At 44.5% G+C, this 144,179-nt stretch overlaps 3 protein-coding genes across 10 annotated transcripts in view; 1 reads left to right on the forward strand and 2 right to left on the reverse strand.

Moving 5' to 3' along the window:
* Nucleotides 1–21,255, reverse strand: part of LOC309539444 (solute carrier family 2, facilitated glucose transporter member 5-like) — a 21,965-nt gene extending 710 nt beyond the window's left edge. The window contains exons 1-12 of one of the 3 annotated variants that reach the window (XM_082235713.1): nt 20,799–21,255; nt 20,125–20,324; nt 18,395–18,490; nt 14,688–14,845; nt 12,976–13,100; nt 11,653–11,805; nt 11,433–11,558; nt 9,696–9,883; nt 6,016–6,126; nt 2,922–3,023; nt 1,528–1,603; nt 520–647 (exon numbers count right to left, since the gene is read on the reverse strand). In XM_082235713.1, coding sequence (XP_082091839.1) covers nt 520–647; nt 1,528–1,603; nt 2,922–3,023; nt 6,016–6,126; nt 9,696–9,883; nt 11,433–11,558; nt 11,653–11,805; nt 12,976–13,100; nt 14,688–14,845; nt 18,395–18,490; nt 20,125–20,289 — 1,428 coding nt within the window. In that variant the 5' untranslated portion in view covers nt 20,290–20,324; nt 20,799–21,255. The remainder of the gene's footprint in view (nt 1–519; nt 648–1,527; nt 1,604–2,921; nt 3,024–6,015; nt 6,127–9,695; nt 9,884–11,432; nt 11,559–11,652; nt 11,806–12,975; nt 13,101–14,687; nt 14,846–18,394; nt 18,491–20,124; nt 20,325–20,798) is intronic. The other 2 variants (XM_082235714.1, XM_082235715.1) reach the window with 2 other exon arrangements.
* Nucleotides 21,256–35,610: 14,355 nt separating this feature from the next.
* Nucleotides 35,611–65,245, reverse strand: LOC309539447 (solute carrier family 2, facilitated glucose transporter member 5-like). 3 transcript variants are annotated; one of them, XM_082235721.1, is made up of 14 exons: nt 65,075–65,245; nt 60,953–61,086; nt 57,058–57,223; nt 55,733–55,828; nt 55,031–55,173; nt 54,134–54,258; nt 53,319–53,471; nt 52,688–52,813; nt 45,813–46,000; nt 43,800–43,910; nt 42,114–42,215; nt 40,408–40,483; nt 36,089–36,216; nt 35,611–35,866 (listed from the first exon to the last, which is right to left on the reverse strand). In XM_082235721.1, exons 3-14 carry the CDS (start codon nt 57,187–57,189, stop codon nt 35,693–35,695), a joined length of 1,554 nt encoding a protein of 517 aa, XP_082091847.1. In that variant the 5' UTR covers nt 57,190–57,223; nt 60,953–61,086; nt 65,075–65,245; the 3' UTR covers nt 35,611–35,692. The 3 variants fall into 3 exon arrangements, with proteins under 3 accessions (XP_082091847.1, XP_082091848.1, XP_082091846.1); XM_082235722.1 differs by lacking the exon at nt 65,075–65,245 and having other exon boundaries at nt 60,953–61,180; XM_082235720.1 differs by lacking the exons at nt 60,953–61,086; nt 65,075–65,245 and adding an exon at nt 59,918–60,049.
* On the forward strand, nt 60,058–112,692 carry LOC309539425 (solute carrier family 2, facilitated glucose transporter member 5-like). Of its 4 annotated transcripts, none has more exons than XM_082235672.1 (14): nt 60,058–60,111; nt 65,275–65,408; nt 66,986–67,190; nt 69,357–69,452; nt 70,343–70,494; nt 71,122–71,246; nt 72,202–72,354; nt 72,447–72,572; nt 73,694–73,881; nt 75,628–75,738; nt 81,525–81,626; nt 82,136–82,211; nt 82,335–82,462; nt 84,606–84,832. In XM_082235672.1, the coding sequence occupies exons 1-14, from the start codon at nt 60,109–60,111 to the stop codon at nt 84,777–84,779; spliced, it is 1,773 nt and encodes a 590-aa protein (XP_082091798.1). In that variant the 5' UTR covers nt 60,058–60,108; the 3' UTR covers nt 84,780–84,832. The 4 variants fall into 4 exon arrangements, with proteins under 4 accessions (XP_082091798.1, XP_082091801.1, XP_082091799.1 ...); XM_082235673.1 differs by lacking the exons at nt 60,058–60,111; nt 65,275–65,408; nt 66,986–67,190; ... (9 more) ...; nt 82,335–82,462; nt 84,606–84,832 and adding exons at nt 85,768–85,908; nt 90,759–90,880; nt 91,780–92,029; ... (9 more) ...; nt 109,970–110,097; nt 112,450–112,692; XM_082235675.1 differs by lacking the exons at nt 60,058–60,111; nt 66,986–67,190; nt 69,357–69,452; ... (8 more) ...; nt 82,335–82,462; nt 84,606–84,832 and adding exons at nt 91,780–92,029; nt 94,820–94,915; nt 95,746–95,897; ... (7 more) ...; nt 109,970–110,097; nt 112,450–112,692 and having other exon boundaries at nt 65,355–65,408.
* The last annotated feature ends 31,487 nt before the right edge of the window (nt 112,693–144,179 follow it).

Genomic DNA, 144,179 nt, shown 5'->3' on the forward strand with positions numbered 1-144,179 from the left:
AATATTTTTATTATTTATACCCCACCTATCTGGGTTTCCCCAGCCACTCTGTGCCACTTCCAGCAGAATATATCTCTTTTCTCTGACTAAACAATTCGTGGCAGAGTGGAAGGTGCTGGTGTTTGCATGGATATTATTATTAATTCAATTTATATAGCAGCCACCCAGAGTGGCTGGGGCAACCCATTCAGATGGGCAGGGGATGATGATGATGTTGATGATCTCAGGATGGTGTACCCAGGAATGTTGGGAGATCCAGTCCAGCAACATCTGGAAGGGCAGAGTTTCCCCATCACTGCACTGAACCTGATTGGAAAATATGCAGATTCCTGAAATGATTTAACATTCAACTTTAACAAAACACACTGGCTGGATTGGGGGAAGGGTAGAAATAATGGCAAATAAATAACTTCAAGGGTATGGCTTCATTTGTGGGTTTGGGGAAACAAGAATGGTGCGATAAAGGGCTGAGCTTTCTTTAACGCACTTACGACCAAACGGAAATTCAAAATGACTCACCTCAATGTAAAAGAATATGAATTCTATAAGAAACCTACTGAGCCAATGCACAAATCCTGCAATCGCAAATGCTGAGGCCCGGGATGACTGAAGGAACAGCTCTACCACAATTACAGTTGAAATAGAACCTTGGTAGACAGAAATGATTTAGGGCATTGAATATCACTTTTTTATTTTATTTGACTCACTAGATTATCTACTGCATTCATATCTTTCATATCATCTAAAGAACACAATGCAAAGACCATAAATAAGCAAAACTGTCCTTCTAGCACAGCAAGTGCCATATCTGCATTTACAGCATTGTTAGTCACTTAGCACTTTTGTCTCCTGACCAAATGCTTTCCCTGGGTTGCACAGGTTTTGAAACAACTTGTTAATGGAACTATGTATAACCTGCATTTTTCAGCTCTTGCAGTAATATTCAGTGTACAGAGCCTCCATGCATTCCTGAGCTTTGAACTTAAAAATATAAGTAACCTATGTTGGAAAACTGAAAGTGGAAATGTTTCTTGAAGAATGATACCCAAGTTCTAGTTTCCAGGAAAAAAACATTCCTCTTCAATGAGGCCTTTGGCTGATTAACATCCTATAGCCTTTTAAACATACCTTGTGCATATTATGTTTTTATCTTGGATTTTTATGTTGTGAACCACCTTGAGATCTATGGATGAAGGGTGGTGTAATAATAATAATAATAATAATAATAATAATAATAATAATAATAATAATAATAATTTTGGCCACCTCATGAGAAGAGAAGACTCCCTGGAAAAGACCCTGATGTTGGGAAAGATGGAGGGCACAAGGAGAAGGGGACGACAGAGGACGAGATGTTTGGACAGTGTTCTCGAAGCTACCAGAATGAGTTTGACCGAAATGCGGGAGGCAGAGGAAGACAGGAGTGCCTGGTCTTCTCTGGTCCATGGGGTCACGAAGAAGTCGGACACAACTAAACGACTAAACAACAACAACAACAAATAATAATAATATCATCTAAGCACTTACCTGATCCTATACCATGTCCAAAGATGAATATGTTTTCCAAAACTTTTCTTACATGCACCATTTGCGGGATAAATTTCTGTTGGAGAAAGCAGGTCATGTTTATTGTCCACAGCTGAGTTTAATGTGCATTTGAAATGTTTGTGTTCCAATTAAGGTAGGATTGTCCACCAGCTCATTTCCCATGAGTTTCCTCCCTGAACATCTGGATTCCCTCCCCCCTCGCCCACCAATTCAAGGTGAATCGAATAAGTTTTGAAAAATGCAGCTCCACTCAAGATAATGGGCACATTGCCTCTCTCCCCCCCCCATGAGATGAAGCATCCATTCTGACTACTATCCTTTCCATGCACCTTGCACCATCATGATGCCAGTTTTTCTTTGGGTATTGCCTATTTTTAAAAATCTCTGCAGCAGTATATTTTTGTCTTCTTATGTTTTAAAATGACAGCAAAAATTTCACTGCTAGTGAAATTTCCAGGTGTAGTCCTCATGGTGTCCTCCATTTTTTGTTGGACCACAATTCGCAAAGCCAATTCCCCTAACAGGGAGTTGACTTTGCGAGCAGATCATGAGCCTGGGCTTAGCTAGCTCCATGTCACAGGGAGTTCCTGGCAGCGTCATTTCATATCGGCCAGTCCGATCGGCCAAGGAGGGCATGGCTTAGCCCATTTAAACAAGCCGCGGCCAGGCTCTTGCTCTCTTTTACCTTGCTCCCGCTTGTGCAGTTCTCCCTCCTTCCCTAAGGCTAGGTCCTTATCCTTTGACCTTGCTATGGACCTCAGTTGGTTGCCTGGTAGGAATTTTTTCCACTTGGCAAATTGGCACCAGCCACTTGGCTTTTCGCCTACCTCGTAGCAAATCCTCACAACTTTGTAAGATTTGGTGGTTAGGCATTGGAGTATTTGGTGGGAGCTGGCGGCCATCACCTACCCCTCCTATTTCAAGGGTATTCCATTAAAGGAATCTGGGGGGGGGGAGGGTGTCCTCTGTCCAAAGCCCAGATGGGGGCCAGGGCCATAGCACGACCCCTATCGGTGACCCTGGGGGAATTCCTAGCTGATGTGCATCAATAGGGCTCCCCCTATTGGTGGTTAACTCTCAGGTTCCAATGCCTAAGCCAATACCACTCACATTCTGTAACCCATACAGTTGTGGCCCCTTTCAGCCCATTAACCTAAATTCTGGTGTCAAGTGTCTTTATTCTACAATGGGGTAGGGTTCAGGACCTTGCCACACAACATTCCTAACTATTGGCCATGCTTGATTGAGACTGATGGGACTAGGAATGCAGCAACATATGAAGGATTGTCACACATACTACTTCCCACATACCCCCCCCCCCACATTTTGGGAGGGCAATTTGGGACACAGCTCGAAATCTACCAACTACAGACCAATAAATCCAGTGACATGGTTAGCATGATACAGGTCACGATGCAGATCCCAGAGCCAGTGAGAAGCAGAAACTTGTGCCCCTTAGAATCAGCCAGATACATCTAGAGAACATAGAGACAAGAAAGAGGGACCCTAGGTGTTACAACAGTACATTAAAACAGTGTTTCCCAAACTAGGGCCTCCAGCTGTTTTGGGACCACTAGTCCTGCTAGCTAGTGATGATGGGAGCTGTAGTCAAAAAACAGGCTTCATTCACTCTGGAGAGGCTCCTGTTCCGTAAATTTTCATAATTTGGTCAAAAGAGGAAAATTGGCATCTGATTTTTTTTATTTTGATTTTTGTTCCCTGTTATAGCAAATGGGTAATGGGAGAGCTTTGTTTTGGACAGTTTTGCCCAGAACCAGAATTACAAATCAAAGCAGAGGCAGCATAGGGCAAAACAGTAAACAATTGTTTGGTGTGTTTTTTTTTTTTTAAAGACAGAGTTACAAGGGACATCTTGGGGCTTATTCACACCCTTCATTGAGAAGGAATGCATATATGAATAGCAGATTTTGAAGCGCGGCATACTGAATTTGTGTCTAGACAACCACAGTCGGGGCTCAAGGCTCTTAAATGAAAAAGGACCTGAAGCTAAGACTTACAATGCAATCCTCTACATATCCACTCAGAGATAAGCCCTTCTGATCCCAGGTAAGCATATGTAGCATGTTTGGCCAACAAAATACCTTTCATGTGTAGTGAGATTACAACTCCCATCGACCCTAGCTATTGGGGCCAATAGTAAGGAATGGTGTAAGTTGTCTTCAGTGCTTTTTTTGAGGCTGTACATACCACCTCTTCACCCACCATCCTGCTGCCACCACTTCCCAATGTGAAACCCTTTTACAGTTATAATCATAGAATCACAGAATCTACGAGTTGGAAGGGACCCCAAGGTCATCCAGTCCAACCCCCTGCAATGCAGGAATCTCAGCTAAAGCATCCTTGGCAGGTGACCAGTCAACCTCTGCTTAAAAACCTCCAAGGAAGGAGAGTCCACAACCTCCTGAGGGAGACTGTTCCACTATCAAACAGGAAAAAAATAATTGTTCGTCTAGTTGGAATCTCCTTTCCTGCAACTTTAAGCCATTGGTTTGAGTCCTACCTTCCAAAGTAGGTGGAAACAAGCTTGCGCCATCCTTCCAATACTTGAAGATGGCTATCATATCTCCCTTCAGTCTCCTCTTTTCCAGGCTATACATACCTAGCTCCTTCAACCGTTCCTCACAAGGCTTGGCTTCTAGACCCTTGACCATCCTAGTTGCCCTCCTCTGCACATGTTCCAGCTCGTCAACATCTTTCTTAAATTGTGATGCCTGGAACTGGACACAGTATTCCAGGTGTGGCCTGACTAAAGTTGAATAGTTGCCAAAACACCTTCCAGGAAGGTGCCTGGCAATCGTAAGAAGGTCTCACCATAGCAGAGGCGCTTTGGCGCAACATTTTTATGATTGCCAGGTACGCTTTGATGATCGTAAAAGTGGTCGCGCCAAAGTGCCACCGTGGGAAGCGGTGAAGTAGGAGGACAAAGTGCCTCTGGGAGGCTGTGCCTGCCGCCGCAGGAAGTGGTGGCGGTGGCAAAAGCAGTCTCAGGCAAAGGGGGAGGGAGCAAGCAGGTGGGCATGCAAATGGCAGCCAGGTGGAGGTGGGGAGATAGGGGACATGGTGTGTACCGACACCTTTTTCATAGAAATAAATCACTTGTTGTATTCCAACAGCATCTAGAGAGCAGCTTCTTGGCTACTCCAGAGGTATAGGGATGTAGCCACATGGATACATCTGTATCACAGACTTAAACTGGTCTAATATTAATTCCCTTTTCCAGAGGACTTTTAGGAATCTTAGTTCTATGATAGTAAGATAGGGGTGATATATCAAAACCAAAAAAGGTTTTGACCTTTAAAGCCCTTCACAGCCTAGGACCCTTGTACCTACGGGACCACCTCTCTCGGTATGCCCCATGGAGAGCCTCAAATAGCAACACCCTAGTGGTCCCAGGCCCTAAGGAAGTTAGATTAGCTTCAACCAGACCCAGGGCCTTTTCAACACTGGCTCCGGCCTGGTGGAACGCTCTGCCTCATGAGACCAGGGCCCTGCAGGATCTGATTTCTTTCCACAGGGCCTGTAGGACAGAGTTGTTCCACTTGGCTTTTGGCTTGGAGCCAATTTGATTCCCTCCCCCTCTTTCTTTTTTCTTTTTCCTTTCTCCTCCTGTGATGAGGCTGCATTTTAATATTTTAATGTTTCAATATTTTAATGTTGCATTTTAATCTTGTATTTAAGTTGTATTCGTTCAACTTGTTTTTATTATTGCTTGTTAGCCTCCCTAAGCCTGGCCTTGGCTGGGGAGGGCGGGTTATAAATAAAAACTACTACTACTACTACTGCTACTACTACTACTATTATTATTATTATTATTATATCTTCTCCATACAGTAGGCCATTTAGGCTAAAAAAGGCAATTCCCCTTAGAGTACATTGATGAAATAGTTAATGCAGCAGAATAAAGTACATAAAGACAGGAGCTCTTGCTTCTTCTAACACACGCACATGCAAAGTATTTTTTAAAAAAACTCTTAGGGCAGTTCCAAGTAAAGCATGGAGCCATGCAATCTGTTTAAATCTAAGGGCTTCTCTTAGAACTGGGGTGTCCAAACTTTTTTTCAAAGAGGGCCAGATCTGATGAAGTGAACATGCGTGAGGGACGACAAAAGGGCCAACCAAAGTTGTTGACCTTTCTTTAAGATTGAAGCTGTTGAGCTTTTTTTAGGATTTTACCCCAGGAAATAAACTGCCACAGGGGCCAGATTAAACTGACCGGCGGGCCGGATTAGACCCCCGAAATGGACTTTGGGCATGCCTGTCTTAGAAAGAATAGTTAGGAAAACCCCACAAAACTACAATTTCCAGGTTTTTGGGAGAGTGGGAGCGCTGCTGCACAGGAAAAAAATATGGCAGAAAAGATATAGAATGTTGCAGTGAGGATCAGTCTATTAAAGAAGAGTGATTTTCAAGACTTAGAAAGTGAGAGGAAAGGTAGAGGAGGCTTACCGATAACGCAATGGCACAGGAATAAACAGTGCTTCCGATTATCAAAAGTAGATGTATTTCCGCAATATCTGACTTTGTAGGCGAGATGATTCTCTCTTTATAATAGTATGCCTGAAATCATCACAATAAAAAGTGTTAGGTGAGGGGGAAGAAGCACATGATGGTGACCTGGGATTCTGAGAAATCCTAGAGTTCGTTTTCTGGTTATTTTGATTGCTGTTGTTCTTTTCTGGATGTCAACTGCTCTTAACCTAGAAGTCCTTTAATTTAGGTTCCTCTGTATAATTGACTCAACACTTTAAGTAGCAAGTCCTGTGCTTCCGAGTTGTCATTTTCCTCATATGCCTGCCATACTTGACTTAATTTTAGTGACTGACAAAGATGGAAAATAATTCAACATCAAATCATGAAACTGTAGCGTTGGAAGGGACCAAAGAGAAGAGACTTCTGACTTGGCTCTCCTCCTTTGCAAAATCTAAGTCTAAAGTGATGGTGTTAACTAGGTGTCTCCTGAACTGCATCATCGCCCAAAAAGCCGAGTAAAAGAAATATGTGACATAGAATCATAGAACTGTAGAGTTGGAAAGGATTTCCAGGGTCATGTAGCCCAACTGCCCGCAATGCAGGAGTCTCAACTAAAGCATTCATATCAGGTGGCCATCCAACCTCTGTTTAAAAACCTCCAAGGAAGAAGAGTCCACCATCTCCCAAGAGAGCCCATTCCACTGTCAACAGCTCTTACCATCAGAAACAACTCTTACTTGTCACTATTTTCCAGGATGATGAGGAACCATTGGTAAGCACTCTTTGGGATTAGTCTGTCAAGCAGCTACAAGTCCACCTAAAAGTGGCCTCATCCAGCCCACATTTTACCAGCTTCTCCACAAGAATATCACGGAGGACTCTGTCAAAAGCCATACTGAAATCAAGATTTACTACATCCCCAGCTTTCCACTGATCCACCAAGTTTGCAACTATCTCTGTATAAAGTATTGAGATTGTCCGGCATGCCTTCTTTTTTTTTTTAGAAGCCCATGCTGGGTCTTAGTCACCACAGCACCCATTTCTAAGCATCCGCACACTGGCCATTTAATTAAATGTTCTAGGGCCTTTCCTGGTATCAACCTCAAGCTGACTAGTCAGTAGTTACCTGTGTCTTATTTTTTTCCCATTTTGAAGACAGGTACAACGTTTGTCCACCTGCAGTGTGCAAGGACCTAATCTGCTGTCCAAGAATTCTCAAAGATTGTTACATGACATTGATGTACAGGGAACTGGAGCAATATTACTGGCCTCTGCTAATACACAGGAAGCAGAAGGAAGCAGCTGGAAAGAATTATTTGTAGATTCAGTTTTCTTTATACTAATTCACAGAGCATGGGAAAGAAAGATGAACTCGGGCTCTTAAAACAGGAGGGCAAATATGTTATAATAGGCATTTATGAAACCTAATGGGATGAGACTCATGGTTGGAATATAGTAATTGAGGGGTATGAACTAATCAAACAGGAAGGAACGAGAAGTAGCATTATATGTAAAGGATATGTACACTTGTGAAGAAATCCAGGACTTGGAGCATGGAAGGCAGGTTGGGAGTATTTGGGTAAAAATACCAGAGCCCAGGCATCACTCCACACATGCCCAAGGCTTCTGGACCCTCCTGACTGGCCCTTGGCCTGGGGCCCTGTCACTTCATATTCACACAACTGGACATGAAGCTTAATTGACCCCCTTCTGGCCGCACAAACCATGCCACTGCCCCCACCACCCCTGGTGTTGGTGGCATGGCTATGCCAGACTGCAAACACCCACCCCTTGGAGCCCTGAGGTAAGCAGCTATTAGCATGAGTTATTTGTATGAGTAGCGGAAAACAAGCTTGCTCCACTTTAGATGTGACAGCCCTTTAGATAGTTGAAGATAAAAGGTGGATTCTGATTAAACATGGATGCCATCTGTCATAGATCCTTTAGTTGAGATTGCAGTGTGTTGGACAAAGTAACTCTCTGGAACCCTAACAACTCTACAGTTCTATTTTTTTATTCTTAGGAAGAACTTTCTGATGGTAAGAGCTCTTTGACAGTGGAACAGTATTTCTGAAGGTGGTAGTTCCATTCATTGGAACTTTTAAAGCAGGAATTGGGTGGTCATTTGTCTGGGACTCTTTAGCCATGACTCTTGCATTGCAGGGGGATGAATTAGATGACCTTCGGAACCTCATCCAACTCCATAATTCTATAACATAATCATGTTGATTTTCCTCTCTTCCTTCATGCTGAGAAAATGAATTGAAACAGGAAAATGCAGGACATAGTGATGTTGTGTCAAATAATGGAAATATCCGTTCATTTCCCATCCATTTTAACTTCACGTGTGCTCATTAACAAATCTGTTCTGTACTATTTCTGCATTAATTTGGAAACCAGACATTTCTGCACAAATATTCCTTTTTCGATGCATATTTAAACACCTGGTACATTTTTCTGAGCTGAGAAACATATTGCAAAATTTCAACAAGTGAAGAACCTGAAAGATCATTGCATTCCAATCCATACGTTAATCTGATACGTGGGAATCATGTTATCTCACATTAGATGTCAGACCATTAACATTTCAGAAACTTAAAGGAATCATTCCAATCTGTCTAACTGTGTGATGCCTCATTCTACATTACCCTGATGTCTTTAGTGTTCTGTACCTGTGAAATCTATAAACTTTTAGGCAGAGGCAGAGTTCCTCCACACTGGGTGCTGAGCTGAGGAGGGCGCTGCAGGACATTACAACTATGAAGTAGTGCATTCACAGAAAGGAAAACAAGAGGCGAGTAGTGGTGGTGAATTTTGCCCTTGCACAGGGTGCCACTGAAATCTGAAAGACCATAGTCTGCCTCTATCCTAGGCAATGCCATCTTCCCAGTAGATACACTGTCAGGTCATTCACAGAGCAGAGAAAGACAGTGACACTCAGCTCAGCTCAGTTACAGTTCGTTTTTTTAAAATTAAGGAAGCAGAACAGAGAACACATGGAGACTTCTGAGACTGCTACTGTCTAGTTGAAGCAGTTGCTCAGACTGGCTTGTACCTCCCAATTCACTCCCTATCCCTCGGTGTCAGGCCCCTCCCTCTGTTTTCAGTGAGCCCCAAGGGACCCTCTCTGTTTCTGCCTGGCTCTGTGCTCAGTAACATGCAATGGATGCATTGTTCTGGGAGTAGGGGCACACAGGCTGTCAGCAGAAAATCTGTCAGGCTGGCTCTGCGATGAAACTGCTAAGTCTGATTCCTGTCTAAATCCTCTTCCTCTGCATTTTCCCTGGGGGGGCTCTTGGTCAGGTGGTTTCCACCACTCCTCCTCATCCAGCCAGTCCCTGGCATCCACTAGGGTGAAGATGGAAACCTTGAGGCACCCTGTGTGTTGTCAGGATATATATCACTGGCCATGCTGTCTAGAGTTGATTGGAACTGGGATTCACCAACACCAGGTGTGCCACAGGCCTCCCCTTAAGGGTGGTTAGATAGTCTTGATCCCTGGAATAGAATCTAGAAAACAGAGCAGGCCCCTCCGTGCATCAACATGGGCCATTCTCAGAGACAGTGACAATTGGTGCTTCTGAACCCTTTTGTGAAATACATTCTTATTTTACATGGTTGAAACTCCTAACAACTTGGGATATTGCTTTCCTTACCGCATTGAGGCCATCAAGCTGCTCTCCGCCCATCAAGACGAAGATGCGGATGACATGCCATTTTAGGCTTGGGGTCATCATTAGCTTAAGTGAACCCATGTTCTTTTCGTCTTTCTCAATTATGTCCTCCAGCTGGAGCTCTTCGATCTCATCTTCCACGTCACTAGTGTCTCGCAGCTTCTTCAGTACTGGGTGTGAACAGAGGCAGAGAGGATTAGACTTTGAAAGCGGTGACTTCTAAAATAAATAAATAAGCAGATTGATTGAAAGGAAGTTGGAAAGGGGAAGTCTGGAGGGTTTAATCTCTCTGGTATGCTTGGGAGTAATTCAGAACCATAAAGAAGCAATCTTGGGAATCTCTTAATAAAAATTTGTGGTATTTGAGGAAATTGTATTGGGATACTTTCTGTATTTGTGATTGTTGCAACTATTACAAAACAGTTGCTATTATTTATACTTGCATAGATGTCCATCATGTGTGTAGTATTGTTTTGTTAATTTCATTGTTCCTAGAATTCCTCTTGTTTTTCATACTTCCATACATGCCACAAAGGATATTAGCTGCTTCCTTTGACATTACTGGAGACAAGCAACACGCCGCCCCCCACCCCAGAACACATCCCCATGCAATTTTGAAAACTTGATTTAAAAAACAAGCAGACTATTTTTCTATTTCAGAGCCTAAACATAGTGCACTGAATCACTCCAGGTGGATCATCATGTTTATAGCATCCATGACCGATGGCCATCCAGCCTCTGCTTAAAAACCTCCAAGGCAGGAGAGCCCACAACCTCTTGTGGGAGTCTGTTTCTTTGCTGAGCAGCTCTTGCTGTCAGAATTTTTTTCCGAACGTTTAATTCAGAATCTCCTTTCTTGTAGCTTGAAGCCACATTCTTTCACTCATGATACTCAGCAACTTTTATTCAGAGGTATACTGACTCTGGCACTATTGCCATCACTGCAAGTAGCCATTGAATGACCATTGACTCAGTCCAGTATACCTGAAGAAGCATCTCCACCCCTATCGTTCTGCTAGGACACTGAGGTCCAATGCCGAGGGCCTTCTGGCTGTTCCCTCACTGTGAGAAGCCAGGCAGAGGGCCTTCTTGGTATTGGCACCTGCCCTGTGGGATGCCCTCCCACCAGATGTCAAAGAGAACAACAACTACCAGACTTTTAAAAGACATCTGAAGGCAGCCCTGTTTAGAGAAGCTTTTAATGTTTGACAGACTATTGTATTTTAATATTTTGTTGGAAGCCTCCCAGAGTGGCTGGAGAAAGCCATACATAATAAATCATCATCATCATTATCATCATCATCATCAATTATACCCTCCCACCAGATGTCAAAGAGAACAACAACTACCAGACTTTTAAAAGACATCTGAAGGCAGCCCTGTTTAGGGAAGCTTTTAATGTTTGACAGACTATTTGACAGACAGATGGGTGGAGTATACATAATAAATTATTATTATTATTATTATTATTATTATTATTATTATTATTATTATTATTGCCTAAATAGTTGTGTGAAAGGAAAGTGCATTTATATATCAGTTGTATGTGCATTGTTATGAAAGGCTGTTGATGACCCTCTATTAATGAGAGGATTATCAACATAAATGATCTGATAATCCTAGATTGAATTATGCAACAGGCCAAAGGTGCCTGAGGTCTCTTCAGCCTGAAGGGATATCACAGCTCTTTATGGTGCCCATACCTAGAGGTCCCAGTACCTTTTATTGCACTGTTTTCATCCTCCTTCTGAATGAAGAGATACCTAGGACTTTCAGGAAGTAAGGGCAGTAGAAAGACCTGAAGCAATGGCATGACCACAGAAATGCTTGTCAGAATTGGTAAACCTGTGAAAGAAAATAAGAGTGACTGATAACGTGAAAACACTGAGGTGGAACTTCTGAAAAGCTGTAAGTCAAGGGATGAATTTCTCTGAATTACCTTTTCGAGTCCCAATAATTTCTGGGAGAGAAAGTATCTGAGCCAACAGAACACCAAAAGAAGAAAACAGACTGTGCATCATCATTATGCATCCTCTCAGGTGTATAGGGGAGATTTCCCCAAGATATATGGAGACAACACAGAAGGTTATTCCTGGTTAGGTGATAAATCAAAATATAATTTACAATGAGCTTGTGATATGGTGTACAGAAACATATATAGAGAACTCTGTGTGGTACAGAAGGCCAGAATGTGTGGTACAGAATGCAGTTAACTCCTTATGAATTTAAGAGGTCCCCCATAGACTTCTGCAAAATGCCATGCTGTCCTTCACAATTTGCATGAGAGGTCACTGGATCAAGCTACATGGAGAGATGATATTTGACATCATAGTTACAGAGTTGTTGCCCAGTTGTAGCTCCCCACCATTTCAGGCCCCACAAAGTTACAGAAAGAGGTGTTCTCGGTGACTACTTCTTAACTTTGGAGATTTCTCCCCCTGGCTGGTTGCCAAAAGCCAGAGCGCTTGACGCCATAGACACCAAGATGTTGCCCAGTTGTAACTTAAACCAAACTGAGCCCCACAAAGGCTTGCAGAGAGGTCTTCTCAGCCGCTGCCTCTTAACTTAATAGATTTCTTCCCTAGCTGCTTGCCAAAGCCAGAGATTGTTCATCTTCCAGAACTGGAATTAAATATGTTCATTTAAACTAACTGTGATGGCTAGAGAAAAGTTAGAAGAGAAGTAGCCAATCTGACAAATGATATTTTGACTGCCATTCTCAACATCGTTTACTATTCCACCATGGGTGGGTGGAAAATATAAATCAACAATTTTTGCCTCCCACTGGAGTAGAATAATTAGTATAATTACCACATCCCAGATCTTTGGGATCTAATCTCTAATCTAATCCACCCCACACATCACTCTTCATGTCCTTGGGGACTAGGGGAGAAGGGAGTTTGTCACAGTAGGACAGGAAGACTCCCAGGATTCTTCTGCAGCCTCTTGCCCCCTCTCTGCTTCAGCATCTGAGTCTGAATTGCTCTCTGTCACAGGCTCTCCCTGCTCACGAAATCCTGTTGCCCCTACAGCATCCAACAACTCCTCCCACTCTTCTCCCTCTGACCTCTCCTCGGGGTCCCACCACCAATCCCCGGTTTCTGAGACTTCCTCCTCTGGTGTTTCCCTTGGGGGTTCCCTGGCTGGTCCCCCTCCCCATCATCCAGTTGGTCCCTGAAATCACTTCAGATTATTCTTGTGCATTTCAGGATAATTTCTTTTTACAAAAAGGCAAGCCAATAAATTCAGGACTCCAACTTACCTGAACATACTCCAAAGCAGAAATTGACAAAGAGGCTGTATCCATAGGTTCTTATCAAGTGTGAGAGACCCAATAGTACAGAACAAATAATGTACAAAATGTCAGCTATCATCAAAGCACCTTTCCTGGAAAAAAACAACAGGTGGGGTTGAGGGAGAAGATGCCAATGAATATAAGATGCTATCAAAAGAGGAAGAGGGGGGTTATGGTGCTTCCTACTTCAACTGTTTGGACTGAATTTGGGATGTCACATCACTCATTCCATCTCTCAAATTGGGAGAACTCTACCGATATTTTGAGAGTAAATGACTGGGACACACAAAACATCTCCAGCATGGCTAAACAGGGTTTCCCTTCTTTTTGTATTGGACCTGGAACCATTAGAAACTACCCAAATATTAAAAGCATCATAATAAAAAGTAAGGAACATCTGGCTAACTTAAATGCTGATTACAACATGGTCCTGATGCTAGCAGATGCTTTAGACACACCACCTTATTTACACCAGGAACTGAATGGACATAACAGGGCTAAAATAAATTAATCAAAATCAATTTTAAGGGTTTTCAACATCCCACCCAAGATTCAGATTCTAATTCCAATGGTACTTAAGTGTCCCACGTAGATATAAAAGCTTCCAATATTTGGAAGTTTGGGGAACCATGAGCCTAAAGAAACTATTTCTAGCGGGGCTCCTATAATCTCTGGACAGCTTTGTCCCATTGGTTAAAAATAATAATGATGAAAAGTGATTTTGAAAGGTTGTCTTCCTTTGATCTTGCCACACTGAGAAAAAATGTTTCTGTAAAAAAAAAAATATTGTCTGCCTAAGTTGTTACATTGCCTAAGTTGTAGCTTTTCCAAGTTCTTCCCGTAGATATATCACCCTAAATTTTGGCTGCTTGGCAAAAACTATTTGAAACATTTATATATGAATCTAAAGAGGCTTGGGTGAGGATATTTTACCTACACAGAACAGTTTAAAAAGTGCTTGGATAAATAAAACTATATTGTGAAGCTAACCAGTCAAAAGCAGGCTATACCCCTAATATCGAGTAACACAGCAAAAGCCTAGAAACAAACTGAACAAATGCACAATACGGGAAATTCAATGAATGTTGTTCTTTTAGTGGGGATCTGGTTAAAGAATTTAGATTGGATAACTACCCTAAAGGTGACTCTTCAGATATGCAAATCCAGGATGAAATGTTTACCCCTTCCGAAATCTCAGTTATCCAAATTGTGTGCAGTCTACTTCCTTTTAATAATAAGAATACTTAAATATTGTTCTGTCTGTAGTGTTAGTGTAGTGAAAGATAAACCTACCAATGTGGTTTCAACAAATTTTGTGTCTGTAGGATTATAATGCATTTGGAGAGCATGTTCCCACCACCCTAAAACAAAGTTCATTTACCTAGCTAAAAGTGATCAGATAAGATTCCAGGACTCTGTCCCTCCCTGCCATACAACACTCCCTGAAATGTTTAGTGAAATATAAAAATTATCTGACATCATCCCCTTTGCCTTTCTCTGAAATCCCATTCCATTTGGTCGAATGCCTTGGGCAGGTGGAATGAAACTAACAGACGGCATTTTATCTTTTATTAGATGTTACTGGGGAATGTAGGTCAGCAGCAACCACTCATTCCTGCATCCCCTCAAAACTGCATGCTAGGAAATGCAGTTCACCACTTAAAGGGTTATATCGATACCTGCCAAATCTATCCATCAGCCAAGCAACAGGAAAGGACCCACAGATAGCTCCGAATGGAAATAAAGCCACAGGGATAGTGGCCAGGACCAGTTTATTAGAATCTCCTCTATTTCCAAGCTCTTCCAATATAGTTGTGTTATACAAGTCATGCAGGAACTAGGAGAGAAGCACATAACATTCAACATTAGGACCTTTCTGCAGAGTGTATGGTAGCAAAAGCTGAGAGGCTAAGACCTGGCTGAAACCCTGGAGAGTCATGACTAGTTAGTGTGAACACTGTTGAGGTAGATGTACCAATGGCCTGACTCACTATGAGGAAGCTTCCGTCATCATCATCATCATCATCATCATCATCATCTTCATCAATAGCTGCCCATCTGACTGGGTTACCCCAGCCACTCTGGGCAGCATCCAACAAACTAAAGTAAACTAAGACATCAAACACTAAAAACTTCCTGATACATGGCTGCCTTCAGATGTCTTCTAAAAGTTGTATAGTCCTTTATCTCCTTGTCATCTGATGGGAGGGCATTCCACAGGGAGGGCGCCTCTGCCAAGAATTACCTGACTGGGCGGTAATTATTTGGGTCCTCTCTTTTCCCCTTTTTGAAAATAGGGACAACATTTGCCCTCCTCCAGTCTGCCGGGACTTCGCCTGTTCTCCAGGAATTCTCAAAGATGACTGCCAGTGGTTCTGGCAGACGTGATCTCAGAACCACTGGCAGTCATCTTTGAGAATTCCTGGAGAACAGGCGAAGTCCCGGCAGACTGGAGGAGGGCAAATGTTGTCCCTATTTTCAAAAAGGGGAAAAGAGAGGACCCAAATAATTACCGCCCAGTCAGTCTGACATCAATACCAGGGAAGATTCTGGAGCAGATCATTAAGCAAACAGTCTGTGAGCACCTAGAAAGGAATGCTGTGATCACCAATAGTCAGCATGGATTTCTGAAAAATAAGTCATGTCAGACTAACCTGATCTCGTTTTTTGACAGAATTACAAGCCTGGTAGATGAAGGGAACGCAGTGGATGTAGCCTACCTTGATTTCAGCAAGGCATTTGACAAGGTGCCCCATGATATTCTTGTAAAGAAGCTGGTAAAATGTGGTCTTGACTATGCTACCACTCAGTGGATTTGTAACTGGCTGACTGACCGAACCCAAAGGGTGCTCATCAATGGTTCCTCTTCATCCTGGAGAAGAGTGACTAGTGGGGTGCCACAGGGTTCTGTCTTGGGCCCGGTCTTATTCAACATCTTTATCAACGACTTGGATGATGGACTCAAGGGCATCCTGATCAAATTTGCAGATGACACCAAACTGGGAGGGGTGGCTAACACCCCAGAGGACAGGATCACACTTCAAAACGACCTTGACAAATTAGAGAACTGGGCCAAAACAAACAAGATGAATTTTAAGAGGGAAAAATGTAAAGTATTGCACTTGGGCAAAAAAAATGAGAGGCACAAATACAAGATGGGGGACACCTGGCTTGAGAGCAGTACATGTGAAAAGGATCTAGGAGTCTTGGTTGACCACAAACTTGACATGAGCCAACAGTGTGACGCAGCAGCTAAAAAAGCCAATGCAATTCTGGGATGCATCAATAGGAGTATAGCATCTAGATCAAGGGAAGTAATAGTGCCACTGTATTCTGCTCTGGTCAGACCTCACCTGGAGTACTGTGTCCAGTTCTGGGCACCACAGTTCAAGAAGGACACTGACAAACTGGAACGTGTCCAGAGGAGGGCAACCAAAATGGTCAAAGGCCTGGAAACGATGCCTTATGAGGAACGGCTAAGGGAGCTGGGCATGTTTAGCCTGGAGAAGAGGAGGTTAAGGGGTGATATGATAGCCATGTTCAAATATATAAAAGGATGTCACATAGAGGAGGGAGAAAGGTTGTTTTCTGCTGCTCCAGAGAAGCGGACACGGAGCAATGGATCCAAACTACAAGAAAGAAGATTCCACCTAAACATTAGGAAGAACTTCCTGACAGTAAGAGCTGTTCGACAGTGGAATTTGCTGCCAAGGAGTGTGGTGGAGTCTCCTACTTTGGAGGTCTTTAAGCAGAGGCTTGACAACCATATGTCAGGAGTGCTCTGATGGTGTTTCCTGCTTGGCAGGGGGTTGGACTCGATGGCCCTTGTGGTCTCTTCCAACTCTATGATTCTATGATTCTCTGCCTGGTTCCATGTAGCTTTACTTCTTGTAGTGAGGGAACTGCCAGAAGACCCTCAGAGCCGAGTGATGGGGGTGGAGACGCTCCCTCAGGTATACACAGCCAAGGCCCCTGAAGGCTTTAAAGGTCAGCACCAACACTTTGAATTGTGCTTGGAAACATACTGGGAGCCAGTGTAGATTCTTTAAGACTTTTGTCCTATGTTTAAAAAACAAACAAAACAGCAAATTCTTGGCAGAGAGATGCAGCCAATGCTGGATGCACAGTGGGAATGTCGGGATGAGGAATGACTCTGCCACATTCACAGTGAAAAAGTTAGTTTCTTGCGCAAGGTGATCATCTGCGATGTCCCAGAAATCACAAAAGCTGTCCCCACCTTTATGTCATTCTGTCATTTATCAAACTTCTCAATAATTCAGGCATGTTTGGGGTACCTCCTTTTGTGAAGCAGCTTGCATTAGTAACATAACAACCCCCTTTTGCAAAACCTAAGAATTATTTTTTTTTAATGCTAAGACTCAAAATGGGTGTAGTTTATGGATTATGGATCAGCTGCAACACAAACAAATTCAGTGGTGTTTATAACACAGCAAGATGGGTGGGGTATAAATGATAAAGTTGTTGTTGTTGTTGTTGTTGTTGTTGTTGTTGTTGTTGTTGTTGTTACATTATGGTGGAGCAGTTAAAAAGGAAATGGGGTGAAGTGGAAGAGATGTTGTGCGTTCTCACTATTCATCCATGTGTGTGCATATTCACATGCCACATGCGTGCCCAGGAGGGTCACGAGTGATATGGAAATTTTGACATTAGATTCTTGCCTTAGATGTTCCATGTATTTTCCAATAGTAATTGCAGAAGTCTATATAGGATTATATATCAACATGCCAATGAATAATTTGATTCTTATGTTTCTGCATTTTTCAACTCTCATGCTACACTGTGTAAACACCAAATCATTGCATTCCATGCTTAAAAGGTAAAGGTAAAGGTACCCCTGCCCGAACGGGCCAGTCTTGACAGACTCTGGGGTTTGTGCGCCCATCTCACATCTATAGGCCGGGGGCCAGCGCTGTCCGGAGACACTTCCGGGTCACGTGGCCAGCGTGACAATGCTGCTCTTGGCGAGCCAGAGCCGCACACGGAACGCCGTTTACCTTCCCGCTGGTAAGCGGTACCTATTTATCTACTTGCCCCCGGGGGTGCTTTCGAACTGCTAGGTTGGCAGGCGCTGGGACCGAGCAGCGGGAGCTTATCTGACCCTAAAAAGGCACAAATGACCAGCCTGGAAATTCATGAAGATTTTTAAACAGAAAATAAGCATCTTGCTACAGAAATGCGGGGGACCAAATCTAAGACTGGGGTGTGTGAGAAACCGAGAGAACCAAAACAGGCGGATCCTTCCATCCCTACTTCCAGTATGTGCCCCCCCTCAAATTACCCTAGGTGGAATGTGGCCCTCAACGGTGTAAAAGCCCTATAATAACTGCTGCTTTAATAAGCCAGCTACACTGCAGCACCATCTTACCACAGTTGGAGAGTAGAGTAGCCACATGTTGTAACCATCACACTGTGATAGGAGGCAGGAAGCAACTGAGACCCAAATAAGCAACTTTGACGACTCCTGCAGGAAGGATAAGCAGGTACTGTGATGAAACTGCACAAGGTCAGATACATGAGAGCAGCTGTTCATGTGTAGATGTTCCACGAGATCATGAGTGAGCTATCTGTGCAGTTCAGTTTCCTGACAGTGTATGTGCTTCTTTTCTGATGTCCATGCTCAGTGCATGGAAAGCAGGGTGACAGGGTGTCAAGGAGCTGTCAGGGAGCCAGGTCAACCACAGGGCAGGCACACACACAGAAGGCACACAGCAGAGTCCTCTGGTTTGCCTTAATCCAGCAAAGACATAGCTGAAACTGACCACTAGCTCTGCCCATCCCCCTCTAACCTATCAGTCTGGATCCCTTCCAAGCAGACAGAGGCTATGTAGAGAGGCTGAGCTCGTCCTCTGGGCCTGTCTGGCCTGTTGCTCAGCAATGTGCAGGACTTTCCTGGAGAGGAGTGTCAGAGTGGGAGGAGAGCCAGCAGGACTGGGACCGTCCTGCTGCTGTGGAGCAGGGTCAACCTCTGACTCCTCTATGCCCAAGTCTGCTCATACACTGTGACTCTCAGCCTCTCCCCCTGTCCTGGAAGGGCCTCCTTCTCCTGTCCTGACTCCCCTTTGATTGCTGCTTCTAGCACCTCCCAGCTCATCCCTGTCACACCACCAGGATCCAGGATCTAAGTTGTCTTCTTCTGTGCCCTCCCTGGAGGGTATCTTGGGTGGTTGGCTCCCACCACTTCCTCATCCAGCTAGTGCGCAGAGCACACTAGCACTCCCTGCTGCAGCTGTGATGGATGTACTTCTAAATACTCCTGCCACATATTCCTTCTCCATCTTAATACGGAGAGCACATTGTTTCTGGTGCCTTGTTGGAAGTAAACCAAGTCATGATCAGCATATTAACAGTTAATTTCTAGTACCCATTTCATTCCACAACCAATCCAAGAGTCGGGAAACTGGAATCTTACAGTCCAACCAGGAGATTAAAACCCGTCACAGGCCCCAGCTGCAAGATATCACTGATTAGAAATGGATGGGTGCCATTAATAACTTCAGTACCAGCCTTGAAATGAGGGTTGTAAATTCCATGGGGCCCTGGAACTCCCCCCTGAACCAAGCTGCCATCTTATCAGTTTTGGCCCATCACACTGAAACTACTCAAAGGGGGGGGAGGTTCAGTTTTGAACTTAATCCTCCCAAGAAATAAATTTACCCATCACAGGATTTTACTAAATCCGGACAACCACATTCCTGGAAATATTCATAAATACAATGTGAATAAGGGCAAGATTCAGATCTAAACTGGACAACATTTAGGGATTAATCTCATGCAGATGAAGCATGCAGCTGCCTAAATCTCGCAGACGGAGAATGTTCCTTTAAAACAGTATTTTGTGCTAGGGAACCAGGTCATGTAACTAAGTTTAACAGGCTTCAAACCCAGCTGGTATGCTAAATTATTTTATCAATTGTTTTTATTATACCAAACAACATATTAATCATATAGATTTAGAACAACCCATAATATCTTTCCTTTCTACATTGGGACTACCCTAAGAATGCCTAATTCAAACTGAATGTATTATGAGTTGTTCTACCTATAAGAATCTGGGGGGGGGGGGAATACACATCAGTTTGGATTGATAGGACTCACCTGTGTCTTGGGTGTTTCCTCCAAACTCACCTGGGTGTTGGCTGTTTCCTCTGAACACACCAGGATGTTGGTTGCTTCCTCTGAACTCACCCGGATGTTGGTTGTTTCCTCCGAACTCACCCGGATGTTGGTTGTTTCATTGTCTACCTCTTCTTTTTCATCCATAGTTTCTTATTTAGGAGCCCAGAAAGAAGGCTCACCTGTCAAGAAGTAAGAGAGTTCTTTTCATTTGGACCTACCATCTGTTTCACAGCTAGAGATCCATAAGCTTTGAGGCTCTTCCATTTAGTTAGTATGTCAAACAGTCATGCCTGGGATTTTATCCTACAGAGATCACCAGGATTGTAGGGGGACCGGAGGAACAGGGCATTGGAATTCAAGGATTTGTTTTCAGAGCAGGAGTGATTATGTCATCTGTTGGCGCGAGGCAGTAGCTAATTTGTGTGCTAGATTAGGCTAGCTAAAGTCCAAATATGGAAAATGATCAAGCAGAAGCTGGATACTTCCTTCCTTTTCTTTGATGGAATTCCATCTTCACCTTGGACGCCTAGATTGTGACACCATTTAAATAACCACTGAACTGGATAGATATGGAATCTAACTGTAGGCAGCCTCCTCATCTTATGCAGAACATGAATGGAGAGGATGAACAGGCAAAGAACACATGGACTTACTGTAGCTTTCTCTTACTGGCGAGGAATGGAGTATTGAGTCAAGCCTTCTTTTATTCTGAAGTAAAGCTCTCAGAACTCTGTGTTGTGAGAGCCAATCAGAGGAAGGAGGCCAGAAGGTTCCAGGAAGCTGTTGACAATTGGGTTCTGAGATCATCCCTGCTTACAAGTCTGGTTTAGAATCGCATTGTGACAGCAATTTAATATGGGTTGGTTGCTGGTTGGAGCTAGAATAGCATTGTGGCGAGCTGACTGAATAGGGAAGTCCCCTGCACAGAATATCCATAGCATGACCACATTCTTTCGCAGCCTTACTTCTTCCTTCTGCAACGCGAGGATAACAACACTGACCTTTCTTGCAGGGTCATCATTTGGACTCCAATATAATTCCCAGGAAACATTTGAAAATGTTTTAGGCAAATGCTGTGTTTCATTTAGCTTCCAGCATTTCACCTTTCAAAATAGCTGTTTTTAGAATGCTTCAGTTGTCATGCCAGACAATGTTCCATATTCCATGTTTCATATTCCAGCCCCCAATTGTTGAAGGCTCTTGGAACCACTCGCATATATTACAATGATTTACTCTACAATAGTTTCTCCTTTGCTGATTTAAAAGCCAATATGGTTTGTGTGTGTTTAAAAAGAATAATTAATCTTTCAATTTTTGAATACATGTGTCAGGGTTACTTCCAGATCCTAGCTCACAGAGGATCACGCTAGCCAGCGATCGTTAAATAAAAGTCTTTATTGAGTTACAGTCTCCATTCTCGAGCTGCTGCGTGCAACCCTACGTCTTATGCTTAGATCGGCGAAGCTCCGTCTGAGTCTCCGCCCCTTGCGCACCAACTTAATATCCTAGCCCTGCTCCACCTTTTCCGCCTGACAGTTCTCCTCTGGGTCCCTCTGCCCCCCTGGGTCTCTTCCTTCCGGGATTCTTCTGACGCTGACCCCCCGGACTCTCCTGTCTCCTTGCGCGGGCTTTAGGACCTGGCTCCCTTTCCGGGCTGCCTACTGCGCCACCTTCCTGTGCATTTGAACTTGGCGCGCGCGCCCAACCTTCCACTTTCCGTCTAACCGTTACTTCGCTCCCCGATGAAGGTGTGGCCACTCCTGACTCGTGCCCTCCCTCCTGTTGCGAGCTGCCAGCACTTGATCCCTGGCGCTCTTCCTCTTTCCTACTCTCTGGCGGTGACTCTGGCCCCGATTTCCAACTGCTCCCCTCTGAGTCCCCTCTGGCTCTATCTTCCTGGGGTGTCCCCCTAGTTTCCCCCCTTGCCCTGGCCACTGGTGCTCCTTTTTGTGAATCTTCTGATTCACTGGAAAGACTCGGAGATCTCGGGTCGTCATCATCACTCATCCTTTCTTCTGCCTCCTCCCCCTCGCTCTCTGTTTCCTCCCTTGCCCTCGCCTCTGCTCCTGAACCCCTGACATCCATCCCCCCCTCGAAGCCCCCTCTTCCCCCCTCCCCTCCTTCCGGTGCGGGAGCTGGGTGCTGCCGTGTCAAGGGGACGAATGTCGGGTACAGTTCGCTTCCCGTGGTGGGCCTCCATCTGAAGTCTTCCGGTTCTTCCTCCCTGCTCTCGTCGACGACGGTCACCTCTGCTTCCATCTCTGTGCCGCCGTGCTCGAAACCCTGGTCGTCCCTGAAAACGTCCATGTCCGTCTCTCCCTCGCTTCCTTCTGGAGGCGTTGCTCGTCCTGGACCCTCCAGCCACTTTCTGCGCCACTGCTCCTCTGGTCGATCATCCCACCAATACGAGGGTTCTGAAGCAGATCCCGAGGGTGACCCCTCCGGGGAACGGGCGTCTCGTGTCGGTTCCTCATCCGAGTCGAACCCCCGGAACGTGCTGGCTGAAAGCGTGGGCGTGAAAAGCCAGTCGTCGAAAAAGTCCGCTGGCATTGGCCTATGGGGGAAGAGGGCATGAAACTCTTCCTTGAGCAGAGGTTCATCTAAAGCGTAGCCCGGCACCCAGCTGTTGGCACTGGCCGGGGTGCCCTCCTTAGCGAGAAGGTATTCTACCCCCTCTTCCCCCCATCTGGAGTCCAAAATCTCCGTGACTTCGTTGAGGCGCACCTCCTGTGCCACTCCCCGTTGCCTGGTTCCCTCTCGGAGCGGACTCGGCGCCGTTCCGGGTTCCTGAAACCTGTGCGGTGCCTTGTAGGGAGTGAGCACCGATCTGTGGAACACCGGATGCATTCTGGAACCCTCCGGAAGCGCCAGCCTGAAAGCCACCGGGTTGACCTGCTCTTCGACTTGGTAGGGCCCCAGTTGCTTATGCCCTAGTTTCTTCTTGGCCAACGACCTGGCCGGCACTGCGTGGGCTGCTAACCAGACCCAGTCTCCCACATGGATCTCTTCGCCAACCCTTCTGTGTTTGTCTGCCTGCACCTTGTATGCGTGTTTGGCCAGCTCCAGGTGCCGCCGCAGCTGATCGTGGACCTCCTGCAACTCCGACGCGAACGCATCTGCTGTCTGCGGCTCCCCCTCCACCATTCTTTCCAGTCCCGGGAAGGTTCTGGGGTGCCTCCCGTTGTTGGCGAAGAACGGTGTGACCCCCGTGGACACGTGCTTCGTGTTGTTGTAGGCGAACTCGGCGAGCGGCAGGTAATCCACCCACGTCGCAGGCTGTTGATTCGCATAGCATCTCAGGTACTGCTGCATGATGGCATTGACCCGCTCCGCTTGCCCGTTGGTCTGCGGGTGTCTCGCCGACGCCAGGTTGATCTTGACGTTTAGGAAGCCCATCAGCTTCTGCCAAAAATTCGAGATGAACTGCCGCCCGCGGTCGGACAGAATAGACCGTGGCAGACCGTGAACCTTGAACACGTGGTCTATGAACAGTTTGGCGGTTTGTTCCGCCGTGGCCACCTTCGCACACGGGATGAAATGTGCCATCTTGGAGAACAAGTCCACCACCACCAGCACGGCCGTCTTGCCCCTCGAGCTGGGCAGATCCGTGACGAAGTCCAGGGCGACTCTCTCCCATGGTTCGACCGGAGTTTGCAGCGGTTCCAACAGTCCGGCCGGCGGTCTGTGCACTGGTTTGGCCCTCTGGCAGGTGTCGCACCTCGCCACGTAGTCCGCGACCTCCCCTCTCATTCCGGGCCACCAGAAATCCCTGGCGACTAATTCCACCGTCTTCTCCTTGCCAAAGTGCCCGGCAGTGGGTGCGTCGTGCAGCTGATGCAGTACCTTGGCGCGAAGTTCGTCTCCCGGCACGTAGATGGCCCCTTTACGGATGAGCAATCCATCTCTCAGCTGGAACCCGTCGGTCGCCGCCGTGCCCCTTTGCATCTCTGCCATCTTTGCTTGCGCGAAGGAGTCAGTCTGCAACGCTCGTCGCACCGCCTCCAGGTCCACTGTCGCCGCAGCGCACGCCCACACTGTTGGTGCGAAGATGTGCATGGCGGCCGCTGGCGTGGCGTCCTCCAGATACTGTGGCTTACGGGAGAGCGCGTCCGCCATGATGTTGGTGTCCCCCGGGACATACTCTATTCGGAAGTCGAAGTTCGCAAAGAACTCAGCCCAACGTATCTGCCTCTGGTTCAGGAACTGTGCCGTGCGCCAGTGCTCCAGATTCTTGTGGTCCGTGCAGACCTGCACCGTGTGCTTGGCTCCAATCAGGAAGTGCCGCCATGCTTTGAACGCTGCATGAATAGCCAGCAACTCCCTGTCCCAGATGGTGTAGTTCTGTTCGGACTTGCTGAGCTTCCTGGAGTAAAACGCTCCGGGCCTCCAAACCCCCTGCGGGTCCTTCTGCAGCAGGACTGCTCCGACGGCCCTGTCCGAGGCGTCTGTTTCAACTCTCATCGGCCTGCTGGGGTCGACATGAAGCAGCTGTTCCTCCGACGCGAAAAGACGCTTGAGTGCCTGAAAGGACTGCTCCGCCTGCGCTGTCCAGATGAACTTCTTTTTCTTGGAACTGAGCGTGTCCGTGATGGTCGCTGTCTGCATAGCGAAGCCTTTGATGAACTTGCGATAGAAGTTCGCGAAGCCGACAAACCGTTGGACCACCTTCCGGTTGCGTGGGCTTTTCCAATCCAACACCGCTCGAACCTTGGCGCTGTCCATGGCGAGCCCCTTGTCAGACAACTTGTAGCCCAGGAAATCCACCTCCGTCACGTCGAACTGGCACTTCTCCAGCTTGGCGTAAAGCCTATGTTGCTGTAGCCTGCTCAGCACTTCCCTGACGTGTCTGTCATGCTCCTGCTGCGATTCCGAAAAGATCAGGATGTCATCCAAGAAACAGACGCACGTCTTGTAGAGGAGTCCCGCCAACACGTGATGCATGAAAGCTTGAAAAACATGGGAGCCATTTTGCAATCCAAAAGGCATAACTCTATATTCGTAGGTGCCCAGGGGCGTGAACATGGCTGTCTTCCACTCATCTCCTTCCCGCATGCGAATGAGGTTGTACGCCCCTCGCAGGTCCAACTTGGTGAACACGCTGCCCTTGCGTACTTTTGCGAGGAGGTCGTCGATTCGGGGCATGGGGAAGTCCGATGGCGTGGTGACACTGTTCAAAATGCGGTAGTCCACTACGAGTCTTTCTTGGGGCGTGTCTCGCTTCTTCACAAAGAATACAGGACTGCCCCCCGCTGCCTGGGACTCTCGGATGAAACCGCGCTTCAAATTATGATCTATGAACTCTTTGAGTTCCTGCAGTTCGTCTTCAGACATGGAATACAGCTTCCCTTTGGGCAGCGCCGCCCCCGGCAGCAGGTCAATTTTGCAGTCATATGGTCTGTGGGGGGGGGGTAGCTTGTCAGCCTCCTTCTCGCAGAAAACCTCCAAAAATTCTGCGTACTTGTGGGGAATCGCTTGCAGCGTGCCTAGCAGCAGCTGTGACTCCTCTTGCTCCCCTTCCTGCTGGGGCATGATGCAGTGTTCAGCACAAAAGGAAGGGCCGAAGGTCAGCTGCCGCTGGTACCAAGCCAGCGTCGGGCTGTGCTTGTCCAGCCAACTCATGCCCAATACAATAGGCGTGTCCGAGAGTTGAGTGACGTTGAAGCTGATGATTTCCCTGTGATTTCCAAGCCGCAGCACCATAGGTGGCGTCTGCTTCACCACTTGCCCCCCTAGCAGCTCCCTGCCATCCACCGTGACAACCTGCAGGGGCAGCGTGGCAGGCAGCAACTGTATCGCGTGCCGGTCGACAAAGTCCTGCCCTATGAAGTCTGCATTGCTTCCCGAGTCGACGGTGATTGGCACGTCCATGGTGATTCCATTGGGTAGCTGGAGCGATGCGGTGAGCCTCACTACTGGCTTGGGCGGGAGGGGGTCCATGGGCGGTAAAATCTCTGGGGACTGCTTCACTGACACGTCTGGCTGGGCCCCAGTGCCTCTTCCTCCAGCCAGACATCGTCGTTTCCCTGCTGTGGTTCTCCGTGCTGCGTTGCTGCAGTCACCATTGCTGAGGCTGCAGTGTGCTTGTGGAGCCTCCGGGGACACTCTTTCGCCATATGCCCTGGATCCTCGCAGATATAACACTTCCTGTTCCCTCTAGGAGGCTTCGCTTTCACTGCTGCCGGTGCTAGGGCTCTGGCTGCTGACTGAGCCCTTGCACTTCCAACCTCCATCGGTTCCACCCCTCCCCCTGTTGGAGGCGTGGATTGCGCACGCGCTGCTTCTCTGGGAAGGAAGGAGGAGCCCCTGGCTGGTTCGCGCCCGCTGCGCCCTTTGTCCCTGCTCCACGGACGTTCTTCCAGCCGCACCCCCACCGCCAGCGCCCTCTGAACGATCTCCTGCGTGGTCCGGGGTCTCTCCCCCCTCGCAATCTCATCTTTGACCAAGTTGTGCAAGCCCTCCCAAAAAAGGTCTCTGACAGGAGCCGAATCTCTGTCCCATTCCAGGGCACTGACCAAAGCGAAAAAGCGGGCATGATACTGCCTTACGCTGGCCCTCCCTTGCCTTAGTCCATGCACCTCCTTTCGGGCAAGATCCACGTCAATGCTTGATAAAAAACACCCATCCATCGCTTTAATAAAGGCGTCCGCATTTTGGAGCGCAGGATCCTTATCTCTCCACAAATTGCGCAGCCATGCTTTAGCGTCTCCATGCAAATGGGACATGACGAACCCCACTTTCTCTTGTTCATCTCTAAAGTCTTTGTGCAGCAGTTGCAGTGCACACATTACGTCTGCTCTAAAGTTGGGGTACTGTTGCAAATTCCCATCGAAGTGAGAGACCAGACCGCCTGTGCGTCTCCCCAACCCAATCCCCTCTGGTTTGGGTGTCTGTTGCCCTTGCTTCGTAAGCACGTCCAACCTGACCTGGAGATCTCTGTAGGCGGCAGCTGCTTCCTCCTCTCTCTTCCTGGACGCCAGCGCCTCGGCATTCAGTCGTGAAACTGCTTCTCTGAATTCCGTTATTTGCTGTTCGGCCGTCATATTGTCCGCCGTTCGTGAGCTCTCTTGTAGGCACCCGCTTTCTCTCCTCTCCGCGAGGCCGTGGATGCCCACAATTTGAGGTGACGGAGCTTACTGTCAGGGTTACTTCCAGATCCTAGCTCACAGAGGATCACGCTAGCCAGCGATCGTTAAATAAAAGTCTTTATTGAGTTACAGTCTCCATTCTCGAGCTGCTGCGTGCAACCCTACGTCTTATGCTTAGATCGGCGAAGCTCCGTCTGAGTCTCCGCCCCTTGCGCACCAACTTAATATCCTAGCCCTGCTCCACCTTTTCCGCCTGACAGTTCTCCTCTGGGTCCCTCTGCCCCCCTGGGTCTCTTCCTTCCGGGATTCTTCTGACGCTGACCCCCCGGACTCTCCTGTCTCCTTGCGCCGGGCTTTAGGACCTGGCTCCCTTTCCGGGCTGCCTACTGCGCCACCTTCCTGTGCATTTGAACTTGGCGCGCGCGCCCAACCTTCCACTTTCCGTCTAACCGTTACTTCGCTCCCCGATGAAGGTGTGGCCACTCCTGACTCATGCCCTCCCTCCTGTTGCGAGCTGCCAGCACTTGATCCCTGGCGCTCTTCCTCTTTCCTACTCTCTGGCGGTGACTCTGGCCCCGATTTCCAACTGCTCCCCTCTGAGTCCCCTCTGGCTCTATCTTCCTGGGGTGTCCCCCTAGTTTCCCCCCTTGCCCTGGCCACTGGTGCTCCTTTTTGTGAATCTTCTGATTCACTGGAAAGACTCGGAGATCTCGGGTCGTCGTCATCACTCATCCTTTCTTCTGCCTCCTCCCCCTCACTCTCTGTTTCCTCCCTTGCCCTCGCCTCTGCTCCTGAACCCCTGACAACATGAATATATCCTTACAAACAAAACAATATCAAGAATCATAGAATCATAGAATCATAGAATCATAGAGTTGGAAGAGACCACAAGGGCCATCGAGTCCAACCCCCTGCCAAGCAGGAAACACCATCGGAGCACTCCTGACATATGGTTGTCAAGCCTCTGCTTAAAGACCTCCAAAGTAGGAGACTCCACCACACTCCTTGGCAGCAAATTCCACTGTCGAACAGCTCTTACTGTCAGGAAATTCTTCCTAATGTTTAGGTGGAATCTTCTTTCTTGTCGTTTGGATCCATTGCTCCGTGTCCGCTTCTCTGGAGCAGCAGAAAACAACCTTTCTCCCTCCTCTATGTGACATCCTTTTATATATTTGAACATGGCTATCATATCACCCCTTAACCTCCTCTTCTCCAGGCTAAACATGCCCAGCTCCCTTAGCTGTTCCTCATAAGGCATCGTTTTCAGGCCTTTGGCCATTTTGGTTGCCCTCCTCTGGACACGTTCCAGTTTGTCAGTGTCCTTCTTGAATTGTGGTGCCCAGAACTGGACACAGTACTCCAGGTGAGGTCTGACCAGAGCAGAATACAGTGGCATTATTACTTCCCTTGATCTAGATGCTATACTCCTATTGATGCAGCCCAGAATTGCATTGGCTTTTTTTAGCTGCCGCGTCACACTGTTGGCTCATGTCAAGTTTGTGGTCAACCAAGACTCCTAGATCCTTTTCACATGTACTGCTCTCAAGCCAGGTGTCACCCATCTTGTATTTGTGCCTCTCATTTTTTTTGCCCAAGTGCAATACTTTACATTTCTCCCTGTTAAAATTCATCTTGTTTGTTTTTGCCCAGTTCTCTAATCTGTCAAGGTCGTTTTGAAGTGTGATCCTGTCCTCTGGGGTGTTAGCCACCCCTCCCAGTTTGGTGTCATCTGCAAATTTGATCAGGATGCCCTTGAGTCCATCATCCAAGTCGTTGATAAAGATGTTGAATAAGACCGGGCCCAAGACAGAACCCTGTGGCACCCCACTAGTCACTCTTCTCCAGGATGAAGAGGAACCATTGATGAGCACCCTTTGGGTTTCCTGCCAGATTTTTTTAAAAAAGCTATGTGCTTTAAATGTACTGCAATTAGTAAAAGGCACTCTTGGCTACCGAGGGCATCTTCACCTCCAGTGACAGAGCTGGACCCAAGAACACCCAAAAGTTAAGTACCTGCTCCTCTAGGAAAACCTCAACCCCATCCAGGGCAGGCAACTTACTGTCTTTCTAGATCCCGGAACAACTCACCCACAGAGCTTCTGTCTTGCCAGACCCTATTTATCCATTCATCCAGACCACCACTGCACCCAGAGTACAGACCAGGGTCTTCCCAGTTATTTCCAATTCAGATGTTACTGAGAAAGTTGGGTATCATCAGTCTGCTGAAGACACCTTACTCCAAAACTCACAATGGCTTCATATAGATATTTGATAGCATCTGAGACAAAATAGTTCCCCACAGCAGCCCATAGTTCAAGAAACAGCAGGCCAAGAAGTCATGCAACACTACCTTCTAGAATCACTGCAGAACATTGCTCCCTGATACCCACCCACCCCCTATGCAGTCCAGGAATATATAATGGTCAATGGTGTCAAAAACTGGTGAGAGATCAAGAAATAGAACAAGGGACACACTCCCCCTGTCCCACTCTCTGCAAAGGTCATCCACCAGGGCAACCAAGACAGACTTAATCCCATTCCCAGCTCTGAGCCCAGATCGGAATGGGTTTAAATAATATTATGTAGGCCCATTTCCATTTAGGTTCAGACATGGGTTCAGGACTGAATAGTCCTTGGTTGCCCTGATATCAGGAGATAGATGGGTGAGTGAAACATGTTGCTCTTTCTAGATCTTTCATTGGCTTTGGATACCATTCACCTCAGGTGAATGAGAAGTGGAGACACTGTTCCAATCCTACATTTGGGACCAAGTCCAGACAGTAGGATTGAGAAGTTGCCTTTCAGTCCTTTGGTGGCAAGGTTATCACCAATGCTATTTAATTTATATATGAAGCCGCTGGGAGCAGTCATTAGGAGTTTGCAGGCAAGGTGCTGTCTGCATGCAGATGACACACAGCTCTGTTTCTCCATGACAGAATGAGGAGAGGCCATGTAATACCTCGGGCAGTGCTGGGTGCAGCAATGGGATGGATGAAGACGAACAAATTGAACTGGAATCCTGGCAAGGCAGAGGCATTGTGGGTGAGTAGTTCTCATGTCTGAGAAATTGATCAGTTGCCTACCCTGGATGAGGTTGGACTCCCCCTGAAGGAGCAGTTTGACAGTCTGGGTGTGCTTCTGGATTCAGCTGTGTCCCTGGAGGCTCAGATAGCATTTGAGGATAGAAGGGCCTTTTATCAAGTGCAGTTGGAAGGCCAGCTGCAGGGGTTCCAACTTGAATAAAATATTGCGTGGACAGGCGGAGCCCCCAGATCCCAAGCGCGCCCCCCATCATGTGGAATAACGAGTCAAGACAACGTGCTATGGGGTTAAATTGGCCACAACTTTATTAAATTTTAAATATGGGTAGACCTTGGCTCAGGCATTAGGCATTCTCCCTCCCTAGTCCCCAGCCGGGGACCTAGGGAGCATCAGGGTTATCCAGTGTGTGTGTGAGACCACCTTACCCCATATATGCCCACTCAATATGTGGACAAATATAAAATGTAAAATGCCAATGGGTGTTTTAATCTCTTTTTAGTTTATTGCTGAGTTTCTTTTTAAAAAAATAATATTTTAACTCTTTTTACTGATGCCTTTTTGATTTATTCTATTTGTAAACTGCTTTGAGGCTTTATTTACTGTCAAGCAGTATATAAATGTCACAAAATAAATATGAAATAAATGTATGATAATATCAACCAATTTCCTCTAGGAGTGTCTGCAGCTATGTCACCATGACTTCGTAAGTTTCATTGACATCCATCTGTCTCACGAGACAGTGGAAGAGTGCACCTTTTGGAGTGAAGTCCAACCACTGGAGAGTTACAGTGTCTGCTGTGGCTGTAGAGACTGATACAGGAGAGACACGTTTTATTGCACCTGGGGCAGATGAAGGTGTACGTTTGTGCTGATGCGGGCGTACCATGGTGTTTTTTCTTTCTGCGCTCCTCCCAGTGGTCACCTCTCCTCTGGTACTCTCACAAGTACTTGCCCATAAAATGGGATGCTTGAGACAGGGCTGTAGTCATTAAGTGCCATCAGGTACAAGGTGGGCTTTTTGAGGAGTGGGTGCATTATCTCCTTTTTCAAGGTGTCTGGTGCCATCCCATCATGCAGAGACCTGTTCACCACACCTTGAACCCACCCATTTTATGCCCCTCCTCCTGCTAGCATTACTCAGCAATGATAGACAAGGATCCCAAAAGCACATTAGTAAAGGTAAAGGGACCCCTGACCATTAGGTCCAGTCGTGGCCGACTCTGGGGTTGCGGTGCTCATCTCACTTTATTGGCCGAGGGAGCTGGCGTACAGCTTCCGGGTCATGTGGCCAGCATGACTAAGCCACTTCTGGTGAACCAGAGAAGTGCACAGAAACGCCGTTTACCTTCCTGCCGGAGTGGTACCTATTTATCAGCTTGCACTTTGATGTGCTTTCGAACTGCTAGGTTGGCAGGAGCAGGGACCGAGCAAAGGGAGCTCTGTCAGCATCGCCCTTGAGCCAGTGCCACCAACAGGACTCATCCACTTCAGCCCCGACTGGGCTAGGCGAGCTGGGTAGCACTTCCAGAGACCACCTTCTGCACAGGAGCAGGTCAATGTGCTGTGGACTCACAGCTTAGAGTTGTGAGCACCGGATTCACTCTCACAAGAAGACAGTCGTTGCACAGCAGAGTCTAGCAGAGTATATAAACAACTCGGAGAGCAGCTCTGTAGAATATCTTCTTTATTCTATCTACAACTATTATACAACTATATACAGAGCTAAATAGGTCTAAGCATAAATGAATGCTGAACCGCACTGAGTGTCTGCAGCTGCTCTTAGCAGCAACCTTATCTATACACACGATCTCTAACTAACACTCAGTCTCTCTCTCTCCGACACACTGACTGACTGACTCTTTGATGTGGTGCTGGCACAGAATAAGTAGAGAGCAGAACACGCCTCCTCCTCTCTGGAGAATCAGCAGACTCCTCAGGAGATTCTTGGATATGGGAGGGGTGAAATCTCCCTGTCAGAGCGGTACCTATTTATCAACTTGCACTTTGATGTGCTTTCGAACTGCTAGGTTGGCAGGAGCTGGGACCGAGCAAAGGGAGCTCACCCCGTCATGGGGATTCGAACCGCCGACCTTCTGATCAGCAAGTCCTAGGCTCTGTGGTTTAACCCACAGCACCACCCGCATCCCTAGTAAAAGCACATTATTGAGCACTTATTCACAAGCACCTTCTCAAAGTTTGAAGGGCTTTCACTCAGAAGATGGATTAAGCTTGTTTTCAGCTGTTTCAGACAGTAGAACCTTATCCAACGGATTCAAGTAACAAGAAAGGAGATTCCAACTAAACATTTAGGAAAAAGTTTCTGACAGTAAGAAATATTTGACAGAGGAATGGACTAATTTGGAAGGTGATGGGTTCTCCTTCATTGGAGGTTTTCAAGTAGATTTCAGATGCCCATCTGTCAGATAACTGTGATTCCTGCATTGCAGGGGACTAAGGCATGATGACCCTTCAAGTTGCTTCCAGTTCTAGGATCCCATGAAAGCCATAAGACTGCAAAACCTTAAACTGATCCCACAAAGCATGGCTTGATGGAGCATTGGAAGTCTCACTCTTGATGCATCTATTGTGACATCTCTGTCATTACAGAAACAAATGGATTTGTCCTTAAGGTACCTAGGAGGTCTCTAAGGTATCCCGGGTTCCATCTGTCAAGATAGGTGTTAACAGCCAATGGACTGCCTTCATGAGCTGATTTAATGGAGACATTATAGAAGTAGCAATGCCACTGCTTTCACCGCCATGCAATGGGCACCATTATGGGCTCTAAACTTGTGTTGTTTCATCTTTGCAGCAATTGTTATGCTTCCTGCACCCACCCCAGCCGTTGTCTGGACTATTCCATGTAGGGTATACCAGTATACCAGGGAGTCAAATGCGCTCCACAATCCTTAAGGATTACACTCAGAAGCTATCATATCTATGGCCTTATGGTCAGCGGCGTAGCGTGGGTTATCAGCACCCGGGGCAAGGCAAGTAATTTGCGCCCCCTAACCCGGGGCAAGGCAAGTAATTTGCGCCCCCTAACCCCTAACCATGGTCATTAATACTGACGGCTCTACTCTGGGGCAAACTTCGTGGTGACTACTGCCCTACGTGGTGTTGTTTTTGCAATTAAAGGACCCCTGCCTCAAATAAAGCATCTTGGGGATTGGGGACTGGGATTTGCCAAGGGAGCTGGAAATTGCAGTTCAGTGGCAGGTTAGGGGGAGAGGGTCCCTTCCGCGTCTGGGTGCCGTGGGCCCCTTTGCACCAAGACGTGCATCTTTGGGCGTCGCGGCGCAGCCTTCTCGGTCTCCCTCCCTGGCCCGGCTAGTCCCGATGCGGCTTCTTTCTGGCACGGGGAGGGGGCGGCTCTGGGGCCAGAGCGTCGGCCAGCCTCCGGCGCGGGTGGGCGGTCTTGGTGTGCAGGCACTAGAGCATCGCCGATGGCGCGCTTGGCGGGCTCCGCGCGTCCAGACAGCGACCCGAGCCTGGGCGGCATGGCGCTTGGTGCCAGAGCCTCTGCCCGCAGCGCCCCGTCGGGAGACCCGGCCGGAAGGAGCCTCAAGCCGGCTGTCGGACGCGGTTGAAGCAGCCAGGGCGGCATGGCAGGCGGCGGCGGCTCCTTGGCGACTCCACGCGGCCAGCCCAGCGCGCTGGCCGAGCCCCGCAGGCCAATGCTGCCTGTTGGTGAGGAGGGGCTGCCTGGCGCGCCCTCTGTGGCCCTGACGCGCGGGGACCACGGCGAGCGCTGAGAGCCGCTGCCAGCTTGTCGGTTCCACGAGACATGGGGCTCTGCTACAGCCTGCGCCCGAGGCTCTTCGGCAATTCTGGAGGCAGCGAGCGCGCCCCCCCCAGAAGTTGCGCCCGGTGCGGCCGGCCCCCCCTGCACCCCACACGCTACGCCACTGCTTATGGTCACCATCCTATAGTGAGATGAGGGCCTAAGTTCTACCCACTGGAAAGATCTTTAGATCTTCAGGGGTAGACTATCCTCATGAGTATGGGAAGGTCTGAGGGCTCCCTAACTGTTTCTCCTCCTCCTCCTCCTCCTCCTCCTCCTCCTCCTCCTCTTCCTCCTCCAAACTTTGTCCACTACCGTAATACCACAGAACCAGCCCTCAATCCCTGATCTCTGTCATGTAGGCCTGCCAAATACCCTCAGTAGGAATCCAACTAATGATCCAGTTTACTAGACATTTTCAATCAATATGTCCTTTTCATAGACACCTCTGCAATGATGATGGCATTCAAATTAAATTGAAAAGGAGGAAAAAGGAGTTGTCTCTTACTGGTTTTCAAATGTAATTGAAGGTTCCTATGAGCAACTAGCTAGAAGTGGGTCTCCCTGCCACAGCATGCATGGAAATCAATGAAATAAATCCTTCTGGGAATGACAGGTCTTAAAGACAGCATTAGCTTTCCAAGGGATTAATATGGGCATTGGGTCATTTATGTACTGCTTCTGGAACTGGAGCTATTTCATTTGGCATACTGTGGGTGATCACCCCTTGGAGAAATATTGGAATGGGGGCATCCTACCCTAGAGGAGACTTCAGTGCTGTTAAAAGTAGCAGCTAGGTGCTGGGATGATAAACAGGCAATTTTTCACCCCAAGGTGGTGCTGTGGTGATGAACGAAGTGGTAATCATAGCCTATGTGATGGGCTGTCATTCAGGATGAATTACGGGCCTCTACAGTAAATTCAGGGTGGCGCTGTGGGTTAAACCACAGAGCCTAGGACTTGCCAATCAGAAGGTAGGCGGTTCAAATCCCCACGATGGGGTGAGCTCCCATTGCTCGGGCCCTGCTCCTGCCAACCTAGCAGTTTGAAAGCACATCAAAGTGCAAGAAAAATAAATAGGTACCGCTCCAGCGGGAAGGTAAACGGCGTTTGCATGCACTGCTCTGGTTCACCAGAAGTGGCTTAGTCATGCTGGCCACATGACCTGGAAGCTGTACACCGGCTCCCTCAGCCAATAAAGCAAGATGAGCGCAGCAACCCCAGAGTCGGCCACGACTGGACCTAATGGTCAGGAGTCCCTTTACCTTTACCTTACAGTAACTACATGTCTGTAGTAAATAAGTAAAGGCAACAAAGATGTAGCCTGTTCTGGAGTGGAATCTAATTTGGCCCAGCCAAAATATTGTTCACAAGACATTCACACACAAAAAAAAATTACTAAGACCTGTTGAGGTATTTGTCTGTTGCCTTCCTGAAATTTGGACACTTTCATGGCACAGAAAAGCCTGAAAATGGTGTGGAGTGTTCAGACAAAAAGGAAAACTGCAACATCATCATTGTCATTATACAGTTTAAGAGTAACCACAAGTAATCTCTTGGAATATGTTTTTTTATTTCTTTTTTTAAAAACCCTATTTAATAAATGAACAAACTGCATATGCTGTTTAACAAGTTTCTACTTGGGCGATGGCATCTTGAAACGTACCCTCCTGGGATTCCGGGTGTTCACTTTCCCCCTGATTTCTACAAAGGTTCTGTTTCTGGTTTCTGGAATGTACTTGAATATATAAACAAAGATGGCGAAACCAAATGGACAGAAAAAGATTAAGCTATAGGGCCCAATATGTATCTAGAGATGGGGAAAATGGGGGCAGGGAAGGAGAGAAAGAGGCAGACATGAGTATAATGTAGAGCTCTATCTATCATCTATCTATCCACCCACCCATCCATAACACCCATATATCCTTCTTGGCTCCACCCAGCTCCCCTCATTATTATTTTTTGGGGGGAATAATGGTTGTAAGGAGCAAAGTCTGCACTCCTCATCAAAATTACCTTCAAAATCACTCACCTCTATGTAAAGGAAAATCAGTCCTATGAGGAAGCTTAGGAGCCAATGCAAAAATTGTGCAATCACAATGGCTGAAGATCGTGATGACTGAAGGAAGAGCTCCACCATTAGCACAGATGGAAGTGGACCTTTGGTGGATAGAAAGGATTCCAGGAATTTAATACTCCCCCACCCTTGAAAATTGATCTTTCCTAGTTATCGTTTTACTTGATTCAGTTTATTACTGCTTCCAGTGAGATATCTCAGATCAATTTCACAGTAAAAACAGCCACAATAAAAACAACTAAAGACAATCCCGTAATTTCAAAACCAATACAGGTGCAGATTAGGATGAAGATCTCCACTTAAAAGGCTTGGTGAAAAAGGAAGGTCTTCAAAAGGTGCCGAAAACACAACCAAGATATGGTGCCTTGCTGATGAGTGATGGGAGAGGATGTCAAAGGCAAGGTGGCACCACACTCAAGGTCAGATTCAGACATCATCATATGGAACAGACCTCCTCATGAGATGGTATTTGCAATAGGTCCCTGTGGCGTTTGCCCTCCTATGTGTGTGGCAACATACTGGATTCATAGGGAAAGAGTTAACTAATTGTAAAATGACTAACCAATGGTAACCCAGGGGGCAGAGTTAGCTGTGTATAAGGGTTAAGCACAGAGGGTTTTTTAGAGAGTGAGTTAGAATTAGAGTTGTTGAAAAGACAGTCCGGAGTTAGGAGAAACAGAGAAGATACGTCTGTGGGTTGGGTTGGGCTAGTCTGGTGCGAGAGAGGGAGAGAATTTGTTAAGAGGAGTCAGTCAAACAGTTGAGATAATCAGTCAGAAGGTATTAGGAAGGTATAGGCCGGTGAAGAAACTAAAGTTAAGATACTGACAGGAATATTATCTGAGAAACCATAAACTTGTTAATGTTTGTAAAATAAACTTGGGGTTTTTTTGTTCACTTTTAACAAGTGACTGGACTCAGTGTTTTACCAGAGAGCAACTGGTTGGTGGCAGCAGTAAAGAGAGCACAGTGGTGGCACAGGAATCAATAGACCATTAAACGTCCGGCGACCCTGTGTAATCGCCATAGTCCCTACCTTCAGAGCACAGTCGTTAATGGGTATGTAAGGAGTGAGATGATCTCTTAGGCATTCTTATCTCAAGCTGTATGGGACTTTGCACACCAGGACCAATACCTTGAACTTAGCTTTGTAGCTAAACAACAGCCAGTGTAATCCCTTTAGTAGCAGCGTAACAGGGTAGTGAAAGACCGCACCAGTGACCAGTTGGGACATTACTTATTGTGCTAGTTGTAGGTTCCAGCCCAACCTCATTGGTACGCTGGGAAAGAAGGCATTGCAGTAATCCATCCTAGAGGTTTTCAGAAAATGGATGGCATGGCCCACAATGTTTGGCAGGGTTCAAACTCAGTTTGCTGATCCTTATCCAGACCTCTACTGAGTCAAGGTGCCAGTGCAGGGTTTTGTTTTTGTTTTTTTAATGAATATTTATTAGCGTTTTCATAAAGAACAAAACATATAACAACATACACAAAAATAAACAGAAAAAACAAGAAAAATACAAAAAACGAAAACATAAAAAGAACAATTAAAAACACCTGATTGTTCATATACTTATTCTCTTTTACCCGATTTCTCAGACCTCCTCGCACCTCCCCTTCTTGTATTCCAATTTAAATTATTGGTTCAGCAAATCTTTGATCTACATCTCCATTTTAACTTAATTTGATTTATTCTATCATTTTATTATTTAACTTTTCTTCTCTCCTCCATTTCCTCAATTTGTATTTACTCACTTTATTTTCATTTAATTTTAACCATTTTAAAAATAAAACAATTTCAGCTTATTCAATTTTACCCATCATTTTCCTAAGATCGACCAAGAGTTTCCCTTCCACGTCTTTCCCCATTTCCATACCAGTAACAAAACAAAATAAAAGTAAGACAAACTATATTTATATACCCTTTGGATTCCCAAACTCCCCCCACCCTTTTCCCGGTTTCAGTCCCCAACAACAAACATCAGTCCCAATATTCTGTTTAGCCTGGCGATCTCACGTCCGAGGCTCTCAATTCTCTTTCAGCTCCTCTCTGCCGGTCTTTTGGATAGCCTTTAATATTAAACTCCAAATCTCGAAGAAGCTCCGGCCCAACAGGATCCATGTCTCTACCAGCCAGACCTCCATATTCAACAGTGGCACTTGCAAGGTTCTTCAAATCTTGTTTTATATTCCTTTCGGGTCTAAATGTCCCCCAAGTTCCAACTTCCACCTCCAGTTCAGGCCAGGCTCTCCACATCAGATTTTTATTTTCCTTTTTTCTCATCTTGTCAGGCCTCAAAATGCTACTCTCCTGTGACTTCTGCAAAATTTCTGCTTCTCCCTCCTTTTCTTCAGGGCCATCATCTGTCATCTGCTCCATATTGTCAAAGCTCTCTATTTTCTCTGTTTGTTCAATTGGATAGGCTCCATGTTTCAAATCCTTATCAGGTTCAACAGTGTTGCTTACAGTTAAGCCCAGAGCTTTCACATTTGTAGCCAAAACATCATATTGGCTTTGTAACTTTCCCAAGAGAACAAAGGCTCTGTTCAATTCAGCCTGGACTTTCTTTCCTCCGGCCATTCCTGTAATGACACTGAAACCCCTCTAGGGGGATTTTAGTTCCTTATTATTTCTTTCAGCTCAAGTCCAAAAGTCAAATTATTTTGCATCAGCCCTTCCTTATTTTCAACAATTTATTACAGATTATCCAACAGAGACAACCAAAGTAAAGTTCTCCTTTTCCTTCTCGACAGCCAACTTGACAGCTGTCAAATTTTCCAATCTTTCATCAGCAGGCAGACTCGTGGGACATTCCCGGGTCCGGGGGAGGGGGTGAAACTTCAGCTCTCAGAATTTATCCTTTAATCCTCCAGCAAAGATTCCTATAGTGTCAAAATCATGGAATTAAAGTCCTTTTCTAAAAAAAGAAGGTATTTTCTCAACCTTAGCTAGCAGGTCCTTTGCTTTAAATTATTTACAGAGGGGGGGTGGACTTCCTTTTTAACCCTTCTCCGCTCGTTCCTAATCCACAAAATTTTTCTTTAAAGTTCCGATTTCCGTGTTTATTCACGGGTTGATGTTTCAGAGTCCGAATATTCCAAGGAAAAAGTCAGCGCTCTCCGCCAATGGCTCGCGGCTTCACTCCGCAGATGCAGGAGTACTCTCAGCACCGCACCGCACCCCATCCCCGTTCCAAAGCCTTTAAAAAGGCTCCTTCACGGATTGGGGGGGCGCAAATGGTGCCCGCCGAGTCACTACGTTCACAGGCTTCTGCACCTGTGATTTTAAGGGTCCCCGCGTCGCCGCAGCGGTAAGACCCAGTCTCTGCAGAGCCGATTCCCTCCAGAGCTTGGAGGGAATCCGCGATTAAGCGATGGCGCCAACCCAGAAGTCCTCAGTGCAGGGTTTTGCAGACTTCTCCTGATACAGATGTTACAGAGAAATGGAAATTGGGTATCATTACTGCACTGATGACAGCTCTTCCCAAATCTGCTAATGACTATTCCCATAATGGCTTCATAGGGAAACAGCATGGAGAAAAATATGGTACCCTGCAGGATGTCAGAGCACAATTGGCAGGGGACCAAGAGGTAATCACCCAGGGCTCTGAAATAGGAGGAGTAGAACCACTGTAAAAGAATGTCTCCAGTGCCCATCTCACCAAGTCACACAACCGTCAATGGTATCAAATGCTTCCAAAATATCAAGTGAAAATAACCACATGCTCTTACTTTCCTCTGTGTCACTGCCTTGTCTTTACTTCTCTGGTATACCAAAGTGTAGAATGGCATCTTCTGCACCGGAGAGGGCAGGGTGGAGGGTACTATCTCCTCTGCCTGATGCCAGGTGCTGGCTCTCATGGCTAGCTCCAAGATGGATGGGTGTCCTATGAATCACAGCAACTCCTCCCTCTCCATCACCCCCAACACCTGCAGCCTGTCTCATGCTACATCATGTATCTTGACAGGCACATCTGGATGTGATCAGGTTCTCCTAGCTCACCCACCCAGGTCTCAGCAACACATCTCACATGAACAACCTTCTCCACGTTCAAGTTAGATCTAACTCAGGTTACCACAGCACACACAGCAGACAGGCAGCCATGAATCTCTCTATGTGAAGAGTGCAACATTAATAGTAACTCCCTAGCCTTCTATGGTGAATTACCAACTCCCCATAGCTGTGTGTCTTTCTACCATGATCACTTACATTGATCACTTATTCATCTCTCCCCCATCATCTAAAGAGCTCAACGCATCATCTAAGCACTTACCTGGCCCAATACCATGTGCAAAAAGGAATATGCAGATTAAGATTATGCTGAAATACCCCATATCTGAGATGACACTCTGTTGGAGAAAGTAGACTGTATTTCAGTTATGTACTTGTGATCTTGTCAGGTGCCCTTTATTTCATAAAAGTTATATACTGCTTGATTGCTTTTTGATATACCTCAAGTGCATAAAAAGGTAAAGGACCCCTGGACAGTTAAGTCCAGTCAAAGGCGACTATGGGGTGCAGCGCTCACCTCGCTTCAGGCCCAGGGAGCTGGTATTTATCCAGACAGCTTTCCAGGTCATGTGGCCAGCATGACATAGAATTATGCTGCGAGACTATAATTCACATAATCCCTAACCATTGATCATATTGGTTGGGGCTGCCGGGAGTTGGGTCCAAGAGCAAAACTCATCTTTCCATTTGCTATCCCTTATTCCTTGAAATTCTGGCCCACAGAATGCAGTGGGTAGTGCAAAACAGCAAGAACTGAGCCCCTGTGAAATCTGTCATCTTAGAATGCAGCCTCCATGTACAGCGGTACCTCTGGTTACAAATGGAATCCGTTCCGGAGGTCCGTTCGTAATCGGAAATCACCCGTAACACGAGGCGCACTTTCACTAATGGCGCCTCCCGCCACATGTGTCCCTCCGGTGCGCAATTTCCGCTAGCATCCTGGGGCAAAGTTCGCAACCAGGAGTGGCTACTAACGGGTTAGCAGAGCTTGTAACTCGGGGCATGCGCAACCAGAGGTACCACTGTAATGTTCACAGGGTGGAGACTATGCTCATTCTTATCCATTCATAGAAACATAGGAGGCTGAATTATACCTGTCAACATTTGAACTTGAGCCCTCATGACTGGAAGTTTTTAAGCAGAGTTGAGATGGTGAATTGTCATGGATGCTTTAGCTCAGATCCGTGCATTGCAGCGAGTTGGACTAGCTGGCCCTCGGGCTCCCTTCCGACTCTATAGTTCTTTGATTCCATGATTTTACTTCCTTGCTCACTGCTAAACAACAGAGGTGTTGGAAGCACCAACCAACAGTACAGCCATTTCAAATCACCTCAGCTTTTATACATAATTTGGGGGAAAGGAAATGTTCTGATGCGTCTACTGCCAGCTTTCCCACTAGCTTTGGAGCTGTTACCGTATTTTTCACCCTATAGGATGCACCGTCCCACAAGGTGCACCTAGTTTTTTTGGGGGGAAATAAAGGGGGGGAAATTATTTTTTTCCCAGGCACAGGGCTGGGGCGGGGGAAGCCCGAGCTTCCCCCGACCCCAGCCCCCAGAACAGGCAACTCTCCACAAGCCGTGGGAGCCAAGCACCGGGCTCCTGCGCCTTGCGGAGATCTGCCCGAAGCCTGGGTGCACTGAGCTCAGTGCACCCAGCCTTCAGCATGCAGGCAACTCTTCACAAGCCGCGGGAGCCCAGCGCAGGGCTCCCACGCCTTGCAGAGAGCAGCGCGAAGTCTGGAGAGCAAGAGGGGTCGGTGCGCACCGACCCCTCTCGCTCTCCAGGCTTCAGCGAATGCCTGCATTCGCCCCATAGGACGCACACACATTTCCCCTTCATTTTTGGAGGGGAAAAAGTGCGTCCTATGGGGCGGAAAATACGGTACATAGTGTGTGTTATACGGGAAGTGGGCTAGAGGAAAGCCCATTTAGCGATTCTCAGCTCTAAATGCCACCAGTTACAAACCTGCAGTTCCATGGCCACAGTTAGCAGGACACAGATGAAACCGCTCACCCCAAAGCCAATGAGAAGCGAAAACCTGCGCCCCTTATAATCAGTAATAAAAATCTAAAGAATATAAAGACAAAGATAAAATTACCAAGCATATAGAGGAATAAGACATGCTGAAGAGGTATCAATTTGGCTTCTCTAAAGGTACGTCCTGCTATACTAGCATTTTAGAGTTTCTTCTTATTTTTTTTAGTGAATGTCTTCCAGTAGCACCTTAGAGACCAACTAAAATTGTTATTGGTATGAGCTTTCGTGTGATACACTGAAACAGAAGTCACCAGACCCTTATATATATAGTGAGAGGGTGGGGAAGGGTATTACTTAGAAGGGTGGTGGGAATGGGTGATTATCTGATAGGTGTGGTAAACCTGTTGAAGACTGTTAACGACTGCAATTGGTCTTACAGGATAAAGCAGGGGGTGAGATGGCTAAAAATAGCTTTATCTTGTATAATGAGATAAGAATCCAATGTCTCTATTCAGACCAGGTCTCTCCATGGTTTGAAGTTTGGTAATAAGTTACAATTCAGCAACTTCCCTTTCCAGTCTATTTCTGAAATTCTTTTGTAATAAGACAGCTACTTTGAGATCTTGTATAGAATGTCCTGGGAGATTGAAATGTTCTACTGGTTTCTCTGTCTTGTGATTCCTGATTCGACTACCGTAGACCAACATGGCTACCTACCTGTGATTAGTGAATGTTTGTGCAAGAAAGTTATGAATTGCAAGGGCCAGTCTGGATGATATTCTGTGCTCATTCCAAACCTATGATTCTATGATGGGGGAAGGGGAGCGGAATCAGAATTACAGATCAAAATGTAGAGAGCACGTGGCAACACAGAAACATATTGGGATATTAAAAAAAACACACACAAAAAGATCAGGACGACTCTTTAGGTTCACATACAAGCTTACATTAAGCAAGAATCCATGTAAAAACAACAGAGCAAGGAGGGTTTGCCACAACTGTGTGTATACATGAGTGTCAAGGATCTTAAATAAGGAGTTGAATGAAAGCCTGTAAATACCTACTCAAAGAAATCAGGACTTAACAGTAAAGTAAGTGTGCAGAGATGGTTTAGCTTCCAGATGTTGGACTACAACTCTTATCAGCCTCAGTAAGAATGTTCAGTTATTGGAAATGATGGGAGTTATAATCTAACAAATTCAGGACAGCACCATGTTAACTATCCTGGGTGTATAGATTGCAGTCTTTTGGACATAGCTATACAACAGTCCTAAACTGGTGTAGCACTGGTTTCCTTTTTCATATTTGGAAAGTATAAATTCTGTGGTAGTAGGACAGAAATAAGGCACATTCTCCTTAGAAAACAAAAGGCACAAAGGCAAGAGTCCTTGCTCTCACCAGCTCAAATTTTATTTAAACAAAAAATTCAAATTCTAAACTAATTTGCAAATTGATTTTTAAAAAACCCCTTCGGACAGCTTCCAAGAAGCCAGGTAGTATATGCTAATATGTAGGACTGCTCTTCAAAATACTCAGACAACTCATGTAAAACTATAATTCTTGTGGTTTTTATGAAAGGGGGGGGGCACCTAAATTGGCACAAAATAGTTATAAAATGTTGCATGCATTTCCAAGATCTAGAAGGTTAGTGAGAAAGAGGTAGAAGATGCTTACCCCAAATACCACTGAGATACATAAAAAAGTGGTGGCTGCTATTGTCGCAAATCGGGATGAATATTTCCCCATATTTATATTTCTGAAGTTTCTCTCTGCATAAGTGTATGCCTGAAAAGAAGATGCATACCATTACAATTCTGCAGGACTTTCTTTGTATTTTGCACTAAACCTTGGATATCAGCTGCCCCTAATCTAGCATGATCTCTATAATTTTCTCGACTCTTTAAGTAACATATCCTATGCTTCAGAGCTGCAATTTTCCTTGCATCCCCCTCCATTTCCAAATTTTTATCAGTCTGCTGGACATGTAATCTTGGCATGAAAATTCACATCTCCCTACAGCTTTTCTACACATTAGAGCAGAGCTTTCCAAACTTTCCATGTTGGTGACACACTTTTTAGCCATGCGCCTTTTTGTGACACACCAATTTCAGTTTCACTAGCAAACTGGTGGGTTGCCTGTTCCCTTTCCAGCCCCAGGAGGAGTGTGGGGCACATTGGCGCAACACACCTACACACTGCAGCCGACACACTAATGCGTCGTGACACACAGTTTGGAAAGCTCTGCATTAGAGGATCCAAGTTGGAAATGAAGAGAGCTATTCCCTAGAAACAGGCCCTTCTAAGATAAGGGAGAGTTGACTTGGATCTCTTCCTTGCAAAATCAGGTCCTACTGAGATTTGCCACCAGGTATACGTCTGATCAAAATTGCTACAGAAGTTCTAATGTATGTACTTTGGCATGTGATTGATCAAACAATTTCATGTAGCTGGGTTATTTTGTGGAATGCAGTTCTTGCTTTTCTCTGATAATTGAGAAAGTTTTTTGGGGGGAATCATCTCCTTCAATGGAATAGCATAAACATCCCTTTCTTAGAGCATCTTCCCCAATTCCATTTGACAGCATGCCTGCAACCTTTTGCATGTGTCCAAGCCTTGTTGATTCAGGTAATTATTATTTAATAAGGGTATTTCAGCTCTGCATCAGTATTACAGGTTGGTAACGTTAGCTTGTAGTATGTAATGTTCTTATGCTATATATAACATTTTTAACCTTCTCTTATTTGTATCTGCAAGCTGCCTTGAGTTTCATAAGGGAAAAAGGCAGGGTATAAATGGACACCCCCAACAAAAATTTGTTGCACCATCCAACAGATTAGCTCCACCACTTGGCTTGGATTTTTGAATTATTGAAAAGTTAACGAGAATACAATTCACATTTAAGAAACAATGTCAGTCAATAACCCTGCATAACTCGCCATTCAGGATTACCCCAATGACTTCAGCGCTCTGTACTTCTGGAACCTTTAAAGGTAAAGGTTAAGGGACTCCTGACCATTAGGTCCAGTTGTGGCCGACTCTGGGGTTGCGGCACTCATCTTGCTTTATTGGCCGAGGGAGCCGGTGTACAGTGTGGCCAGCATGACTAAGCCGCTTCTGGCGAACCAGAGCAGTGCACAGAAATGCCGTTTACCTTCCTGCCAGAGTGGTACCTATTTATCTACTTGCACTTTGACATGCTTTCGAACTGCTATGTTGGCAGGAGCAGGGACCGAGCAACGGGAGCTCACCCCGTCGTGGGGAGTCGAACCACCGACCTTCTGATTGGCAAGTCCTAGGCTCTGTGGTTTAACCCACAGCGTCCCTCTGGAACCTTTACCCCTCAGCAATGCCATCTTTCCTGTAGAGCAATACCATTTACTTGGGCAGCAGTGGGAAATCTGCAGCCCACCATGTGTTTTTGGACAAGAACTCCCATTATCCCTGGCCACTGGCCATATTGGCTTCGCCAATGAGAGCTGGAGTCCCAATAATACCCACAAGCCTACAGTTTCCCTCTCCTTGTGTTACAGAGTTTGATATTTCTAACACTTGGAGAAGCATCTGAAAAACAGAACAGGGGCAAAGAATGCGGCCATCCATAGAGACAAACAGTGGTAGATCGTATGACAGCCTCTAAATTGTGTGTACAACAGGGGCCTTCATTTTGCCTAGCACAACCTTCCTTACCACACTGATGCCATTGAACTGTTCTCCAAACATCAAGACAATTATGGCAATGACTTGCTTTCGCAGTTTTTTGGCATATAGCAGTTTAAGAGGTTTCATGTTCTTTTCTGACTTTTCAACAACGCCCTCCTGATGGAGCTCTTCAATCTCATCCTCCACATCATTTCTGTTCCTTAGTTTCTTCAGTGCTATGTTAAGAATAGAGGCAGAGAGGATCAGACTTCAATAGAGGTACTTTCTAAAAGAAGAAGAAAAAAGGAAGAGGCTGGTAACAAAGGAAAAGTTGGACGAAGGAAGTCAAGAGGGTGAAATCTTTCCAGAATGCTTGGGAGCCATTGAATGCCATAAATACAGAAGTCAGAATGCTCACTGCAGAGCAGTAAATATACCACCAAGGTCAAGTGGACGCCTCTGTCGTGAATGAATACAATAAAGGAAGCATTTCAAGGTAAAGGAAAAAGGGGGGGGGGAGTTTGTTTTGGAAACTAGAAGTCATGTCCAAATAAGAAAAACAAAAGCAGAGCAGAAGCTTTAGCAAAATAAAGGCAGGGAGGCATAAACAGAATCTGAGGAGCATATTACTAAAAAAATTAAGAATGCTAGAAAATTATGGGGGAAAGAGGTCATCACTCCAAGGGACAGGAAATATATCCCTTAGAAGTGGTCCATTCCTTCATGAACTGATATGTTTTTTGCTGAATAAACACATTCATAATCCGAATAGAATTAAATTGTTAGGCAACAAAGATAGCTAATGATTTGCCCACCCAGTGCAAAAGCTGCAGAAGACAGCATCTGGAATGCCTGGTAGACAGTGCTGAGGAGGGGCATTGGTCATAGTGCATGTTATCATAGAATAGAATCATAGAATCATAGAATCATAGAGTTGGAAGAGACCACAAGGGCCATCGAGTCCAACCCCCTGCCAAGCAGGAAACACCATCAGAGCACTCCTGACATATGGTTGTCAAGCCTCTGCTTAAAGACCTCTAAAGAAGGAGACTCCACCACACTCCTTGGCAGCAAATTCCACTGTCGAACAGCTCTTACTGTCAGGAAGTTCTTCCTAATGTTTAGGTGGAATCTTCTTTCTTGTAGTTTGGATCCATTGCTCCGTGTCCGCTTCTCTGGAGCAGCAGAAAACAACCTTTCTCCCTCCTCTATGTGACATCCTTTTATATATTTGAACATGGCTATCATATCATATCATATGGCATATCATATGGCATCGTTTCCAGGCCTTTGACCATTTTGGTTGCCCTCCTCTGGACACGTTCCAGTTTGTCAGTGTCCCTCTTGAATTGTGGTGCCCAGAACTGGACACAGTACTCCAGGTGTGGTCTGACCAGAGCAGAATACAGTGGCACTATTACTTCCCTTGATCTAGATGCTATACTCCTATTGATGCAGCCCAGAATTGCATTGGCTTTTTTAGCTGCCGCGTCACACTGTTGGCTCATGTCAAGTTTGTGGTCAACCAAGACTCCTAGATCCTTTTCACATGTACTGCTCTCAAGCCAGGTGTCACCCATCTTGTATTTGTGCCTCTCATTTTTTTTGCCCAAGTGCAATACTTTACATTTCTCCCTGTTAAAATTCATCTTGTTTGTTTTTGCCCAGTTCTCTAATCTGTCAAGGTCGTTTTGAAGTGTGATCCTGTCCTCTGGGGTGTTAGCCACCCCTCCCAGTTTGGTGTCATCTGCAAATTTGATCAGGATGCCCTTGAGTCCATCATCCAAGTCGTTGATAAAGATGTTGAATAAGACCGGGCCCAAGACAGAACCCTGTGGCACCCCACTAGTCACTCTTCTCCAGGATGAAGAGGAACCATTGATGAGCACCCTTTGGGTTCGGTCAGTCAGCCAGTTACAAATCCACTGAGTGGTAGCATAGTCAAGACCGCATTTTACCAGCTTCTTTACAAGAATATCATGGGGCACCTTGTCAAATGCCTTGCTGAAATCAAGGTAGGCTACATCCACTGCGTTCCCTTCATCTACCAGGCTTGTAATTCTGTCAAAAAACGAGATCAGGTTAGTCTGACATGACTTATTTTTCAGAAATCCATGCTGACTATTGGTGATCACAGCATTCCTTTCTAGGTGCTCACAGACTGTTTGCTTAATGATCTGCTCCAGAATCTTCCCTGGTATTGATGTCAGACTGACTGGGCGGTAATTATTTGGGTCCTCTCTTTTCCCCTTTTTGAAAATAGGGACAACATTTGCCCTCCTCCAGTCTGCCGGGACTTCGCCTGTTCTCCAGGAATTCTCAAAGATGACTGCCAGTGGTTCTGAGATCACATCTGCCAGTTCTTTTAATACTCTTGGATGCAGTTCATCTGGCCCTGGAGACTTGAATACATCTAAACTAGCCAAATATTCTTGTACTATCTCCTTAGTTATTCTGGGCTGTGTTTCCTTTGCTGAATCATTTGCTCCAAATTCTTCAGGTCGGGCATTGTTTTCTTTATCGGAGAAGACTGAGGCAAAGAAGGCATTGAGGAGTTCAGCCCTTTCTGTGTCCCCTGTTTGCATTTCACCATCTTCTCCTCTGAGTGACCCCACAGTTTCTTTGTTCTTCCTTTTGCTACGAACATACCCATAAAAGCCTTTTTTGTTGCTTTTAACCTCTCTAGCAAGCCTGAGTTCATTCTGTGCTTTAGCTTTTCTGACTTTGTGTCTACACGTGCTGGCTATTTGTTTGAATTCCTCTTTGGTGGTTTCCCCCCTTTTCCATTTTTTGTACACATCCTTTTTTAATCTTAATTCAGTTAAAAGTTCTTTAGATAGCCACCCTGGCTTCTTTAGGCACCTTCCATGTTTCCGTCTCATTGGTATTGCCTGTCGTTGTGCTTTTACTATCTCCCTCTTAACAAACTCCCAGCCATCATGAACTCCCTTTCCTTTAAGTATTGCTGTCCATGGGATCTCACCCAGCACTTCCCTAAGTTTTATGAAGTCGGCTTTCTTAAAGTCAAGAAATTGAGTCCTAGTATGCTTGGCTGCTCCTTTCCGCTGTATAGTAAACTTCAGAAGAGCATGATCACTCGCGCCTAATGATCCTTCCACATCTACCCCACTAACCAGGTCATCAACATTGGTTAGGACCAGATCTAAAATGGCTGTTCCTCTTGTTGCTTCTCCCACTTTCTGGACAATGAAGTTGTCTGCAAGGCCAGTGAGGAATCTGTTTGACCTTATGCTCTTGGCTGAGTTTGACGTCCAACAAATATCCGGGTAATTGAAGTCCCCCATTACTACTATCTCCCTTCCTTTTGCATGCTTGGCCATCTGTTCCAGGAAGGCATCATCTATGTCCTCCGTTTGGCTTGGGGATCTATAGTAGACTCCCACAATGAGGTCTCTGTTATTCTTCTCTCCCTTAATTTTGACCCAAATGCTCTCACTTTGGCTTTGAGGTTCTAAATCTTGGATCTCTTCACAGGTATACACATCCCTGACATATAACGCCACTCCTCCTCCTTTCTTGTCTGGTCTGTTTCTCTGAAATAGATTGTATCCCCCCATTATTACATTCCAATCGTGGGACTTATCCCACCAGGTTTCAGTGATGCCTATTATGTCATATTCAGTTTGCTGTACCAAGAGCTCAAGCTCATCTTGTTTATTTCCCATGCTTTGCGCATTAGTGTACAGACATTGAAGTCCATTAATCATTCCCCCGTGTCTCTTATTTAAGGATTTTTTCCTCCCACCACTAGGTCCGCGTGCTGTTTGCTCCATTTGGTCTATGACATTTGGATGATCATCTTCATTAATTGATAGACTCCTACCTTCAGGAGCATTGTCTCCCTCCCCCACATTAGTCAGTTTAAAGCCCTCCTGATGAGGTTTCTGAGATTTTTGGCAAAAACATTTCTCCCAACCGTTGTGAGGTGCAGCCCATCGCTTGCCAGAAGTCCATCTTCAAGAAACTGCAGTCCGTGATCTAAGAATCCAAACCGTTCCTGTTTACACCATTTGCGAAGCCAGCTGTTCACTTCCACTATTTTCCCCTCTCTCCCTGGGCCACGTCGTTCAACTGGGAGGACAGACGAGATGACAATTTGTGCATTTAGTTGCTTCAATTTCCTGCCGAGAGCCTCATAGTCTCTTTTGATCTTCTGGAGGCTATTGCTTGCAGTGTCATTGGTTCCCACATGAACCAAGAGGAAGGGGTATTCGTCAGTGGGTTTTATGATTCCTTGCAGTCGTTCAGTTACATCTTGGATCTTAGCCCCGGGGAGACAGCACACTTCCCGAGACATCTTGTCAGGCCCACAGATCACTGCTTCTGTTCCCCTCAGTAGGGAATCCCCTATCACCACTACACGCCTCCTCTTGGGTTTGGTCGGGGTTCTTCCGTGAGCTGTCCGTTCCAAGGTCACCTGCACATTCCCTGAGGACTGACTTTGCTGCTCGTCTTCATATACCTGATCGACTGTAATGAGGGAGAGATCCTCAAATGGAGTCTGCTCTTCGTCTTCCATGCTAGGGGAGAGGACCTCAAAGCGATTGTGTATTTCTAGACAATCAGAGTGGACCCTGGGCCTCCTACTTCTTTGAGTCACGTTTCTCCATATATCTGGCTCCTGTGTTGGTGAACAAGCCTCCTTCTCAGGGGAGTCCCCTGTCTCCTCCTTGGTGGGGACGGTGTGCTCTGTTGCTTCCAAGAAGAGCTCCAGCTCTCTAATTCTTTGGAGCGTAGCTACACGTTCCTCCAGTTGCTGGACTTTGTCTTTTAATAGGGCAATCAACATGCAATTGCTGCAGGTAAAGCTGCCTGCAACCTTTGGCAAGATGGCAAACATTGCGCAGGAATCGCAGGCGACTGCAGCTGTTCCCTCCCCTTCCATCATGAGATCGTGTTGTTGGGGGTGGCTACAGAGGTCCTCCATCATAAAAAGCTTGAAGACAGGACAAATAACTTCCCCCACAAAAAAAACCCTAGGTCTCCCCCAACAAACGTTTGAGACTAGCTCCCCTAAATTTAAAAGATGGGTATAACTGCGCGCGCTGCTGCCCTACAAACTCTGATAAGCTCCTCCCCACAGCTAATCCCCTGCCTCAACAGAAACCCTGCCCCCTCTGACCTTTACACAGGGAAAACAGCTAATCAGCCACCAAGAAACACACACACACAAGAAAACCCTTTTTGCCCCTTCTTCAACTGCTGCCCTACAAACTCTGATCATCAAATATATTATTTCCTGTACTTGGAAACATGGGATTTGTGGATCAACATGAGGGAGGCTTGACTGCTCTGGAGTCCTTGCTCTCTTGCGAGGTCAACAAAAATGATGAAATCTCTAGTTACCTTGAGGATTTGTCATTGTGGCCAAAAAGTTTTGTCAGCTGAGGATTCCTTCATGTCTGAGTAGTGGAAATCCTCATACAAAACTTAAAACCCAGGCTAATACTGCCTTGATGACTATGTGGGTATAAAGTGCCTTTATAAAGTCCTACAAATTCCAAAGCATTCGGGCCATCACTCTAAAGGCCCCATTTCTTGCAGAAATTTTATCTTGCTCTCCATGTTGTTGGAATGTGAAAAGGAGCCAGATTTGAAAAGTGCTACATTCATTTATATTAACATAACAACATAAGTAAATCCATGATTGATCACTCCAAATGCTTATCATTATGGTTCTCTTAACACATGTTCATAGAAGACTGGAAAGAAACATTAAATGTAAAATTATCAAGCATGTAGAAGAACAAGTTTTGCTGAAGCAGAAGCAACACGGTTTCTGCAAGGGTAAGTCCTGTCTCACCTTTTAGAGTTGTTTTACAATGTCAGCAAGCTTACAGAGAAGATCATTCGGCATTGTGAACTTTTGAAGAGTTTTCGGCAAAGCACCACACCTAAGAATCCTGACTAAGCATCACAGCTGTGAGATAGAGAGGAGAGGTCCTCTTCTGGACCAGAAACTGGTTAAGAAACAGTAGCAGAAAGTAGGGATCAATGGACTCCCAATGGACAGATGTAGAAAGTGAAGTTCCCCCACTGGCTTGGCACCCAGTGCAGCAGAACCAGTTGTACTGCCCTAAATATATGATGGCCAAACATATCACTGTGAGAAGGAAGAAGGAAGAAAAGTGCAATGGGGGCAGGCAAAGGATCTCAATATGATCCTTTTACATGGTTTTGTATGTTCTGCGGTATTTTATGCATTGTGATTTGCTCTTTATTGATTTATCGATTAATAATTCTTCATTGTGGCCTAAACGGTTTAATTATTATTTGTTGATGTTTAATTTTACTGATTAACTATTAGATTCTGATGGATTGTTGAACGCTGCTTTGTTTGATATAAGTTGTTTATTTTAAAGTTATTATGACTTTTAATATTGGATCAGATTGTTACTATTAATGTTTGATGTTTTATTGTGTTTTTATTTGTGTTAGAAGTTTCCCAGAGTAGCTTGGCCAACCCAGCCAAATGGGTGGGGTATAAATACTACTACTACTACTACTACTACTACTACTACTACTACTACATGGCTGGCTCCAGAGAGACTATCCTTCTTTCCACCACCCTGGCCCAATTCTACATTTTATACCATTTATTTGCTTCGGTGTTTAAACACTGGAAACTGCCTGGGGTGCCCTGACAGAAAGGTACTAAGTATATAAATGCAATAAATAAATTTATGTATACAACAAATGAACATTTACATAACATGTTTTTCATACTTCTCTATGTAGTTCTTCTGAAATGGATGTTAGTGGGCTCTTATGACTGACCGCGTAGGAATAACAAGGATGCTAGAATGGCGAGACCTTATGTGACAAGCCAATAGTGGGTGACATTGCACAGCTATGTAGGGTGCTCACACTTAGAGGTCCCAGTGCAATTCAACATATCGTACCTTTCCTTGAGCTCTCTTCATCCCTCTTCTGAATGAGTAGGTACCGAGGGCTTTCAGGTAAGAAGGGCAGTAGAGGCAACTGAAGAAATGGCATAACACCAAAAAGTTTTATCAGAGTTGGGAAGCCTGTGGAAGAAGATAGTATGAAGATAAGGTGAAGAAACAGCAGTGCTCCATCTGATGCTATCTACCATATGTTTGAGAAAGGGGCTTGTTGGTTGGTTGGTCATTCTGTTCTCTGTGGGTTTGGATGCCTTTCAAGACATAATCAGCAAACTCAGCATGAGGGTTTCAAAGTTGGGGGACCTTAGTCAACATGTGGATGCCAGATGTCATTTTGAATCAAGATGGCAGGCCAAAAAGTCCTTCCTCATTTTGGGGAAATTAATGTTGCATTTCCGGCACCTTTTCCTCCCACATGTTAAAAGTGTGGCACTTATTGTAACAACATCATGGTGAGTACCAGAAACTTACTTACTTACTCACTTACTTATTTTAAAAGCAAGCACATCCAAAAACCATTGTGGTTTTTAAATGGATAGTGTTATCTACAGAACTGGTTTCCACAAAATCATGGGCAGCACTCCCCTCCGCTATACTATAAGGCAAAGAATTAATGTCACTGAATTACCTTTTCCCGTCCCCAAGACTTCTTGAAGACAAAGTATCTGAGCCACGAGGAAACCAAACAAATAAAACACTTGGTGCATCATGATAATGCCTCCCCTCAGGCTTCTAGGGGCGATCTCGCCAAGATAGAGAGGGACAACACAGAAGCATATTCCTGGTTAGATAGAAATTCAAATGGTAATACACAACATGCATGTGACATGATTTATTTATTAAGGCTTGTATTCAACAAATTACTATGCAAATCATCCCATAAGCACAATGTGCACAACTGAACATTGTCCAATTCTCCCCCCCCCCATGTTGTTGTCAACATGCAGAGGGCCGAGAGGCCAACAGGCAAGGCCCAGCTCAGATGTCTCCTTCCATCGGCCCGTGCTCCGATGTAAATCAGTGACCCGGGCTTCAAAGCCAGGGCATGCTATCAGCAGAGAGAACTGCACACACAGAATAGGTGTGAGGCTTGTGCAAGCATACTACAACTACAGATTTATTAATCATAAATCAGGACAAAGAAACATGTCATCTCTCTCTCTCATGTCATCTCAGAGAGAACGAGAAAAGCAAAAGCTATACACAACGGAAGTTTCCAGCATACTGTGCTGGAATGTAAACAGACATGTGGCACGCAACAGTTCCACATGTCTGCTCCTTAAGGTGGAATAGAAATGTCAACAGATGCCCCGGAAAATATTTTCCTATAGTTTTTTTTTCAATCCTCCAGAATAGATTTGGGAATGCTGTGTGTTGCAGGCTGACTTCTGACCAGGTGTCCTTAACTTTTTTTAAAATATAAGGCACTAGATCCTGACTCACCTGTGCTTATTCCAGAGCAGAGACGTGAAAAGATGATGTATCCATGATTATGTATTGGAAGTGAGAATGTCATCACAACAGCAAATATAATTGCTGAAAGGTTAGTTATGAACAGTGCAGCTTTCCTGAAAAGATAGTGAAATGGAGCAGTGAGGTAGGGAATATATCGTACCATCTAAAGAGCAAAGGAGGGGAGGTACTATGGAACTGCAAGGGAGTCCTCAGGGTTGTTGTTGTTGTTTTGGTTTTGGTTTTTTTGGGGACAATTGCTTTTGGTTGTCATAGTTTGCAGAAGGGAGAAAGAACTACATGAGGCACCAAAACTCCTACTACCAAATCAGATATCTCAAAGATTGCAGGACACACTGAATTTCCACAAGGGCTAGAAAACTAATATTTGTCACTATGCTAGGCAAGTTTTGTTAGTTGGGGAAACTGGTGGGAGAGTCTGGGATCTTCTTAATGGAGGCATGTGCTCTACTACTGACCTGGAAAAATCTTTAGGTGCCTGCCCTAGGTACATAATTGAATGAAACCACATTGAAAGGATGATCTTGAATTCAGAAGGAATGTACCCACCTCCTAAAAACAAAGCTTCATTAGCTACCATTAGGTCTCCAGGGCCCTAACTAGATCCTATTGTGTTTCTGACTGCTACATATCCCTCCATGAAATGTCTAACAATTGTTAAATGTCATCTGACAAATACGTGTGCATTTTTCTACCTCTGAAATCCCACCCTATTGCTTGAATGAACAAGAGGAATGATAATGTTATTGTAGCTTCATAAGATGTTATAAAGGGGTTTAGAGGGGCTGTAGTCAACAACATTCTCCCATCACCACACCCTGCCATACTAGGACATGTAGATCACAAGTCTCAAGTTTATCTCTATACCTGCCAAATCTATCTAACAACCAACCAGCAGGAATGGTTGCAAAGGAGGCTCCGAGTGGAAACATAGTCACGGTGATAGACAGAAGGGTAATCTGAAAATCTGCTTCTTCAGGTCCTGTTATGTTATAGAAGCTAGGCAGGAGCTAGGACATAAGCACATAATGATTAGAACCTCACCACAGATCACATGGCAAAAAACCTGGAGAGCTTGGGACTTAGCTGAAATCCAGGAGGGCCATGGCCAGTCAGTGCATACAATGAGCTACATGGCCTATCTCCAACAATAATAACAGTAATAGTTTTATTATTTATACCCTGCCTATCTGGTTTCCCCAGCAACTCTGAGCAACGTCCAGCACATATAAAAACATAATAAAAAGTCAAACATTAAAAACTTCCCGATACAGGGTGACTTTAGATGTATTTTAAAAGTTGTGTAGTTCTTTATTTCCTTGACATCTGACTGGAGGCTGTTCCACAGGGAAGGTGCCACTGCTGAGAAGTCCCTTTGCCTGGTTCCCTGCAGCTTCACTTCTTGCAATGAGGGACCGACCAGAAGGACCTTGGAACTGGACCTCAGTGTCTGGGCTGAACGATGGGGGTGGAGATGCTCCTTCTAGTATATTGGACTGAGACCCTTGCTTTTTGAAGGGCCAAAAGCCTTTGCTTTTTGAAGCCATCTTTGCTGTAGCGCCATCTTACCTCAACAGTGTTGTAGAGTACCCACAGATTGTAGCCATGCTGCATAGGTATGAGACAGGAAGCAACCGTTACCAGAATCAGCACCATGGACATCTCCTACAGGAAGGAGCAGCAAGTACTGGGATGAGACTGCACATTGTTCATTAAGTACACTTACCACTAATAAGATCCTAAATGGAAAGACAGAATAAATATATAGGTCTGACACCTGGACATGGCTTCATAAATGCATTCTTTTTGTACCAAGTGTTAGCTGAGTTCTCTAGGTGGTTTCCAACCTCATTAAAATTCAAACTACAACAAAATTAGAAACAAAGAAAAATATTAAATATAAACAACACAAGCAGCCATAATGTAGACACCGCCTGGAGACTTTCTCTAGGGAGAACATTTCATGAAGGGGGTTCCACCTTTTAAAAAGCCCTTTCTCTCATCACTTGCCTCTGAAGGGCCAGTTAGCATAGCAAGGAGCAGGTGGGTACCTATGGGAGTGGGAGAAGGCAATATTATATACCAAACCTTTTCCTTTCCTTTTAATGGACTAGTTCTATTTCACCACAATGCTAAACTGAGTCCTGCTTATTTTCAGTTATCAGTAGTCCTTTATTGCTAGGCACCACACACTTAATAGATATGTTACCTATGCAATACAGATATCCGATGGTATCCTTTATTGTGATTAATTCAAGCTACACCCCTATCTTGAAGATCTATGACTTTCTATGACAGAGGAGTCGACCTAATGCCCAGAGGTGCCTATTCTTTGGAATAGATATATGGAGTCCATGCGGCTGAAGCTACCATTCTACATTAAAAATGCTCAACTAGTAATCAAAAGCACCTACATAGAAGGATAGAATTGGAAGGGATCTTGAAGATAATCTTGTCCAACCCCCTGTCAGTGTATAACTGTCATAGGCATATGACTGCATGAGGCAGGTGTGTTGAACTGTAGCTGGCTGAACTGATGCTGGAGTAAGTCCTCAAAAATGGTATTCTGGGGGTTGGGGTGGGGGTGGGGGAGGTGGAATCAGAATGGATTTGGGTTTGATCTTAAGCATGTTAAGCTTGGTCATGTGATCTGGGAACACAGCATAGAACACTATTTTAAAGTTTTGTTTTACCTCTGCCAGGCTTAAGCAGAGCAGCACTAGCCCCAGTGATTAATGGAGTCTAGTTCTGATGTAAATTTATGCTCGCTTAACTTAAATCAACTTGCTCATTGTGCATAGGATTGCTCCTTTAGTGACTGATGGATCAGTTGTATCCTTTTTATTCATGGTTTTTAGGGAGTGGATTGGACGAAGCACTCCACTCTCACTCACCCGTTTTTTGGTTGCTGCCTTGCCTACATTCTTCTTGCTATTCCTGGCTTCTTGAAAAGTGGATTGGACAAAACTCTCTGAGTTCACCTCTCTCTCCATTTCTGCACCGGCTTTCTCATCTCCTTGGTTCATGCTTTCTTGTGTAAGAGTCAGAAAACACACTCACCTGCTGGGGAATAAGAAAGTTACCCTATTGGACTTACCCTATTTCTCAGCACCTAGCTCCAGAGTGATAACTTGAAGTTCTTCCTTTGAGCCCAAATCATTAAAAGCAACAAAACAACAACAAGCTAACCTAACCTAAGGGTCATCATCACCTGTGGTGTAATGGAGGAGGAGGACAGGGGATTGCAGCTCTGGGACTTCTTCAGAGCAGAAGTGTTTGTGTCATCTGGCAAATGCACCAGGATAACTGATGAAACCTCCTTGCTTTGTCAAGTGAATGAGGTGAAGTTTGTGATCTTAGAGAAAATCGGTATATAGAAAATAATAATGGGGAAAATTATGGAAAACTGACTTAAAATTTACAGATTGTTCCCTATTGAAGGAGAATTACATGAAGATGGTGTACAGACGGTACACAACACCAGTGCAGTTAGGAAAAATGGACAAAATTAGTTCAAATATATGTTGGAAGTGTAAGGAAAAGGAGGGGACATTTTATCATATGTGGTGGGGTTGTAAGGTAATTAATTTTTTTTTGGGAAATGATATACAACGAATTGAAGAAAATGTTCCATTTAACTTTTGTTAAAAAACCTGAAGCATTTTTATTAGGGATTGTAGGGAAAGATCTGCCAAAAAAGCTGACAACATCTTCATGTATGCGACAACAGCCGCAAAAGTTTTAATAGCACAAGGATGGAAGACTGAAGAAACCCCAACTAAAGAATCATGGCAAGAAAAATTGATGGATTATGCAGAACTGGCAAAACTGACATACAAGCTACAGGACAAGGATAACTGTGACTTTAAAGATGAATGGGAACGCTTTACAAAGTATTTGAAGACACAACAAAGCGAACTGGACTCCTTGGCTGGCTTTGAATAAACATTCACAAACTTTTTATTGATAATAATCAGCTAAATAGTTTGAGGATCTATACAACAGTGTAACATGCAGAAAACATCATTTTTAGAGAAATCAAAGACTGGAACTAAGGAAAGTTGGGGGTGGGTGGGTTCTGTGGGGGAGGGAGGGGGAGGGAGGAAAAATGGAGCGGAAATAAGGATGATATGTCTGGATAATATGTTTTGTTTTAATTTTGAATAAAAAGTTATCTAAAAAAAGAAAAAGAAAAAGAAAATAATCAAGTGGATGCAGAGTACTTTGATAAGTTTAGTCATCAGATAGCACTCTACATTTTAACACTTCTTTGCAAGCTTGTTTACATTTATAATGAAAAACTACAATTTGCACTTTTTGTGGTTGAATGTATTTTGAATGAGCTCAGTGAGTTGTAGAAGCTGAATATCCATTGGAGTGCTATCACGCAGCTCTTAATAAATTGAGTACTGCTAGCTGCATTTTTGGAGTCTCCTTGGGGACATGAGTATGGATCTGCCATGATGAGCATCTGCGCTTCAAAATTTACCACTATACTGGTCATCATCAAATCACTTGTATTGACCATGGGAGAGAACTTCTTTAGTCCTTGAACATTTGGCTCCTTCAACATATACAGTTGTACCTTGGAAGTTGAACAGAAGTCCGTTCAACTTCCAAAACATTCCTTTGAAAACCAAGGTACGACTGTATTGGCATGATCTCAGACAGAAGCTGGAGAAAGTACAAGAGCTGCCCATGTCATTGATTGTATAAACAACAAGATACAGATGGAATCTCTCTATGGGCAGTCTCCCCACCCAATGCAGAGTATTCACCATGGAAGGATTCAAGGACAAACAAGCAAGAATCCACAAATGTGTACGCACAAGCATCACCAACCCACACTGCCTGCTATGTGCAGAAAGCAAGACAACTACTTCCTTGGGTCAAATAAGGCCACAGCTTTATTGATTATTGACATAAGAGGTTTGGCATGGGAATTGGATATAACCATTTTCATCCAGCCTACCTGCTGGATGTGTTGATTATTGGAGTCAACCCTAAAGTGGTGATGTCCTATGACTTATATCAAGTAGGAACATCCCCGTTGGATCACCATGTTGAGGATTGCCTCACCTGGGTGTCTGTATAGAAGCAGTTCTTCCTGGTTCCATTTATCAGGATACCCCTTACCCTTTGCAGGGACAGGCAGAAGATACAGCCTCCCATCAACCATGACTAAGGCTTACCCAATGCTTAAACCATTAAAGTTTTGATGATTGCTATGAGGTAGGTAAAACCCACTAGACAAGGCTAATTGGTCCAAGGGGAGATTCCTGCCCAGCTCTAAATATGGCGGTCAACAATGTCCACAACAAGGTCAAATGCACCACAATAACGACAACAACATAAAGTGTGTGTGTGAGCGAGTGAGTGAGAGATCCGACAAGGAAACTGTGTGCAGGAGCAAGGGTAGGCCATTTTAAATACTGGACAAGTGAACCCAAGTGAAACCTGCTGGCCTCAGTTGGCCCCAGGAAGAGTCCACCCCCCAGGCCTGCCTGCAATAGGCCAATTCAGCAGGCACACCTAGACTCTGACCTCCTAGCTAGCATGGAGGACCAACTGGCTCCTCAATGGCCATGAGACACCCACATGTAGACACTCCATGCTGGATCACACCAGGCAGGGTTCTGCAGGCCCGCAAGGCCACCATACCAATGGTTGGTTTAGTGGAATTAGGTGCACAAATGTTGCCAGCCCTGCTGCCCAATATGTGGAGAAGACACAGACAAAACAAATACTTCTTACCATAGTGGTCCCAGACTGGTGAGGAGGGAGGAACAGAGTCAATTCCTATTTTTTTTTTTTTTAAGCACTCAGAACTCTATTGGTGTTGCGAGAGCCAATCAGGGGGATGGATGTCAGAAGGTTCCAATAAGCTGTTTGACAGTTGGGAGCTGAGATGACCCAAGCTTTCTCCTGACAAAGGAGACTGCTCTATGGTTGTATTCTAACAATAATTTAACTTGGAACAGTTGCTGGGGCGATAGAACTAGAATTCTGTTTCCTGCTGAATTAGAAAAAAAGTCAATTGCTGTTGTTGTTTTGTAGGCACTAATAGGATGGTTCTGTTCAGATCTTCTGGCTTCTGGTGTTATGATTCCAATGGTTGTAGATAAAATGACGAAAGAAAAAAAAGTTTCCCAGCTCTTTCCTCTCCTCCTTTGGTATTACTGGTTTATTTTGGGCTGTTCTGTATTAACGTAGCTCTTCCCCAGGCCTATAGGACCCCCCATTACTGTTGTGATTCAACTTACATGTCCCTGCCTTCTCTAAGTGGTAGGCTGAGTCCATCATTATCTGGACTGGAGGGAAGAACATTCAGAGTCACACCCCCCCCCAAAAAAAGCTGTGGAGCTGTGGTTCACCCCACAGGTCTAATTTCCAGCACCCTTAAGAAACCACAGTTCCCCAGATTCTTTGGGCGTTTTTGGAGGAAAATGGATCATTTTCTCTCCTCACACTAAGAAGAAGAAGAGTTTGGATTTGATATCCCGCCTTTCACTCCCCACTATTCTTTCACACTTTCACCTGACATTTCCTGTTATTCTGCTATTGGTTTACTTTACACAATTCTGTGTTCTGCTTTATCATCTACCGATGCAGAAACATTCATTTATCTTTCACGTAGCACAATATAGGCACACGTATCCACCATCAGATATTGTCAACAGGAAGGGAACATTTGGGTGAAATTCTCGTAGAGATGTTCCTACAGTTTCCTTACCTTTGAAATGGCTAAATGCATTTGCAAGTGCTCTTTCATTCTACAAAATATCTCACCTGTGGTTTGCACCATGTAGCCTTCCCAGTTTGCCCATGCTTGAATTAACTCCCAGGGGAAGACATCATGAGCTAACTGCCACGTTGCCTTCTCACATCAGAAAGCTTGGGTTGAACAGCAACAATAAGGTATGCTAAAAAAGAAAGAAAAGAAAACCAAACACCCACAAAAATTCTGGATAAATGCTTAAGTGCCATGAGAATGGAAGAAAAAATAACACTCTGGAGAAATTGGAGGACATCTTTCAAAACGTAAGGCATGGCATGGGTTCCCTTTGTGGCCCCCAAAAATGTGATAGTGCAATTAAAAGGAACTTATAGGAGCCTATTGCTTTAAGAAACTGCTAAGAAACTGCTGAGAAAGCTTCTCACTTTGCAAGCAGCCCCCCCATAAAAGAGAATCACAATACACGCAGGTTCACAGCATACACAATACAAAGCACAATAGATGCACAATAGCTTTTGCTACAAAACTCCTCTCAAAAATGTATAAACAATTATTGGAATGGGACACTAAGGAAGATCAGGTGAAAGGGGCTATGGTAAAATGGGAGAAAGATATTGGTCATAACATAGATTATAACAAATGGCAAATACTCTGGACGAAAGGTGTGAAATTTACAGCTTGTGTGGCTCTGCGGGAAAATCTTGAGAAAATGGTTTATCGCTGGTACTTGACCCCGGCAAAGTTAGGAAAAATGTATAAATCTGTTGACAACACCTGCTGGAGATGCAGAGATAAGGTCGGGACCTTCTTCCACATTTGGTGGACCTGTGATGTAATAAAAGAATTTTGGACGCATATTCATGATGAAATGAAAAAAAATTCTGAAATATAACATTCCAAAAACCCCCGAGCTGTTTCTTTTAGGATTGATGGGTAAAGAAATAAAGAAAATAGACCAAACTTTTTTTCAATATGCCATGGTGGCAGCGAGGATCCAAATAGCACAAAAATGGAAAACCTCTGACTTACCCGCTATAGGAGAGTGGCAATTGAGGCTATACCAATATATTGAACTAGCGAGATTAACACAAAAAATAAGACAATATAACTCAAGTAAACTTAAAGACGAATGGAAATTTTTTTTAATTTATTTTGAAAATACCCAGGGAATAAATAACTTATCAGTAGACGATAGCTGAAATCATCGATGTATACTTGCTTTATTAATACTGCAGAAATAATATAAGAATTGGTAATTCCAAGACCGAGTCGGACGGAAGCTCTGTTAATTGTATCTGCGGCTTTGGTCTTACCGTTTTACTCTTTTTGCTTATTTTTTTTTTCTTTTTCTTCTTTTCTTTCTTTTTTCTTTTTTCTTTTTTTTTTACCCTTTCTTTTTTCTTCTTTTTTCATTTTTAGTCTTTTCGACGGAACTTCTTTTTATTTTGATGGATCTCTTTTAGATGGAATTTTTTTTCTTTTGTTCTTTATATGTTGGTACTTATAATATTTGTAACATAATGCTGATTGTGTATTTTTCTCAATAAAAAAAAAATGTATCTAAGTTATGCTTGTGCACAGTAGATGCTGAGCTACAAATATGCTTATGTTAGAAGCACAGGCACACTAAAATGAAATGTAACTAAATAAGTTCTGGATAACAACAGCTTGTATGCTTTTTTTTGAATGAGGTAATCGGGTGGCGCTGTGGGTTAAACCACAGAACCTAGGACTTGCCGATCAGAAGGTTGGCAGTTCGAATCCTCGCAATGGAGCGAGCTCCCATTGCTCGGTCCCTGCTCCTGCCACCTAGCAGTTCGAAAGCACGTCAAAGTGCAAGTAGATAAATAGGTACCACTCCGGCAGGAAGGTAAATGGCATTTCCATGTGCTGCTCTGGTTCGCCAGAAGCGGCTTAGTCATGCTGGCCACATGACCCAGAAGCTGTACACCGGCTCCCTCGGCCAGTAAAGCGAGATGAGCGCTGCAACCCCAGAGTTGGCCATGACTGGACCTAATGGTCATGGGTCCCTTTACCTTTACCTAATGAGGAAGCATATGATTGGAGAAAATTGTGATGTTTTGTGGCAAAAGCTTATAAATAACCCCCATCCCTGACCTCTGAGTGGGGGTTCCAGCCTTTGTGGAGTGCTCCCACTGAAACACTTTACTGCAGTAAATAAACTTTCTGGATTCTCTCTTCAACCTGACTCATGAGTAGTTAATGGTACTAGTGAGACAGCAGATTTGCACTGCAACACCTTCTTTTCCTCTCTTAACACCCACCAACAATTACTAAGAAATTGCTGGCTGTTGAAGCATTGTAATTAAAGAATTTTAAGTGGACTGGTGACCTTTTCCTTCAAAATTTTAGGGAGGGTTTCATATACCAGCTTCACCATTTCCTTCATTTAGTGCAGGTATTTTAGTTTCAGTATAAACAGGACTCCGTTTTCACACCTACACACACACACACACACACACCACTTTTAATTGTTCTACGAGACATGGAGGGAAAGAAAGAAGAAAACTAGGACATTCCAGGATCAAACGAAAAACTGGGATGACTTCTGTAATTCTGGGACTGTCCCTGTAAAATTGGGACACGGAGGGTATGGATCTGTTCCATGCTACCTAAGTCCCAAAGCTTATCAGTGCTGACTACTTGAGGAGATTATTGGTGCAATGAATAACTGAAAGTTCAGAACATAGAATGAGCAGGAAGTTCTTTCCCCTTTGAATTTATAAATGTCTAGTTGCTGGCCCCATAAATCCCCAGCTCTCCCAATCTACCAGATCTATCATTTTGTTACTTATCCCTGGTAAATCATTCTCCCTGTCAGAAATGATTTCTTAAATGTGTGTTGGTGTCATCATTCTTTCAGGTTTAACTGCTTCCCAAGCGTATCTAGAAGTCAGACATGGAAGTCCCCCATGAGCATGGCTGTACAGAGATACACATGAACACTGAAACATTGTGCCACGCACATGCAGCCAATCGCACATACTACAACTGCTGAAATGTTGAGAACATTTTAAAACCATTGATGGACTCTAGCTAAACCATGTAGGTAAAGGTAAACGGACCCCGAACATTAGGTCCAGTCGTGACCGACTCTGGGGTTGTGGTGCTCATCTCGCTTTATTGGCTGAGGGAGCCGGCGTACAGCTTCTGGGTCATGTGGCCAGCATGACTAAGCTGCTTCTGGCGAACTAGAGCAGTGCACAGAAATGCCATTTACCTTCCCGCCAGAGCGGTACCTATTTATCTACTTGCACTTTGATGTGCTTTAGAACTGCTAGGTTGGCAGGAACAGGGACTGAGCAACGGGAGCTCACCCCGCCGCAAGGATTCGAACCGCCGGCCTTCTGATCTACAAGTCCTAGGCTCTGTGGTTTAACCCACAGCGCCACCCGCGTCCCCCTAGTTAAACCTAGCTAAACCTGCGTCCCCCTAGCTAAACCATATATTGCCCTCGAAATACTGAAAGGAATACAAAATGAGGGGGAAATCACAGCTCAGGACATAATATGCATACAGGAACTGGTGTTGTTATCATTGTTCTCTGTTGTTAATGAGAATTTGAAGCATAAGGACTTGATCAAAATATTATAAGAAGAATTAAGGTGGGCATTTCTAAATACTGGGATGATACAAAAGGGGATGAATAAAAAAAGGGTGGATTGAGGGATCCAATGATGGATCGAAAGAGCTTGACAAATAACTTTTATTTAGTGGAGTAACATGGGCACAAGCATAGAGAACAAAACACAAAAGATGACTTAGAAAAGTCAGGTGTATTTGTGCCAATATGGCTTCCATTTATTGAATAAGCAAATACTGATACTTCTCTGCCCAGATCCCCTTCTTCTCAATCAAAATGCAGGAATAATGCCTTGCAATAGGCAATCCTATCAATACAGATTTTCAATTAGTAGTTCAAAGAAATCCATCCCAGCATAAGAACTGAACTATTCTCAAAAGAGCTCCATAGTTTTAAATGTGAAATGTTCAATGGTCCATGAGATATAGTATTTGAATACAGCACTTCCAGGTGTGTTCCTGAGATTATACTGCGAGTCTAACGATGACACTGGAAGACCAGTCATTATTATCCCCATGAAGGAGTTAAGGCAGAGGTCAGGGTGGGGAGGCTGAGTGAACATTAAGGCCACCTAGTATTATTCAGGTATAGCTTGATGAGATCTGAATGGGTGCCTTCCTTATCCATCACTCACTCATTTTGCCACTATGCTATTCCTGCTTTGTCACACCAGTAATTAATCCACATTAAATGATAGTGAGAGTACAATTCTAAACCAGACTCCTTTGTACACAGTGATTATGCATCATCTTGGTTCTCAACTGTCAACAGTTTCTTCTAGAACCTTCCAACATCCTCCCCCAATTGGCTCCCGCAGCACTGCTAAGAGTTCCATTTGGCTTATTTCAAAAGAATTTAGGGTGTGGCTCAATTATTCTTCAACTCGCTGGTAATAGAAAACAACAGTAAGTTTGAGTGTTTTTTCCCTGCTCGCTCTCAAATATTTCTATCAAAACTCCCCTGCAGAGGTTGGGGTGACTACCACCAGACAGATTTCACTCTACCCATTTCTGTGGGTCTTTATATTTTGAAGCCTGTCCCAAGAGGTCTGGATGTAGGATATGACCAGACTGTGTGTATGTCAGCGACTGGGCAGAGGAGGAATGGTGGAGACCGCCTCCTCGTCCTGACCGTTTCAGGTAGGAGGAACAGGAAGACAGTATAGATTTACAACAGGGGTTTGAGGGAGGTCGCAGCTCAGAGGCAGATGAGGGGGAAAGCTGTGAAATCATAGGAGAGCTGGAACAACACCCAACTGGCACATTGTCATTAGAAAGCATTCCAGACCCTCCATCTCCCAGAATCTGGCGAGCCTTAAAAATAGGAGAGCAAAGAGCTCAAAGACAGAGATCATGTAGCAGCAGCTGTAGAAGTGACGAATGAGGAAGTGGGATAGAGGGGTTCAACGCCATTAACCAAGATGCTGGTTTTTACAGCCTCTCTCTGTAAAGATTGAAATAAAAAAGGATGGTAAGAAACTTTTCCTTGTCTTTATGCTTTGCTGGGCCACCAGCCTTGAGCTGCGGACAGCATCCTGACAATGTAGCTTCATTATACATGGGGGAGAGGTTTTGGGTGGAAGCTATTTAAACCTACCCTTCCCACTTTCTGAACACTTTGCATTCTGGAGCATTTATTGGTATTCCCCTCCCTCCACCCCCAGTAGGCAGAAGAATGTGTCTGCCATGAATTAAGCATGGTTTCTATGCCCCCCCTTTTCATTTCTGCTTGGTATTTTGGATTTGCCATTTGTTAATTTGGGGTTTTCTAGGATATTTAAGATTTCTAGGATGGCATACCCTCCAACTTCTTAGGTCCCAAAATAGATTCCAGCTGTTAAGGAGGGTGCCATCCCATTTGTATTTGGATATGTATTTGAGAATACATATCCAAGATATGAAGAAAATTATGTAGAGGGGAGAATGCATAAAGGCCTTTCTTCACCCAGGTCTTTGGCTAATTAAACAATCTACGGACGTAATCAAGAACACTGCCAATAGCAGAACATGAACTTTCTACAGCTTCGGGCTTTGTTGAAATGTTCAAATAATCAAGGACCAAAGCAATTCATTCCCACAATATTTCAACTAACAAAAGATGTGGTGGTGGCCACTGCGGTAGTGGCAAATCAGTGTGGGAGACCCCCATAACCACCCTCCTAGGCATGTCCAAAAATGTAGGCTTCTCCACTTCCCTTCCACTATACCATTGAGAGAGGGGGGTCTGGGGATTAGGAAGCTCATGGAGGAGACCAGGTCTATCAGTGACTGCTAGCCTTAATGCATAAATGGAAAAACTTTAGAGCAGGGAAATTTTGCAAGACACAAACAAAAACAGAGCCAGTCTTACACTTCCATGCCTTGATTGTAACCTTTGTGCAGATATCTCTCAGGCTGCTGCTGGAATTGCAATGCTGTACTTCTTAAGTAAGTTGAAATAGTTACTTATGTTCTGTCAACAGCACTCTCTTATTCTCTGACAGGTCAGCCATTTCCCCCGACTCTAAAAAAGAAACCATGAAGAAAAAACAGGAGGCATCCAAAGCGTCAAGAAAGCCCAAAACACCCAGAGCACACAAAGCACACAAAACACCCAAAGCACCCAATGAACCCAGTGAACCCAATGAATCCAAAGAACCCAGTGAACTCAGTGCACCCATTGCACCCATTGCACCAACCAGTCGTGAGGTGAGCTTGAAGAATCTGTGGAATCCACTGAGTTTATAAAAACTGAAAACCCATGTTGTTATGTAATTGTTTCCCAAGGTTCAGACAGGGATGTAAACCAATTGTACGCTATAGCATACAGTACTTTGGGTGGCGTTCAGACGTCTGGAGCAATCCAAAACCAAGCAGAATAGCAGTAGGGCAAGATGAAGCTGCCTAGTTCCTCCATCAATGCTGGCTGGATCAGAAGGCTGGGGGAAGGAAAAGCCTGCTCTGCGTTACCCCACCCTCAGGGCCGGATTTAGATTCAGTGAGGCCCTAAGCTACTGAGGGTAATGGGGCCCTTTATATGTCCAGCTGTCCTTTGTCAACAACAAACTGCAACTGTTTTTTTGTGTTGAATATATGCTATATGGTAATTTATGGACCTAATAGGTATCTAAAGCCATTTGCACATAACAAAATATGTATTTTACCCAAGTAATTGTTGAACTGAAATACAATTAAGCAGAAATATAATTATAATATTTATATATAGTATTATAGTAGTAAGTGAGGGTAATAGGGAACTGTACTAGGTAAAGGTAAAGGTACCCCTGCCCGTACGGGCCAGTCGTGACCAACTCTGGGGTTGCGCACCCATCTCGCTTAAGAGGCCGGAGGCCAGCGCTGTCCGAAGACACTTCCGGGTCACGTGGCCAGCGTGACAAAGCTGCTCTGGCGAGCCAGCACCAGCGCAGCACACGGAAACACCCTTTACCTTCCCGCTATAAAGCGGTACCTATTTATCTACTTGCACTTAAGGGTGCTTTCAAACTGCTAGGTGGGTAGGAGCTGGGACCGAAAGATGGGAGCTCACCCCGCCGCAGGGATTCGAACCGCCGACCATACGATCGGCAAGTCCTAGGCGCTGAGGTTTTACCTAGGGAACTGTACTAGTAAATAATAATATAGGCCTACTAAATAATAAATATGAATATTTTTCTAAAGTAATTTTATAATGGGATCAAAATAAATAAATAATGTATGACATGAAATCAGTCAGTAGGCATAAGACTCATACCCTTAGTCTATGCTGCCTGATCATCAGTCTACAAGCACTCTTTAATATTAGATAACAGGTACAACAGCTTGATCTACATTCAACTGTGCTGCACTGCAGTCTGCAGCTGCATACTACCTGTTGCCATGCGACCAGTCCCTGCAGAATGTAGGCACCCTATATATAGACATGAGCAAACTGGTGATATTTTAGGGAGCAGGCTAGCAGGCAGGGCTCATTGCTTACATCATAGGAGCTTACACAACACAAAACACTGTTGCTGGATGTAGGTTTTGTTTTATTTGCCCCCCCCCTATATTTTGGAAATGTACATCCAGTTGTTTTTCCCTTTACATTTTTTTTGGGGGGGGGGCAAAAGAGTGGGGCCCTAAGCTATAGCTTGTTTAGCTTATACATAAATCTGGCACTGCCCACCCTGGGGATAACTTGGCATTTGGGCATAGATGAGGCTAGAGGCCATGAAGCAACAGCGGTAGGGCCAGTGTGGGATTCAGTGCATGCTGAACCATCTCATCCCCCTTCTCACCTACACTCAGCAAGGATCCCACCAATTTTGCTTCCACCTGGCCACAGTGAATGGAACGGAAAGCTGTGCAGCAGCAGGGCAAGGCTTCCAGAGAGTCATTCTGGGGTATGGGGGTGGAGGGAGATGTGAGCTTCATCTGTTTCTCCACCATGGAGGACCTTGCAAGGTTGGGCTGTAGCCTTCCTCATGCTTAGAGTAATCCGATGGGTAGACTGCAAGTATAACCAAACTTTGATTCAGTTTACTATATTTAGAAGATCCTTGAGAGATAAAGGTGGTCTCTAAATGTAATAAACACAAATAAATAAAATAAAATAGAAGACAATAACCATCATGACTAGCAGGAGATGGTGTGGCAATGATGATCACGTTCAGCTGGAGTAGCCAAAGTATACAAATGTTGCCATTATAAAATAATGTCTTAATGTTTCACTCTATCTTTCAGTCTACAAATGTTTTAGTGATAACTGTAGTTAATCAATGGTTACTTAATATAAGTATTCTGCCCTGTACATTCTCATCACGTTTCTTCCTCCTCCTCTTCTTCTTCTTCTTCTTCTTCTTCTTCTTTTTCTTCTTCTTCTTCTTCTTCCTGCAGGATGTCCCAATGAGGTTTATTTGGATTTCAATGGCTGCCTGCTTAATTAGTGTACAATATGGATACAATATGTGGTTACTCTACACCCCTTTTGTGGTAAGATAGCCCTGCGTAGCACGTGGTTTCTTAAAGCAGGGGTTATTGTTGACCTGGGAGACCTTTTCTCTGTTGAGCATCACATTTCTTCTGGGAAACATTGACAGGGAACATAGGCTGGCACAGGTATAGCCAGATCCCAAAGTAGGTAGGACACTGCTGCAAATCTCTCTCTCTCTCTCTCTCTCTCTCTCTCTCTCTCACACACACACACACACACACAGAGAGAGAGAGAGAGAGAGAGAGAAAGAGAGAGAGAGAGAGAGAGAGAGAGACTCATACAAGCTTCCTTCTTAGGTTTTCCAAAAAGAAAAGAGAGGGGATAGTCATAGTCAATTTCCCAATGTATCCTGTTTTAAAAGCCAGTATATGACAAGCTACTGCTCAGTAAATAAAAGTAGAATATAGAAGGCAAAAAGGAGAGTGCTCCTTTCTCTTTGAGTCTAGATATTTTATAAAGGGACATATTTGCCTATTTTCACTTGAGAAAGTGTGGACAAAACTTTTGTGATATTTCCTAGCAGGGGTGTCAACTTGAATACAATACGGTGTGGCAGGTAAGTCCCACCCCACATAATTGATCACAAGATGCAGTGCACACATGCTGTTTGAATTACAATGCCTATTAACTTGGGGGGGGGGTTCTGACCCCCTTAAATAGTCTACGGGAGGAGGGAAAGGGACCTCAGCTCCGAGGAGTTGGCCCCATGCCTCCCAGTTCTGAATGTGAGTGGGAGAGACATGCACACACTTTCTCTGGGCATCCCAGAATTGCCTGCAGATCCTTGGTCATCATTCAGTTGGTCCCAGGCTCTCGCATTCTGCTGCCACATGATCTCATGCCACATGAGCAGTCCTAATCTCAAGCATTTATTGTGCTTCTCCCTCAGCTCCTACATGACTTGTTCAACATAACAACCTTTGAAGAGATGGAAGATCCAGGTTCTCAGATGTATATTGTGGCTATCACCATTGCTTTATTTCCACTTGGAGCCATTTTTGGGACCATTCCTATTGGTTATCTGGCCAATAGATTTGGCAGGTATTGAGATGAATTTGTGACTGCTGAACGACAAGGAGAGGGTGTGGCAGGGAGAGACACAGTGAGATCCATTTAAGTCCATGGAATCATACCTGAAAACCTTTTGTCAGCTGATAAAGCTTTGTTTGAAGGTAGTCAGAACATGCCTACCAATTGCAAGATAATCCCACCAATGCGGTTTTGATCAATTTGGTTCTTAAAACATCATCTAACATACACCAGCAGATTTTCTAATATAGAGCTGAGAAAGAACCCAGAAGTTAGTGGTAGAACACATGTTTACATTCAGAAGATCCCATTTTATCTCATCATCATCCCTCAATTAAGAGATTTTATCTAGCACAGCGGAAGGTTTCTAGCTCTGGTGGAAATGTATGAGCAATGCCTCCTGATATTTATTAAGATAAAGAAAGTGTGTGAGTAATTTTACAGTGCTTGGGTATAGAGGTTTCAGGGCCTTCCATGGGTCCTTGTTTCCTCCTATTACTAGCAAACCCAGAACAAATTATCTATAAAAGGATTAGGAGATTCCCCTAATCCTATAGCTCCTCTCCCCCCTTTGCTGCTTTGATGGTATCATATATTGGCTTCTTCCCACCTCACCACCCCCTTTCACTGTCTTCTCAGGAGAGGAGCTATGAAGATAACGACCTTTTTGAGTCTGATCCCTCCTGTCCTATTGGCTGTTGGTGATACCATAGATATCCATGAATTCACAATTGCTGTACGTTTCTACACTGGGATATGCACAGGTGAGTCAAGGTCCCAGGTTTAGTAGTTTGGCGTAGAATTCATGCTGTTAGTTTGAGCCGAGCAGAGACACTGAGCAATAGTTCGTTTTCACAACAGAGGGAGGGTGGGCTGTCAAAGAACCAAGTAAAGCAGTATCAGTGTGTCTCATTTTCACAAACATCTCCCTAATTGACTTTGGAAACCAGTGTTGTGGCTCAGATAGGCCACCAAGGATGGAGAAACTGGTAGAGGTGGCATTGAAACTCTATAGGACTATGAGTTGGAAAATGTATTTTTGTAAAATACCAAAAGAGGAATCGCTGTGCAGAATTATTATTATTTAAATATAAGTATGTGATGTCCCAAGGCCTTGGGTTAATTGGTGTACTAAATATTGTACCAATGAACATACAACCACGGAGGTTGTTTGACCGTAGTTTCCATCCATCGCAGCCAATAGCTATTCCATGGTAACTAGACAGCGAATTGTACATGAACTGTAGTCCACTACTATCAGTTTCACTTGTCCTGCTACCTTAATAGTGGCCAACACTATTAGTTTGAATTAAACGATTTAATGCCATTTCTCAGAGATATACAGGCTCCGGGCAAGTTCCAACAAAAGAATATTCCCAAGTTGAGAGGCAGCTACTGAGAACACCAGTCCGTATGCACTTAGAATCATAGAGTTGGAAGAGACCACAAGGGCCATCGAGTCCAACCCCCTGCCAAGCAGGAAAACCAAACCGGCCCCTTGTGGGGGCCGGTTTGGTTCAGAGCTACACATGGATGGCGTTGCCATATCTATGGTGTGAGATGTGAAATGTTGATGACATTTTGTAGAATTCTACAAAAGAACAGCTTGGCAACATGAGATATGACTTGCACGGCCTACTGGAGCCTCAGGGTTATTCATACATTTTGCACATATCACATGTTCATTGTGATTTGTCTGCTTATTTATCAACTAACCAGGACTAATCTCCGTTGTTGTTCCTCTGTATCTTGGAGAGATCGCCCCTGGAAGTGTGAGGGGAGCTATCGTCATGATGCCCCAGCTATTTTATGCTTTGGGCGTCCTTGTGGGTCAGCTAATTGTTTTTGAAGAATTATTTAAGATGCGAGAAGGTAATTAAGATAAATTAATCCTTTGGCTTATATGAGATCAGACGCATGGCCACAGTTTCTTCACATTGTTGTCACTCTATCTTCTTGCACAGGTTACGTGATTGTGATGGGCATTTCTGGGGTCATGCCAATTTTTCAAATCATACTACTACCCTTCTTTCCTGAAAGTCCGAGGTATCTGTTCATTCAGAGGAAGAATGCAGAGAGTGCAAGGGAAGGTACAATACCCTGAACTGTATTGAGATTTCTGGGTGTGAGCATCATACATAGCCATGAGAACCCATCAGGCTGAAGAGGTTTTTCCCCCCCCCAAGTTGATGGAGTTGCAAACAGATTTTTTTCTGGAAGCAGTTGACATGGAAATGAATGCTAACCTTCTGCTAGATACCCAGAAGAGACCTTTAAGTTGTGGGAAGGGTCACATAAATTGTGGAAATTATCAGTTAAATAAATGCCTGGAAGTGGAATAAAGTACTGTCTGAATGCAGCCGAATGTGCAAAATGATTGCTGACTCCTCCCCACTACTGCCTACTGGGTTCCCCCACTCTCCAAGTTTTAGTTTCATTTGTATGTGACTTCCATTTTCTGAAAAAGGTAGCTTTTTTTCTTTTTTCTTTTTGCTTTAAATAGCTTCCTTAACTCCGTTCATTCACTACAGCGGTATCCCATTGGCCCTGTTAGATATTAATACCAATCAGAGTTGTATATTCTAGCTGAACATTTATGCTGACCATTTTAAATAACTTCCAGACATTCTAAAGAGATTTGACCCTCGGGACTTCCCCTTTCCCGCTTCCTTCTTAACAATAATAATAATATAATAATAAATTTTATTTATATCCCGCCCTCCCCAGCCGAAGCCGGGCTCAGGGCGGCTAACAACAATCAAATAATCAGTCAAATAATCACACAATCTAAAAATATTTCATTATAAAATTAATTAAATCAAATTGATGGCAACCAATTAAGCAAAATTCTGTGCAGGTTGCCAGAGGAGGGAGTCAGGCTGCGCCCTGACCAAAGGCCTGGCGGAACAACTCTGTCTTGCAGGCCCTGTGGAAAGATGTCAGGTCCTGCAGGGCCCTAGTCTCTTGTGACAGAGCATTCCACCAGTTTGGAGCCGCAGCCGAGAAGGCCCTGGCTCTAGTTGAGGCCAGCCTAACCTCTCTGAGGCCTGGGACCTTGAGGATGTTATTATTTGCAGACCGTAGGTTTCTCTGTGGGGCATACCAGGAGAGGTGGTCCCGTAGGTACGAGGGTCCTAGGCCGTATATCCTCATTCTTCTGAATCTCTTATTCTACTGAATTCAAATACTTTCTGCCTCTGTTCCCACACAGGACTGAAGGTGCTGAGAGGCAAGGATGATGTGGAGAATGAAATAGACGAACTCCGTCAGGAGGACCTCTTTGAGAAAGCAGAAAAGAACATGACTGCTGCTAAACTGCTATCATCCCCAAACCTGAGATTTCAGGTCATTGCCACAGTTCTCTTGACGAGTGGTGCACAGCTTGATGGCATTGGTGCGGTAAGTAAGGCAATGCCCCCCCCCAAAAAAATATGTTTGGAGGTGGAGCCAGATAAATGAGGGCTCATAATGTTTAATGGCTGTGGCACCAATTATCACTGCTTGTCTCTAGGCACAGCAGATTATTTCTACTCAGTGAACTACTCTGTGGGTTTTGTTGGGACTTCAATGTCCATCAGTCATAGCTAGGAGCTGCTGTCCAATAGCACCTGGAGAACCACAAGTTCGCCCTCCTCTCCACACGTTCCAAATTGTGATTCCCAGACAAATTACTCCAGAGACTCAGGTAGATTGGTAAAGAGAAAGCTTTTTATATGTGTTGTATATGCATTATAAGCAATGACAAACCTAGACAGCATCTTAAAAAGCAGAGACGTCACCTTGCCAACAAAGGTCCATATAGTTAAAGCTATGGTTTTCCCAGTAGTGGTGTAAGGAAGTGAGAGCTGGACCATAAAGAAGGCTGGTCGTTGAAGAATGGATGCTTTTGAATTATGGTGCTGGAGGAGACTCTTGAGAGTCCCATGGACTGCAAGAAGATCAAACCTATCCATTCTGAAGGAAATCAGTCCTGAGTGCTCACTGGAAGGACAGATCCTGAAGCTGAGGCTCCAAGACTTTGGCCACCTTAGGAGAAGAGAAGACTCCCTGGAAAAGACCCTGATGTTGGGAAAGATGGAGGGCACAAGGAGAAGGGGATGACAGAGGACAAGATGGTTGGACAGTGTTCTCGAAGCTACCAGTATGAGTTTGACTCTGCGGGAGTCAGTGGAAGACAGGAGTGCATGGCGTGCTCTGGTCCATGAGGTCACGAAGAGTCAGACACGACTAAATGACTAAACAACAACAAAGTCCAGCATCTTGTTCCCCACATTTGCCAACCAGATGCCTAAGGAAACCCTAAACAGGATTCTTCAGTTCCTCAATATCTTGAGTCACCACCAGTTGCTCCTTCGTTTCATATTAGACTATTATTTAGATATAATCTGGATGTCTGACAGTTGACAGTTAAGTCCAGTCACGAACGAATATAGGGTTGTGGTGCTCATCTCGCTTTACTGGCCAAGGGAGCCGGCGTTTGTCCACATACAGCTGTCAGGTCATGTGAGCAGCATGACTAAGCCACTTATTGAGGAACCAGAGCAGCGCTCAGAAACATTGTTTACCTGCCCACCGGAGCGGTACCTATTTATCTACTTGCATTTTGAGGTGCTTTCGAACTGCTAGGTTGGCAGGAGCTGGGACCAAACAACGGGAGCTCACCCCGTTGCAAGGATTCGAGCCACCAACCTTCTGACTGGCAAGTCCTAGGCTCTGTGGTTTAGACCACAGCGCCACCCGCGTCCCTTACCATATATATATATACCACTGGTATATTTCTTTGATTTTAACTTGGTTGTATTATGGATTTTAATATGGTGGTAAGCTGTTCAAAGGCCCAAGTTAATGGTTGGTATGCTGATAATTTAATAATATGCTGGATCAGGCTGGTGGCCTACCAGAGAGCCAGTGTGGTGTAGTGGTTAAGAGCGGTAGTCTCGTAATCTGGGGAACCGGGTTCGAGTCTCCGCTCCTCCACATGCAGCTGCTGGGTGACCTTGGGCCAGTCACACTTCTTGAAGTCTCTCAGCCCCACTCACCTCACAGAGTGTTTGTTGTGGGGGAGGAAGGGAAAGGAAAGGAAAGGAAAGGAGTAGGGAAAGGTTGACCAAGACTAGACTATTGATTATTTTTTTCTGATTTCAGGTGCACTATTTTGTAGATATAATCTGGATGTCTGCAGGGGGGCAAGAAAAAATGATCCGGTACCTTCGTATAGTATTTACTGCTGCTGGCTCAATCACAATCTTGATCACGGTAAGCCTTTTCCACTTCTTTGTCTCTTTCCTTTTGAATCTTAAAACTCACTGTTCTTCAAAGGAAATAAATTTAAGTTTCACAGTCTCCCTCCGTCCACAACAGCCCCATGAAAAATAAACATTTTTTAAATTATAGTATTATGAGCGTTCTCTGAGCATTCTTTGTCAGAGAACCATAGTTATTTACACACAGTACCTGTATTCTAATATGCATTGGAAGTCATCCAAAGGGGTGAAAAATCAGCTTGAACATTTTTTGTTTGCTTGTTTGTCTGTTTTTGCATCAAAATTAATTTTGCTTATTTGTTTCTTTCATTTTGGAGGATAAATTCCTATTCACTAAGTGAAACACTTGTTTTCATTCCATTAGTGAATTTATGTGGAGGGGTAATAAGATAAAAAGTATCCAGACAATTCAAATTCAAATCTAGACTAACTGTAAGGAGAAGCCCCTACTGCAGAAGAATCAAAGTTCTCAAAATTCCCTTAAGAAAGTCCAATTAAATTTAAATTGTCTGTGGTAAAGATATACCCTATAAGCTGCAATTCTATACAACAGGGGAAACCAATCTGTTGTTCTTCAGATACTGCGACTTTTTGAACAACTGAACTTTATTGCTTAATTTATTTATTACTGACTTACTGAACTTTCTCTACACCTTTTCCTCATCCAGCTGGCTGGAGCTGATGGGAGGCCTTAAGATTTAGGGAGTACCATGTTGGCTACATGTGCAAACTCAAAGGCACACCATGGTTAAATAGCTGTTGTTTATATGTGGATTCCTCCATAGTGACCGAGAACTATCATTCCTTAGGGACACGTATTTTTAGCAGAATGCTGGTATCATCAGTCAACATCACACATGGCAGTAGCACAGTTTGATATCATTTACTACCACTACAAACTACAAACGATAAACAACATTATACAGCATTACTTCAACACGAAAACACAACTATCCTGTCTTAGATGCCTACAGAAAACTTTTTATTATTATTTCAGAAAGTCTGCTTTCTTTGAAAATTTTGCTGATTTTATCTGTGCTCTGTTGATCATTATTTTATATTTTTAATGTACACCATTTAGATATTTTAATTTTGATTAAGAATAATAATGTAAATTAAATTAAATTAAATTAAATACTACAGTGATTTCACTTGTGCACTTGATGAGAATTTGTTAGGTAGATTTATTGCTTCATTGTTCGGCGCCCAGCCACGCTTCCCCTGCGAGCCTCTGTATCTTCTGTTTACGCAGGGTGGCTTTCGAACGGTCGTAAAGCAATTAGCAGATAGCAAAGTTGCACAGTGGTCGTGTGTTTGAAAGAGCAGTAATTAAGTCCCACACGTTTCTTCTGTCCTAATATCTCTTTATTTGCTCAAAAGTAGCATATTTACAATCAAGAACTTCCATCTGATTCAAGCTGCATTTTCTCGAGGACTTCCAGGGTGGCCCCATCGGTAATGGCGGATTCCCTCTGATCCGGAGGGACTGGCTCTACAGAAAACGGGTCTGTTCCACTACGGCGAAGCGGGGACCCTTTAAAAAATCACAGGCGGATGAAGCCTGTGACCATGGGACTCGGCAGGCACCTTTCGCGCCCCCTCAATTCATAAAAGGAACCCAATTATGGGCTCCGGAGCGAAGAGGGGCTAGTGGCACGGTGCTGAGAGTCAACTGCTTCTTCCGTGGAGCGAAGCCACACAGCTGTTGCCAGAGAGCGCTACCTTTTTCCTGGGACAATTTGGCTACAAAAACAACTACCTGTGACCAGATCAACTACCCGTGAGCAGATCAAATTTGGACAATTGGATTTTGAACAACGATCTGTGAGTAGAATGTAAAATTGGATTAAGAAATTCTTCTTAATTTGGCACTGAAGCGGGAAGGTCTAAACAGGAAGTCAGCCTTCCATTTCTTGTAGATAGATTAAAGCAAAGACATGGCAAACTAGAGTTTAGAAAATCGTTTGTAAAGGATCAGCTTTCATCATCTAAAATTATTGAGCCCCCTTCGGAAGCAGGAGAAGAGGGGGGATTTTTTTCTGGATTGTTTAAACCTGCAGAAGAGAGTGAAAGAAAAGTAATTTTCCACCGTCTTGAACCTGGGAGCGGGGTGTCAGGACAGACGTTTGAAGTTCTTTGACTATAGACAAATGTTTTTGACAGACAGTTAAAAGAAGAGAAACATAGTGATTCCATTGTTCTCTTTCGTATTTTAAAGGAACAAATATTGACAAAATATCTGAAAAAGGAAACTTTGTTGTTAGATCTGCTGTTAAAAAAAAAGAAAAAAAGAAAAGAGATGGATACAAATAGAAGTTCTTCCCCTAGAGGGAGCTTGTGAAACTGTTATTAAATTTGAACTGGGGAACTTCGCAGCTGCAATAGATTAAGATCGTGGGAACAGACTTCTGACCTTGCATAACAATGTACTCAGAGGCTTTGGTGTGTGCTTTCTGTAAGACAAGTGCTTTATTGGAACAGTTACATGAGAAGACGGATTTGATCACTGTTGCAATTAGAAATTTTGGACAGGTAGTGGGTATCTATATAGAACCCACCCAGATATCAACTCAGGAGTGTGCTCTGACAGATCAGATGAGGGAGGAGGTTGTTGCTGAACCTCGGGTGGCAGAGATGGAGGGAGCTGTGGCCCAGCAGGAACATGAGTTGTTGGATCTGACAAATGAACTTGGAAAAAGCCAGATTTGGAGAGATAGAGTTTTGTTTGGCTTGGAGATGGGGGGCTGGATAGACCCCCCCCCTATGCAAGGATGTCTTGACTTTTCAAGTCTGGCAATAGGCTGTGAGGAGTTTGGGGTTGTGGGGGTCCTCAACTCTGGAGGGACCTTGAAACATGCTTTTGAATACCACATGGAGTTCAGTGTGGACTATGGAATAGGGGCTGATCTGTCGAGAAGAGACAAAAATACTGTCAAGTTGGAGTTTCCATGAGTGAAAGGACCAGGAGACAAAGTAAAGTACAGGTATAAATATGAAGAAGATCTGCGGAAGGAACATGGAAGAGACTTAAGGGCCTCGGACATAAGATTACCAGGTTAATGAACTAGATGGATGGGATAGAAAGGACTGACAAAATCAGGGACCAGGAGGAAGAGACGTTGGATGAAGATTGGAAGAAAGTCTTTAAAAAAATTATTTAGGATTGTTTTGTAAAATTAATGAGTATTAGAAAAATGTTGGAATGAAATTATTTGGCTTTAGCAGAAATGTTAAAAAGAACTATGTAAGAATATGCTATGGTTATGAGAAATTGGTATAAATAAGATTTAAGTTTTAAGTTTTAGGGTTTTTTATAGTAGGATAAGGTTAAAATAGATTAAGGTAATTTAATCACAGAATATTATGAAAAATGGGAAGGATTTGCTGTGATAATTAATAACTAGAATACAAAAAAGGGAGGTGTTAGGAGGTCGATGAAATAAGGTAATGACAGTTAAGGATTTGGGAATATTGGATCTGTTTTTAAATTTTTGTGGTTTATTTTTGCTTTTTGATTTTGATGTGTTATGTGTTTTGTTTTTGTTTTTCGTTTTTGATTTTTATCGATTTGTATTGTTTGATTGCTGTTTGTTTTTCTCTTGTTTTTTTCTTTTTCTCTTTGTTTTTTCTGTAATTTTAAAATTCTTAATAAATATCATTTTTTAAAAAAAACAAGCTGCATTTTCTCTGCGTCCTGCTCTCAGTTTGCAGCTGCGCAACAAACTGCTTTCACTTTTCACTCAGCTCACAGCATTCCAAGCTGCTTTTGTCATGTCCTGGCGTACTTCCCCTGTACGCGCCTCCTCTCAGCCCCAAGACAGGGTTAACCCTTCACTACACCCAACAGAATTGCTCATAAAAAACGTTCTCCAAGGCAGGATTGTCCTGAGAAGTGTAGGAATAAAATACATCTGGTCCTTTTAAGTACTTGGGGTTTTCCTCTCTTCCCTTTGTCTACTATAGTTTTGCCCCTCGCTCCTGATTTTGTGGTCTATTTCTACCAGAGTCCAACCCACACCGCATAATACCACTGGCTTTTAAAATTTTATTAGCATTTTTATCCCACCCTTCTTGCAAGGAGCATGGGGCATTCTCATTTTATACTCCAAAGAATCAAGTCTAACACTACTTACTACAAAAAAATTCCTACCTGTAGCACCTTAAAGACCAACTAAGTTAGTTCTTGGTATAAGCTTTCGTGTGCATGCACACTTCTTCAGATACACTGAAACAGAAGTTGCCAGATCCTTCTATATAGTGAGAAGGTGGGGAGGGGTATTACTCAGAAGGGTGGTGGGAATCGGAGATTGGCAGATAGCTGAGATGAGCCTGTTGACGACTCTTAACAACTGTAATAGGTCTTACAGGAAAAGGCGAGGGGTGAGAAGGTGAGAAATGGCTTAGTCATGTATAATGGGATAAGAATCCAATGTCTCTGTTCAGACCAGGTCTCTCCATTGTTTTAAGTTTGGTAATGACTTGCAATTCAGCAGCTTCTCTTTCCAGTCTATTTCTGAAAGGAATTTCTACAAAGGAAATTTGCTACAGGAAGGAATTTTTTTATTTTGACTATGGCAGACCAACACGGCTACCTATCTGTAACTACTTACTACACACCTCATTGCTCTCATAATAGGAACATTGAAAGATTCTTGTTGGAGACTCTAGAAGAGAAAAAGGCCCATCCAGTCCAGAATCCTATATTTATATATAAATATGTAAATATGTAAATATGTAAATATGTAAATATGTAAATATGTAAATATGTAAATATGTAAATATATAGTTTGTTTTATTTTTATTTTGTTTTGCTACTGGCATGGAAATGGGGAAAGACGTGGAAGGGAAACCCTTGGTCGATCTTAGGAAAATGGTGGGTAAAACTGAATAAGCTGAAATTGTCTTATTTTTAAAATGGTCAAAATTAAATGAAAATAAAGTGAGTAAATATAAATTGAGGAAATGGAGGAAAGAAGAAAAGTTAAATGATAAAATGATAGAATAAATCAAATTAAGTTAAAATGGAGAAGTAGGTCAAGGATTTGCTGAACCAATAATTCAAATTGGAATACAAGAAGGGGAGGTGCGAGGAGGTCTGAGAAACAGGGTAAAAGAGAATAAGTATATGAACAATCAGGTGTTTTTAATTGTTTGTTTTTTATGTTTTCGATTTTTGTATTTTTCTTGTTTTTCCTGTTTATTTTTGTGCTTGTTGTTATATGTTTTGTTCTTTATGAAAACGCTAATAAATGTTCATTTTTTAAAAAAACAACAACAGAATCCTGTTCTCAGAGGGTGTGATGTTATGTTGAAAAATATCCCCCAAATGCATAATTAGGTTTCACAGTGGTACGTCTGGTTACAGATGCTTCAGGTAACAGACATGTCAGGTTACAGACTCCGCTAACCCAGAAATAGTACCTTCGGTTAAGAACTTTGCTTCAGGATGAGAACAGAAATTGCGTGGCGGCAGCGGGAGGCCCCATTAGCTAAAGTGGTACCTCAGGTTAAGAACGGACCTCCAGAATTAACTAAGTTCTTAACCAGAGGTACCACTGTACAGCAATAGCTTGCTTACACTGACACTATCAATGGACTCTTAAAAGGTTAGTTAGTCTGGACTTGCCTTTGGAGAAGCCACACTGATATATTCATCCATATGCTTCCTAATATTAGCTTTAATAATGCTTTCTACCAGTTTTACAGGAACCAATATAAGCTAACTTATGTTGCATTGTACTATCCTGTATCTCCTTTCCTCCTCTTTATATTCTCTAGATGTGTATTGCTGATTCTAAGGGACATAGGTATCTGCTTCTGATTGGCTTTGCGGTGTGCAGCATCGTCTGTGTTCTGTTAACCATGGCCCTGGAACTGGAGGTTTGTAATTGAGAGTTGAGAATCACCAAATGGGCTGTCATTTAGCCCCATTCTTGCTCCCCCTATACTCCGTGCTATGTAATAGCAATAAAGTTAATGTGGAAGTTGACTGTATATGCTGATGGGTACATCTGTAGAAGGAGACTTGAGAGAAAAGTTATTTTGGTTTATACAATTCATTTGGATTTTGTGCAAAGGCTTGAAGGGAATGGCTGAGAATGGACATAGCCTCCCATCTGTGAAAGTCATATGGATGTTTCAAGACAACTCAGAGAGATCTTGGTGTTCTGTCTCACCTGCTGTTTTCAATTGGCCAGCAATTCTAGCCAAAGTGGTTGCTGTCCCATTGATGTTAAGAGTCCAACTCCCATCAGGCCCAACTAACATGGAAAGTGGTGAGGGATGATGTGAACTGTAGTCTAGCAACATTGACTACCCCAGCACTAGATAAGGGGCACCTGTCAATATCACATGTACATAACTGAAATGCAACCTACTTTCTCTAACAGGACACCATCGACGAGTTGGTGTATGTCAGCCTATTTTTAGTGCAAGTATTTGTCATAGCACACGCCATTGGGCCAGGTAATTGCTCACATTATGTTCTGATCCCCTTAAGTGATCTGCAAGATATTAATTGAATAGAGGAATATTTGAGTTCTATGGTGAAATGTTGATCCATGTCACGAACCCTTTCTTTCCACCAAGGTCCACTTCCAAATGTAATTGTGGTGGCAATGTTCCTTCAGTCCTCACGGGCCTCAGCCTTTGTGATTGCGGGATTTGTGCAGTGGTTCACACACCTTCTTATGATGATGGTGTTCCTTCAAATTGTGGTGAGTGATATTGATAGTCAACTTGATGCAAGCTGCAAAGGTTGCGTCAATGAGCTACATCCATCTCTGTTCCTCACCATTATCCACCCCCCAGCCCTCAGGTAAAACCCAAGATATGAAGCCATAACCTCAGATGGATGGATTTGTAAGCATTCTTGTCTTGTGCTTTGTTCAATGTGAATGTTAAGGCATCTTGAAGATGTGCATAGTTCCTAATAAGGTTCAAACAATCTGGACAATATTCAAATGCCCAGTTGGCCATGAAAACCACTGCTTAGCCTTGAGCAAATTGCTCTTGCTTTCAGGAAAGGAGCCATAGTTTTGTATGCAGAAAGTCCCAGACCTGATCTCTGGTATCTCCTGGAAAAGACCTCTGTCTAAGGACCTGCTGCCAGGCAGTGTACTGAACTGGTTGGACAAGTTGTCTGACTCCGTACAAAGCAGTTTCATGTGTTCATCTTTGTCTGCTGCCAGGTGGTCTGGGCCTTAACCAGGAACTGCTTTAGCCAAAGGGTCAGAGCTACTGTAGACTGTATGTGCTCAAGCCCTCTACAGATATGGAAGGGAATAAGGAGTATGTAACTTCAGCTTCTGTCAGTGGCATAGCGTGGGTTGCTGGTGCCCAGGACGGGGCAAGTGTTGCAACTCCCTGAACTGGGCATTGGTCAGTCTCTTTGCTGGCCAGTATCTAATCAAGGGATCTAATCAATCACTCCTTGCAAAGTAGTCCCAACTTGGGAGTAGAGATAAGGCAGAGAAATGCAAAGCCAAGAGCACCGCTGTGTTGCCTTGCCCTCCTGTCCTTGGAAAAAGGTGTTCTGGGCAACAAACGTGGCTCCATAATTGCTTTCCCCCTTCCTCTTCCTCCCTCCCTCCTTGGTGGGCTCACTAAAACCACCCTTCCCCTCTCCTTCTCGGTCAGCCCAGGGGTGGGGCATGTGGGGGTATCCCTTCACCAGCCGTGAGGAGAAGAAGACCCTGCTGTCGCCGTGCCCCATAACCCCAGCCTGGGTGTGGCTTGCCTCCTCGCAGCTCCCGCCTTGAGGTGGGAGCCTGTTGTGGCAGCGCCTGGTTGCTCTCCTTCAGAAATTTGTCTGCAGGACCATGCACCACCTGCCCCCACACTATGCCACTGGCTGCTGGGATTGGTAGAATGTGTGAAGCCTCTGAGTTTACTACTCTACATAAGAAATCTTCCAGCCTACTGCACACATCTCAATCCTCTACTTCCAGTAGTTGAGTGGGTTGCAGGATACACACTTCTTATATCATTATATCTTATATCTTATATATATATATCTTATATCTTAGGGTGCTTGTGTACCCTAAGCTCAAAAGAACAGCTGCTGTTGGAGGAAGTAGCAATATACAGTCATCACTTGGTTTCCCCACTCTCTAGCAATAGTGAGGCAAGCAAGCTGACCCCTGCTGCTACGACCCATCTTACCCGTAGAAGGGCTCTTTTTGTAGAGCATGAAGAAGTAGCCGGCAGTTCACCACTGAAAACTCCTCTGGTCAAAGCTAAAGGGTTTGGGGATGGCTGTTTGTTGAATGTAGTGGAGAAGACCATCCTTGAGGAGGTACTCACTCTTAGGTATAGGTGAGATGATCACATTATCAGCAGTGGTCCTGATAGCTCCTCCAAGCCAAGACAGGAGCAGCATTTTGGACGGTGGCATGGGCGGGGGCTCGTGATCCCCCCCTGCAATATCCTCCAGCTGATCCTATGCCACAAACTCAGGCTGAGGATAGAGAATCAGAAGGAGCCTCAATGAAGTGTCAGCAGAGCACCGTGTAGAACACGTGGTTCCCAACCTTTCTTTGGCCGTGCCCCACCTAAGCATCTCTAAAATCCTGATGCTCCCCCCTTGACATATTACTCTTATTATTCTGAAAGTGCACTCATATTCACATGTTAAAATAGTTAATATCTATTCACTGTTAATAATTCATTCTAAAATTGCCCCCCCCAAAAAAAAAATTCAAATTGCCTCCCTGTCGGGTGTGTGCCCCATGATGGGAACTACGAGTCTAGAAGCACTTTGAGCTCCTGGGTGGGGGGAGGGTCCCAGAATGATATGTGTGTGAAATATGGATGAATACAATTCTCTATTGTGCTCAAGTCTGTCCTTTTCATCTCCAGGTAAAAATCGGGACCTACAGCCTCCTTATGTTCTTGCCTTTCTGTGGAGGCCTGTTTTTTTTCCTCTTCAAGAATTTCCCAGAAACCAAGAATAGGACCTTTGTGGATATTAGAAGAATCATAGCACTCCAGAAGCTTAGGAAGTCCAACCTTATGAAACTGACAGAAAAGTAGAAACTTGGGAAGCAACCCATGCAGTTTATTTATTAAATTGTGTTTAATAATGATTCAATAGAGCCCTTCTTGCTATCCTTTACTTGTCTTAGCCCAGTTGATATACTTATAATAGCAGTTTCCCTCCTGGTTTGAAGGCACAGCCTTTATTTTAATGTTAATCCCCCCCCCGGCATATTCAGGCTATTCTGTGAACGTAATTAGATTTCCACAAAGCAGCAGATCTAAACCTCACTAGCTACCATCCTTCCAGGTCTTAGTAGCTGTTTGTGAACATTGTGTGAACAATATTCTGGGTGGTCTGAAGCACATACAGCCCTGGGACAGACTGCAGCTCAATGGCTGCAATTGCAGCTTGGGAATTTGAAAGAGGCTTTGCAAGTCTGATTGGAAACCTGTGAGGAGAGAGAGGGAGATGCTTAACTCATACTGAAGAAGCCTTAAACTAGAGATGAGGAAACAAGTGACCTTCTAGATATTATTAGACTGAAGGTCCATCATCCCAAGCCAGGAAGGCCAGTGGTCATATATGATGGGACTTGGGGTCCAAAAGGCTCCCTAATCTTGGCTTAACTCAGGCTGCCCATATATACCAGGGGTGTACATCCACTTTGAATGAAGTCTCAATCTGGAGCTAAAGCAGCCTGCTTTGGGCATATTCAGACTGCTTCTAAAGTGAAGCCACTCTCTTCCTAAGCAGTCTAAAGCAAATCAGCCTGATTCCAAAGCTTCAGAGCTCTGAAGAGCAGTTAGAAGCAATTGTTGTTTCACCTCTGGCAGCAAAATATTTTGAGACGGTCCTGCCTGCTGTCATTGCTGAAAAGCCTGCCCTTTACTCTTGCATTGAAACAGAAACAGTCATTTTACCACTATGCTATTCTTGCTTTCTCACACCAGTAATTAATCCGCATTGAATGATTGTGAGAGTACGATTCTAAACCAGTCTCCTTTGTACACAGTGATAATGCATCATCTTGGTTCTCAACTGTCAACTGTTTCTTCTAGAACCTTCCAACTTCCTCCCCCAATTGGCTCCTGCAACACTGCTAAGAGTTCCATTTGGCTTATTTCAAAAGAATTTAGGGTGTGGCTCAATTATTCTTCAACTTGCTGGTAATAGAAAACGACTGTAAGTTTGAGTGCTTTTTGCCTGCTCACCCTCAAATATTTCTATCAAAACTCCCCTACAGAGGTTGAGGTGGCCACCTCCTCATCCTGACCCTTCCAGGTAGGAGGAACAGGAAGACAGTATAGATTTACAACAGGGGTTTGAGGGAGGTCACAGCTCAGAGGCAGATGAGGGGGAAAGCTGTGAAATCATAGGAGAGCTGGAATACCACCCAGCTGACACGTCTTTAGAAAGCATCCCAGACCCTCCATCTCCCAGAACCTGGCGAGCCTTAAAAGTAGGAGAGCAAAGAGCTCAAAGACGCAGGGCACGTAGCAGCACCTTTAGAGGAGATGATGAGAATGACAAATGAGGAAGTGGTAGGGGGGGGATTCATTTGGGACAACGCCATTATCCAAGAAGCTGGGTTCTATAGCTTCTCTCTGTGAAGATTGAAATAAAAAAGGAAGGTAAGAAATGTTTCCTTGTCTTTATACTTTCCTGGGCAACCAGCCGGGAACTGTGGACAGCATCCTGACAGTGTAGCTTCATTATCTCTGGGGGGGGGGGAGGCTTTGGGTGGAAGCTATTTAAACCTACCCTGCCTACTTTCTGAACACTTAGCATTCTGGAGCATTTATTGGTGTTTCCTGTTTTTGTCCCCCTCCCCCCAGCAGACAGAGGAGTGTGTCTGTCATGGATTCAGCATGGTTTCTATGTCCCCCCCTTTCATTTCCGCTTGGTATTTTGTTTTTGTTTTTAAATGATATTTATTGAGAATTTAAAATTATGGAGAAAAAAAGGAAAAGGAAAAAAGATAGACAAAAAAAGGAATTAAACAATACAAGTCAATAAAAACAAACAAAAAACAAAACACAAAATACACCAAAAACAAAAACAAAAGCAAACCAAAAATTTAAAAACAAATCCAATATTCCCAAATCTTTATCTTTTGTTAACTTGTTTCATCGACCTCCTCACACCTCCCTTTTTTGTATTCTAGTTATTAATTATCTCAGCAAATCCTTTCCATCTTTCACTATATTCTGTCATTAAATTACCTTAAATTATTTTAACCTTATCTTACCATAAAAAGCCCTAAAGCTTAAAACTTATTTATACATAATTCCTTTTAGCATTTCTACTAAAGCCAAATAGTTTCATTCCAACATTTTTCCTAACACTCATTAATTTTACAATAATTCTCTAAATGAATTTTTAAACTTTCTTCCAATCTTCATCCATCGTCTCTTCTTCCTGGTCTCGGGTTTTATCAGTCCTTTCTATCCCTTCCATCTAGTCCATCAACCTGGTGACCTTCTATCCGAGGCTCTTAAGTCTTTTCCATGTCCCTTCTGCAGGTCTTCTTCATGTTTATACCTGCACTTTACTTTGTCTTCTGCTGATCTTATTCTTAATTTCCTTCCTTTCTCACTCAGGGGTAGATCTCGGGGAGACTCCAACTTGACAATATCTTTATCCCTTCTCGACAGGTCAGCCCATTCTCCATAGTCAGCACTGAAATCCAAAAGATATTTGAAGGCATGTTTCAAAGTCCCTCCAAGGTTAAGGGCCCCCACAACTCCAAACTCCTCCTGGCCCAAAACCAGATCCCAAAAGTCAAAACATCCCTGCATAGGGGGATCTATCCAACTTCCCACCTCCAAACCAAACAGTACTCCATCTCTCCAAATCTGATTTTCTCCAGGTTCAGTCATCAGAAACAACAACTTATGTTCCTGCAAGGCTCTCTCCATTTCTATTACTTGAGGTTCAGCAACAACCTCTTCCTTTATCTTCTGCACAACTTGCCCTGTCAAAGCAAATTCCTGGGTTGGTTCCTGAGTGGTTTCTATATAAGAATTCACTGTTTGTCCAAAATTGCTAACTGCAACAGCCATCAAATCCATCTTCTCATGTAGCTGTTCCAGTAAAGCGCTTGTCTTGCAAAAAGCAAGCACTAAGGCTTCTTCTGGGCACATTCTTGTTCAAGGTCAATGTCTGGTTCTCAAGATCTTTAATCTCTACAGCTGTAGAATTCCCCAGATCGACTCCAGCAACAGTTTCACAAGCTCCCTCTAGAGGAAACAATTTCTGTTTGTATTCGTCTTTTTAAAAGCAGATCCAGCAACAAAATTCCTTTCGTTTTTCAGATATTTTGTTCCTTTTAAATGCAAAAGGAAACATATAATAATAATAATATCTTTATTGTCATTGCCCCCTCTCGGGAACAACGAAATTACTTGGCTGCTCCATCCACCCAGGTAGGGCACTCCACACAAAATCAAAACAACTATAAAAACACTAATTAAAACAATACAGTATAATACAGCAAGGAAGATTAGATGACCTTCAAAGTCCAGGCTTCCCATTCAGGGCTGAGATCGCTCTGGAGAGGAAGCTGTTCTTAAGACGGCTCATTCTGGTCTTCATCGTCCTGTATCTCCGTCCTGACGGCAGGAGCTCGAAGAGACAGTGACCAGGATGCGATGGATCTTTTACTATGCCCAGTGCCTTCCTATGGCACCTTGTGGCATAAATCTGCTCTAAGGTGGAGAGTGGGCAGCCAACAATGCTCTCTGCTGCCTTAACAACTCTGCACAACCCCAACCTGTCCCGGGTAGTACAGCTTCCGTACCACACACATAAGCCATAAGTGAGCACGCTCTCAATGGCACAGTGATAGAAGGCAAGCAGCAGTTTCTGTGGAAGATGGTTTTTCCTTAGTATTCTCAAAAAGTACAATCTCTGCTGCGCCTTCTTCACAATCCCCCTTGTGTTGACACTCCAGGACAGATCCTCTTGTAATTCAATGCCCAAAAATCTGAACGTTGTTACCCTCTCCACACAGACCCCATCAATCAAAAGTGGCTGGACATTGCTCTTCTGTCTCCTGAAGTCCACCACAAGCTCCTTTGTCTTCCTTGTATTTATGAGCAAGTTGTTAGCTCTGCACCACTCTGTCAGCCGCTCCACCTCATCTCTATAGTCCGTTTCACCCTCCCTTTCAGAGATGAGCCCAATCACGGTTGTGTCATCTGCAAATTTGACAACCCTATTACTAGGGTGAGCAGCAACACAATCGTACGTGTAGAGAATATAAAGGAGCGGACTGAGTACGCATCCCTGTGGTGTTCCTATGTTAGTCTTAAGCATACTAGAGGTATAAGGGCCCAACCGAACCCTCTGGGGGCGGTCTGACAAAAAGTCCAATATCCACCCACAAAGTGATAACAGAAGCCCCAGATCTTCCAGTTTAGACATCAGATGTTGTGGTAGAATGGTATTAAATACCGAGCTGAAATCTAAAAAAAGCAGTCTGGCATACCCCCCCCCCCCCCGCTGCTCCAAATGTGCAAGAACGGCATGGAGGGCAATCGCCACAGCGTCCTCTGTCGATCTTTTCATTTTACATTGTTACATTGTCAGTGCAGAACCTAATATAGTCCAACACTTGCTCAGTATGAGTCTCTACATCCTGTTGGGCGAATACCTCCCAATCGGTGTCATGAAAACAGTCTTGTAGTTGTTGGGATGCTTCAGCTGGCCATATTGTAATATCCCTCTTTATAGCTGGAGTCCGTTTCCTCAATGGGATATATTCAGGAGTCAGGAGCAGGGACACATGATCAGATTGGCCTAGATGTGCCAGTGGTACGGCCTTATAGGCCTTATAGCCGAATCCCATTTACATTGGAATCAATATGTTTCTCTTTTTTAACTATCTGTCAAAAAATGTTTTATTCACAGTCAATGAACTTCCCCGAAGCGTCTGTCTCTGACACCCCATTCCCAGGTTCAAGACGGTGGAAATTTATCTTTCTTTACTCTCTCTCCTGCAGGTTTAAACAATCTAAGATTTCCCCCCTCTTCTCCTGCTTCCAAGGGAGGTTTGGTAGTTTTAACTGATGGAGATTTAGTCCTTTCCAGACGACTTTCCAGACTTTAGCTTGCAGTGTCTTTGCTTCAATCTATTTACAAAAGTGGAAGGCGGACTTCCTGTTTAGACCTTCCTGCTTCGGTGCCAAATTAAGATGTTTCATAGTCCAATTTTCCGTTCTACTCACGGGTAGTTGTTTAAAGTCCAATTGTCCACAGGAAAAAGTCAGCGCTCTCCGGCAACAGCAATGCGGCTTCACTCCGTGAAAAGAGCAGACGATTCGAAGCACCGCGCCGCTCACCCCATGTCGCTCCAGATCCCCGAAACGGGGTTTCCCCGCGAGTAGGGGAGGCGCAAAAGGTGCCAGTCGAATCGCACGTCCACAGGCTTCTCCCGCCTGTGGTTTCTGGTGGGTCTCCGCCGGTCCAGACCCTAATTCCCACGAAGCGGATTCCTCCCGATCAGAGGAAATCCGCCACATTTCCGCTTGGTATTTTGGACTTTGCATTTGTTAATTTGGGGTTTCTATGATATTTAAAATTTCTAGGATGGCATACCCTCCAACATGCTGGGTCTCAAAACTTGGGCGTGACTAGTTTCAGATCTTGGAGCCCCAAAGACATGTTTTTTTCAGGGTCGTACTCTGGCAGCACAACATGGCAGCCAGAACCCCATGTTTTGGGGCACTGCACGAGGTCACGGCCCCATTTTTATTGGGGTGAGATCCCAGCGCCAAAAATGGCTGCACGAAAAAATGGGATGTGCTGGTGGGACGAGTGTGGAAAGACTAGTGTAGTCCCAGAAGTCATGGGGAAAACATGAAAAGCAGCTGACACACAGAGAGAGATGAAGAAGGACCACAGAATGTTTGGAGTCTTTGCATAGCCTCAGTAATGAAAAAGGCAGCTAGTGGAAAAACCTCAAGCTAAGAGGTCTGGGATTAAGAGTGCAAAGCACCAGCTACAAGTTGAATCTTGACTTGATGTTTCAGTTCATTCAGCTGCAGCTGAACCAATAAGGTTGCCCTAGATGCAGCTGTTTCTGATGTGATACTGGTGGATACGACACTGGAGACCCAACAGGACCTCACTGTGGCTGTGAACCCTAGTCCAGGTGAGTACACAACCTAAGCAACTACATAGTAGTGACCTGGTTGACCGCCATCACCCTGCCCAGAAGTGGGGAACAGTCAGTATAGGTCTTATGCAATACCACAAGGATTCTCCAGGTGATGAGTGGGAAATAAGAAACAATAGAGCTCCCTTTAGAGGCTACTTGTAAGTAGGTTTGGAGGAATGCCACAGGTCTGGCTGCCACGTGAACTGAGGTAGGAGACAATTCATCTGATCTTGATCCTTCAGCAGCTGTTAAGAAGGGTGCCATCCCATTTGGTGAGATGTTCAACTCTTTGAGAATACATATCCAAGAAAATGATGTAGAGGAGAGAATGCATAAAGGCCTTTCTTCACCCAGGCCTTTGGCTAATTAATCTACGGACGTAATCAAGAATACTGGCAATAGCAGCACATGAACTCACTACAGCTTCGGGCTTTGTTGAAATGTTCAAATAATCAGTGTTCAAGGACCAAAGCAATTCCTTCCCACAATATTTCAACTAAAAAAAGATGTGGTGATGGCCACTGGGGTAGTGGCAAATCAGTGTAGGAGACCCCCATAACCACCCTCCTAGGCATGGCCAAAAATGTAGGCTTCTTCATTGTCCTAAATTTCCCTTCCACTGTACCACTGGTGGTAACCCTTAGATTAGAGGACCTTTTGAGAGAGGAGGTGGGGATTAAGGAGCTCATGGAGGAGGCCAGGTCTTTCAGTGACTGCTAGCCCTAATGCATAAATGGAACAACTTCAGAGGCTGTAGAGCAGGGACATGTTGCAAGACACAAAATAAAGCAAAAACTCAGGCAGTCACACTTCCATGCCTTGATTGTAACCTGCTGGTCTGATCCTCTTCTGTACTTATTTTCTGTCAACTGCACTCTCCTATTCTCTAACAGGTCAGCCATTTCCCCCGACTCTCAAAAAGAAACCATGAAGCAAACGCAGGTGGCATCCAAAGCACCCAGAACACCCAAAGCATCTGCTGCACCCGCTGCACCCGGTTCACCCAGGAAACCCAGTGCACCCAGGAAACCCAGGAAACCAAGTGCACCCAATGAACCCAGTGAACCCAGTGAACCCAGTGAACCCAGTGAACTCAGTACACCCATTGCACCCATTGCACCCTTTGCAGCAACCAGTCATGAGGTGAGCTTGAAGAATCTGTAGAATCCACTGAGTTTATAAAAACTGGAAACCCATGTTGTTATGTAATTGTTTCCCAAGGTTCAGACAGGGATGTAAACCAATTGTATGATACAGCATGCAGTACTTTAGGTGGCACTCAGACTTCCGGAGCAATCCAAACCCAAGCAGAGTAGCAGTAGGGCAAGATGAAGCTGCCTAGTTCCTCCATCATTGCTGGCTGGATCAGAAGGCTGGGAGAAGGAAAAAAGCCTGCTCTGTATTACCCCACCCTGGAGATAACCTGGCATTTGGGCATAGATCAGGCCAGATGCCATCAAGCGACAGCAGTTTGGCCAGCATGGGATTCAGTGGATGCTGAACTATTTCATCCCCTCCTCACCTATACTAAGCAAGGATCCCATCAGTTTTGCTTCCACCTGACCACAGTGAATGCAACGGAAAGCTGTGCAGCAGCAGGGCGAGGCTTGCAGAGAGCCATTATGGGGTGTGGGGGTGGAGGGAGATGTGAGCTCCACCTGTTTCTCCACCACGGAGGACCATGGAGGGTCGGGTTGCAGGCTTACTCATGCTTAGAGTAATCCGATGGGTAGACTGCAAGTATAACCAAACCTGGATTCAATTTACTATATTTAAAAGTTTATGACCATCTGCAAATATCAAGGATGGACAGCAGATCATATGCCTCAATGACACATAATTGGTGCTTTCTTTTGTCCTTTTTTCATTTTTTGTTTTGTTTTGTTTAATAAGGAACTTGTCAGGGGAATGTCCTTCCCACAGAGAGTCCCCTTTCAGGCAGCAAGTTAATATCTCTGTATTCTTCCGGGCTCTTGAATTTAAAATCAAACAAGCCTGTCTATTTGAACTACAGTCAATTCCCTATCATGGTTTTAGGGTGCAGTTAAGTTGACTTTAAGTTGTTCGGTTTGCTCTGACTTTTGGATGCTTTACCTTGCATTTGTGCTGTTTACCACTGGTAAGCACTTTTTACCTTAAAGGTAAAGGTAAAGGTACCCCTGACCATTAAGTCCAGTCACGGACGACTCTGGGGTTGCAGTGCTCATCTCGCTTTACTGGCCGAGAGAGCCGGCGTACAGCTTCCGGGTCATGTGGCCAGCATGGCTAAGCCGTTTCTGGCGAAACCAGAGCAGCACACAGAAACGCCGTTTACCTTCCCCCCAGAGCGGTACCTATTTATCTACTTGCACTTTGACGTGCTTTCGAACTGCTAGGTTGGCAGGAGCAGGGACTGAGGAACGGGAGCTCACCCCATTGCGGGGATTCGAACCGCCGACCTTCTGATCTGCAAGCCCTAGGCTCTGTGGTTTAGACCACAGCACCACCCGTGTCCCTTACCATATATATATACCACTGGTATATTTCTTTGTTTTTAACTTGGTTGTAATATGGATTTTAATATGATGGTAAGCCGTTCAAAAGCCCAAGTTAATGGTTGTTATGCTGATAATAAGAACCTGCTGGATCAGGCCAGTGGCCTACCTGGGCCAGCATCCCATTCTCACTGAACCAACCAGATTCTGATGAGAAGCCCCCAAGCAAGACCTGAGTGCAACACTCTCCCCTCCTATGGTTTCCAGAAACTGGTATTCTCTGACTCCAAAAGTGTAGAGCCATTGTGGCGTAATGGTTAGAGTGTTGGGGTAGCACCCTAGGAGAGGAGGGTTCAAATCCCCACTCAGCCTTGACCCAACAGTGTGACGCGGCAGCTAAAAAAGCCAATGCAATTCTGGGCTGCATCAATAGGAGTATAGCATCTAGATCAAGGGAAGTAATAGTGCCACTGTATTCTGCTCTAGTCAGACCTCACCTGGAGTACTGTGTCCAGTTCTGGGCACCACAATTCAAGAAGGACACTGACAAACTGGAACGTGTCCAGAGGAGGGCAACCAAAATGGTCAAAGGCCTGGAAACGATGCCTTATGAGGAACGGCTAAGGGAGCTGGGCATGTTTAGCCTGGAGAAGAGGAGGTTAAGGGGTGATATGATAGCCATGTTCAAATATATAAAAGGATGTCACATAGAGGAGGGAGAAAGGTTGTTTTCTGCTGCTCCAGAGAAGCGGACACGGAGCAATGGATCCAACCTACAAGAAAGAAGATTCCACCTAAACATTAGGAAGAACTTCCTGACAGTAAGAGCTGTTCGACAGTGGAATTTGCTGCCAATGAGTGTGGTGGAGTCTCCTACTTTGGAGGTCTTTAAGCAGAGGCTTGACAACCATATGTCAGGAGTGCTCTGATGGTGTTTCCTGCTTGGCAGGGGGTTGGACTCGATGGCCCTTGTGGTCTCTTCCAACTCTTCTATGATTCTATGATTCTATGATTCTATGATTCTATGATTCTATGATTCTAGGGCCAGCCACCATCTCTTAGGCCAATCAACCTCACAGGGGTGTCGTGAGGATTTAATGAAGAGGAGAACCATGCAGCACCACCTTAAGATCCTTGGGAGATAAAGGTGGTCTCTAAATGTACTAAACACAAATAAGTAAATAAAATAAAATAATAACCATCATGACTAGCAGGAGATGGTGTGGCAATGATGATTATGTTCAGCTGGAGTAGCCAAAGTATGCAAATGTTGCCATTATAAAATAATGTCTTAATGTTTCACTCTATCTTTCAGTCTACAAACGTTTTAGTGATAACTGTAGTTAATCAAGAGTTATTTAATATAAGTGTTCTGCCATGTACATTCTCATTATGTTTCTTCTTATTCTCCTTCCTCCTCCTCCTCCTCCTCTTCTTCTCCTTCTTCTTCTTCCTGCAGGATATCCCAATGAGGCTTATTTGGATTTCAATGGCTGCCTGCCTAATTACTGTACAATATGGATACAATATGTGGTTACTCTACACCCCTTTTGTGGTAAGATAGCCCTGTGTTTCACGTGGTTTCTTAAAGCAGGGGTTATTGTAGGCCTGGGAAACCTTTTCTCTGTTGAGCACCACATTCCTTTTGGGATAAATTGATGGGGATCATAGGCTGGCACTGGTATAGCCAGATCCCAAACGAGGTAGGACACTGCTGCAAATCTCTCCCTCCCTCTCTCTCTCTCTCTCTCTCTCTCTCTCTCTCTCACACACACACACACACACACAGAGAGAGAGAGAGAGAGAGAGAGAGAGACTCATAGCAATTTCCTTCTTAAGTTTATCAAAAACAAAGAAGAGAGGATACTTATAGTCAATTTCCTAATGCATCCTGCTTTAGAAGTCAGTATATGACAAGTTACTGCTGAGTAAACAAATGTAGAGTGCTCCTTGCTCTTTTGAGTCTAGATATTTAAAAAGGCAAATATTTGCCTATTTTCACTGGTGAAAGTGTGGACAAAACTTTTGTGACAAACAATATGGTGTGGCAGGTAAGTCCCACCCCACATAATTGATCACAAGATGCAGTGCACACACACTGTTTGAATGGCAATGCCTATTAACTTGGGGAGCGGGTGCTGGCCCACTTAGATAGTCTATGGGAGGAGGGAAAGGGACCTCAGCTCCGAGGAGTTGGACCCTATGATTCCTAGCTCTCAATGTGAGTGGGAGAGACATGCACACACTTTCTCTGGGCATCCCAGAATTGCCTGCAGATCCTTGGCCATCATTCAGTTGGTCCCAGGCTCTCACGTTCTGCTGCCACATGATCTCATGCCACATGAGCAGTCCTAATCTCAAGCATTTATTGTGCTTCTCCCTCAGCTCCTGCATGACTTGTTCAACATAACAACCTATGAAGAGATGGAAGATCCAGGTTCTCAGATGTACATTGTGGCTATCACCCTTGCTTTATTTCCACTTGGAGCCATTTTTGGGTCCATTCCTGTTGGTTATCTGGCCAATAGATTTGGCAGGTATCGGGATAAATTTGTAACTGGTGAATGACATGCCCTAGGATGGTGGGGAAGGGGCACAGATAGGTGCTGCTGATCTGCATGCCCCCAGTAACAGCTAATCAAATATGCAAGATCATCACTTTAGCTGGATGGGATGTTAGGAAAGGACAAAGACACATCAAGAAGGGGTGTGTGGCACGGAGAGACACAGTGAGATCCATTTAGGTCCATGGAATCATACGTGAAAACCTTTGTCAGCTGATAAAGCTTTGTTTTAAGGTAGTCAGAACATGCCTACCAATTGCAAGATAATCCCACCAATGCAGTTTTGATCAATTTGGTTCTTAAGACATCAACTGACATACACCAGCAGGTTTTCTAATATACAGCTGTGGAAGAAGCCAGAAGTTAGTGGTAGAACACATGTTTACATCCAGAAGATCCTATCTTCTGTCATCAGCACCCCTTGATTAAGAGATCTTATATAGCATGGCAGCAGGTTGCTAGCTCTGGTGGAAATGTGTGAGCAATGCCTCCTGAAATTTATTAAGGTAAAGAAAGTGTGTGAGTAATTTCACAGTGCTTGGGAGTAGAGGTTTCAAAGCCTTCAGTAGGTCTTTGTTTCCGCACATTACTAGCAAACCCAAGCTCCAACTACTGCACAATCACACAATTGCGCTCATTTCACATGCTAGCAAGGTTATGCTTAAAATTCTACAAGGCAGGCTTAAGCAGTATGTGGACCGAGAACTCCCAGAAGTGCAAGCTGGATTTCGAAGGGGCAGAGAAACCAGAGACCAAACTGCCAACATGCGCTGGATTATGGAGAAAGCTAGAGAGTTCCAGAAAAACATCTACTTCGACTTCATTGACTATCCAAAAGCCTTTGACTGTGTCAACCACAGCAAAGTATGGCAAGTTCTTAAAGAAATGGGAGTGCCTGATCACCTCATCTGTCTCCTGAGAAATCTCTGTGTGGGACAAGAAGCTACAGTTAGAACTGGATATGAAAAAACTGATTGGTTTAAAATTGGGAAAGGAGTAAGACAAGGCTGTATATTGTCTCCCTGTTTATTTAACTTATATGCAGAATTCATCATGTGGAAGGCTGGGCTGGATGAATCCCAATTAAGATTGTTGGAAGAAATATCAACAACCTCAGATATGCAGAGGACACAACTTTGATGGCAGAAAGTGAGGAGGAATTAAATAACCTCCTAATGAGGTTGAAAGAGTAGAGCACAAAATATGTTCTGAAGCTCAACATTAAAAAAAAAATAAGATAATTTGGTCGCATCACCTTCTGGCAAATAGAAGGGGAAGAAATGGAGACAGTGAGAGATTTTACTTTCTTGGGCTCTGATCACTGCAGATGGTGACAGCAGTCACGAAATAAAAAGACACCTGCTTTTTGGGAGAAAAGCAATGATAAACCTAGACAGCATCTTAAAAAGCAGAGACATCACCTTGCCAACAAATGTCCGTTTAGTTAAAGCTATGGTTTTCTTAGTAGTGATGTATGGAAGTGAGAGCTGGACCATAAAGAAAGCTGATCGCCGAATAATTGATGCTTTTGAATTATGGTGTTGGGGGAGACTCTTGAGAGTCCCATGGACTGCAAGAAGATGAAACCTATCCATTCTTAAGGAAATCAGCCCTGAGTGCTCACTGGAAGGACAGATCCTGAAGCTGAGGCTCCAATACTTTGGCCACCTCATGAGAAGAGAAGACCCTTGGAAAAGACCCTGCTGTTGGGAAAGATGGAGGGCACAAGGAGAAAGGGATGACAGAGGGCGAGATGTTTGGACAGTGTTCTCGAAGCTTTCAATATGAGTTTGACCAAACTGTGGGAGGCAGTGGAAGACAGGAGTGCCTGTCGTGCTTTGGTCCATGGGGTCACAAAGAGTGGGACACGACTAAACAACACTAGCAAACCAGAACAAATTATCTATAAAAGGATTAGGAGATTCCTGTATTTCTATAGCTCCTCTCCCCCCCTTTGCTGCTTTGATGGTATCATATATTGACATCTTCCCACCTCACTGACCCCTTTCATTGTCTTTTCAGGAAAGGTGCTGTGAAGATAGCTACTTTTTTGAGTCTGATCCCTCCTGTCCTATTGGCTGTTGGTAATAATGTAAATGTCTATGAATTCACAATTGCTGTACGTTTCTACACTGGGATATGCACAGGTGAGTCAAGGTCCCAGGTTTAGTAGTTTGGCGTAGAATTCATCTTGTTAGTCTGTGCTGAGCAGAGGCACTAAGCAATAGTTTGTTTTCACAACAGAGGGAGGGTGGGCTGCCAAAGAACCAAGTAAAGCAGCATCAGTGTGTCTCATTTCCACAGACATCTCCCTAATTGACTTTGGAAACCAGTGTTGTGGCTCAGATAGGTCACCAAGGATGGAGTAACTGGTAGAGGTGACATTGAAACTCTATAGGACTGTGAGTTGGAAAATGGATTTTTGTGAAATATGAAAAGAGGAATCGCTGTGCAGAAATATTATTATTTAAATATAAAGTATGTTTTATCCCAAGGCCTTGGGTTAAATAGCATACTAATTATTGTACCAAAGAACATACCACCATGGGTGTTGTTTGACCATAGTTTCCATCTGTCCCAGCCAATAGCTATTTCATGACTAATAGTTAGAGATTACATGAATTGTAGTCCACTACCATCAGATCCTGAAGCTGAGACTCCAATACTTTGGCCTCCTCATGAGCAGAGAAAACTCCCTGGAAAAGACCCTGATGTTGGGAAAGATGGAGGGCACAAGGAGAAGGGGACGACAGAGGACAAGATGGTTGGATAGTGTTCTTGAAGCTACCAGCATGAGTTTGACCAAACTGCGGGAGGCAGTGGAAGCCAGGAGTGCCTGGCGTGCTCTGGTCCATGGGGTCACAAAGAGTCGGACACGACTAAATGACTAAACAACAACAAACCATCAGTTTGGCTAGTATTACTAACAGTATTACTGTAGTTTGAATTAAATGATTTAATGTCATTTCTCAGAGATATACGGGCTCTGGGCAGGTTCCAACAAAAGAACATTCCCAAGTTGAAAGGCAGCTACTGAGAACACCTGTCCGTACTCCCTTGTGGGGGCTGGTTTGGTTCAGAGCTACAACTGGGTGGTGTTACCATATTTATGGTGTGTGATGTCATGGCTCCATATAGTTCCACTCAGCGGTCGGTGACATTTTGCAGAATTCTACAAAAGAACACCTTAGAGACATGAGATATTACTTGCACATCCTACTGGAGCCTCAGGACTGTTCATGCATTTTTGTACATGTCGCATGCTCAATGTGATTTATCTGTTTATTTATCAACTAAATAGGACTAATCTCCGTTGTTGTTCCTCTGTATCTTGGAGAGATCGCCCCTGGAAGCGTGAGGGGAGCTATCGTCATGATGTCCCAGCTATTTTATTCTTTAGGCCTCTTTATGGCTCAGCTAATTGTTGCTAAAGACAACTTTAAAATGCGAGGAGGTAATTAAGATAAATTAATCCTTTTGCTTATATGAGACCAGACTCATGGCCACAGTTTCTCCACATTGTTGTCACTCTATCTTCTTGCACAGGTTACGTGATTGTGATGGGCATTTCTGGGGTCATGCCAATTTTTCAGATCATACTACTACCCTTCTTTCCTGAAAGTCCGAGGTATCTGCTCATTCAGAGGAAGAATGCAGAGAGTGCAAGGGAAGGTACAATACTCTGAACTGTATTGAGATTTCTAGTTGTGAGCATCATACATCTGGCTGAAGAGACATCACCCACCATTGGCCAGAATAATGACCTCTCCCCATTCTAGCATTTTGAAATAATTGCTTATATACCCATGTTATTAATTTAGAACCAACCACATCCATTTCATTACAATGTGCACACATATGAAATATTAGTGTAAATGGTTATACACATGTTTATGGCCACTGGGCTTCCAATGGCTCCTAGTAATGATGGCGATACATTACCTCTACTATTAGAGGCTGTTGTTTTGTTTTAGTTTTTATAGTCCTGCCGTTCCCCAGGTGGTTGATGTTTGGAAAATATACATTAAAGCTGCAATGAAACAACTAATTCATAAAATGTATCTAAAACACCAATAAAAATATTTAAGTAGGAACTGAGTAAAATACCGCTTCAATCAGCAATGTTACTGCCCACCCCCAGCCCCACTGCAAAAAAAGTCTGGACAAGGAAATGGTGTCTGCATGATGGGCAGGCTTGGTATATACTGAACAATTAGCCTGAAAACATGCAAAGATGCCAACGTAAAACAGTTTCATGTGATATTTTCTGAGGAACATATACACAGTACCACAGTGGAAGTGGTAGATAACTTTATAGGCAATTTTCCTGTAGTGCAGTTTCATAGAATCGTAAAATTGGAAGTGAGCATGAGAATCATCTAGTCCAACCACCTGCAGTGCAGGCATATTTTGCCCAGTATGGAACTCGAACCCACAACTTTAGTATTAAGTACTTTACTGACTGAGTGGTGACTGAGAGAAGAAAGCAATGCATAAACAATTTAATTGGTTTCAGGCTGTTTCCAATACTTGCCCTACTCAGAGTAAGCCCATTGAAATGAATGGGCATGTCTGATGTAGCCTTAGTTTGAGTAGAACTTAGTTGGATACAACCCCATATAATTTGTGCTATGGCTGTATTCAGATATGAGGATTATTGCATTAGTTTTCCTGGTTATAAAGCTAGCACTTCTGTCATAGAATTGCAGAGCCTGCATAGCTCAGATGGTTAGAGCTTGGTGCTGATAAGGCCAAGGTTGCAGGTTCAAGCCCTGTATGACATGGCTGTGTAGTCTTGCATTGCAGGGGGTTGGATTAGATGATCCCTAAGGTCCCTTCCAGCTCTGCAATTCTATGATTCTATACTTTGCAGGACTGGAATAGCCACACCCCCACACCGCCAAAGTGAATGTATTAATGATAAGATGGATGAAATCCTGACGGTCTTTTATCCCCTATTTATAGCACAGCTTTTTTACTGCATTATCTGCAGGAACATTATGGAACTGCGACATTTTGATTGATATACTGCTATGCCAAACTAATTTTCATTCACACCACTGGGTTGTTAGCAGACGTTGCAACTTGGGTCAATTAGATTGCAGTAATCATTTACAGTTTCTGGAGTTCAGGGGCTTTATTCATGTATGAGCTATTTACCCAGATGAATGGAGATAAGAGAGAGAAAACAGCAGACATCTTGTCTGGAAAGAAGAGCAAGAACAACTCTGCTTTTAGGGGTGGAGTTAAATTAGTCAAAGATACATCCAAACAAGTGATGACTAGATTGCTTTTGTGCCTTTGTGTAGTTTAAACTAGCACATCCATGAACTACAAACTCAAAAGGAAATATACAGTGGTACCTTGTGTTACTTACCGTCCCCCTCACGAATGCTTCGGGTTATGCACTCCGCTAACCCAGAAGTAGATGGCCCTTGTTGAGAACTTTGCCCTGGGATGTGAGTGGAAGTTCTGCTCCAGTGGCACAGCAGCAGTGGGAGGTGCCATTAGCAAAAGTACGCCTCATTTTGCGAGCGGTTTCCGCTTACGAATGGACCTCCAGAAAGGATTAAGTACGTAACATGAGGTACCACTGTATTTGCTTTTCTCTAATAGGGGTATAGGGTGGTGCTGTGGGTTAAACCACAGAGCCTAGGGCTTGCCAATCAGAAGGTCACAGTTCGAATCCCCATGGCGGGGTGAGCTCCTGTTGCTCTGTCCCTGCTCCTGCCAACCTAGCAGTTCGAAGTGCAAGTAGATAAATAGGTACCACTCTGGCAGGAAGGTAAACAGCATTTCCGTGCGCTGCTCTGGTTCGCCAGAAGCGGCTTAGTCATGCTGGCCACGCCGGCTCCCTCAGCCAATAAAGCAAGATGAGTGGCGCAACCCCAGAGTCATCCGTGACTGGACCTAATGGTCAGGGGTCCTTTTACCCTTTAATATGGGTATGGCATGACACAACACCAGTTGTTGTTGGACATGTCGCCACTCTTTAAGTGCATGCATGCTTCTGTTCCCCTATTATTCACCCATGAAAGTGGCAGGGAAGAACTGTATGCCAAAATAGTACCCCAAATTTTTTCACGGTGCGAGAATTATAGTGCAAACCTCCTTCATTTTTTTAAGTTAATAGAGTTGGAAGCAGATTTTTTTCTGGAAGCAGTTGACATGGAAATGAATGCTAACCTTCTGCTAGATATCCAGAAGAGACCTTTAAGTTGTGGGAAGGGTCACATAAATTGTGGAAATTATCAGGTAAATAAATGCCAGGAAGTGGAATAAAGCACTGTTTGAATGCAGCTGAACATGCACAATGATTGCTGACTCCTCTCCACTACTGCCTACTGGGTTCCCCCACTCTCCAAGTTTTAGTTTCATTTGTATGTGACTTTCATTTTCTGAAAAAAAAGTCCTTTTTTGCTTTGAATAGCTTCCTTAACTCCATTCATTGACCACAGTGGCATCCCCTTGGCCCTGTTAGATATTATTACCAATCAGAGTTGTATATTCTAGCTGAACATCTATACTGACCATTTTAAATAATTCCCAGACATTCTAAAGAGATTTGACCCTCTGGACTTCCCCTTTCCCGCTTCCTTCTTAACAATATCCTCATTCTACTGAGACTCTTATTCTACTGAATCCTAACTCTTTCTGCCTCTGTTCCCATGCAGAACTGAAGGTGCTGAGAGGCAAGGATGATGTGGAGAATGAAATGAATGAACTCCGTCAGGAGGACCTCTATGAGAAAGCAGAAAAGAACATGACTGTTGCTAAACTGCTATCATCCCCAAACCTGCGAACGCAGGTCATCACCATAGTTGTCTTGACAGGTGGTGCACAGCTTGACGGCATTGGTGCGGTAAGCAAAGCATTGCCCCCCTTAAAAAAAAAGTTTGGAGGTGGAGCCAGATAATTGAGGGCTCATTGGGTTTAAAGGCTGTGGCATCAATTATCACTGCTTGTCTTTAGACACAGCCAAAGTATTTCTACTCAGGGAGCTTCTCTGTGGGTTTTGTTGGGAGTTCAGTGCCCATCAGTCACAGCTAGGAGCTGCTGTCCAATAGCAACTGGAGAACCACAAGTTCTCCATCCATGCACAAGTTATAGTCAGACACTACGGGAAATATGGCATTGTCTGGGAGTAAATGTTTGACAGCTACAGAACACTAAGATCAGTTGGGCTTAATTTGAATCATGCAGTGGAAAAGATTGATACTGAGCTTGGACTTGCCAATCAGAAGGTTGGCGGTTCGAATCCACACAACGGGGTGAGCTCCCATTGCTCCGTCCCAGCTCCTGTAAACCAAGCAGTTCCAGAGCATGCCCCAAAGTGCAAGTAGATTAATACTCCGGCGGGAAGGTAAACAGCATTTCAGTGCGCTGCTCTGGTGTTGGTGTTTCCATTGCGCCAGTAGCGGCTTAGTGATGCTGACCAAATGACCCAGAAAAACTGTCTGCGGACAAACACCAGTTCCCTCAGCCTGTAAAGCGAGATGAGCGCCGGAACCCCAGAGTCATCTGTGACTGGACTTAACTGTCAGAGGTCCTTTACCTTTTTCTGAAATGTTGAGTATACTACATTATTTGTGTGCCAAGACCCCATGACCTTGCAGTTCCTTAAGGGTGATTAATCAGACAAGGCAACAGCTTATGGTTTTATTGGATCAAATAGGCCACAACTTTTATCGGTTACAGATGTGAGTGGTTTGGCATAGGCATTGGGTAAAGCCAAACTGTATCAGATTATATCATGCCTGCCTGCCTGCTGGGAGTACACCAAAGGAGAAACCACCTATGACCTACATCAAATAGGGGTACCCCCCCCAGGATTCCCCATTTGAGGAGTGGTATGACCCTATTCCCTGTCTGGGCTTCAAACAAGATGCCTTTAACCAACGAAGAGCAGGCAGAGGCTACAACTTCCCCTCCAGCCAAGACCTAGGTTTACACAAAGGTCTCCTTAGCATTTACAGCTGGGGCTGAGAAACGGTTAAACCCTTAAAGGCATCTACCATATTTTTCGCTCTATAAGATGCACCAGACCACAAGACGCACCTACTTTTTGGAGGAGGAAAACAAGAAATAAAATATTCTGAATCTCAGAAGCCAGAACAGCAAGTGGGATCACTGCGCAGTGAAAGCAGCAATCCCTCTTGCTGTTCTGGCTTCTGGGATAGCTATGCAGCCTGCATTCACTCCATAAGACGCACACACATTTCCCCTTACTTTTTAGGAGGAAAAAGTGAGTCTTATAGAGCAAAAAATACGGTACCATTCAGTGTAAGCAGTTGCTCTTGTTGTTTAGTCGTTTAGTTGTGCCGACTCTTCGTGACCCCATTGACTAGAGCACGCCAGGCACTCCTGTCTTCCACTGCCTCCCACAGTTTGGTCAAACTCATGTTGGTAGCTTTGAGAACACTATCCAACCATCTCGTCCTCTGTTGTCCCCTTCTCCCTGTGCCCTCTATCTTTCCCAACATCAGGGTCTTTTCCAGGGAGTCTTCTCTTCTCATGAGGTGGCCAAAGTATTGGAGCCTCAGCTTCAGGATCTGTCCTTCCAGTGAGCAATCAGGGCTGATTTCCTTAAGAATGGATGCGTTTGATCTTCTTGCAGTCCATGCGACTCTCAAGAGTCTCCTCCAGCACCATAATTCAAAAGCATCTATTCTTCGGCGATCAGCCTTCTCTATGGTCCAGCTCTGTGCTAAATAGACCAAGAGCTGTATATGACAATTTTCTATGATTGGGAATCATGCAAATTCTATTTACTTATTTATTAAATTTCTATACCACTTTATATTTTTAATAAAAACCTCAAAGTGGTGTACAGCATATTAAATCAATAAAACAATAGCCGGGCGATGTTCTTCCGGCCTCATGAGGAGCTTCTTTTATAGGGCTGGGTGAGTGTGGGCCTCGCCCCCTAGGCCAGGTGGAAAGGGCCTTGCAGGGAGCGGCCTCCACACCTCACAGTCAGGCGATTTTCCTCTGGTCTCATAAGGAGTCTCTTTTGTAGGGCTGGCCATCCAATCTTTGTTTAAAAACCTCCAAGGATTCATTACATTGTCAAACAGCTGTTACTCAGTTACTGGTGCCCGCCGTGTGCAACGCTCACCCATTAGATGTCAAGGAAATAAACAACTATCTGACTTTTAGAAGACATCTGATGGCACTCCTGTTTAGGAGGAAGTTTGATGTTTTATTCTGTTTTTAATCTGTTGGGAGCTGTCCAGAGGGGCTGGGGAAACCCAGCCGGATGAGCAGGATATAAATAATAAATTGTTGTTGTTGTTGTCAGAAAGTTCTTCCTGATATTTACAGTAGTTGGAATCTCCTTTCTTGTAACTAGAAGCCATTGGTTTGAGTCCTACCCCCTAGAGAAGGAGAAAAGAAGCTTGTTCCACGTGACAGCCCTTGAGATATTTGAAGATGGCTATCATATCTTCTTTTAATCTAATCTTATTCTGGCTAAACATATCCAACCCTTTCAACCATTCATAAGGCTTGGTTTCCAGACTCTTGATCATCTTGGTCGCCCTCCTCTGCACACGTTCCAGCTTGTAATATCCTTATCAAATTGTGATTCCCAAAACTGGACACATTACTCCAGAGACGCAGCTAGATTGGTAAAGAAATATCATTTTGTATGCGGTGTATATGCATTATAACACGGTGAAACCAGATGGCACTGTGGAGTTCCGTTTTTGCCAACGTGATTTCTCATATAATGTTCACCACGTGATTTCCTGAAACGCTTCTTTGATGTGTCTGGATCCAGCCCAGGTGTGGTCTGACCAAGGTTGACCAAGATTAGAATATTGATTATTCTTTTCTGATTTCAGGTGCACTATTATGTAGATATAATCTGCATGGCTGCAGGGGCAGATGAGAAGATGTTGCGGTGGCTTCGTATGGTCACAATTATTATTGGCTTAATTTCACTCTTGATCGCGGTAAGCCTTTTCCACTTCTATGTCTCTTTCCTGCTGAATCTTGAAACTCGCTGTTCTTCAAAGGAAAGAAATTTAAGTGTCACAGTCTCCCCAACCCCACAACACAGCCCCATGAAAAATAAACATTTTTTTAATGATAGCATTATGAGAGGTCTCTGACCATTCTTTGTAAGAGAACCATAGTTATTTACACACAGTACCTGTATTCTAGTTTGTATTGGAAGTCATCTAAAGGGGTAAAAAAAATCAGCTTGAACATTTGTTTGTTTGTTTGTTTGTTTGTTTGTTTTTGCATCAAAAATAATTATAAGATAAAAAGTATCCAGAAACTTGAATTTCAAATCTAGACTAACTGTAGGGAGAAGCCCCTACTGCAGAAGAACCAAAGTTCTCAAAATTCCCTTAAGAAAGTCCAGTTAAATTTTAATTATCTATGGTAAAGAAATACCCTATAAGCTGCAAGTCTATACAACAGGGGAAACAAATCTTTTGTTCTTCAGATACTGCGACTTTTTGAACAACTGAACCTTATTACTTAATTTATTTATTACTGACTTACTGAGCTTTCTCTACACCTTTTCCTCATCCAGCTGGCTGGAGCTGATGGGAGGCCTTAAGATTTAGGGAGTACCATGTTGGCTAAATGTGCAAACTCAAAGGCACACCATGCTTCAATAGCTGTTGTTTATATGTGGATTCCTCCATAGTGAAGGGTATCTTCATTCAGATATGACCGAGAACTATCGTTCCTTAGGGACACACATTTTTAGCAGAATGCTTGTATCATCAGTCAACATCACACATGGCAGTAGCACAGTTTGAAATCATTTACTACCACTACAAACTATACACAACATTATACAGCATTACTTTAGCAGGAAAACACAGCTATCCTGTGTTAGATGGCTACAGAAAACTTTTTATTATTATTACAGAAAGTCTACTTGCTTTGAAAATTTTGCTGACTTTATCTGTGCTCTATTGATCATTATTTTATACAGTCATACCTTGGGTTACAGAAGCTTCAGGTTGCATTTTTTTGGGTTGCGGACCGCCAAAACCCAGAAGTACCTTAACGGGTTTCTGCAGCCGCGCATGTGCAGAAATGCCAAATTGCAACCCACACATGCGCAGATGCGCCACTGTGGGTTCCAGACACTGCGTGTTGTGAACATGCATCCCGCACGGATCATGTTTGTAATCCGAGCGTCCACTGTATTTTTAATGTGCACCATTTAGATATTATTATTATTTTATTAAGAGGCTTATAAGTTATACAAAACAATGTAAATTAAATTAAATTAAATTAAATTAAATACTACAGTGATTTCACTTGTGCACTTTATGAGAATTGCTCATAAAAACATTTCCCAAGGCAGGATTTTCCTGAGAAGTGTAGGTGTAATGAGTATGGGTTGCTCATGCATAAGTTGCTGCCTCTCCTGGCTATGTTGCCTGGTTAAACCTTTCTGTCTGGACAGCCCTTCACTTCATGGCTGCCTCAGTCGCTAGCAGAATCCGTCAGTGGGCGTTTCTTAAACCTTTTCCAACATAAAAGTTGTTTGACGCCAAGTCTCCTCCTACTCTCCCTGCGCGGAAGTCTTCTGTGCAGGGAGGGCGTGGGTAGCGGAGGACCCGTGCTCTCCCTGCTGGTGTCCGGTGAAGAGTCCTGGAGCCCTCTCGCCGATTCCCCCATCTGCCCCCCTTTATCCCTGGTGTTGCGCTGATTAGCTTCCCCATCTGCTGAGCTGCCTCTCTCCCTGCTGGGCCCTTCTCCAGCATCATTTGAGAGCCTTCCCTCCGCCTCTAGCTCCGATGTCAGTTCCCTGACAGTAGGCATAAAATACAACTGGTTCTTTTATGTACTTGGGGTTTTTCTCTGTTCCTTTTGTCTACTATAGTTTCGCCCCTCACTCCTGGTTTTGTGGTCTGTTTCTACCAGAGTCCAACCCACACGGCATAGCACCACTGGCTTTTAAAATTTTATTAGCATTTTTATCCCACCCTTCTTCCAAGGAGCATGGGGCATTCTCATTTTATACTCCAAAGAATTGCGTCTAACACTACTTACTACACACCTCATTTGCTCTCATAATGGTCTCTCTCACACTTCCTAGGAACATAGAAAGAGTCTTGTTGGAGACTCTAGATGAGCTAAAGACCCATCATGTTCATAGGAACATTGAAAGAGCCTTGTTGGAGACTCTAGATGAGCTAAAGACCCATCTAGTCCAGACTCCTGTCCTCACAGGGTGTGATGTTGGAAAATATAGCCATTCCCGACCTGGGAGGAGAGGGGGTTGCGGGCAGAAATCCCTCCCACATCCCACGCGGGGGCTGGCCTTTGCCCCCGCGAGACTAGGGAATCCCCGGGCGTGTCGGCGACCCGGCCCGCCAATCAGCGGACCGGGGAGGTGTGGCCTAGCCTATTTAAGGCTAGGCACGCCCGGGGACCGCCCTCTTTCCCCCTTTTCCAGCTGAGCGGTTTTTTCCCATCCCACCCACCCCTTAGGTTAGGTCGCTTTGACCTTGCTATGGACTTCGGTTGGTCGCCGCAAGGGGCCTGGTAGGAATTTTTCCAAGTTGGCACTCTTCGAGCCTTTTGGTTTTTTCGCCTACCTCGTAGCAAACGTCACAACTTATTTGGTGTTGGCGGTTAGGCATTGGCAGGGGTGTATTGTTATGCAAATAAAGGGGGGAAGGAAACGCCATCACCTTCCCCAAAAGAAAAGGGTAGTCCGGTAGAGGACTCCGGGGAGCGTTGCCTTGTCTGAAACCTAGGGAGGTAAGGGCCTCCGGCACGCCCCAGAGCGGTGACACCCGTTGGGATCCTAGTTGGCGTACTTCAACAGGACTCCCACGGCTTGTGGACAACCCTTCCCGGTCCCCATGCCTGGTAGTCGATAGGAGCCAATGCCTAAGGCCAATACCTTCCAATTCTGTAATCAATAAAGTTGTGGCCTTTTATGCCCATTAACCTTAATTACCGTGTCCAGTGTCTTCATTTCACATGGGGGAGGGGACTTGCCACGCAACCCCCAAATGCATAATTTGGTTATACTGCATTAGCTTGCTTACACTGAAACTATCATTGAAATCTTAAAAGGTTAGTCAGGACTTGCCTTTGGAGAAGCCACACTGATATGTTCATCCATATGCTTCCTAATATTAGCTTTAATAATGCTTTCTACCAGTTTTATAGGAACCAATATAAGCTAACTTATGTTGAATTGTATTTTCCCATATCTCCTTTCCTCCTCTTTATATTCTCTAGATGTATCTCGCTGATTCTAAGGGACATAGGTATCTGCTTCTGATTGGCTTTGTGATGTGCAGCATCGTCTGTGTTCTGTTAACCATGGCCCTGGAAATGCAGGTTTGTAATTGAGAGTTGAGAATCACCAAATGGGCTGTTATTTAGCCCCGTTCTCGCTCCCCCTATACTCCATGCTATGTAATAGCAACAAAGTTAATGTGGAAGTTGGCTATATATGCTGATGGGTAAATCTGTGGAAGAAGACTTGAGCAAAAAGTTCTTTTGGTTTATACAATTCATTTGGATTTTGTGCGAAGGCTTGAAGGGAATGGCTGAGAATGGACATAGCCTCCCATCTGTGAAAGTCATATGGATGTTGTAAGAGAACTCAGAGAGATGGAGATCTTGGTGTTCTGTCTCACCTTCTGTATTCAATTGGCCAGCAATTCTAGCCAAAGTGGTTGCCGTCTCATTGATGTTAGAGTCCAACTCCCATCAGCCCCAACTAACATGTAAAGTGGTGAGGGTTGATGTGAACTGTAGTCTAGCAACATTGACTACCCCGGCACTAGATAAGGGGCACCTGTCAATATCACATGTACATAACTGAAATGCAACCTACTTTCACTAACAGGTCACCATCAACGAGATGGCGTATGTCAACATACTTTTAATCCAAGTATTTGTCATAGCACACTCCGTTGGGCCAGGTAATTGCTCACATTATGTTCTGATCTCCTTAAATGATCTGCAAGATATTAATTGCATAGAGGAATAGTTGAGTTCTATGGTGAAACGGTGATCCATGTCATGAACCCTTTCTTTCCACCAAGGTCCACTTCCAAATGTAATTGTGGTGTCAATGTTCCTTCAGTCGTCACGGGCCTCAGCCTTTGTGATTGCAGGATTTGTGCAGTGGTTCACACACTTTCTTATGATGATGGTGTTCCTTCAAATTGTGGTGAGTGATATTGATAGTCAGCTTGATGCAAGCTGCAAAGGTTGTGTCAATGAGTTTCATCCATCTCTGTTCCTCACCATTATCCACCCACCCAGCCCTCAGGTAAAACCCAACATACGAAGCCATAACCTCAGATGGATGGATTTGTCAGGATTCTTGTCTTGTGCTTTGTTCAATGTGAATGTGAAGGCATCTTGAAGATGTGCATATTTCCTAATAAGGTTCAAACAATCTGAACAATATTCAAATGCCCAGTTGACCATGAAAACCACTGCTGTGCCTTGAGGAAGTTGCTCTTGTTTCCAGGGAAGGAGCGATAGTTTTGTGTGCAGAAAGTCCCAGACCTGATCTCTGGTATCTCCTGGAAAAGACCTCTGTCTAAGGACCTGCTGCCAGGCAGTGTACTGAACTGGTTGGACAAATTGTCTGACTCTGTACAAAGCCATTTCAGGTGTTAATCCTTGCCTCCTTGGTGGGTGCACTAAAACCACACTTCACTCCTCCTTCTCGGTCAGCCTAGGGGTGGGGCATGTGGAGACATCCCTTCACCAGCCGTGAGGAGAAGGAGGCGCTGTTGCTGTCCCCCTAGAAACCCCAGCCTGAGTGTAGCTTGCCTCCCCGCAGCTTTAGCCTTGATGAGGGAGCCTGTTGTGGCAGTGCCTTGTTGCTCTCCCTCAGAAATTTCTGCCCAGGCCCATAACCCTGAGCCCCCCACACTACGCCACCAGCTGCTGTGATTGGTAGAATGTGTGAACCCCTTGAGTTTATTACTCTGCATAAGAAAGCTTAATAATTTTATACCCCATCCATCTGGCTGGGTTTCCACAGCCACTCTGGGCAGCTTCCAACAAAATATTTAATATCCTTCAGATATTAAAAGCTTCCCTAAACAGGGCTGCCTTTAGATGTCTCCTAAAAGTCTGGTAGTTGTTTTTTCCTTTGACATCTGGTGGGAGGGTGTTCCACAGGGCGGGTGCCACTACCAAGAAGGCTCTCTGCCTGGTTCCCTGTAACTTCACCTCTCGCAGTGAGGGACCCACCAGACGGACCTCGGTGCCAGACCTCAGTGCCCAGGCAGAATGATGGAGGTGGAGACGCTCCTTCAGGAATACTGGACTGAGGCCATTTAGGGCTTTAAAGGTCAGCACCAACACTTTGAACTGTGCTCAGAAACGTACTGGGAGCCAATGTAGGTCTTTCAAGACTGGTGTTATGTGGTCTTGGTGGCCGCTCCCAGTCACCGGTATAGCTGCCGCATTCTGGATTAGTGGTAGTTTCTTGGTCACCTTCAAAGGTAGCCCCACGTAGAGCGCATTGCAGTAGTCCAAGCGGGAGATAACCAGAGCATGCACCACTCTGGCGAGACAGTCTGCGGGCAGATAGAGGCTCAGACTGGGTACCAGATGGAGCTGGTAAACAGCTGCCCTGGACACAGAATTGATCTGCACCTCCACGGACAACTGTGAGTCCAAAATGACTCCCAAGCTGCTCATCTGGTCTTTCAGGGGCACAGTTACCCCATTCAGGACCAGGGAGTTCTCCACACCTGCCCGCCTCTTGTCCCCCCAAAACAGTACTTCTGTCTTGTCAGGATTCAACCTCAATCTGTTAGAACAGCTGCCGTTGGAGGAAGTAGCAATATACAGACATCACTTGGTTTCCCACTCTCTGAGGAGTCCAGCTCTAGCAGTAGTGAGACAAGCAAGCTGACCCGTCTTACCCGTAGAAGGGCTCTTCTTGTAGAGCATGAAGAAGTAGCCGGCAGTTCACCACTGAAAACTCCTCTGGTCAAAGCTAAAGGGTTTGGGGATGGCTGTTTGTTGAATGTAGTGGAGAAGAACATCCCCAAGGAGGTGCTCAATCTCAGGTATAGGTGATAGCTCCTCCAAGCAAGAGAGGAGCAGCATTTTGGACGGTGGCGTGGGCAGGGGCTCGTGGTTCTCACTGCAATATCCTCCAGCTTATCCTATGCCAGAAACTCAGATTGAGGACAAAGAATCAGAAGGAACATGTTCTAGAACATGTGGTTCCCAACCTTTTTATTTTTACCATGCCCCACCCAAGTATCTCTAAAATCCTGATGCTCCCCTGACCCTGTGATAAATTAACCTGCAATAGTTAATAACTATTCACTGTTAATAACTCATTCTTGAATTGCCCACCTTAAAAATAAAATTGCCACCCTGTGGGGCATTGTGCCTCACGTTTGGAACCATGAGTCTAGAAGAACTGTGAGTTCTGGGGGTGGGGTGGGGTTGGGGGCAGGATCCCAGAATGATATGTGTGTGAAATATGGATGAATACAATTCTGTATTATGCTATTATGCTCAAGTCTGTCCTTTTCATCTCTAGACAAAAATCGGGACCTACAGCTTCCTTATGTTCTTGCCTTTCTGTGGAGGCCTGTTTATTTATATCTTCAAGAATTTCCCAGAAACCAAGAATAGGACCTTTGTGGATATTAGAAGAATCATAGCACTCCAGAAGCTTAGGAAGACCAAACTTAAGAAACCGACAGAAAAGTAGAAACTCGGGAAGCAACCAATGCAGTTTATTTATTAAATTCTTTTTTAAATAATAACAATAATAATTCAAGAGAGCCCTTTTTGTTACCCTTCACTTGTCTTAGCCTAGTTGACATACTTACAATAGCAGTTTCCCTCCTGGTTTGAAGGCACAGCCTTAATTTTAATGTTAATCCCCCCCCCCTTCATATTCAGGCTATTCTGTGAACGTAGTTAGATTTCCACAAAGCAGCAGATCTAACTCTCACTAGCTACCACCCTTCAAGATCTTAGAAGCTGTTTGTGAACATTGTGTAGACAATATTATGGCTGGTCTGAAGCACATACAGCCCTGGGACAGACTGCAGCTCAGTGCCTGCAATTGCAGCTTGGGAATTTGAAAGAGGCTTTGCAAGTCTGATTGGAAACCTGTGAGGAGAGAGAGGGAGATGCTTAACTCATACTGAAGAAACCTTAAATCAGACATGAGGAAACAAGTGACCCTCTAGATGTTTTTAGACTGAAGGTCCATCATCCCGAGCCAGCAAGGTCAATGGTCATGTTATGATGGGAGTTGGGGGTCCAACAAGGCTCCCCAATATTGGCTTAGCTCAGGCTTCCCACATATACTAGGTGTGTACAACCACTTTGAATGAAGTCTCAATCTTGAGCTAAATCAGCCTGCTTTGGGCATATTCAGACTGCTTCTAAAGTGAAGCCGCTCTCTTCCTAAGCATTCTGAAGCAAATCAGCCTGATTTCAAAGCTTTCATCCTGCTTCAGAGCTCTGAAGAGCAGTTAGAAGCAATTGTTTCACCTCTGGCAGCAAAATATTTTGAGACGGTCCTGCCTGCTGTCATTGCTGAAAAGCCTGCCCTTTACTCTTGCATTGAAACAGAATCTGCTGTTTCTTCTTCAGAGATGAAGAATTCCCATTCCATTGCGGGGAAGAAATTAAGCACTAGAAAATGTAACATTTCAGAAGAACCCTTGATCAGGCAGAAAACCTCTCCCCATATTTGCAAGAACTGTGCCTCTTTCCAAGAATTTTTGCCAGGAGGAACGCACTAATGAGTGTCAGGTGCTGTTCTGAATGCTGGGAATGATTTGTTGGAAATCACATTAAATACCAACATCCGTCTGCAGATGAGATCTGCGATGTCCTCGTTCCAATCCTGAGCAGATGGAGAAATGTAAACACTTGCCGCTTTCCCATAGATTTGCACATTTGCGTCCGAAATGTCTACCTGTATCTCCTACATTGTCCTTGCATTCAGGCAAAGTTGTAGTGAGAAGAGCAAGAGGCTATCTGGCAAAAAATATCAAGCTGATTCAGGATGCAGAAATATATCCAAAAGCTGATATTTCTCCTCCTCCAGATTGCAACCTGTTTCAGAATCACACATAGCATCTTTCTCTCTTTGATTCTGGTTTTCAAAAATCTATTTCACCCATTCCCCCACTCCCCCAAATGGAGAACTTAAAACCTATTAATGTTCAAGGGCTGTTTTGATGACACTCAGTGCAAACAGCAGTGTTACATATTCAGGTCTGACTTCTCCACATTATTTTGGGCTCCTGTAATTATACCCCAATATCAGCCAGAATTGACTGTTTCTAACTCTTAACAACACTGAATATCATTAACTGATCAATTGGACATGCAAAGTTTTGGGATAATGCTGAAAATCAGAACATTATGAACTGTGTGTGGTCTGCATCTGTCTTGTTAGTAAGGGAATTGGTGCAATTTAATGCAATGTCTCTTAAACCAGTGGAGGGTGGTCCATTGGGCAAGTGAGGCACTGTCCTGCCAAGCTCAGTTTTGCAAGCAAGCCCCCCATTGGCCTACCTCTCTACTTACTAGCAGTATATGGGTGGCACTGCTTATCTGCCTCCTCCTCCTTAATCCTAGCACCGTTTTTGTAGAACTCAACAAGGAAGCAAATGGAGACAAGAGCAGAATTGCTTCTAACTTCACTAGCCATTTGCTCCGGCTCCAGTTACTTGGTCTTGGCCTCCCTGCCTTCCTCCCTACCAGTTCTAATGAGCACCGGCCACCACTGTTCCAAACTTTTAAAAAACCAAACCAAAAGCCTACACACCTCATTCTGTTCTGATTGAATGGTTTTACACCAGAAAGGGCTTGCTCTTTAATATGCAGAATAAAGTTAGCAAGCCTCAGTGAAAACCATCCTAAGTGTTTCCAAAGGAGTCACTATGATAGTCAGTGTGTTGTGGTCAGGGGCGCCGACTTATAAAAAATATTGGGGGGGCCCATACCGGGGTCCATACTGGCGGCAGGATGGCAGTGGTGCTTTTGCGTGCAAGAACCGGCCTGCCCTCCCCAGGCTTCGCGCCGGGAGGCGGCCACCCCCTCCTACCAACGTCACCTTAGCCGAACCCAGAAAAAAAGCCCCGCTCCGGCGGCGGGAACTCCTGTCCCCTCCATTCTCCCCTCACCCCGGTCCCTCGCTGGCGACGAATACGCCGTTCCTCGGCCCCGTGGCTCCATTCCTTTCTAAAGTCCCGCCGCTGGGGGTCTTCCTCTGACTGACCGACCTGCCCACCCCTTCTCAGGAGCTCCCGGTCACTTTGGGAGGCACGCGCCGGAGTCCCCTGCGCGGTTTTTGGCAAGGTGCCTAATAATTTTCTTAAATTATTGGGGGGGCAGAGCCCCCCAAACGAATTTTTGAGGGGGCTCGGGCCCCCTCAGGCCCCATGGAGTCGGCGCCTATGGAACTTGTGGTGTGGTGTGAAGTGATGTGATTTGTGTCATACGCGTGGAGGAAAAACTTAAAACACGTAGTAGCAGAGTTTCCAAAAATAGTCCAGAGGCAATATTTCATCCAGCAGAGCTTTACTTGTGCTGAAGGCAAATGAGCATAATAGTTATCAAATCCAGAACATTCAGGATTGGCACAGTCCATAAAATAATCCAGTTGCAGCACTTACAAAACTTATAAACTTATAACAAGACTAAAATTTAACACTAAGCATACTATGTACAGAACACCACACCAGAAGGAAGAGAGATAGAAAGAGAAAGTGAAACCAAGGCTCCTTCTGGCCTATATTTATAGTCAGCGCAGTCTTTAGCGTATGTGCTGCCGGGGTGCAAGGATCCGCCCAGCTGCCCCAAATTTAGTTTAGCCCCCAAATTAACATTTATTATGATATAAGAGTTAATTTTGTGTGCATGGCGCCGTTGAGTCTGACAAGCACCACCGTTGTGAATGACAAGCACCGCTGCTGGCGCGGCGCATCTTTGGTAAATGAGTGCACAAAGTCGAAAGTCCTTTAGTGAAACAGTTGGTATACATTTTGCTAATACCTAGGTATATATGTATTTTGTTTTCCTAGCTTGATCAAAATTATTTATTATTTCATAACAGGTAGATAGTTAAGAGCTTAGGCAGCTTCAGTGGCAGGCACCTGGCACCCCCCCCCCCAGAATTCTGCACCCGGGTGCCCCACACCCCTTTCATCCCTGGGTAAAGACAGCCTTGTTTATAGTCAGCATGACTTTAATTGGATATGAGAACTCCTTCAAACCAGCTTCCCAGAAGGTATAGCCCAAACAATCATGACCCTTCTGCCTGCTTCTCTCACACAGAGAAGCTGCCAGTAGCTTCTAGAATCCTCTTGTATCAATCAGAATAAGAAAGATCTCCACACACCAGATCAATACTTTCTGCACTAAGAAATGAAAACTGACAATTTTGGGGTAAGAACATTACACCAGACTAGGACTTGGGTGTCCCAGGTTCTGTTGACTCTGTAACTTGGAAATCCTGGGCAGGACACCAGAAGAGCCGGTGCAATTCCAAGCACAGCATGTTGGATGGACACTGGGAGACTGAGGTTTAAATGCCGTTTCACCCAGTGGCTCTGACCATAGATGGAAGTAAAAGCAGATGGAGTTGGGGGACACACAGGATCTCTGCTTCCAGATCCAACATGTCTAGATCCACATAAATGTGGGAGAACCTCCAAACCATTCTTATTTTCAGTTATGGGGAGTTTGCCCCCCTACAGATTCATTCTGGATTGAACTGTGTGGTAGTCTGAATTGAATCTGAATGGGAACTCTCCTTGGTTCCTTGGTTCCGTGGGGAAAACACCATTCACTGCCTCTGTTGTTTGTGAGGTGGACCTTCGCTCAGTGGGAGAGCATGGGCCTTACATGCCTGGATTTGATCTCCGGTTATAAAAGGACTGAGTAGGTGGTGATAAGAAAGTCCTTTGACGGAGACCCTGAAGAGCTGCTGCTGCTGCCAGGGAACATGGGAAGATAGACAGAATTGTCAGACCTGATACAAGGCAGTTTGCTGCATGTACACAAGTAGTGGGGGTTGTAGCTGGAAATTCTAAAGACCATAATTCTACTTCTGAAATGTATGGTGTATTGTGTACACATTTGACTGGACTCTTGTCTTATGATGCTCTTTTGGTCTAATGTCACCTCAGAGCCCTAAAACACCCACCCTGCATCCTCTATCATAGGACCCTCACTCTCCCTTTCAAAAAAGAAGAAGGCCCATTTGTGGGTGTAGTTCAGAGTGCTTGAAACTGTTCCCTAGAGACAAACCACCACTTCAGAAGAGCTAACAGAGGAAAGATCAGGCCTCAAGGAAGTGTTGAAATCAGTTACTGTTAACACCAGATTAGAATCCTTATGCAACACAGGGGGGTTGTGGGTGTGGGCTTTTTCTTTGCAAAATGTCTCTGGGTTGTTTCTTCTAACGTCTGTCCTTGTGGGTGGCTTCCTTTGGGACAGTTTGTTCTTTGTCGTTCTCTCCCCGCCCCCCTTCTCCCAAGCAAGTACTCTGCCAGCCAAACAGGGAGAGTTTGAATGACTTCATTGTGGCAGCGCTCCAGGGACAGAAGAAGCTACACATGTTTGCGCTGCATACTTAATGAACCCATCCAATTTTTGTTTTACAATTTTTATTTGAGGGCTGGGACAGGATGAGACAAAATTGCCTCATTTTCAATACCTTTGTAACCTCAGAGGGGAACAGGTTACGAGCTGTGTGTTGTATTGCACACTAATAGACACACATGGCCATGACTAACTTAGTTCCCTTAAGTTTAGTGGGTCTATTTTAGTGGAACTAGCATAGAATGTAACCCTACTCTGGTGTCTCCTTTCATCTTTTATGGTTGCCTTAAAGATGTAGGTAGGGCTCCCTTACCTTGGTGCCATGCTGACCTCAAGCAGGTTAAGCCTTGGACATTACTCATCTTCTTTTCACCTAATTAAGGTGGCAACCTAGTTCAGAGGAGGTGCCTAGGAACAGCCCAGACAACTGCTATGTGGGAACTCAAAGTGATGCCTTGAGAGATGTGGGCTCTCCTCTCCATCTGAAGCTTTGTGAGCCCTCTGAAGCTTTGTGAGGGCTGCAGCCCACTCCCAGTTCTCCTTGTTGGTAGAGGGGAGACCACTGATCCCACTTCCCTTGGAAGGGGAAGACAGATCCTTCCATTGTTCCTGCTGTAACTACAGCTTCCCAGTAGCTTCTCCTTACCTTCTTCTTTGCCTCATTTCCATTTCCTTTCCTCTACCATCACCCCTGTCAATAGCGCTGTCCAGGATGCTAAGGGGTCCATGGCCACCCCTGGCACTCTTCTGCTTCTGCCCACTGTTCCTGCTTCCTGTTTACATCAGTCGTTCTCAACCATGTGTCCCCAGATGTTGTTGAACTACAACTCCCATCATCCCTGACCACTGCTTCTCCTAACTAGGGATAGTGGGATGTAGTCCAACTGTGGGATGTGATACATAAGTAGTAGTCAAGTACAACATTCCTTGTTTTCCTAGAGTGGATATGCGGGGGAATGTTTGGTCCAGCCAGTCGCAAACTTCCTGTTTCCTCCTGGCTGGGACATACTTCCAGGCAACACAAAAGGACAAGGCGCGCTGCACACTCTCTCTTTTTGACTTCCTTTGTCATTGGAGCAGCTCTTTAGCAAGAGGTGCTCTGTTGGCTTCTAGCCAACAGAGGACACTAGGATTATCTCCATAAGGGATAGATCCACATGTATATACTTTGTAACTAAGTCTGCCTTCAGGGATCCAACTGTGAACTGAATGTGTGAGTAAACCTCTTTTATATACTTTACACAAGATTGTCATGTGTTTACTCTTTTAAAATGGATAAAAGGGAACTTGCCAGGAATATACAATTCAATACTGAAATGTATATAATAGTGAGAGGCTTAAACAAGTCTGCAACCAACTATTTGCTGTGCATGTAAAAGAGGCATGTAAACTCTGCTAAGTAAAGAAACTTGCTAACACAAGTTAGGAAGGATATTAATAAACAATATACCCTCACCTGCCTCCCTGAACGTTCCCACACCAACAACATCTGGGGACCAATGGTTGAGAAAAGCTGGTTTCAATAGTAAGATTGGACTGAATGTTCATTTGTTCTGTGGCAAGGCGGGGTTGGGTGTGGGTGAGTGTGAATTGTGTTGTCAGAGTTGACATAGCTTTTTTTGTGTGTGTGTGGAGGGGAATCTTGCATGAATAATGTGTACCTTTCCCAGCACATGCCTGCCGCTGTGTCCCCCGGGTTTGCTGCTGCTCCCCTCCATTCTCCCCCCTTCAATTACAGCTTCTTCCTCCTTCACTATGTGATCCTAGTCAATCCAGAATCATTCAATGAATGTGATGATGTCAGAAGACTTTGTGGTTGATTAGACTTGGTTATGTGCTGAGGTGGAGCCAGACAATTGTTCTTTGGAAGATCACATTAATGCCGTTCATAGAAGTTATGTAAAGTGATGTGTGTGTGTTGCGATGTCTCTCTTTACTCATGTTGCATAATGCTTTGTAGTTGAGTGTGTTTCTTGCTAAGAGTTAGGGACGTCCCTTCCCAAAGCGACAGCGAAGACTCCGGAGAGGAAGGAGGGAAGGCTGAGGGGGGTAGAGGTTTGATTCCTTCCCACATTGAGAGTGATGTAAGCTCCTCCCATTCTGGAAAGCAGGCTATAAATTCCCAAGACAGCACAGGGCAGGCAGAGGCTGCTGCAGAGAAAATGCCACTGTTAGATTCGGCTCAAGAGGAGTAGAGGCAGGCTGCCCCTGAGTCTCCTCGGAGTAGGCAGAGAAGTAGAGTACAGGCGCAATGCCAGCCCAGCAGGAGGTGGGGCAACCTGTGGATAATAATAATAATAATAATAATAATAATAATAATAATAATAATAATAAATTATTTATATCTCACCCTCCTCAGCCAAAGCCAGGCTCAGAGCGGCTAACAACAGTAAAATAATATAGCATTCTAAAATCAATTCATTATAAAATCAGTTCAAATCCAATTGATGGCAACCATTGGGCTAGACCTCCTTTGGGGGTCAGGCTGTGCCTTGGCCAAAGGCCTGGTGGAACCGCTCTGTCTTGCAGGCCCTGCAGAAAGATGTCAAGTCCCGCAGGGCCCTAGTCTCTTGTGACAGAGTGTTCCACCAGATTGGAGCCACAGCCAACAAAGCCCTGGCTCTGGTTGAGGCCAGCCTAACCTCTCTGTGGCCTGGGACCTCCAAGGTGTTTTTGTTTGAAGACCGTAAGGTCCTCCGTGGGACATACCAGGAGAGGCGGTCCCGTATGTACGAGGGTCCTAGGCCGTATAGGGATTTAAAGGTTAAAACCAGCACCTTAAACTTGATCCTGTACTCCACCAGGAGCCAGTGCATGATATCCTGCTGGCGTTGACAGCATCATCCAGTAGGTCCAACAGTGTCATCCGGAGAGGATTGAGCTGGGAGGGCTTGGACTGAAACTATTGTGCAATTACTAAATAAATCTAAGAGTGATAAACCTGCCAGCTTGCTGTGTCTTAGTGTGAGAGAGACATTGTAAATCCTGACACTAAGTATATTTTTGCTTGCCCCTTATTATTGCTTTTTACACAAGATTTGAAGTATGCTCGTGAATGCCAGTTTCTAGGAATCGCAAGTGGGGAGAGTGTTGTTGTTGCGCTCAGGTCCTGCTTTCAGGCTTCCCATAGGAATCTGGTTGGCCACTGCGAGGATAGGATTCTGCACTCGATGGGCCATTCTCCTGATCCAGCAGGCTTTTCTTATACCCCTACAAAGATATTTAAATATAACACAAAATCAAGCAATGCCCAATAGTGATGAAGAAAGATGCTGTAAACATCCCTCAGTGCAGTTGTGTGCCTTTCCACATTTACTTCGACTGTGGGACAGTGGAGTTGATTCATAAACAGCCAGCTGGGCTAAATACAGTGGTACCTCGGGTTACAGACGCTTCAGGTTACAGACTCCGCTAACCCAGAAATAGTACCTCGGGTTAAGAACTTTGCTTCAGGATGAGAACAGAAATCGTGCTCTGGCAGTGCAGTGGCAGGCCCCATTAGCTAAAGTGGTACCTCAGGTTAAGAACAGTTTCAGGTTAAGAACGGACCTCCAGAACAAATTACGTTCTTAACCAGAGGTACCACTGTATTGAAGCTGAGGCTCCAAGACTTTGGCTACCTCATGAGAAGAGAAGACTTCCTGGAAAAGACCCTGATGTTGGGAAAGATGGAGGGCACAAGGAGAAGGGGACGACAGAGGACGAGATGGTTGGACAGTGTTCTCAAAGCTACCAGAATGAGTTTGACCAAACTGCGGGAGGCAGTGAAGACAGGAGTGCCTGGCGTGCTCTGGTCCATGGGATCATGAAGAGTCGGACACAACTAAATGACTAAAGAACAACAACCACTGTATTAGACCAAATCATAGCTGAGACATAGGTTGCCTTATAGCTTGGAAGAAATCCATTGTGATTGGGGGAAGAGCAGAGCTGGCCTCCCATGAAGGAGGGTGAAGCAACGGGCTCAGGTGGCACAAGTAATAAAGGCAGCACTCCCCCTGCCCACTCCACTGCTTCCGCCACCAAGAGTAAGCGTGTGGTGTTACCGTTCATCTTCCTTGCCCCAGATGGAGAAGCGAAGTGAGCGACAACGCATAGAGTGCCCCAGCTCCCACCGAGTTTGGTGAGAACTGGGACATGGTGGCAATGGGACACGGCAAGTAGGGCCAGGAGATGGCAATTCCCATTTTGCCTCAGGTGGCAAAACTGGGTAGGCCGCCCCTGGGGAACAGAAACTAACAATAGCCTTTTTAAATTTTATTTGTACTGGAATTGTGGAGTAGACAAGGAGGAATAATGCCGCAGGAGTTCAGTCTTGGGCCCTTTCCTTCCTAGTCAAAGCCACACCATGCCAAACAAAATAGCATACTTCCTCTGCGTTCCCATCTCATTTTGAGAGACGCCAACATGGAGGAAGACCTCTAGCAGGTTCTGCTTCTGTTTTGGGAGACGGGGTGAGTTATGTAATAGCACCACGTTCCCACCCACCCTCTTTTACACTCTCCTGTTATGCAAACATGTAGCTTGACACACATACATAATGTGTTACCTAACACATCATCAACCATGAGCTATTTTGTCCATTTTATTTTAAAGTACCAGCAACAAAGTTTCAGGAATTGAGAGGGGAGGGAAAACAAATTGAAGGCTGTCATGGGTTTCAGAATTACTATTTTTTAAAAAATAAAAATGTTTTGCCAAGAGCTGAAAGGTATTCCTCAAAGATCTTTTTCGCAGACTTGTCAAAGTTGTTTGACAAATTTGTGGCTAAGCAGGACTTTGAGGAGAAGAAGAATTCACTGGAAGGGTGGACTTGCTGCTATTATTATTGGAGCAGCACAATGTCTATTCTCACAGTTTCATGAGAGAGCAAGCTCTGTCCCTTCTGGCAATCCCCACTTTCCCTTTTCTGAGACCTCCACAAATCGGTCAGCTAAGTTCTAATGCAAGGGGATTTCTCCACTCATGGATGATAGTGGTTCTACATTGTTTGGGGAGAAGTCACAAGTTTGTTTAATAGCATTTATATTCCATTTGATTGCTATAAAAAAAAAACCCAAAACCCTCCAGCTATAAAGTTGAGGCTTCAGAACTTCACCCTCCAACTCATGGATGGGCTGAAGAAGGGAGAAGAGGTTGAGCCAGAGGGGACACGTCCTGGCATTGCACCCCTACTCTTCTTGGTGTAATTATCATCACAGGTAAACACAGAATGCCCCTAAAGGATTTAAGTGTCCTTAACATAGGATGACAGCATATGGGAAGGCAGAAATGTTGACATTCAGAAAGGCTTCTTTAGGAGACAGGTTTTCTAGAGTTCTCATATTTTCCCCTTAAGAAAGTAGAGCTGGATTTTTGCTTCTTTGCAACTTCATTGCATTGCACTACCTTCCTCGCCAGGTATTCGTGCTTGCCTGGCTTCCAGGCATTCAGCCCTGCTTGCTTAGGACCACGTCCCCATTAAGTCTGGCATTTCCCTGCCGCTTCAATCAGATTGAATAAAGCGTCTCTTAGCCACTGCTTGAACTTCTGATATTTGCATCCCACTGTGTTCAAAGCAAGCTCGGCGTTGCGCAGTTTTCAGCAGCGTCCTGTTTAGAGGTAGCCCTGTGGGAAAGTACAAAGGATGGAATCAAGTGTTCTATTTATAGAGCACGCCTGGCTTTTAATGGGCAGCCTTGCTTCCTTTAGTGGGCAGGCTCGCAATCACACAGCATTCCAAAAGGCACACACAACTAAAGCTTAGATACTTATTGCAGAGAGCAAATGATGAACGTGTACGGGGAGCTGTGCCCACCTTTATTGTTCGGGTCAGCGGATAAACAACAATCCTTCAAATTATCGAATTTGGCCATTTTATTTTCAACAGCATGAAAGATGCCGGCACAACCCAGCGGTCACTCTCCAGGCCAAGGAGCCATGATTTCAGCAGCACAAATCAACACTGGCTCTACAAAGCAGGGTGCAAGTCAGTTGCAGGGGATGGCTCTGTCCAAGGACAAGTAAAGATAGTCCAGACTCAAAGAGAACAACACAGAATCAGAATCAGAACTGTAGAGTTGGAAGGGACCCTATTCTAGTCCAATCCCCCGCAGTGCAGGAATATGCAGCTATCCCATTTGTTGTTGTTGTTTAGTCGTTTAGTCATGTCCGACTCTTCGTGACCCCATGGACCAGAGCACGCCAGACACTCCTGTCTTCCACTGCCTCCTGCAGTTTGGTCAAACTCATGCACACTGATACTGCTTTACTTGGTTCTTTGGCAGCCCACCCTCCCTCTGTTGTGGAAACAAACTATTGCTTAGTGCCTCTGCTCAGCTCAGACTAACAAGAATTCTACGCCAAACTAGGAAACCTGGGACCTTGACTCACCTGTGCATATCCCTGTGTAGAAGCGTACAGCAATTGTGAATTCATAGATATTTACTTTATCACCAACAGCCAATAGGACAGTAGGGATCAGACTCAAAAAGGTCGTTATCTTCACAGCACCTCTCCTGAAAAGACAGTGAAAGGGGGCAGCGAGGTGGGAAGATGTCAATATATGATACCATCAAAGCAGCAAAGGGGGAAGAGGAGCTATAGAAATACAGGAATATCCTAATCCTTTTATAGATAATTTGTTCTGGGTTTGCTAGTGTTGTTTAGTCGTGTCCCACTCTTTGTGACCCCATGGACCAAAGCACAACAGGCACTCCTGTCTTCCACTGCCTCCCGCGGTTTGGTCAAACTCATGTTGGTAGCTTCAAGAACACTGTCCAAACATCTTGCCCTCTGTTGTTCCCTTCTCCTTGTGTCCTCCATCTTTCCCTGCATCAGGGTCTTTTCCAGGGAGTCTTCTCTTCTCATGAGGTGGCCAAAATCTTGGAGCCTCAGCTTCAAGACCTGTCCTTCCAGTGAGCACTCAGGGCTGATTTCCTTCAGAATGGATAGGTTTGATCTTCTTGCAGTCCATGGGACTCTCAAGAGTCTCCTCCAGCACCATAATTCAAAAGCATCAATTCTTCGGCAATCAGCCTTCTTTATGGTCCAGCTCTCACTTCCATACATCACTGCTGGGAAAACCATAGCTTTAACTATACAGACCTTTGTTGACAAGGTGATGTCTCTGCTTTTTAATATGCCAGCCCATATGGGGAATCAAACCTGAAACCTTGACGTTATCAGCACCATGCTCTAACCAACCGAGCCATCCAGGCTGACACAACACTGTGGTGTTAAAGAATGCACCTCTAGCTCTGAGCCATTTGCTGTAATGAGTTTTCCTCCTCTATCTAGATGGCCCTGATGCTTGGAATTCTCTCCCTGCACACTTATGTAGTCCCCACCCCAATATCCTTCCTTCCTTCAAGTCCTTCCTCAGAACGTTGACTTTTCAGGAAGCCTTTGGCTTGATATCTCAGTTCTCAGTCTCAGCTGTAAGGGAGCCTAAATATGCATTTACTGTATAACAAGAGATTGCTGGGTCAGGCCAACGGTCCATTTAATTCAGCATCCTTTTTTCACAGTGCCCATCAAAATGCCTATAGGAAGCCCATAAGCACTATCCAAGCTCAACAGCAGTCTCCCCACTGTGTTTTCGCAAGTGGTATTCATAAGCATTTCTTCCTCCATAGAGGCAGAGCATGACCATCATGGCAAACAGACACTGAAAGATTTTACACAATGAATTTTTCTAATCCTCTTTTAAGGCCACTCCGGTTGGTGGCCACCACTGCTTCCTGTGGGAATGAATTTCATAGTTTAACTTTCACTACGTGAAGAAGTGATCTCTTTTGTCTGTTCTGAGTGCTCCAACATTGGATGTCCCCAAATTCTAGTGTTGTGACAGAGAAAAAAAATTCTCTATCCACTTTCTCCATCCAATACACAATTATATACATTTCTGTCATGTTGTCTCTTACTTGGCTTTTTTTCTAAACTAAAAAGCCCCAAAAGAACACATTCCAACCTTTCTTGAATAAATGAATGAATGAATGAATGAATCTAAAAGCTATAAGCCGTCACACTAGACAGCATCTTAAAAAGCAGAGACATCACCTTGCCAAAAAAGGTCCGTATAGTAAACGCTATGGTTTTCTCAGTAGTGATGCATGGAAGTGAGAGCTGGACCATAAAGAATGCTGATCGCCGAAGAATTGATGCTTTTGAATTATGGTGCTGGAGGAGACTCTTGAGAGTCCCATGGACTGCAAGAAGATCAAACCTATCCATTCTTAAGGAAATCAGCCCTGAGTGCTCTCTGGAAGGACAGATCGTGAAGCTGAGGCTCCAAGACTTTGGCCACCTCATGAGAAAAGACCCTGGAAAAGACCCTGATGTTGGGAAAGATGGAGGGTACAAGGAGAAGGGGACAACAGAGGACAAGATGGTTGGATAGTGTCCTTGAAGCTACCAGCATGAGTTTGACCAAACTGCGGGAGGCAGTGGAAGACAGGAGTGCCTGGTGTGCTTTGGTCCATGGGGTCACGAAGAGTAGGACAAGACTAAACGACTAAACAACAACAACAACAAATAAGCCGTCACAATTGGTCACAATGAGTAGGATACAAATAATTGATTTAAAACTGAACAACAACAACAACAACCATAAAAAAATGCAAAAAATCACTCTTGAATAAGTTAAGCACTCCACGTCTCACACTCCCCCTTATAATACATGTCTTGGTGCCTAGCTCTCAACTTATTTGCAGCCAAGGCAAATTTTGCAACCCGTGCAGTAATAAATACATTATTGCCAGCCAGCAAAATAGAGATTTGCTCAAGGGGAGTTCGGTTGGAAAGAGAGCAAAGGATGTAATTGAGGAATTTTTGTCTAGAGGATGTATATAGAATCATAGAATCATAGAATCATAGAGTTGGAAGAGACCACAAGGGCCATCGAGTCCAACCCCCTGCCAAGCAGGAAACACCATCAGAGCACTCCTGACATATGGTTGTCAAGCCTCTGCTTAAAGACCTCCAAAGTAGGAGACTCCACCACACTCCTTGGCAGCAAATTCCACTGTCGAACAGCTCTTACTGTCAGGAAGTTCTTCCTAATGTTTAGGTGGAATCTTCTTTCTTGTAGTTTGGATCCATTGCTCCGTGTCCGCTTCTCTGGAGCAGTAGAAAACAACCTTTCTCCCTCCTCTATGTGACATCCTTTTATATATTTGAACATGGCTATCATATCACCCCTTAACCTCCTCTTCTCCAGGCTAAACATGCCCAGCTCCCTTAGCCGTTCCTCATAAGGCATCGTTTCCAGGCCTTTGACAATTTTGGTTGCCCTCTTCTGGACACGTTCCAGTTTGTCAGTGTCCTTCTTGAATTGTGGTGCCCAGAACTGGACACAGTACTCCAGGTGTGGTCTGACCAGAGCAGAATACAGTGGCACTATTACTTCCCTTGATCTAGATGCTATACTCCTATTGATGCAGCCCAGAATTGCATTGGCTTTTTTAGCTGCCGCGTCACACTGTTGGCTCATGTCAAGTTTGTGGTCAACCAAGACTCCTAGATCCTTTTCACATGTACTGCTCTCAAGCCAGGTGTCACCCATCTTGTATTTGTGCCTCTCATTTTTTTTGCCCAAGTGCAATACTTTACATTTCTCCCTGTTAAAATTCATCTTGTTTGTTTTGGCCCAGTTCTCTAATCTGTCAAGGTCGTTTTGAAGTGTGATCCTGTCCTCTGGGGTGTTAGCCACCCCTCCCAGTTTGGTGTCATCTGCAAATTTGATCAGGATGCCCTTGAGTCCATCATCCAAGTCGTTGATAAAGATGTTGAATAAGACCGGGCCCAAGACAGAACCCTGTGGCACCCCACTAGTCACTCTTCTCCAGGATGAAGAGGAACCATTGATGAGCACCCTTTGGGTTCGGTCAGCCAGCCAGTTACAAATCCACTGAGTGGTAGCATAGTCAAGACCGCATTTTACCAGCTTCTTTACAAGAATATCATGGGGCACCTTGTCAAATGCTTTGCTGAAATCAAGGTAGGCTACATCCACTGCGTTCCCTTCATCTACCAGGCTTGTAATTCTGTCAAAAAACGAGATCAGGTTAGTCTGACATGACTTATTTTTCAGAAATCCATGCTGACTATTGGTGATCACAGCATTCCTTTCTAGGTGCTCACAGACTGTTTGCTTAATGATCTGCTCCAGAATCTTCCCTGCTATTGATGTCAGACTGACTGGGCGGTAATTATTTGGGTCCTCTCTTTTCCCCTTTTTGAAAATAGGAACAACATTTGCCCTCCTCCAGTCTGCCGGGACTTCGCCTGTTCTCCAGGAATTCTCAAAGATGACTGCCAGGGGTTCTGAGATCACATCTGCCAGTTCTTTTAATACTCTTGGATGCAGTTCATCTGGCCCTGGAGACTTGAATACATCTAATCTAGCCAAATATTCTTGTACTATCTCCTTAGTTATTCTGGGCTGTGTTTCCTTTGCTGAATCATTTGCTTCAAATTCTTCAGGTCGGGCATTGTCTTCTTTATCGGAGAAGACTGAGGCAAAGAAGGCATTGAGGAGTTCAGCCCTTTCTGTGTCCCCTGTTTGCATTTCACCATCTTCTCCTCTGAGTGACCCCACTGTTTCTTTGTTCTTCCTTTTGCTACGAACATACCCATAAAAGCCTTTTTTGTTGCTTTTAACCTCTCTAGCAAGCCTGAGTTCATTCTGTGCTTTAGCTTTTCTGACTTTGTGTCTACACGTGCTGGCTATTTGTTTGAATTCCTCTTTGGTGGTTTCCCCCCTTTTCCATTTTTTGTACACATCCTTTTTTAATCTTAATTCAGTTAAAAGTTCTTTAGATAGCCACCCTGGTTTCTTTAGGCACCTTCCATGTTTTCGTCTCATTGGTATTGCCTGACGTTGTGCTTTTACTATCTCCGTCTTAACAAACTCCCAGCCATCATGAACTCCCTTTCCTTTTAGTATTGCTGTCCATGGGATCTCACCCAGCACTTCCCTAAGTTTTATGAAGTCGGCTTTCTTAAAGTCAAGAAATTGAGTCCTAGTATGCTTGGCTGCTACTGTCCGCTGTATAGTAAACTTCAGAAGAGCATGATCACTCGCGCCTAATGATCCTTCCACATCTACCCCACTAACCAGGTCATCAACATTGGTTAGGACCAGGTCTAAAATGGCTGTTCCTCTTGTTGCTTCTCCCACTTTCTGGACAATGAAGTTGTCTGCAAGGCCAGTGAGGAATCTGTTTGACCTTATGCTCTTGGCTGAGTTTGACGTCCAACAAATATCCGGGTAATTGAAGTCCCCCATTACTACTATCTCCCTTCCTTTTGCATGCTTGGCCATCTGTTCCAGGAAGGCATCATCTATGTCCTCCGTTTGGCTTGGGGATCTATAGTAAACTCCCACAATGAGGTCTCTGTTATTCTTCTCTCCCTTAATTTTGACCCAAATGCTCTCACTTTGGCTTTGAGGTTCTAAATCTTGGATCTCTTCACAGGTATACACACCCCTGACATATAACGCCACTCCTCCTCCTTTCTTGTCTGGTCTGTTTCTCTGAAATAGATTGTATCCCTCCATTATTACATTCCAATCGTGGGACTTATCCCATAAAAAGGGCATCGTAACAAATAGTGTTGAATGTCCTCCAAGTCTCTTGACTCACAGTTGCATCCTTTGGTACACAGGGGGTGTCCAATTCTCCATACAGAATTTTCTCCATCGCCTTGATCGTTTTTGATTGTTCTTTTCCAAACCTTTTGCAACTGCGAAATATCCTTTTGGAAGTGAAGTGAGGAAACCTTATATGCTCCATTTCACCCCTGCATGGTGCCAGGTGTGGGGCAGGAAAGGACATAGCTGGTACCAGTTGCACTAAGATGTTCCCCATTGGGAAATCCCTAGTTCAGCTGATGGGACTCTCTGTCTCTCTCAGTGCTAAAGCCACTTCCACCCTGCAAAGGAGGTGGTGTTGCGGGCTTCATGCCCCCACCATGTGTGCAGCGGCAGGAACCCAGCCTCTGTGCGATTGGGGGAATCCCCGGCCGCGTCACCCTGGCCAGCCAATCGGCTGGCTCTGGGGGCATGGCCTGCCCTATTTAATGGAGACACGGCCAGGGAGCTCCCTCTTTTGTCGCCTCCAGCTGCTCCTGTTTCCCACCCTACCGCCCTTTAAGGGTTTTGTTCCTTGACCTTGCTATGGACCTCGGTTGGTCGCTGTTGAGGGGCCTGGTAGGAATTTTTCCACTTGGCAAATTGGCACCAGCCACTTGGTTTTTGCCTACCTCATAGCAAATCGTCACAACTTTCTGGGTATTGGCAGTTAGGTATTGGTATTGTTATTGTTATGTAGATGGAAGAGGGGAGGAAGCACCATCACCTGCCCCACATATTGAAGGGTAGTCTGATAAAGGATTCCGGGGGGTGTGGCCCTGTCCAAAGCCTATGGAGGTGAGGCACACCCCCAAGCGGTGACCGGGAGGAGTTCCTAGTTGATGTGTATCAGCAGGACTCCCCCTACTGGTAGTTAACCCGTCCCGGACTTCAAGCGGGCGAACTGAAGCCAGATATAGTCGGTTAGGACCAATGACTAAGCCAATACCACTCATCACCTGTAACCAATAAAGTTGTGGCCTTATTTGGCCCATTAACCTCAATGTGTCTTTATTTCCACTGGGGGGGGGGACTCACCATGCAATTAGCTGACAGGCCCTGAGAGTGAGCCCACCTGAAGATGCACATTCATTGCTTATCAGCTGATGGGTGCTGGCAGCCATCAAAAGACCTCATTCAAAGTGATGGTCAGCTGACTGATGCCGGGAGCAAGTCCTGTTGCATCCATCTCCTGACATCAGGTGACTGGAAGGTTGGGAGCCTTACATACTTCTCAGACTTGACCTGTGGTGTTTCTGTGTGTGTGTGTGAGAGAGAGAGGGGGGGGGATCTGGCCCTCTGGCCAGATTCATTTCCCAACCAGTTCTCCTACATAAACTCCCTGTTTGTGGCATGTGTCATGAACAGGGAGTTTATGAAGTCTGAATCGAAAAGGATCCTATGGAATTAATGCAAATTGCTCCTTGCCACAATCACAGTTTCAAGGACAAAATACTTGTTCCTTGACACTCGGAGCAGAGGTGGCTTTAGCACATTATAACAGAGCGATTTTTGAGTGTGCAGAATATCTCCTTTCCACATTGCTCTGATCAATGCTCTGGGTAAGCACGGTGGGACCAGGCATGCGAAGGCTCCTTTGATTTCAGCCTTACTGGCATTAATTTAATTACTGGTCTAATCTCCTTAAGCCCTCGGAGCATGAGAACATTTGGCACTCTAAGCCAAAGAGAATGCTTGAGAGACTGCTTTTTGTCACTTTCAGAAAGGGAGAAGAGGTGACTGGCTATGGCTCCCATTTCGGCTAATTAGTTTAAGGGAAAGGTTGTCTTCGAAAACGCTTTATGTTAGAAGACTTTTAATTTAAGAAAGGTATCGTATCCATTTTAGAGGGAGATGCTGTCTTGGCTCCACAGCCCTGTAGTTAACAAGGACTCAACCAATGACACAACTACACATATATGCCAAAACTTGCAGTGGGTATGCACTCTTAGTTTATAATCTTTTAAATAGATTCACCCATATTTTCTGGCTGAGGAAGCAGCCCTGCCCTGCCTCAAACTCAGAAAACCTATTCCCACAACCATTTCCAGTGTACGCTGACTCTATCCACTGCCATGCTACATCCATGAGCAACAAAAGGCTTCAGTCTTCACTGTGCTTCTAACTCTAAAGCTATCTAAAACATGACCTAACTCAGGCTTCCTCAACCTCGGCCCTCCAGATGTTTTGAGATTACAATTCCCACCATCCCTGACCACTGGTCATGCTAGCTAGGGATCATGGGAGTTGTAGGCCAAAAACATCTGGAGGGCTGAGGTTGAGGAAGCCTGACCAGCTCCTTGATAAAGGTAAAGGGACCCCTGACCGTTAGGTCCAGCCGTGGACGACTCTGGGGTTGCGGTGCACATCTCGCTTTACTGGCCGAGGGAGCCGGCATACAGCTTCCGGGTCATGTGGCCAGCATGACTAAGCCGCTTCTGATGAACCAGAGTAGTGCACGGAAACGCCGTTTACCTTCCTGCCGGAGCAGTACCTATTTATCTACTTGCACTTTGACATGCTTTCAAACTGCTAGGTAGCCAGGATACCATGCTGTAAATTAGTTTCAAAACACACCATTTCCCAGGTGTTATTTATCACCCCAAACAGCAGATTTCCACTCCCCTACCTTACGCCCATGTAGGCACACCTGAACAAGTGAAGATCAAGCTCAATGCATGTAATAAAATGGGCTGTAGCCCACCAAACATATATGCCCTTAAGCTGTCACATGATGAACACAGCTACTTTCTGAAAATTCTCCAAAGCAGCAGAAGTTTCTTTTCTATGCATCCTGAGAAATGCAATGGTCTTTTTCTTGTGGTTGTTGTTTATGTAAGGTAAGTTGTCTGTAGACGGCAATGAAATACAAAGGAGAAGAAAAAGAACCAGAGGCAGGAATGAATATTTTTAAACAGAAGAATATGCTTGTGTTCAGTGAAACCATTTATTAAACCATGGCCTCTAGCATTTGGTCTGTTTGCGTCTGCTCTTTCTTTAGTCCTTTTATGTATTCATTCATTCATAGGCTTCCACACTTTGCATTAAATAATATGTTTGTAATGAGTACACACATACACACACACATACACATACACCAGGACCCATGTGTTGTTAGTATTTTGTCTTCTGTCTTAAAATTCCCATTGCCTGTTTAAAATTTCCTATAGGTCATTCTGGGAACAAAATCTTTCTTTCTTTCTTTCTTTCTTTCTTTCTTTCTTTCTTTCTTTCTTTCTTTCTTTCTTTCTTTCTCTTTCCATTTTGCCCTCCCTCCCCTACTTTAAGCAGACCCTCCAAAGTGTCCCTATTTTCCAGGGATATCCCTGATTTAGATAAGCCATCCTGGTTTCTGGTTGGAAATGTCCCATTTTTCCTTAGAATGTCTCTAATTTCATTGGAGAAATGTTGGAAGGTTATCTGACCCCCAAGCCATCTGAAGGCAATCCTGTATAGGGAAGTTGTTGTTTTTTTAAAAAAAGGTTTAATGTTTTATTATTTTTTACATATGTTGGAAGCTGCCCAAGTACTTGGAGCAGCCCAGTAAGATACGTGGGATATGAATAGTAAAATTATCATTATGGAATGGGGCGTCCCTATTTTCATCAGAGAAATGTTGGAGGATATTTTGGCCACCTCATGAGAAGACTCCCTGGAAAAGACCCTGATGTTGGGAAAAATTGAGGGCACAAGGAGAAGGGGACGACAGAGGACGAGATGGTTGGACAGTGTTCTCGAAGCTACCAACATGAGTCTGACCAAACTGTGGGAGGCAGTGTGAAGACAGGAGTGCCTGGCATGCTCTGATCCATGGGGTCAAGAAGAGTCGGACACGACTGAATGACTAAAGAACAACGAAATGCTTTAAAGCCTAAATATGCATCCATTAGATTAGATCATTAAAGGACAACTCAAACATTGCATTCCCTAAATGGAAGCCAAAAAACCCCACACTCGTGGAGGCAACTCCATTTGGGGGGATGGGGTACTGCACCTCCAGCATCAGTTTCCCCTCAGCCAGCCAGCCCAACTGCCTACAACCAGTTGAAGGAATGGCCATGGCTGCCACCTCCATAGTTTCAGTGTCACCCTTGTAGAACTCACCAGGGAGGAGGGTGGATAGCAAAGCAGAATTCATTGACTCTACAAATCATTGTCTCTTGGCCCCACCTAAACCTAGCCTGCCATTGGCCAGTCAGTCTTCCACCCAACCAATCACAATGGGCACTAGCCACCACTGTCACACACCCAGATTGTGGCACAGCACTTGGGGATGGGTTCAGGAGTGTACAATGTGCAAGCTTCAAATGGCTTTCATTAGCCCTAGGGATCCATCTCCCTGTTCAAACATTTGTGTGACTACACACACACACTTTTAAATGCATATTTTACCCTAAAATGTGCACACATAAATAAATCAAAACACATAAAAAAACCCACTAAATAAAAGTAAAAACAAAACAAAACACTGTGTTTTGGAATGTTATTTGGACTTTGAAAAATGTGTCACACAGATATGGAGAAGTCCAAAACCTGAAGGATAAGTATGTGTTGGTCTGCATATTAGTGTACACATCCATTAGATGTGGATTAGGTCAGGTAAGTGCAGTCCAAATGAGATTCAGCCCAATTTCATGGAAATCACAGCACTATCATCTCAAGTTCTGGGCTGATACTGGTGTAGAGTCCTTAAGCTGTGCCAAAACCTGTCCTCCAATCTTTTATGTTCTCTTCCCCTGAGAAAGAGTCTTCTATTTCTTCTGCCTCATTCTCAAGGCATTTTAGAGATTACTTAGAATTCTAGTGAGTGTGGGGGTTTGGACTTACCTTGTCGTTGTGAGTTGGCCGGGGCTGATGTGTGTATTTTTCATTCTAGTAAATATTCCTCCAGGACTTTGCAGCCTCTCTGGCTGCACAAACTTCCTGATCCATGAAAACTCCATAGGAGGAGTTGCCCCATGATGTCTTTCTTTGGGACTTGATTGAAGAGGAGACACCCAGGAAGGCTGCAGAGTGCAGAACACCGGTGAGTTGGCTTATAGATTGAAATAAAGGGCCCTCACAAACCCCCTTGTCAACAACAAAGTATGTGTGACAAAGCCCCTCCATCTTACCCATGAGAATTCCCTTTCCCTTTGATTATCCTTAAATGAAATTTAAGGATTAATTGATTGGGAATGGTAAGAAGGGAGAAACAAAAACAAAGGAGAAAATTTTGACATAGCTCTGGTAGAAACTCTCCACTTCTTGGATATGAAACAGAAGATCCCAATGAGAAAATGGAAATGGTACACCCATGCTTGTGGGATTTATTTATTTTGTGGTTGCCTCCACCGAAATGTAATTTATGCAAGTGTTATTTATTAAATAACTGGTGCCTGAGTGCCAAGTTGCCCTAATTCAGCAACTAAACACACTGACACATGTGTTCATCTGTGCTGTTCTTCATCCTCCTTTATCCCCGAGAGCTTGTGCATATGAGACATTTCTGGGTAAATAGAGCTCAGGGAGAGTTCACTTGACTTTTTATGGTTTAATTTATTAGAACGTGATCCCAGCATAATTTGGACAAGAAAGGTCATTTCTCCACCTTGTATCCATTAACGAAGTACTACAGAACTCGAGAGGCGCATAATTATGCAGTTCTGTGAGAGGTTTATGAAATTTCATTAGGGAGGTATTTTACCAACCTTGACGGCTTTGGCTGTTAAATATATATATATTTATTTTAAAATGTGCAGTTCACCTCCTTAAGATACCAAAGGAGGTGTTGAGTGTGGAGGGAGAAAGTACCCCTCAGTCTGGACACCACCTTAATGACAAATTGAAAATGACGAGAACATTTTGGAAATAACTTATCAGGTAGGGTGAGATGAAATATGCAAATATTTTAAGAGCTGCAAAATGTATAATGCATAAAAGAATCAGGCTCACCAAAGAGCTTGGGCGAGCTGAGCATGCAAATGATTTATTACATCTTCCAAGCTGCTTCTTCTATTTTATTTTCTTTCCTTTTTTTGCTGTGGCCATTGGAAATATGTTGAATGATCAGTTTTGACAACCTGCTGAACTGCACACCTCACTTTTTAGAGATGGCCCTTGTGGAGGACAGGTTTATTCCAGGATATATGACATTATTTTCTATCAGCTGGAAACTGGGGCCAAGTCATACTTCCTTTTTCCTTTCTGAACATCATCAAGATACAAAACCTCCTGTGCTGAGGTAAAACGTGTTCTCCCTAAATGAGAGCATGTGTTGCGGTTGGGGAATACAGGCAACCCTGGTGTGACTGGGCAGGTTGGATAACCCAGGCCTTTAAGTGATTAATTGGGTTACTGGGGAGTTTTGTATGTTGCCAATTCGGAGGAGGGGTTAGAGCCTTTAAATACAGGTCGCCCATTGCTGGGCATCCTCTTGGCCTTTTTGCACCGGATCGCCCGCCCACCCTCCCTTTAAAAGGGTTTTTTTTTATCGCTTGACCTTGCTATGCCTGTCATGGGGTCGTCCGCCTTGGAGCGGGGGCCTGGTAGGAATTTTGCCACTTGGCTGATTGGCTGGTGCCATTTGGTTTTTGCCTACTGCGTAGCAAATCGTCACAACTTGTAAGGTTGGCGGTTAGGCATTGGTTAAAATTGGTTGGTGGAGGGGTAAGTGCCTACCCCTCCAATGGTGGTGCGGAAAAGGGAATTCCGTTAAAGGAATCCAGGGGCTTGCCATTCTTTTCATCCTTGTCCCTGGAATCGGACTTGGGCCGTGCAAGCCCCACCGGAACATGAGGGTGAGAAGTGAGGGACTGATGCCCAGCTTCATTTTCTCACCCAATACTTGTTTCCCACGCTGGCTTCCGCTGGAATCCGGAAGTCAGCTCTGTCCCTGGGCATGGACAGATAGTCATAACCAATGCCTAAGCAACCACTCACATTTTTTGTATTAAATAAAGTTGTGGCCAAAATTGATGCCAAAAACCTTAAACAAAATTGATGTGTGATGTGTGAATTTTTTGGTGGGGGTGGCATTGTGGGACTCAACACGCAATTTATATGTTTTTACATAGCGGAAGAGAGGCTAAACCTCTGTTTAAACATGGCAGGTGTTCAGAGACAGGAAATGCTAAGCATCTAACTTCCTGAGCCACCTCCATCTTGGTTGGAGACTCAGTCTTTGACATCATGACTGAACCTAATCAAAGCTGGGTGGTTTGGATGTATATTTGCCCTAATGTGGTAACCATAATGGATTTGTCAGATTGATCATCACATAATATGGTTTTAGGAGCAGGTGGCGCTGTGGTCTAAAACACTGAGTCCCTTGGGCTTGCCGATTGGAAGGTCAGTGGTTCGAATCTACCCAACGGGGTGAGCTCCCGTTGCTCTGTCCCAGCTTCTGTCAACCTAGCAGTTTGAAAGCATACCAGTGCTAGTAGATAAATAGGTACCGCTGCGGCGGGAAGGTAAACAGCATTTCCATGTGCTCTGGCGCTCATCACAGTGTCCCATTGTACCAGAAGAGGTTTAGTCATGCTGGCCACATGATCGAGAAAGCCCCTCGGCCTGAAGCGAGATGAGCACCATACCCCATAGTCACATTTGACTGGACTTAACTGTACAGGGGTCCTTTACCTTTACCTTACCTTTTTTAAAACTTTTTAATATAACTTTAGTACAGTGATTGCCAGTAGGATAAGCCTCTTGACCAATATGAGGCATAGCTAAAAGCGATAGTTGCTCTTCTAATCTACTTCCTGCCAGTGTATTTCAGGCACCTAATGCTGAAAGGCTGACTTTGTTGAGGAAAAGGAAGGCATTAGGAAACATATGGATAGTTCAGACTTCGTGTAATGAGGATAACTGAGGGCAGTTTACTTATTCTCTAGAAGGCCTTGTCATTGAATCAGTGTTGGCTCATTTATTTATTTATTTTACCGCACTATACAGTGGTACCTCTGGTTAAGAACTTAATTCGTTCTGGAGGTCCATTCTTAACCTGAAACTGTTCTTAATCTGAGGTACCAATTTAGCTAATGGGGCCTCCTGCTGCCGTGCGATTTCTGTTCTCATCCTGAAGCAAAGTTCTTAACACGTGGTACTATTTTTGGGTTAGCAGATTCTGTAACCTGAAGCATCTGTAACCTGAAGCGTCTGTAACCCGAGGTACCACTATACCCAGGGGTGTCAGGGCGGTTCACAGAATAAAATCAAGACATAACCACAAAATACATAATAAAAATAAAAACAACATCCCAATAGCCCCCCCCCCACAAAAAACCAAAGGCCTGGTTAAAAAGGAACATTTTTGCCTGGCGCCCAAAGGTGTATAATGAAGTGCCAGGTGAACTACCTTGGGGAGAGCATTCCACAGACAGGAAGCCACTGCAGAGAAGGCCTGTTCTTCTGTTGCCACCCTCCGAACCTCTTAAGGAGGAGGCACATGAAGAAGGGCCTCAGAAGATGATCTCGGTGTCCAGGTAGGTTCATATAGAAAGAGGCGGTCCTTGGGGTATTGCAGTCCTGAGCCTTTTAAGGCTTTATAGGTCAAAACCAGCACTTTGAATTGGGTCCGGAAACTAATTGGTACCCAACGCAGTCAGACCAGGATTGGTGTAAAATGCTCAAAAGAGCAAGGGGATGCTCGCTTTATGGCTGAACAGGATCTTGCACCCTTTGCCAGATTTATTTGGGAGGTCTTGGACAGACATTTCCTACACCTTTGGACCTATGAGGTCTAGAAGGCCACTTAAGGCAACTAAAACAGGACAGGGCTAGCCCAACCATAAATTGGATTAGACAACTGCCTCAGGTTGCAGATCCTGAGAGAGGGCAGTGGAATTGGTCTCCAGCTTCCTACTGAACCTCTTCCTTCAGCTCTTCTGTGGCCTGTTCTGGGTCCCCTAATATGTCCTGCTACTGACGTACTATTGTAGCACCCTGCTTGTGGTTAACGCTTAGCTGGAATGAAATATTCAATGCAGCAATAGAGAAATTAAAATAATAATTTATTTGTCAGACAAATAAATGATAGGCACAGTGGTATATGGTTTCCAAAGCTCTGCCTCCCTCCAGCCCTGATGGCCAGCACTTATATTTCCTCAGCCCAGCCCCCTTGCTCCTCCTTTGGCTGCCTCTGTCCAATCAGCCTGGTTGAAAATCCTATTGGCTGTTTGCTAGAACCAATCATAAAAGATACACCCATTTCCTATTACCTTTTATGGGAGACAAAGAGCTATATTTCCTTCTGTCCATAAATGGCAGACAAGTAGCCATATATCTTACATTTGCCTCGACAAGGCACCTTAATTACCAGATCACCTTTTGCCCCTGTTGTCCCTCCATTCCAAAACAAATGGCTAAAACAGATGGCTCATGGTATTAAATTCTATCTTAAACAGAGATCTTGGGTTCACATTCTCACACACCATCAATGAAATAAGAATCTAACATAAGAATCTAACATTTCTTACTTTCTAAATCCTTTGCATAATTACATTAAGTCAACAAATCTCATACATAATATAGATAGCTTTTTAGAAGAAAAGGCCTTTGCAAAGTAAAAAAGGAACTCAGTAAAAACAGCTTCAAAAGAAGCCTCTTCAGTTTACACCCTCCTTTCTCAGCCAGCTGCTTTTCCCATTAGCTCTTCCCAAAATTTATTGCCCTTTAACTCTCTCAGTATACCTTAAACCTTAGGAAAATATGGCTAGAGTCTGATGGGAGGCACATGGTATTATTTTCTGTTAAACAATAAATCTTACTATTTACCAAGCAATTAGTGTTTTTGCAGCTTGATTGTATTCTGTAATATGTAAGGTCAGTGTAACATTTGCTCCCATCCTGTAATTTCCTTTTACAACTTTGAGAAACTTGTCTCCTGCTACTGCTATAAATCAGGGGGGCCCTTGTTCAGGAGAGCAGGAAGATAAACAACTGCCAAAGTACTTAGCCAGCTGGTTTCTGCCTGGCATGAAACATACAAACATTTGCAAATATATCTTTAAGCTCATTTTAAAATACAGGCCTTGATCAGATGCCTCACTATAGAAGATGAAAGTTAAGCCACAGGAGGCCTAATGAGACCAAGACTGGTCAGCTTTGGCCTACAGGCTGTTGGTTGCCGAACATGCCTTGAAACATCACCCATAAATATTATCTGCAGGAGATAAAATCAGTGGTCCATGACAGGCATGTTGAAAATACACAACACAAGGAAAAGTAATTCACAAGCTATAATAGTCAGTAAAAGCAACTATATGTAAAGCAATATCAGGGTAGCAGTAACATTGCAAGGATTCAATTTAAACAGTGTCAAGTGTTATGAAAAGTGAATTTGTTTACCACGGAATAGGCTGGCTGTCCATCCAACACGCCCATGTCATATCCCCAACCAAAGCACGTTTAAACCAGGAGAAAATAATAAGAAAGCTACTTACAAATCCAGATATACATGTCAACATTTATTCTGTAGACATCCAAAAGATGTGTGATCCAAATAAAGTTATCTTTCCTCCCCCCCCCCATATTTAATAGAGCTTTTCTGATGAATTCTGACATGCTTATTTCCTGCTTCTCTCGCTCAACTTAAAGATGTCCCTATAAATGTGTGATTCAGACACCTCCTTTGCTACAATGATGCTAAAAATTATTCATTCCCTGATTTTTTGTGGTGTTTCATTTTGTTGTTGTTTAAAAAATGCTTTTTAATGTGCATTTCATTCTGCATTTTATGAGAGCTAGTAAAAGATTTTTTTTAAAAAACCTCCAATGGGGGGGGGGGACTTGCAATGAAGCCCAACCTCTTAGAATATTTATAGCTATTTATGAGGCACTACTAAGTAAACACGGCAAAGGCCATAGAGATGAGCTGGAGAATTAGTGCATGGCTTATTATTAACTTCCTTCCAGGGATTAGCTGACCTCCTCCACCTCATTCTCCTACCTGCATGTAATATGGAAGATCTAGCTAACCACAAGTGCAACAGGACTGGTGTCCGTCCATCGACCCATCACTCAGCTGCATTAATCGCTCATTTACTAAGCAAGATAGTTTTATGGATCAAAATCGACATTGCTTTTGAAAGCAGGTGGCAGAGCAGAGGTGCAACATGATATCATAAGAAACTAATTCTTCCAGCTAGTAATGAGCTGTTCTTTCATTTATCAGCTGGATGAGAAGGAGGGTGATGAAACACAGTTCAGCATCCTTCCTCATTGCAATTTTTAATTAAAAGGGAAGGGGGAAGAAAACCCTCCTCTTGCCATCTGAGGAAAAGCGAAAGTGTGCAATGTCAACCACTGCACAGATCTACAATTCCATACAAATTCTGACTAAGCCTCTTAAAGAACAGGAACAAAACCTAACGTGGCCTTGTTTCATCTTTTCTAGAGGAGAAGAGAATAAACAAGCTTGTCTGGCTCCATCTGCTAATGGATGTCGGATTGCCTGTACACAAAGGAAAGCATTTTATCCTCTTGCATACAGTCTGCCATATTTTCTGGCACTACAAAACAGACAAGTATACAGTCATTTCTTCTATATCCCTAGAAGGAGGTTTCACATGGGGATTTAGTTCTGCGCTGAACTTCCTTGACTTTGCTTTGACCTCTCATGCTCCCTCCAACTCCAGGAGATATCTCTCTCTCTCTCTCTCTCTCTCTCTCTCTCTCTCTCACACACACACACACACACACACACACACACACACACAGAATGGATGCTTGCAATTAAATATTGACCACAGCTCATGGCAGAGCATTTCATTTGCATGCAGAGGAAGAGAGGAAGAGTTTGGATTTGATATCCCACTTTATCACTACCTGAAGGAGTCTCAAAGCAGCTAACATTCTCCTTTCCCTGAGTGAGGCTGAGAGGCTTCAGAGAAGTGTGACTAGCCCCAGGTCACCCAGCAGCTGCATGTGGAGGAGCGTAGACGTTAACCCAGTTCACCAGATTACGAGTCTACCACTCTTAACCACTACACCACACTGGCTCTGCAGAAGGTCTCGGGTTCAATCTCAAGGATCCAGTGGTAGTTTGTGCCCTTCAGAACTGGTGGGTCGGAAGGTAGAGAGCCCAACAGTAAGCCAACTAATTCTGGCTTTGATCCCCAACCTATTCCCTTCTGGGTTCTACAAGGGGTGACATGGATACTTAGGTGGAAGAAGCCAACAGGCCGTGCCACCCCTTGGACTGGTTGTAAGCAAAAAGGCAGGCAGGTGGTATCTAACTGAGGGTGGTGGGACAGTGCTTCATTAGCCTGAATGGACCACCCTCCATTGCAATTATGTCTAGGTAGGAATGGGGAAGTCCCCTTGTCTGAAACCTTTACGAGCTGCTGCCAGTCAGTGTAGGGTATGCAGTGGGGAACCCATGGCCCATCATCTCTGACTATTGGCCTTGCTGGCTGGTGCTGATGAGAGCTGGTGTTCAATGACATCTCTAGGATCACATTTCCCCCACCCCTCAGCTCAGCTAAGACTGAACTAAATAGCGCTAGATCTCACCTCCCTGCAGTATACAGAGATGTTTAAGGGATATTGGGCTGCACCCAACTAAACTGTACTCAGAGTAGACCCATGGAAATTAATGGATGTAAACTAATCATGCCCGTTAATTTCAGTGGTATAAATATGACTGGGCTGGGTTGGCCACACCCACCGTTGATCACACTTGCTGCTGGCATACGGCTCCCGAAGGCTTTCCAGTGGTGAATGCAGCCCTTGCTTTCATTTGGGGCTGGAAAGCACCATGAGGCAAAGTTTCCAGGGGGGTGAGAAAGACAACAAAAGGTGTCTTTTCTACCCCTAATTCCACCCTTTTTCAGAAACCTCCCCACCACACTGGCAAACCTCATAGATAGATCAGAAGAATTTTATTTGCATCAGCTACTTACCATAGCAAAAAAATAAAATTAAATGTACTGAACATAGAAACAGAGGTAGAAACTTAACTGTACAAAATACATTTTGGAGGTTTACATCAATAATCAAATAACAGATTTATTCTAACTGCCCCCACTAAAAAACTTGCAGTTTTTGCAGTATTATTATATAACCTCATAGGTATATAATAATGGGATCTTAAAGAGCAAGACACTACCCTTGTTTCATGCAAGCTGTAGCCCTAGACAGGACCATGCATGTAAGGGGTCGGAGATAACCTGCAAAATCCCCCTGTGCATGCATCACTTGACAGAACATGTGATGCTTTCTCCGGGGAGTACAGAATCCCTTTAACTTGTTTTGAAAGAAAGGAACTGTTTAGCCTAAGCACAATCCGACCACCACTTAGTTGAATTCACAAGGTAAATTCAACCACAGCAGGATGAGTCCGGCTGACACCTCTGCCCTGGTTTATGAGTTTGTCTCTGAGTCTCCCTAACATTCAGAGTTTAAATAAATGTAATTTGATGGGGATGAAGGACACCCTGGAGGCTTCTGGCTGGGTACAACTCGGGAAGATGCTATTTTGAAAGGGAAATGAAGGAACACAGGACGCGAATTGCCTAAGAGAAAACAGAGAATAAATTCAGGAATCCTGAGCACGGTACCTACTAAATCTGGAGAGGCAGTTTAAAGGAATCTAAATAATTAAATGTGGGGCCTAGTCAGCAGAATTTTGGGGGCATCAGAGGGCAGCTCAGAAGGCAGGGGAAAACACACTTTTGTTTTTGTTTCTTTAGGTCTAGCATCTACCAAGACTTCTCCCGGCCTATCTCATGCATCCTTGCACCATTTAAACTCGTTTGGTATACATAGACCTAGTTACAGCACAGAAATACTTAGAATCATAGAATCATAGAATCATAGAGTTGGAAGAGACCACAAGGGCCATCGAGTCCAACCCCCTGCCAAGCAGGAAACACCATCAGAGCACTCCTGACATATGGTTGTCAAGCCTCTGCTTGTGGCAGCTCCAGTTAGAAGGAATGTTTGGAGACGTGGGGAATTGCTGGGTTAGAAATGATTCTGTTTTGAGCTCAAGAGCTTGCAAGAGAGGTAAACAATTTTAGAAAGGTTTCTATATCCAAAGCAAGAGAAAGAACAGGCAAGTGGTAGATCCTCTGCATGGAGAAGATGGACAAATGATATCAGGTGACAAAGAAAAGATAGAACTACTCAACATTGCCTCTGACGTCACCCAAAAGAATAACCGATGCCTGGTCTGGTGATAACAGAATAAATGGTGTAAGGAGGGAGCTGCAGCCCAAGATAGGAAAGCAGGCAGTAAAGGAACACCTAGCTACTTTAAATGAATTCAGATCTCCAGGGCTTGATGAACAGCATCAAAAGGTACTAAAGGAGCTTGTGGATGTAATTGCCTGTAATGATTCTTGTATATGGGATTCCACACATGAGAAATAGATTAGGGGAGTTTCTCAAAGTACTTTTTCCTGTCTTTGACTACTAAGGAGGACAGCCCATTCCCTGCTCCCAAGTTTATTTGACCTTGCTGAACTAGCCCATGTTTCTGTAACTTTCAGGCTTGAAGACCATCTAACACCGGTCCTGAAAGACCTCCACTGACTCCCAGTATGTTTCTGAGCACAATTCAAAGTGTTGGGCTGACCTTTAAAGCCCTAAAGATCCTTGGACCTGTATACCTGAAGAAGCATCTCCACCCCCATCATTCAGCCCGGACACTGAGATCCAGTGCCAAGGACATTTTGGCAGTTCCCTCGCTGCGAGAAGCCAAGTTACAGGGAACCAGGCAGAGGGCCTTTTTGGTGGTGGCACCTGCCTTGTGGAACGCCCTCCCACCAGATGTCAAAGAGAAAAACAGCTACCAGACTTTTGGAAGACATTTGAAGGCAGGCCTGTTTACAGAAGTTTTTAATGTCTGATGCTGTATTGTTTTTAATATTTGGTGGAAGCCGCCCAGAGTGGCTGGGGAAACCCATCCAGATGGGCGGGGTATAAATAATATTTTTAAAATATTATTATTGTTGTTGTTGTTGTTGTTGTTGTTGTTGCAGAGTGCTCTATCTGGGGCTGCTCCTGGGTGACTGAGAAGGTTTGACTGGTGCAGAGTGCCACTGAAGATGGCACCATAGAGGAAGGGCTGTGGCTCAGTAGCAGCACATCTGCTT

The sequence above is a fragment of the Podarcis vaucheri genome, assembly GCF_965113315.1.
Source record: "Podarcis vaucheri genome assembly, chromosome: 8".
NCBI lineage: Eukaryota > Metazoa > Chordata > Lepidosauria > Squamata > Lacertidae > Podarcis > Podarcis vaucheri.

What these genes read in the sequence shown, in the direction of transcription:
- LOC309539447 (XM_082235721.1), bottom strand. Translation starts at nt 57,189, where the DNA reads ATGAACCAAGGAGATGAGAAAGCCGGTGCAGAAATGGAGAGAGAGGTG. An exon ending in GTATCTCAGTGGTATTTGGG is followed by an intron (nt 42,216 to 43,799) that starts GTAAGCATCTTC and finishes TATATTCTTTAG; the next exon opens with ATTTTTATTACTGATTATAA. An exon ending in CTGTGGCCATGGAACTGCAG is followed by an intron (nt 40,484 to 42,113) that starts GTTTGTAACTGG and finishes TTTCTCCAACAG; the next exon opens with AGTGTCATCTCAGATATGGG.
- LOC309539425 (XM_082235672.1), top strand. An exon ending in TGCAGAGAGTGCAAGGGAAG is followed by an intron (nt 72,573 to 73,693) that starts GTACAATACCCT and finishes GTTCCCACACAG; the next exon opens with GACTGAAGGTGCTGAGAGGC. An exon ending in AGCACACGCCATTGGGCCAG is followed by an intron (nt 82,212 to 82,334) that starts GTAATTGCTCAC and finishes CTTTCCACCAAG; the next exon opens with GTCCACTTCCAAATGTAATT.